The 144,179-nt window shown below is 39.5% G+C and overlaps 3 protein-coding genes across 20 annotated transcripts; 1 reads left to right on the top strand and 2 right to left on the bottom strand.

Moving 5' to 3' along the window:
• Window positions 1-34,959: 34,959 nt before the first annotated feature.
• Window positions 34,960-86,548, bottom strand: NSL1 (NSL1 component of MIS12 kinetochore complex). The gene is made up of 6 exons (XM_068541466.1): window positions 85,953-86,548; window positions 84,024-84,102; window positions 78,455-78,585; window positions 76,326-76,380; window positions 38,339-38,406; window positions 34,960-36,437 (listed from the first exon to the last, which is right to left on the bottom strand). The coding sequence occupies exons 1-6, from the start codon at window positions 86,250-86,252 to the stop codon at window positions 36,159-36,161; spliced, it is 912 nt and encodes a 303-aa protein (XP_068397567.1). The 5' UTR covers window positions 86,253-86,548; the 3' UTR covers window positions 34,960-36,158.
• On the top strand, window positions 86,181-102,475 carry TATDN3 (TatD DNase domain containing 3). Of its 18 annotated transcripts, none has more exons than XM_068541451.1 (11): window positions 86,194-86,402; window positions 86,603-86,830; window positions 88,091-88,123; window positions 89,048-89,121; window positions 89,338-89,422; window positions 93,719-93,781; window positions 94,696-94,805; window positions 94,970-95,025; window positions 96,633-96,745; window positions 98,717-98,797; window positions 101,726-102,475. In XM_068541451.1, exons 1-11 carry the CDS (start codon window positions 86,337-86,339, stop codon window positions 101,867-101,869), a joined length of 1,053 nt encoding a protein of 350 aa, XP_068397552.1. In that variant the 5' UTR covers window positions 86,194-86,336; the 3' UTR covers window positions 101,870-102,475. The 18 variants fall into 18 exon arrangements, 14 of the variants coding, with proteins under 14 accessions (XP_068397562.1, XP_068397554.1, XP_068397564.1 ...); XM_068541452.1 differs by having other exon boundaries at window positions 86,195-86,402; window positions 98,720-98,797; XR_011073650.1 differs by lacking the exon at window positions 96,633-96,745 and having other exon boundaries at window positions 86,181-86,402; window positions 94,696-94,773; window positions 101,726-101,820.
• A 21,798-nt stretch (window positions 102,476-124,273) lies between these two features.
• SPATA45 (spermatogenesis associated 45) lies at window positions 124,274-124,564 on the bottom strand. Its single transcript, XM_068537634.1, has one exon. The coding sequence runs from the start codon at window positions 124,562-124,564 to the stop codon at window positions 124,274-124,276; it is 291 nt and encodes a 96-aa protein (XP_068393735.1).
• Between the last annotated feature and the right edge of the window lie 19,615 nt (window positions 124,565-144,179).

Raw genomic sequence — 144,179 nt, 5'->3', positions numbered from 1 at the left:
TGGTGATTCACTTCACAAGAAAACAGTTCTTTATAAAAACAAGCTGCTCAAATGCTAGAAAACCCTGCCACTATGTCACCTTTGCTCTTCACTTTTAGGGAAACTGGACTTCCAGTAACTATACTTTCACTGATCTTTCTCAGAAGGTGGTCCTGCAGGCTGCTGGTGGGGCTAGAGAAAGGAACATTTAAGGCAGAGACCCCTGTGTTTACCAGAAAACAGTCATTATGTCAGGCACTGTTCCAGGCACTGGGTACAGCAGTGGGCATAACAAAGATCCACACCTTAAGGAGCTCACATTCTAGAGGAGGGAGACAGACAATAAGCAAAACACAGATACTGCAAACTCTGACTGTGCGAACAGAAACTCAGAGGCCCTTTTAATCTGGTTAAAGAGAAGCTCAAGAGAAAGTGAAACAGCTCCCATCCCTTGTGGGAGAAGGCTCCAGGCCAGCCGTGTGGCTGACAGGGTCTTGGTGCTCCGGCCGGGTGTCAGGCCTGTGCCTCTGAGGTGGCAGAGCCGAGTTCAGGACATTGGTCCACCAGAGATCTCCCAGTTCCACGTAATATCAAACAGCAAAAGCTCTCCCAGAAACCTCCATCTCAACACTAAGACCCAATTCCACTCAACGACCAGCAAGCTACAGTGCTGGACACCCTATGCCAAACAACTAGCAAGACAGAAACACAACCCCACCCATTAGCAGAGAGGCTGTCTAAAATCATAAGGTCACAGACACCCCAAAAGACACCACCGGATGCGGTCCTGCCCACCAGAAAGACAAGATCCAGCTTTATCCAACAGAACACAGGCACCAGTCCCCTCCACCAGGAAGCCTACACAAGCCACTGAACCAACCTCACCCACTGGGGGCAGACACCAAAAACAATGGGAACTACAAACCTGCAGCCTGTGAAATGGAGACCCCAAACACCGTAAGTTAAGCAAAATGAGAAGACAGAGAAACACACAGCAGATGAAAGAGCAAGGTAAAAACCCACCAGACCAAACAAATGAAGAGGAAATAGGCAGTCTACCTAAAAAAGAATTCAGAGTAATGATAGTAAAGATGATCCAAAATCGTGGAAATAGAATGGAGAAAATACAAGAAACGTTTAACAAGGATCTAGAAGAACTAAAGAGCAAACAAACAATCATGAACAACACAACAAATGAAATTAAAAATTCTCTAGAAGGGGTCAATAGCAGAATAACTGAGGCAGAAGAACGGATAAGTGACCTGGAAGATAAAATAGTGGAAATAATTACCGCAGAGCAGAATAAAGAAAAAAGAATAAAATGAATTGAGGACAGTCTCAGAGACCTCTGAGACAATGTTAAATGCACCAACATTTGAATTATAGGGGTCCCAGAAGAGGAAGAGAAAATAAAAGGGGCTGAGAAAATATTTGAAGAAATAATAGTGGAAAACTTCCCTAACATGGGAAAGGAAATAGTCAATCAAGTCCAGGAAGCAAAGAGAGACCCATACAGGATAAACCCAAAGAGAAACACGCTGAGACACATATTAATCAAACTATCAAAAATTAAATACAAACAAAAAATATTAAAAGCAACAAGGGAAAAGCAACAAATAACATACAAGGGAATCCCCATAAAGTTAACAGCTGATCTTTCAGCAGAAACTCTGCAAGCCAGAAGGGAGTGGCAGGACATATTTAAAGTGATGAAGGGGAAAAACCTACAACCAAGATTACTCTACCCAGCAAGGATCTCATTCAGATTCGACAGAGAAATTAAAACCTTTACAGACAAGCAAAAGCTAAGAGAATTCAGCACCACCAAACCAGCTTTACAACAAATGCTAAAGGAACTTCTCTAGGCAGGAAACACAAGAGAAGGAAAAGACCTACAATAACAAACCCAAAACAATTAAGAAAATGGTAATAGGAACATACATATCGATAATTACCTCAAATGTAAATGGATTAAATGCTCCTACCAAAAGACACAGACTGGCTGAATGGACACAAAAACAAGACCTGTATATATGCTGTCTACAAGAGACCCACTTCAGACCTAGGGACACATACAGACCGAAAGTGAGGGGATGGAAAACGATATTCCATGCAAATGGAAATCAAAAGAAAGCTGGAGTAGCAATTCTCATATCAGACAAAATGACTTTAAAATAAAGACTATTACAAGAGACAAAGAAGGACACTACCTAATGACCAAGGGATCAATCCAAGAAGAAGATATAACAATTGTAAATATTTATGCACCCAACATAGGAGCGCCTCAATACATAGGCAAATGCTAACAGCTCTAAAAGAGGAAATCAACAGTAACACAGTAATAGTGGGGGACTTTAACACCTCACTTACACCAATGGACAGATCATCCAAAATGAAAATAAATAAGGAAACACAAGCTTTAAATGAGACATTAAACAAGACGGACTTGTTATTTATAGGGCATTCCATCCAAAAATAACAGAATATACTTTCTTCTCAAGTGCTCATGGAACATTCTCCAGGATAGATCATATCTTGGGTCACAAATCAAGCCTTGGTAAATTTAAGAAAATTGAAATCGTATCAAGTATCTTTTCCAACCACAATGCTATGAGACTAGATATCAATTAGAGGAAAAAATCTGTAAAAAATACAAACACATGGAGGCTACACAGTAAACTACTTAATAACCAAGAGATCACTGAAGAAATCAAAGAGGAAATCAAAAAATACCTAGAAACAAATGACAATGAAAACATGATGACCCAAAATCTATGGGATGCAGCAAAAGCAGTTCTAAGAGGGAAGTTTATAGCAATACAATCCTACCTTAAGAAACAAGAAACATCTCAAATAAACAACCAAACCTTACACCTAAAGCAATTAGAGAAAGAAGAACAAAAAAACCCCCAAAGTTAGCAGAAGGAAAGAAATCATAAAGATCAGAACAGAAATAAATGAAAAAGAAATGAAGGAAACGATAGCAAAGATCAGTAAAACTAAAAGCTGGTTTTTGAGAAGATAAACAAAATTGATAAACCATTAGCCAGACTCATCAAGAAAAAGAGGGAAAAGACTCAAATCAATAGAATTAGAAATGAAAAAGGAGAAATTACAGCAGACACTGCAGAAACACAAAAGATCATGAGAGATTACTACAAGCAACTACATGCCAATAAAATGGACAATCTGGAAGAAATGGACAAATTCTTAGAAATGCACAACCTTCCGAGACTGAACCAGGAAGAAATACAAAATATGAACAGACCAGTCACAAGCACTGAAATTGAAACTGTGATTAAAAATCTTCCAACAAACAAAAGCCCAGGATCAGATGGCTTCACAGGTGAATTCTATCAAACATTTAGAGAAGATCTAACACCTATCCTTCTCAAACTCTTCAAAAATATAGCAGAAGGAGGAACACTCCCAAACTCGTTCTATGAGGCCACCATAACCCTGATACCAAAACCAGACAAAAATGTCACAAAGAAAGAAAACTACAGGACAATATCACTGATGAACATAGATGCAAAAATCCTCAACAAAATACTAGCAAACAGGATCCAACAGCACATTAAAAGGATCATACACCATGATCCAGTGGGGTTTAACCCAGGAATGCAAGGATTCTTCAATATATGCAAATCAATCAATGTGATAAACCATATTAACAAACTGAAGGAGAAAAACCATATGATCATCTCAATAAATGCAGAAAAGGCTTCTGACAAAATTCAACACCCGTTTATGATAAAAACCCTCCAGAAAGTAGGCATAGAGGGAACTTGCCTCAACATAATAAAGGCCATATATGACAAACCCACAGTCAACATCGTTCTCAATGGTGAAAAACTGAAGCTATTTCCTGTAAGATCAGGAACAAGACAAGGTTGTCCACTCTCACCACTATTATTCAACATAGTTTTGGAAGTTTTAGCCACAGCAATCAGAGAAGAAAAAGAAATAAAAGGAATCCAAATCGGAAAAGAAGAAGTAAAGCTGTCACTGTTTGCAGATGACATGATACTATACATAGAAAATCCTAAAGATGCTACCAGAAAACTACTAGAGCTAATCAATGAATGTGGTAAAGTAGCAGGACACAAAATTAATGCACAGAAATCTCTTGCATTCCTATACACTAATGATGAAAAATGTGAAAGAGAGATTAAGGAAACACTCCCATTTACCATTGCAACAAAAAGAATAAAATACCTAGGAATAAACCTACCTAAGGAGACAAAAGACCTGTATGCAGAAAACTATAAGACACTGATGAAAGAAATTAAAGATGATACAGACAGATGGAGAGATATATCATGTTCTTGCATTGGAAGAATCAACATTGTGAAAATGACTATACTACCCAAAGCAATCTACAGATTCAATGCAATCCCTATCAAACTAGTACTGGCATTTTTCACAGAACTAGAACAAAAAATTTCACAATTTGTATGGAAACACGAAAGACCCTGAATAGCCAAAGCAACCTTGAGAAAGAAAAACAGAGCTGGAGGAATCAGGCTCCTGGACTTCAGACTATACTACAAAGTTACAGTAATCAAGACAGTATAGTACTGGCACAAAAACAGAAGTATAGATCCATGGAACAGGATAGAAAGCCCAGAGATAAACACACGCACCTACGGTCACCTTATTTGTGATAAAGGAGGCAAGAATATACAATGGAGAAAAGACAGCCTCTTCAATAAGTGGTGCCGGGAAAACTGGACAGCTACGTGTAAAAGAATGAAGTTAGAACACTCCCTAACACCATGCACAAAAATAAACTCAAAATGGATTAAAGACCTAAATGTAAGGCCAGACACTATCAAACTCTTAGAGGAAAACATAGGCAGAACACTCTATAAATCATAGCAAGATCCTTTTTGACCCACCTCCTAGAGAAATGGAAATAAAAGCAAAAATAAACAAGTGGGACCTAATGAAACTTAAAAGCTTTTGCACAGCCAAGGAAACCATAAACAAGACGAAAAGACAACCCTCAGAATGGAAGAAAATAGTTGCAAATGAAGCAACTGACAGAGGATTAATCTCCAAAATTTACAAGCAGCTCATGCAGCTCAGTATCAAAAAACAAACAACCCAAACCAAAAATGGGCAGAAGTCCTAAACAGACATTTCTCCAAAGAAGATATACAGACTGCCAACAAACACATGAAAGGATGCTCAACATCACTAATCATTAGAGAAATGTAAATCAAAACTACAATGAGGTATCACCTCACACCAGTCAGATTGGCCATCACCAAAAAATGTACAAACAATAAATGCTGGAGAGGGTGTGGAGAAAAGGGAACCCTCTTGCACTATTGGTGGGAATGTAAATTGATACAGCCACTAGGGAGAACAGTATGGAGGTTCCTTTAAAAATTAAAAATAGAACTACCATACGACCCAGCAATCCCACTACTGGGCATATACCCTGAGGAAACCATAATTCAAAAAGAGTCATGTACCACAATGTTCATTGCAGCTCTATTTACAATAGCCAGGACATGGAAGCAACCTAAGTGTCCACTGATAGATGAATGGATAAAGAAGATGTGGCACAGATATACAATGGAATATTACTCAGCCATAAAAAGAAACGAAATTGAGTTATTTGTAGTGAGGTGGGTGGACCTAGAGTCTGTCATACAGAGTGAAGTAAGTCAGAAAGAGAAAAACAAATACCGTATGCTAACACATATGTATGGAATCTAAAAAAAAAAAAGGGTTCTGAAGAACCTAGGGGCAGGACAGGAATAAAGACGCAGACGTAGAGAATGGACTTGAGGGGGTGGAGGGGGAAGGGTAAGCTGGGACGAAGTGAGAGAGTGGCATGGATACATATACACTACCAAATGTAAAATAGACAGCTAGTGGGAAGCAGCCGCATAGCACAGGGAGATCAGCTCCGTGCTTTGTGAGTACCTAGAGGGTTGAGATAGGGAGGGTGGGAGGGAGACGCAAGAGAGAGGAGATTTGGGGATATATGTATATGTATAGCTGATTCACTTTGTTATACAGCAGAAACTAACAGACCATTGTAAAGAAATTATACTCCAATAAAGCTGTTTAAAAAAATAAAATAAAATAACTAAAAAAACAAAAAAAGCAAAACATAGTATTTAGATGGTGATTCAGTCTATGGAGAAATATAAAGCAGGGACAAGAAACGGACTTGTGAGGGGAGGTCAAGCAAGGTTTCCCTGAAGGAGATGGAAGAGCTGTCCAGGCTCCATGAACAGCAAATTCAAGAGCCCCACGGGACTGTGTCTGGCCACTCCAGAAACTGTAGGAGGCTGAAGTGGAGTAAGGAAGGGCTGGATACCACGAGGTGAGGTCAGAAAGGCAAAGGACCAGGTCACGCAGGGCCACCTGGACTATTAGCTTTTACTGGAATTGAGATCGGAAAACGTTGGAGGCTTTTGAACAGAGGTGTGACATGATCTGACTTAAGTTTTTACAGGATCTCTTTGGGCACTGTGCTAAGAACAGACTGAAAGGGGCAGGGAAGAAAGAGGAGGAGGTGATGGCAACAGTCCAGGAGAGCGTGGATGAGGGCTTGGAAGATGTTGAGAGCAGGGGAGGCTGAGGCCAATTTGCCAGGAAGTCAGTGAGCGTAAGCTTCAAGGCTCCTCACTTGGACAGGTTCCTTTCAAGGCCCAGAAGGGGCCCTGGTAACGTGTTCACATGGTGATAGGTTGTAATAAAATTTGCAAAACTGGGATATTTCAACCACAAATGGTTAAGACCACTGTCTCTTTTCCACCCCAACTTCCCCTCAGTCCCCTCAAGTCTGGTGGTATTGAAGTGGTTGTGGGCATTTGGGGGAAGGTTTAATCAGAGACATATTTTTATATTGGGATACAGGGATGTGGTTTGCAGTCACTTCTGTCAAGTCCTATTATTGCTTACTGTATGGCTTCCAGGAATATTCCTACTGCCCTCCATGCTAACTCACCTGACAAGGTATGTTGTACTGAGACATGAACATTCCTACACTGCCAGGCACCAAACTTATATCAGTGGTGGAAGAGAAACAAGGTTTGAAAGGTACAGCCCCAGAAGCTAATCTCTGAAAATTCTTCAGATCATCACACGTGTAAAATGGTAAGCAGAAGATTCAGCTTTTGTTTATGTCTAGTCAAAATAGCATTCTCTCCTGCCAGGAATGAAATCAACCATACAGCTTATACAATAATAAATGTACCATAAGGGATTTTTTTCTTTGTTAATGGGAGTGATATATTTGATAAAGCTTGAATATGACATTTTAACTGCTATTTGGAAATATCTTCTGGAACATTTTCAATACAAGAGAGTACAGGGACTTCCCTGGTGGTCCAGTGGTTAAGACCTGGCCTTCCGATGCAGGAGGTGCAGGTTCAATCCCTGGTCAGGGAGCTAAGACACCACATGCCTCACTGCCAAAAAACCAAAACGTAAAACAGAATCAGTGTTGTAACAAATTCAATAAAGACTTTAAAAATGGTCCACATCAAAAAAAAAAAAAAAATCTTAAAAAGAAAAAAAGAGTACAGACTTCTGATTTTTTTCTTATAGGGAGGACACTATTCTTTCTCATCTCTAAATTCATTTATGTATAGGGTGGGGAGTTAGATGAAAGAGGTGAGGGGAATAAGAGCTACAAACTTCCAATTATAAAGTAAACAAGTCACAGGGAGGTAACTTATAGCATAAGGAATATATACAATAATACTGTAATAACTTTGTGTGGTGTCAGATGGTTACTAGACTTATCATGATCATTTTGTAATGTATTTAAATGGCGAATCACTATGTTGTACACCAAAACTCACATAATATTGTATATCAACTATATTTCAATCAAAATAAATAAATAATTTTAAAAATCAATTCATTTATGTATTAAAGAATTGAGAGAAAAAGATACATAGAATTAGTGAAATGTAAAAAAGACAAAGATAAGTAATTAAAATAAATAGAAATTTTTCTGACATCAATAAGCAAATTATAACAACACATTTCAGATTATACTGGAAGCAGTAGTTCATTCAGAGGAAAATATAATGTCAAATGGAAACAATGAACAGGCTCTTGGATTGTCTGATGATCCAATAATGAGGTAGAGTACATTATATAATCACAAAGGAAAAACATTTACAATTCTTGCTGCTCTCATGTGAAATATTGACATTGATAAGGAAAATATGCCAGTACAATGAGGACATCGGTAACAAATTGGTTAATGAATGTCATCAGTTCTAAGAATACTTAAGATGAATCAATGGAAAAGAAAACATGAAATGTCCTGAAATATTACAACTCACACATCGACAAATTTAGAGATTTTTCCAAATCTGACAACAATTCTAAAAAATTATATGACAATTACCAGTAACTTGTTGTGAGGCTGAAAGAAATTATCTGAATATTTTTTTATCAGATTTTTATCTATCACATGGAAGGACTGAATTATCTTTCTGGTCTATAGAAAATGATATTACAGAAGCATTGTCTTATGAAAAGAACAAAAAATGTGCACTTAAAAGGTGAGAAAAAAGTATTATAAAGGCATGTCAGGAAGGTAATTAATAAAAATATGGTATTTTTCTTAATTTTTCTGTTATTTTTGGTATTTGTCAGTTTTTTACATTTGTAATTTGTTGTAGGTTTTTTGTTTTGTTTTGTTTTGTTTTTCAGAATAAGAGAATTACTTTCCTAATTACAGCCTTGTTTGTCAACATTGTGGAAGAGGTAGGCAGGTAGTTGGCACCTAATAGCCAGCCAGCTAACTTTATAACCTTTAATATTTTTTTTTTTTTATTCTGGTCATACATGATTGTAAAATCTAGACTCAATTGGAAAGCATATAGAAGAAAAAGACTCCCCATTATCCAATCACCCACCAGAGATAATTCTTGTTAATATTTTGGCATATTGTGGTGGTTAATTTTATGCGTCAGCTTGACTAGGGGAAAGGACACCCAGATAGCTGGTAAAACATTTTTTCTGGGTGTGTCTGTGAGGATGTTTTGGAAGAGATTACTATTTTATTCAGTAGACTGAGTAAAGAAAATCCACCCTCACCAATATGCGCAGGCATCATCTCATCTGTTGAGGGCCCAGCGGAACAAAACAGCAAAGGAAGGGCAAATTCCTTCTCTCTTCTTGAGCTGGGACATCTATCCTCTCCTACTGTTGGACATTGGAGCTCCTGGTTTGGGGCCTTTAGACTCCAGGACTTACACTAGCAATCCTCCAGTTCTCAGAGCTTGGGACCAGAACAAATGGTGGAATTTTAGGCTCTAGCTCTATGGCCCTAAAAGTGGGGAAAAGATTCGGGAAGAATCCTTAATCTCATTATGTTAGCTTGTTATCTTATTCCTTCTTGTAGAATTGGCACTGACAAAGGAAAGAGGAAAAAAGAAAAAGGCCAAAGGATAAAAGGGGAAAAAAGGAGACAGAAAAAAGAAAAGTTACTTGTGGTGGGGTGCCAGTGAGTGACTTTGGCCCAGATGCCAAAGAAGGTTCTGGAATAGAGGCTGGAAAATTTAAGGGACTGGGTTTTATATCCTTGTTCTGTCTGTCTGTGTATCTATCTGCCTTTCTCTGTCTCTCTGTCTCATCTCTGCAGCTCCACCTACCTCCTGGTCATGGCCGCCCTGAGCTCCACCCTCCATCCTTGGCCTGGCTCCTCTCATTCTGGGTCTTTCCAATCTGTCTTTCTGCACTGAGACCTCCCTCCTGGGCCTCTCTTCCGGGATATCTCACAGACACTTCAGCCTCACGTGATCCCTACTAACTTTATCATCCACCCAAAGACACTCCTCTGTGTGCCCTGGCCCCCAGTCTGGGCCAACAGCTGCCCAGTCGCCCAGCAGAGAGCATGAGGGCATCTTCCACAGCCCCCACCCCCAGTCAATCTCTAAGGCTACATCAGGGCTGATCCAGGGTTTGTGAGGCCTGAAACTGACACCACTTGGGGCACCCTCATTAAGAAAAATATTTCAAACTTGGATATTAAAATCAAGATGTAATTATAGCGAGAAAATAAATCTTAACAAAATACCACAAATGTGAAAAAACTTCAGAAAATGGCACACTTGTTTTTTGTTAATGGCTAATATACTCCATATGATTTTATCTCAAATATTTTTCGGCTGCATACTCTTTGATCAAAAGCGTATAACAGTGCGTCAGAAACTTATTTTTATAGAGAGGATAAAAAGATCACTCAAGTCTTAACTAATTACAGTTAAAATAGTTTTTGCAAATTCTACAGAAACATATGACCACATGAACACGGGGCTGTGACCCCACTCCCTCCCAGGGCCTGGGAAGGGTCTAAGCTTACACTTCACTAGTTTCACCGTAAATCTATGTCTGCTCCTGTTTCCAAACATCTCTGGAATCCCTCCCTCCTTACATTTCTCCCTCCCCCACATCCTTTTTCTTCTGGACCATAGAACTGCCCTGTGATAGGCCTTCCTTCTCCTGCTCTCATCCATGATGGCCTCTAGTCCCTTTAAAATGCACATTTGTCACGTGACTCCTGTATGTAAAACCTTTCCTTGGCTCCCCTCTGTCACTAGGATGAAGCACAGCAACTCCGCTTGGCCTCCATGGCTCTCTCTACCTCTCCAGCCTTCTCTTCCCCCTCGACCCACCTCACCCGTCATGCACATGCAGTAGCATCGCTTGGGGTCCTCCAGACCACACCAAGATGTCTCCATTCTCTACGGCTTTTGTCCTTCTGCTTCCCTTTTGTTTTTTCCACACACATCCCCTTCCCAGCCCTAACAACTCAGTTGGCCTGTTGGACATCTACTCCCTTTTCCAAAAGTAGCTTAAGCATCTCTCTCTCCATGAAGACTTTCCTTGACAATCAGAATTACCTACAAATCCTTTTTTTCTCCACTTCTCAACTTCTTTAGGAAGTTTTGAAAAAACGTTTATTTTCATAAGAAATCCATGAACGGACTCTCGTTTTAAAAAGAAGGGATTCAACTATTATAGACAAATTGAACGTGATCATCACCTCCAATTCCACCACCAGTTTGGTGTGTCTTTCCAGTTCTTATTCATATATTAGTTCCCTACTGTCTTCCCCTACTAGATTAGAAACCCCGTGAGGGCAAAGACAATGTCTCATGTATCCCTCTGTCCCCACTCCCCAACCCAGTGCCTAGCTGTAGGAATAAACAGCCCTACAAATGAGGGCATTGAAGCACAGAGAGCTTAAGAAACTTGCCCAGATTACCAAGAAAAATGGCAGAGTTAGCATTCAAACTCAGGCAGAGCATGCACTGACTAAAGGTTAATTGATTCATATATAATGAACATTTGCACTGGGGCAAGTAGCACTTGGATTAAAAGAGTTGCCCCCGCAGAAGGTCCAGCACAGACCATCAAGGCAGATGTGAGTGTGCTTAATGACTTACAGAAGCATCATGTTAGCATACTTCACAGAAAAATTAAGTAACTAATTTTTCTTTTTTCCTTCACTTTTGTTTTGTATGAAAAGACATCTACTGATAGGAAAATAGTGTTTTAACTAGTTATGCACTACTAGTACAATTTATGGCAACCCTAAATTATGGCATACTATGGGAATTATAATAGCCTAGTATCTGAAGAGATTGCTCATTTTTGTCTTTAAAACAATGAATAAGACATTTGTGACTCACTTAAAAAAATAATTTCACTCATTTCCTGTAGGACCGACCACTTTTCTACAACTAATTTGTAATTTCCTTGGAGGCATCTCCAAATTCTTGTTGTGCCTAGCACACACTGGTCACAAATCTGCTGAATGAATAAACTATGAATGACTTTCCACTAGCACCACAGTAAACTTCATTAGAAGGAGAATAATACCTCTGGTATTCCCCCAAACACTCGAGATGGGTTTCTGGGGCTGTTTCAAGAAATCTATTTTCTCTCTTAACAATTGCCTGTGCTCTTGGCTTGTTGACTGCAGAAAGACCCTTAGGTATGTGTAAGAAAGCTGCCCAAAGTCTGCTTCTCAAAAGGAGCTGAGCTAGTTTTTATCTCCCTCCAGTAAACCTCAGGTACCCAAAATTGGATTAACCTTTATTCTTGGTTCCTTGTACTCTGTCATCATTGGTTCATGAATAGACTTCTTTTAATTATTTATTACTTATTTATTTATTAATAATATAGCAAACATCTCTAAACCCATCACCTAATCCAAAAACCAGAACACTGACAATCACTTTCATTTACTTTTATGCTCATCCCTATTCCATTCCTCTCCCTACCCTAACTATCCTAAATTTTATCATTGTGTTGCTTTTTTAATTAAACTTTTTTATTTTGAGATATTTGTAGATTTGCTTGTGATGAGATCCCACGTGCTCTTTACCCAGTTTCTCCCAGTGGTAAAACCTTTCAAACCTATAGTACAATACTGCAACCAGATATTGACGCTGATACAGTCGAGATACGGAACATTTTTTCCATCACCGCAAGGATCACCCATATTTCCTTTTGGTATAGAAATCTCCATTTCTATAATTTTTTCATTTCAAGAGTGTTATATAAACATAGTCAGACAGTATATAATCTTTTAAGAGTCACTTTTGTTCACTCAGTATAATTCTCTGGCGATTCATCCATGTTGTTGCCTGGATCAGTAATAGTTCATTTTTGCTGTTGTTGTGGCCAAGTAGTATTCCATGGTATGGATGTACCACAGTTTATTTAACCATTCACACATTGATGGGCACCTGGGTTGTTTCCAGTTCTTGGCTATTACAAATAAAGCTGCTATAAACATTTGTATACAGGATTTCATGTGAACATAAGTCTTAACTTCTCAGGGAAAATGCCCAGGAGTGCAATTGCTGGGTCATATAGCAGTTGAATGTTTAGCTTTTAAAGAAACTGACAGTGTTTTCCAGAGTGGCTGAACTTTTTTTTTTTTTTAAGAGAAAAGTCTAATTTTTTTTTCACATATTTATTGGAGTATAATTGCTTTACAATGCTGTGTTAGTTTCTGCTGCATAACAAAGTGAATCAGCTATTTGTATACATATATCCCCATATACCCTCCCTCTTGAGCCTCCCTCCCATCCTCCCTATCCCACCCCTCTAGGTCGTCACAAAGCATGGAGTTGATCTCCCTGTGCTATAGAGCCGCTTCCCACTTTGCTGAACCATTTTAAATTCCCACTGGCAATATATGAGTGAGATTGTTTCTTGGCATGTTCTCCAGCACATGCTGTTGTCACTGTTTTTTATTTTAACTATTCTGATAGATGTGTAATGATATCTTATTGTGGTTTTAATTTGCTTTTCCCTAATGGCTAATGATGTTGAATATATTTTCATGTGTTTATTTGCCATCTGTATATGTTCTTCAGTGAACTGTCTCTTTATGTCTTTTATCCATTTTATAATTGGGTTGTTTGTTGGTTTGCTGTTAGTTTTGAGAGCTCTACATGTATACTAGATACTAGTCCTTTGTCAGATATACGGTTTGCAAATACTTTCTCCCACTCTGAAGCTTGTCTTTTCATTTTTTAACAAGTTCTTTTGCAGAACAAAATTGTTAATTTTAATGAAGTCAGATTTACCAATTTTTCTTTCTGTGGATCATGCTTTTGGTATCAAGTCTAAGAACTCTTTAACTATCCCTAGATCCTAAAGATTCTCTCTTATTTTTTCCCTAAATGTTGCATAGTTTTACATTTTATATTTAAGTGTGTGATCCATGTTAAGTTAATTTTTCTGTAAGGTGTGAGTCTTAGGTTGATGTTCTTTTTTTTTTTTTTTTAATCTATTGATATCTAACTGCTCCAGTACCATTTAATGGAAAGGCTATCTGTCTTCCACTGAATTGCTTTTGCATCACTATCAAAAATCAGCTGGGCATATTTGTATGAGTCTATTTCTGGGTTCTCTATTCTGTTCTACTTACATACGTATCTATCTCTCTGCCAATACCACAGTCTTGATTACTATAGCTATATAATAAATCTTGAACTTTGGTAGATTGATTCTTCCCACTTTCTTCTTCTTTTTCAAGGTTGTTTTAGCTATTCTAGTTTCTTTGTCTTTCCATACAAATTTTAGAATAATCTTGCGTATATCTACAAAAAAATCTTGCTGAGATTTTGACGGGAATTGCATTAAACCTATATAAAAATTTGGGGAGAATTGACATCTTTACCAGGTTGAATCTTCCAATCCATGAGCACAGTATGTCTCTCCATTTATTTAGATTTTTTCTTTCTTTCATCATCATTTAATAGCTTTTAGCATTCAAGTCCTTTACATGTTTTGTTAGATTAACACCTATTTCTCTCTTTTTTCTTTGAGTGGTTGTAAATGGTATTGTATTTTTAATTTCATGTGTTTATTTGATTTTTGTCAGTTTATCTTATGTCCTGTGAACGTGCTGAACTCACCTATTAGTTTAGGAATTTTTTGTAGATTCCTTGGGATTTTCTATGTAAACAATCATGTCATCTGCAAATAAGGGCAGTTTCATTTCTTCCTTTCTGATCTGTATGCTTTTTTTTCTTGCCTTACTTCACTGACTAGAATTTCCAGCACAATGTTAATAAGAGCTGTGAGAGCAAACCTTCTTGCCTTGTTCCAGATCCTAGATGAGAAAGCTTTCAGTCTTTCGCCATGTTAACTGTAATGTTAGCTGTAGTTTTTTTGTAGATACTCTTTATCAAATTGAGGAAGTCCCCCTTTATTCCTATTCTTCTGGGAGTTTTTAATCATGAATTGTTGTTGAATTTTGTCAAACGCTTTTTCTTCATCAACTGATATAATTGTGTGATTTTTCTTTTTTAGTCTTTTAACATGGTGGATTACACTGCTTGATTTTCAAGTATTGAAACTGCCTTGTATCCCTGGAATAAACTCTATTTGGTCATGGTGTGTAATTAATTTTTATGTATTGCTGATTTCTACTTACTAATATTTTGTTGTTTTTTCTATATTCATGAAGGTTATTGGTCTGTATTTTTCTTTATTTTGTACTGACTTTGGTTTTGGTATCAGGGTAATACTAGCTTCATAAAATAAAATGGAAAATGTCCCCTCTTCTATTTTCTGGAAGAGATTGTATAGAATTGGTAGTAATTCTGCTTTAATCCTGGGTGTATATCCAGAGAAAACCATAGTTCAAAAAGATACATGCACCCCAATGTTCACTGCAGCACTGTTTACAATAGTCAAGACATGGAAGAAACCTAAATGTCCACTGACAGAGGAGTGGCTAAAGAAGATGTGGTACAGGGAATTCCCTGGTGGTCCAGTGGTTAGGACTCTGAGCTTTCACTGCCAAGGGCCCAGTTCAGTCCCTGGTCGGGGAACTAAGATCCTGCAAGTCACATGGCATGGTCAAAAAAAAAAAAAAAAAAAGGTGTGGTACATATATATACAATGGAATACTACTCAGCCATAAAAAAGAATGAAAAAATGCCATTTGTAGCAACATGATAGACCTAGAGATTATCATACTAGGTGAAGTAAGTCAGACAGAAAAAGACAAATAACATATGATATCACTTATATGTGGAATCTAAAAACATGATACAAATGAATGTGTTTACAAAAAAGAAATAGACTCACAGACATAGAAAACAAACTTATGGTTACCAAAGGGGAAAGGGGAGGGGAGGTATTAATTAGGAATTTGGGATTAACAGATACACACTACTATATATAAAATAGATAACCAACAAGGACCTACTGTATAGCACAGGGAACTATACTCAATATTTTGTAATAACCTATATGGGAAAGGAATCTTAAAAAGAATATGGATATATGTATAAAGACTATTATATATGTAAAAAGAATATATATGTGTGTATGTAACTGAGTCACTTTGCTGAAACTAATACAACATTGTAAATCAACTATACTTCAATAAAAAATAAATTAAAAAAAAATTTTTTTTAAGAAATTTAAAAAATTCTTCCTTAAAAGTTTAGTAGAATTCTCTGGTGAAACCATCTGGATCTGGAGTTTTCTTTTTTATAAGTTTTAAAATTATGAAGCCAATTCCTTTAATAGTTATAAAGCTATTAAAATTATCTATTGTGTATTGGGTGAGTTGTAGTAGTTCATGTTTTTCAAGGAATGAGTCCATTTCATCCAAGTTGTCAAATCTTTGTGTATGTAATTGCTCATAATACTCCTTTATTATTCTTTTAAGCCTGGAGTTTCTCAGGTGATATCCCCTGTTTCATTCCTGATATTGATCATCTGTGTTTTCTCTTTTTTCTTTCTCTTGGTCAGTCTTGCTAGAGGCTTGTCAATTTTGTTGATCTTTCAAAGAATCAGCTCTTTGTTTCTGTGGTTTTCTCTGTTGTTTTTCTGTTTTTAATTTCATTGCTATTTATTATTTCCTTCTTTCTGCTTGCTTTGGACTGATTTTGCTCTTTCCTAGGTTCTTGAGGTGAAAGCTTGAGACATTTAGTGCTGTAAATTTCCCTCTTGGTACTACTTTAGCTGTGTCAAGCAAATTTTGATATATCGTATTTTCATTTCCATTTAGTTCAAGGTATTTTTTAAACTTCCCTTGCAATTTCCTATTCAACTTGTGAATTATTTAGTAGTGTTTAGTCCAAGTTTTCAAAGATTTTCCTGTTATCTTTCTGTTATTGCTTTCTAGTTCGATTCCAATATAGTCAGAGAATATACTCAGTATAGTTTGAATTCTCTTTAATTTGTTGAGGTTAGTATTATGGCCCAGGATATAGTTTAACTTGGTATATGTTTCATGGGCACTGGAAATGAATGTGCATTCTGCTGCTGTTGGGTGGAGTGTTCTATAAATATTGCTTTGACCATGTTGGTTGATGGTATTGCTGAGTTCTATATCTTTGTTGATTTTTGTCTAGTTATCCTTTCGATCATCAGATATCTAAATCTTTGCCTTTCTAGGAGGTGGAAAATGCTGTTGTACTGTGGTCTTGATCTGCATTTCCGTGTGTTCTAGTAAGATTGAGGATGAATTAAATATTTTCCTTCCTCCCAAATTGCACTTATTTTTAAATTAATTTTTATTGGAGTATAGTTGCTTTACAATGTTGTGTTAGTGTCTACTGTACAGCAAAGTGAATCAACTATACATATATATATATCCCCTTTCTTGGATTTCCTTCCCATTTAGGTCACCACAGAGCATTGAGTATAGTTCCCTGTGCTATACAGTAGGTTCTCATTAGTTATCTATTTTATACATAGTATCAATAGTGTATATATGTCAATCCCAATCTCCCAATTCATCCCACCCCTCCTTTCCCCCTTGGTATCCATGTTTGATCTCTACATCTGTGTCTCTATCAAATTTCACTTTTTAAAACATGTATTTGAGACTTTACCAATTATTCAAACCTATTGCTTTTTCCTCTCATTTCTGTTTTTTGTTTCTGTTTTTACATATGTAGCGAACCCTGCTGATGCATCTGAATAGAGAAGCCAGGAATATGTCACTGGGTAAGTCTCCTTGTATATCTCCACCTGGCACAGTGCCACAAGCAATTACACACATACTTAGATCAAAAACCTCCAGTGACTCCCCACTTTCTGACAAATACCACCCTAAACCTTAACCTAACATTTAAAGCTCATGGCATACTTCTGACTTAACAAATCCAGCTATGTCAATGCCTCAGTATGCCCCAGCTAAGATGGTCCCTGCCTGCACACTTTTGCCCATGCCATTCCCTCTGCCTGGAGTGCTCTTTGTCAACCAAACCCTACTTACGTTTAAAATACGGCTCAAATGCTTCCTCTGTGGAGACTTTCTTGATCATTCCAACTGGAAGTGATTGCCCTCTTCCACTGTGCTCTAACATCTGTCATATGATGGGTGGCTTGGTATCAAAATGCACACATCTGGGAAACCAGTGGGTGGCCTCTCATCAGTGATTCAGACCAGGACTGTCTTGCTGTTTCTTTACATCTATGTCTTGGCTTGTAGGCAAAGTGCTTCTCCTTTATTAATACTCTAGCTCACATAGTGAACACTGTTAAAATTCCATCTCCAGTGACCAAATTCACCACAAGTGGTACATTAGGCAAACTTCCAATTTGTTGAGCAGAAATATCACCTGTACAACAAATTGGAAGAACGAACTATTCAGAATACTGATTAACTCATGCTATGAAGTGATTTCTACTTACATGCCAGATGAACTATTCTCACAATAGCAAAACAGCTGAAAAGTGTATTTTAAAATTCTGACTTGTTTTATTGTGCATGGAAATGGACAACACTCCACTGAGTTTCCAACATTTATTTCTTACACCTTAAACTTATACAGTGCTGTATGTCAATTATACCTCAACAAAACTGAAAGGAAAAAAAAAACCTTTCATTTCTTCAAGCAAGGTGGAAGTTTCAGTAGACTGTGTAATATAAAAGAACTTAAAAAAAAACAAATCTAGATAATATACTATGTTATTTTTAAAGTAGAAAATTCCAGGTAAGTTTCATACACTTACATACATAAAAGTAGCTGTAATTTTCATATCTCACATGTGTGCAATTTCATACACCAAGCAATTCCAGTTTTTATTAAAAAGTGAGCTATAAATGTGTAAGTCACAGAAGACCAGAAGAAACTTTTTAAAATAAAGATTCTTATCTTATTATAAAATGAAACAAGTATAATAGAAAATTAGGAAATAACAATGGTAATACTTATCGATAATTAATAATAAACTATTATATATTTAATTAATAACTGGTTAAAATAATTAATTTATTGTTACCATCTGTAATCCCTCTACTCAGCGACCACTGCTGATAACATTGAAAGACCTTGGCAAGATTGTTCTAGATCCTTTTTGGTTCCTGTTTGGGGAAACTATACCTGAAAGATTTTTTTTTTTTTATGAAGAGTCTCTACCCACCCTCAGTGTTCCAGGACGTAATACTGCTGATGGTCAGCAGTTCTTCATGTTTATTTTCAGTTCCACGTGCTGTTCTTCAAACTCATTTCCTCTTGTTCTCTTCCCATCAGAGGCAGAGAAGTGTTGGCCTATCTCCTCTGCCTGAGAATCTTCCACAGAACTAATTGAACCACAGCACCGTCAACCTGTTCTTCTCTGGGGTGAATCGATCAACTGTCTTTCTCTTTGGCATTTGAGTCTCATTTTCCAATTATTTTATTTATACCTCAAAGTGTTGAGGTATCCCTGGAATCTTCTAAGAGGCTGTGAGCAAGGCATATTTTCCTAACAACTAGTTGACTTGGTTATTCTCCTTCCTGGTAGCAGGGGGGCTAGATCAGATGACTTTGGGGCCTTCCTCTCACTTCTGACTTTATGCATCTTCTCATGGAGCCTGGCTTAGGGTTCTACATACAGCAAATATTTAGTAAGCATTACTGGCTATCTGACTCAAGAGTGTGGTTGCTAATAAGAGTCACAAACGGTAAAGGCAGTTCCAGGAATTTGCTGGTTTCTCGGGGGTGGTGGATCAAGCAGGAAAAATAAATAAGTGACCCATTTCCTGGTCACTTCCTCCCACATTCATGACAAAAGGAAGGGCCACAAAGAACAGGTCTGAGGGACCTCACTTTGCCCCTTGCAGTGTGTTCCCTGGCAGGGGGCAAGCCCTGGGGATATGTTCTTCAAGGAGCTCTGGCTTCATAGGGACTGCTTTACTCAATATGGCACAGAGCTCTAGGTAACTGGGGCTCTCCCAGGTTGCCTTGTCCTGGTTTCCATGTTTCTTTCCAGGGAAGCCGCTTTTAAACATGGTGGCTTTGAGGCTGTGCATGGCTGCACCCTGTTGCCTGTGAACCTGAGGGATCCAGACATGTTCGCCTCTGTGCCTTGATCTGAACCCCTCTAGAAGTGACTGGGAAGCCAGACAGGGTGGGGGCCTGAGCAGTGGAGGAACGGCAAGTCTCAGACTCAGTAAATGCTCAACCTTTGCAGAAACATTCCAGGCACTGCCAAACTTCTGCAGGCAATGCCTGGACTGTTCCATCAAAGTCCTTCCCAAATTGGCGCTTCCTTCTTTGCAAACAGTTATTCGCCACTCCTTTCAGCCATCTTACTCTTGTGTCTTGGATTTTTTTAAGGCCATACCACTTGCCCAGAATATCCCCCATCAACCTCTATCTTCTCGCATTATTCATAGAGCTCCTGAAACCACCTCTTCCAGGAAACCTTCCTCGACTAACTAGAGCAACGAAATCGCTGGTCTCCTTGCGCACTAACCACTCTCCTCAAAGAACGTCCCCTCTGTTTCCACAGGATGTAAACGCTGCAATTTATTTACTGTCTAATGTGTGGCTTGAATAGATTCTCAGGAAGGATGTCATAATAGCTGATGCCTTTTGAGAAGTAGGACGGTGTCTTGTGGATGCACAAATGACCCCAGCACACCCCAACACATCAGCAAACAAGTGGTGCTGCTATAGGTGTGACTTTGCAGGTAGCTGCCCAGTTTGCCTTCAGAACCTGAACTTCTATATTCCAGGGTTGCTGGTTATATGTGCAGCATTAGCCAGATGCTTCAGTAGTAGTCATTCAATGGATGTTACCGAGAACCTATTATGAGCCAAGCACTGGGTTAGATACTGGGGATATAGTGCCCATTGAAAAAATTTAAGACTTGTGGTGGCCCATGATGAACCATGCCTCTCAGCATTCATGCCCTTGTAGAGCCCCCATCCCCCCCGCTCTTAAATCTGAGTTGGCCGGGGACCTGCTTTAATTAATAGAATATAGTACAGGTGATGCTGTGCCAGTTCCAGGCTTAAGCCCAAGAAGACCTGGAAACTTCTGCTTTTGTGGTTTGAGGAGGCCTGAGCTACTGTGTGAGGAGTCCAGCTACCCTGCTGGAGAAATTGCGTGGAAAGTCCATCTGGAAAGAGAGAGGCACTGAGACTATAGGGAGAGGGAGAGATGCTCGGCCATCCCAGGTCCCAGCTGAACCTAGCCTCCAGCCAACATGCCAGCTGAACGCAGCCACATGAGTGACCACCAGCAAGAACGGCAGAAGAACCATCCAGCTGAGCCCAGCTCAGATTGCAGAACTGTGAGCAGGTAAACATTCGGTTGTTGTTTGAAGTCACTATTTTGGGGATGATTTGTTATACAGCAATTGACAAACAACACACAAACACACAAACCACAACAACACCCTATAATTCCTGAAAACAGGAGAGGAGTATATGGTGTTCCAAAGTGGCTTCAAGATACTTTAATAGACCAAGGGCTTAGAAATTTAATAATCAAGCAGAGTTATGGCAGCAATAGGCCTTTACAAAAACTAGACCATACCAAGTTCTTAAATAAGAATTAATCTGTCCATCTTCCTTAAAAATAAGCTATAAAATTAATGCAATCACACAAAATCACCAACAGGATTGTTTTTGGAGGGGGAGCATCTGATGCTAACGTTCATGTGAGGATAAGAAAAGTAGCCAGGAACTTGCTTGAAAAATAGTAAGTGGCAGAGGGATAGTCTCAACAGAAAATAAATACATCATAAAACTATAAAAATTAAAGCAGTTTGGTATGACCATATGAATAGAACAGTATAGAAACAGACATATATATATATCAGATTTTATTAAATGAAAAACGTGGCATCTCAAATCAGTGGGGGAAAAGAGGTATTATTAAATAAATATTGTTGGGACATGTGGTGATTCATCTGAAAGAAAATAAAGGAATCGAATCTCCCCCCTAAACTATTACTCTGCTGGGTAATAGGAGAAAAAAATAAACACTTACATTAGTCCAGCTCAGAAAATCCAGTTCAATCCAATTATTTAAACAGTTTTTAGGAGGTAACTCCAGCTCTTTGGATGACTTGGTATCTTTCAGATCTCCTCGCTCCTCACCAAGATTGCATCTTGCACTCTAGAGCCATCTGTGTAGGACCTTGTACCCTCTGTTGCCCTTCTGGTTTCCATGGCAATGCCCCCATCCACCTGGTCTCTGGGCCCATCTGATGCTGTGGTTTATGGGATTTGGTCCAGGTTTCTGTCCCCCACCCCCCCACAGACCACTTGGCTCACCTCAGCTCCCAGGGGCACTGCGTTACCCACAGGATGGCTGTGACTCCCCTTCAACGTGAAGACTAATGTAGGATGATTGGGTCACTCCCTTGTATTCCTCAATAGGCTGCCAGCTGTCTCCACTGGCTCCTCCCACAATCCTCCACGTGGCATGTAGAGATCTCCAAATGCCTTCTGTGAGACAACAGGGCTAAGACAGGTTCAGGGGCTAAATTGTGGAGCACCACCCAGGCACTGATTTTACTCCTCTCTCTTATCATGGTGGGTGAGGAGCACAGGGACAGCGTGCTTCCAGGCTCTGCCCTCTTGGAGTCCCTTCGATCTAGTCTGAGACCACTGCCCAAAGAGAAGGAGTCAGGCTCTGAGTCTACCAGCTTCATCCTCTTCATCTTCCCACAGTTCACTGGGGACAAAATGAACAAAGGTTCCTGGTCTCCCTTCTCTCCTAGACTGTGCTTATAACCAGTCCACCAGACCTGACTCTTAATGTATTACATGGAGGCTAATGGAATTTAGAAAATCCTTTTCTCTACCAAAAAAAAGATGGCGCTCATACTTGCCTTAAGACTCACAGCTGGGGCTTCCCTGGTGGCGCAGTGGTTAAGAATCCGCCTGCCAATGCAGGCGACGCGGGTTCGAGCCCTGGTCCGGGAGGATCCCACATGCTGCGGAGCAGCTAAGCCCGTGCGCCACAGCTACTGAGCCTGCGCTCCAGAGCCGGCGAGGCACAACCACTGCAGCCTGCGCGCCTAGAGCCCGTGCTCCGCAACAAGAGAAGCCACCGCAATGAGAAGCCCGCGCACCGCAACTAGAGAAAGCCCGCGTGCAGCAACGAAGACCCAACACAGCCAAAAAATAAATAAATAAAATAAATTTCAAAAAAAGACTCACAGCTGTGCCACAGTCCTTTGTTCCAGGTGGGGCCAATGTTCCCCTCCTCATTACTGGGAGGCAGTAAAGCCTCAGCACTCAGCCTTAAACATGGAAGACCAGGAGGCAACAAGGTTTAACTGGGAAAATGAAACTAAGTCAGTTTAATGTTTTCCAAACATTATCCTTATAACAGACAGTATATACATTTGGAAAACTGATACAATTTGGAGCACCAGTCAACTAAAATTATTTCTTCTATAATTTTTTTTTTTTTTTTTTTTGCCACACCACACGGCTTGTGGGATCTTAGTTCCCCGACCAGGGATCAAACCCGTGCCCCCTGCAGTGGAAGCACAGAGTCCTAACCACTGGACTGCCAGGGACTTCCCTCTTTTATAATTTAATGTCATAAACACGTCACCAAAGAGGACAATGAATTAAATGTGTGCCACACACTTCTCTGAAAAACTTGATGACTCAATTGTCTGGAAGTTGCTTTGAAACCTTATTAATTCACAATTCAGAATTTATAACTGTAATACTGAACAGGCATGACTGTTAGCTTCTCGCCCTGAAGGAATGGTTGGCTATGATGATGTATATTTTCCAAGCAAGTAACAGCAAAAGTATATGTAATCTTCTTAAGATAATCAACTTCTTTAAACCACTTTTCGTTATTTCTTAGATGCTTTTCTTACCTGGGACTATTAGCTATTCATTAACTCCTGGGAAATTTAGAAATGTTTGTTGTTACTGTATGTTGCTATATGTCATTAAAAAAAAAAAAAAAAGCCAACAAGGGAGCTGTGGTGTAATGGCAAGGACATGTGCGACCCAGGGCAAGGGGCCTTTGCTGTGTATCATGGGGAGAGGCTGGAGGTGGAGCTTGGAGTCACACCACCTCGCTACACTGTGTACAGTCTGCAGAGCCCCCCGGGAAGGTGGCTGGGCGCGTACACTCTCTCACCTCTATCTCTCATCCTGAGAACGGAGATGATAACAGCCCCTACCTTGCGTATTGTTTTAAGGCTTAAATGAGATGATTCATGTGAAGCTGTTAGCATGTTCTTTGCACATAGGAAGCACTGAATGCATAGTGACTATTAGTATTTTACTACTATTATCTTCAGCAAATAAGTTGATAAGGTTATGTTTAAACATTTATAGGAAAGCATTTTTGTACAATTCTGGGCAAATAGTGGATTCTGTTTGTTTGTTTGTTTTTGTTTTGTGGCCGAGCCATGCAGCTTTCGGGATTTTATTTCCCCGACCAGGGATTGAACCCGGCCCTCGAACGTGAAAGCGCCAAGTCCCAACCACTGGACCGTCAGGGAATTCCCAAGTGGTTTCTTTATATGCTCGTTTTAAAAATATGTTGCTTTAAAAACAAACCAAAAAAAAATTTTTAATAAAAAATAAAACAACTAAAACACAAACAAAAATATGCTACTTTAAAAACAAACCCAGGGGCTTCCCTGGTGGCGCAGTGGTTGAGAATCTGCCTGCCAATGCAGGGGACACGGGTTCGAGCCCTGGTCTGGGAAGATCCCACATGCCGCGGAGCAACTAGGCCCGTGAGCCACAATTGCTGAGCCTGCGCGTCTGGAGCCTGTGCTCCGCAACAAGAGAGGCCACGATAGTGAGAGGCCTGCGCACCGCGATGAAGAGTGGTCCCCACTTGCCACAACTAGAGAAAGCCCTCACACAGAAACGAAGACCCAACACAGCCATAAATAAATAAAAAAATAAATAAATAAATAAAAATTAAAAAAAAAAAAAAAAAAAAGTTTAAAAACAAACCCAGGGCTTCCCTGGTGGCGCAGTGGTTGAGAATCTGCCTGCCAGTGCAGGGGACACGGGTTCAAGCCCTGGTCTGGGAAGATCCCACATGCCACGGAGCAACTGGGCCCGTGAGCCAGAATTACTGAGCCTGAGCGTCTGGAGCCTGTGCCCTGCAACAAGAGAGGCTGTGACAGTGAGAGGCCCGCGCACCGCGATGAAGAGTGGCCCCCGCTTGCCGCAACTAGAGAAAGCCCTCGCACAGGAACGAAGACCCAACACAGCCATAAATAAATAAAATTAAATTAAAAAACAAAACTGTTTAAAAACAAACCCAAAACCTTAAAAAATAAAGAAACTAAAAAACAAAAATATGTTGCTTTAAACAATTTTATAAGTCATTCTATTAATGGCCTTTCACCCAATTTTGCTGCACTGTAACATCGTGGGTTGGTTTAAACAATTTTTTCAAATCATATTTAAAGGGAGGTATGAAAGAGAAAAGGGGTTGTGTTGGGGGAAAAAATGGTTTCTGAGAATTCTGAGGCTCTGATCTGATGTATTAAACAGTGAAGGGAACCACAGGCTTATCTGCACATCTTGTAAGCCATTTGAGGAAATCTCTGGAGAGTGTGACACCTTCACAGATAACACGGAGTAAACTTGATCATGGTCCCTTTGATGCCACATCTTGTCTTGTTCCTCCTCTGTTTCCTCCCTCTCTGATCCGACAACAGCTGGGAGGCAGGAAGGGGGTTCCAGGGCAGAGCCCCCAGCAGATTAAGTCCTATGTTTCAGGGAGGGCAAGCCTGGGAGTGTTGGAAGTCGGGGGTGGGGTGGCCACAGAGTCCATCACCCAGGCAGAGAGAACACATATTGATTTATGGGGTTTTTTTTCAATTTATTTATTTATTTATTTTTGGCTGCGTTGGGTCTTCGTTGCTGCGCGCGGGCTTTCTCTAGTTGCGGCAAGTGGGGGCTACTCCTCGTTGCGGTGCCTGCAGGCTTCTCACTGTGGTGGCTTCTCCTGTTGCGGAGCACGGGCTCTAGGCGTACGGGCTTCAGTAGTTGTGCCTCACGGGCTTAGTTACTACGCAGCATGTGGGATCTTCCCAGACCAGGGCTCGAACCCGTGTCCCCTGCATTGGCAGGCAGATTCTTAACCACTGCGCCACCAGGGAAGTCCCTTGATTTATGTTTTTGAACTTTGTTCCTCTTGAGTGTGAAAGACAAATGAAACGAGGATTCGTTTAAGGAGTATTTCTGGAGAAGCAATCATTTGTTAAATCTGAAAAATTCCTTTAAAAGAGGAATTCTTGGATTGGGCTTATAACAAACAGAAATCGCAGAAAGTATTAAGATTTGCCAGTAAATTACAGGAATTTCTTAGTGCTACATCTTAAGTTTTCGAAACCAGACAAAACAATTTCTTGCAAGCAGCTAATTCCACAGAAGTCTCAGAACACATGAGTTTTACCCTCAGCTTCCCTCTGGGAGCCTGGAACCCTAGCAACAGTACAAGTCCCATCCCCCCCCACTCCACTGCTGGCCCTTTCCTTCTGCTCCTTTTTGTCACCCCATTGAATTCCCAGCTGCCACTGATGTCTCCCATGACCAATGGCAGATTGCTTGTGGGCAGAGTCTGTGTCTTGGTTTACACGTGTATAGCCATTACCTCTTAGCACACTATTTGAGTATTTGTAGAATAAAAGAAGGTGTGATTGTGGAAAATGATTTTAAAATGGTTTGGAATGTGATTGGGAAAGATCATAAGGCTCTGGAGCTGGGATGTGTGGGACCTGGCCCAGAGGTGTCCTACAAGTTGGTCAAATGTTATTACTCTACCCTGTCATTCCCTAATTTCCACACCCTCACAGGATCAGAGGTGGGCAGCAGACGTGACATATGTAAAGTATGACAAATCAGAGAGAATTCATGCCCACACTTATTTGAACCTTCTTCCCACCACATTATTTTCAACAGGGAAGGAAATGAAGCAAGATATGCAGGTCAAAGCCTCACTTCTCCTTTTTCCCACCTACACTTCTGGTGGAGATGCTCAGGTGTTAAATGGCTCAAAAGAAAAGGAGCTTCAAATGTAGGAACAAAGGAACTCTAACCCGGGAAAAGTCACTGAAGCAGCTGGTGCTGCAAAGGGCAGGGATGAGGGGATCCAGGCGTTGTTGAGGTGATGCAGGCAGCAAGAGCCCTGAAGGGCGAGGGTAACCACCGGCTGCTTCATGGAGGAACTAAACCTCAGAAGAGTCTGAAGGAACCAGAAGAATGAAATGCCCAAGTCTCAGATACTTACGGACTGGTGAAGGGGATTCCCATCCAGACGACGCCAGAAGCAGAAATGGACAGAAAGCTCCAGTGCCATCATGGCGGAAGACGTGGGCCACAGAGCCACATGTGTGGGCAACAACGGAGGCCTTAAAACCCATGACTAGGTATGAGCTCCAAGGCATGGGAGACAGTCTCTGAAATGAAGCTAGTCAAGGTGATAATACAGTCGGCCTGAGCCTTCACAGTCACAGGTATCGGCTGGAGCAGGAGACCCAGAGGAGCCAGGTTTCCTTACCTGGCTCCCCCAGGCCACCTAGTAGCCAAAGGAAAGGAGGGCCAGAGGGCAAATATATCTGCTGGCACCAGGGAGTCAGTCTGAGGGGTGTGTATGCCCTCCTCTGCTCTGACATCCTCAGGGATACAGGGACTAGACTTCAATGGTAGTAGCCAGAAGACTCCAGAGTTCTAATTCAGGGGAGTTTCCCAGTGATTTGCCTTCAGGACTTGAAATCCCCCAGCTACCCACCTACTCCCCACTCCACTCCCCTGCCTCCCGCTAGGAAGACTGTCTTCTAAACTCAATTAATAAAGAATATGAATACCACAGGTCATTAATGCCTGAGACTGCGACACAGGGAAACTGAAAAGTTAGAAATTTGCAATATGAAATCATTCATTCATTCATTCAACTAATATTAGTGGAGGGCCCACTGGGTACAAACAACGTAGAGATACAGCAATGAATTATAGGAGGACTCTTTAACCCTGAAGCTTCAAATGAATATAATATTAATTTTCCCAAATCCTTTCATATAAAATCCCCACTAACCCTTTAGTGGTTCTCTAGAAAGATTTTTTTTTTTTCTTCAGTTTTGTACACAGAGACTTGATAATAGAATCTGTTTGCAGAACAAATGGTCAGGGAGCAGGGAGCAGGGGGCAGGGGGCAGGGGGCAACTCCAAAGAAACCAAAACTGACAGCTAAAAACAGTCTTATCTGAAATATACTGAGATAATGGAACTGAAACGGCTGAGCGAGCCTCTGGGGTACAATTCGTTTAATTCTCAATGATAGGAAGAAGAGAAGATAGTGCCAAAGACAATTCGTATTCACTTGCATTTGTGTTATAGTTTTTAAATCATTTAAAAATCAAATCTATTTTCATGCAAGTATTATATGCACATAAAGAATCAAATCTATAAGGGTTATAACAAAAAATATCAGTCCCTTGGCCCACTTCTCCCACTTAGATTCATCCACAAAGTTAGCTACTTTCACTCTTTTAGCTGTGTTTTTCTGGCATTTACTGAATAATATCCATCTCCGGCTATCTCTTGAGTCGGCTATTTTAGACACTTTGCACTGACAAAGATTTCACTCCCCAACATTCCCACTTCGTGGCTGATATTCAGATGGTCAGAGTTACAACCGTATGAGTTGTTTCAACACTGCAAAATGAACTTCTGTACTGGTTGGTACAGAAGCTTCCTCAGCATCCTATCCCTGTCACCCTGGCTGCTCCAGTTCCCATCCTGGGAAACCCTGGACTTCCCCAGGACCCAGCAGATAAGCGGGCATTCCAGATCCCCTGCTCCAGTGTTTTGACCACTGTCTGTTCTGAATGTCCGGTACTCATGCTGTACTCATTGTTAATTCCCAATCCTCTTGCCCTCCCAATATAACTGTCTCGATTTTTTATTGAATTCAGATTTGGAGTATACATTATTATGTCTATATAAATATTATTCACTGTGGAGCCAACTATTAACTACATTTCTTTTCTTGTGCAACTTTCTGCTTTTATTGTAGTGAATAATTGCCTGATATTTGATTTGATTTGTTTCTTTGAACATCTGAATACTATAAAATACCTCTTCTGTAAAATTTTCCATGTTGTCAGTTATATTTTCTTCTCCCCAAAATCTCTCTTTTGGAGTCTTACATGTTCATATTCCAACCTGGTCTGACTGGACTCTTCTCCAGATCTGCTGAACAGTGTCCTGTGGACTTGAATTGGCTGCTATCTTGTAGCCTCTCTTTCCTAGATCCCATGGGTTTCTTCTTTGGTTTACCCTTTGTAGTGGTGCACATCCTCTAGAAGTGTCCCCAAACAGGATGCTTTGGAAGTAATTTTTTTTTCTTTTTTTTTCTTTAAGATTTTGCATGTCTGAGAATGGCTTTTAGCTAACCTCACACCTGATTGTTTGGCTGGGTATAGAGTCCTAGGTTGCAAATCACTTATACTGAGAATTTCCAGATTGTATTGCTCCAGGGACTTCTAGATTCAGGATTGTTATTTAGTGGTTTGATGCCATTCCAATTCCCTTTTCTTTATGATCTTTTTCCTCTGGTAGAAGCTTTTAGGAACTTCTCTTTATCTAACATTTCTCAGTTATGCGCCTTGGTGGGTGTGAGTTTGTTTTTTGTTTCTTGTCTTTTTTCATTCCTTGTGTTGAATACTCAGCTTTCATCCTCTGGAGTCTTGGTATCTGGGAAGGTTTCTTTTATTATTCCTATTTCTTTACTCTCTTTTTGAGATATACTTCACGTACCACACAATTCACCCACTTAAACTATACAGTTCAATGGGTTTTAGTATATTCACTAAGCAACCATCACTGCTATAAAACATTTTCATCACCCCTGAGAGAAACCTCATACACATTAGTGGTCACTGCCCGTTCCTCCCACCCTCTCCCTTCCTCTGGTCCTAGGCAACCACTAATCTATTTTCTGTTTCTATAGATTTGCCTATTCTGGACATTTCATATAAATGGTGTCATACAAAAGACAGTCTTTTGTGAGTGACTTACCACTTAGCATGTTTTCAAGTTTCATCCACATTGTAACATGTACTGTACTTCTTATTGCCAAATAATATTCCATCAATTGGATATACCACATTTTATTTATCCATTTGTCCGTTGATAAGACATTTGGGTTGCTGCTACAAATGTTCATGTACAAGTTACTGCACAGACATGCCTTCAGTTCTCTTAGGTTTAGACCTCAGGATTGAATTGCCGGGTCATATGGTAACTGCGTTACCTCTTTGATAATTTTGACTCCTCTGTTTTTTCTGCCCTTTCTTTCTGGGAAGGTTATCAATTCGACATTGGCCCTCTAAATTTATTCTCTTTATTCTTATCTTTGCTTTCTAATTTGCCATCTTCTAATCTTTTTGTTTTACTTTGGGGAAATTCTCATGTTATCTTTCAGCTCTCCTACTGAATTTATTTCAACTTTCACACTTCAACTTTTAATTTTTGAGAACTCTTTCTTGTTTACTAAATTCTTTAATAGCATTTTTTGAATGGATGCAGTTATCTCCTCTTATCTCTGGGAGAGCAGTAATTATTCTGAACTCTGTTTTGTATTTATCTGTTTTTTGTTTGTTTGTTTCTGAGGTCCTAATTTCCCTTTGGTTTTTGTGTTGTTTTCAGTTAACCAATATGCATTAAGAAACTATCATGGGCCCTGCAGGCACTATTTTAGGTACTCTGTATTTTAGATACAAAGATTCCTGCCTTTGTGGGACTCACAGTCTTTTGGTCTCTGCATTTGGAGGCCTCCTTCAAATGTCTGGCGAATTTCCATTTGTGTGTTTATTATTTTTTAAAATAAAACTTACATAAAATAAAATGCAGAAATTAAAGTGTATAGGTCAATGAAATTTTACACATGTATACAGCAATATGACACCACTAAGATCAAGATATAGAACATTTCTGTCACCCAGAAAGGTTCCCTGTGCCCATTCCCAGTTAATAATTCCTCTTTCCCCACAGGTTACCACCATAGATTTGTTTTGCCTATTCTGTGATTTCATACACAGTACGTACTCTTTCAAGCCAGGCTTCTTTCATTCAATATAACGTCTTTGGGATTCATCCATATTACGTGTATCAGTAATTTCACCTTTTAAAAAAATTCCTGTGTAGTATTTCATTATGTGTATATGCCGTAACTTATTTTTTCATTCGACCATTGATGGATATTTGGGTTGCTTCCTGTTTTTCATTATGTGTTCATTTTTTCTAATTTTTAAAAAACATTTATTTATTTGGCTGCACCGGGTCTTAGTTGCAGCACACAGGATCTTTTGTTGCGGCATGTGGGATCTTTTAGTTGTGGCATGCGAACTCTTAGTCGTGGCATGTGATATCTAGCTCCCTGATCAGGGATCAAACCCAAGCCCTCTGCATTGCAAGCGTGGAGTCTTAGCCACTGGGCCACCAGGGAAGTCCCTGTCTATTCATTTTTGAGAGTAAAATACATACAAAAATGTTTCTGGAAGCTCTATGTAAGTGAGGCTTAGAGACTAAAGTAGAGCTACTGGATTGGCCAGCTGGAAATGTGGTTTGGGACCTCCAAATATCACTGTCTATAACTCTTTTCTCTGGGGGTTGTTCAGTTTCTCTAAAGAAGGACCATCTAAGATGTGTGAGCCAGGCTGCCAGTATTCTGGAACTTCAAGCTGTATCATTCCAGGGCAGAATTTCATTTTGCCCATTTTTTTGTACTGAGTTTCACCCTTCTCTCCAGGGCATCTTTACTTCAGTTTTTCAGAAAACAAATTCCTTTGGCAAAGATTAATTACTGACAGTGAGTGGAGGGGATAAGGACACAATCTCCTTTTCAGGCTCCTCCATCTCATCTCAGCCTTTTGTGGTGTTGTAGTGTCCTCCATTCTTCAACTGTTCAGAGATTCTGGGGGGAAAACTGGATTTCCCTTATCAGTGCATCTCTCTGCAGACACTTAGGATTGATCTTCCTCTGATCTGCTAATTCATTTCTCTTTCCTCCATACACTTTCCTTCTTCATATGCTAAGGTTTGGGGCAATATATCTCCTGGTTTCATCAAAAGATACGTGTGTTTCTCTTTCTTTTGCTATTTTGGGGTAAATGCTACAAAAGGAGGAAAATGGATTCAATGGATTTCCACTTCCTTTCCCCTCATTTGCTGAAATTAATGGCTCCTCATCACCAATTCTAAGAAGTACAAAATTCTTAAGAGTTGATCCTGCTTCTCTCTTCAGGTTCACCTGTAGCAAGCCTCTTTAAACAAGACCCACATAGAGAGACTTACCTGACGGTCCTCCAGTACACAACGCTCCCTCACAACCACCTGCTTTGTTAAATTCTCTCAGGCTGGGGCTTCCCTGGTGGTGCAGTGGTTGAGAGTCTGCCTGCCAATGCAGGGGACACGGGTTCGAGCCCTGGTCTGGGAGGATCCCACATGCCGCGGAGCAACTAGGCCCGTGAGCCACAATTACTGAGCCTGTGCATCTGGAGCCTGTGCTCCGCAACAAGAGAGGCTGCGATAGTGAGAGGCCCGCACACCGCGATGAAGAGTGGCCCCCACTTGCCGCAACTAGAGAAAGCCCTCGCACAGAAACGAAGACCCAACACAGCCATAAATAAATAAGTTAATTAATTAAATTAAAAAAAAATTCTCTCAGGCTGCCAGGAATCTTCCTCCCTGATTATTTGCCTAAAATATTCAAGACTGTTCAAATGTCACCTCCTCCATAAAGACTTCCATGACTTCTCACCAAAGTTCCCTCCACACACATTTATATAGCATTTGCTGCATTGCACGATCATTGTTCACATGCTTGTTCTCCTCACTAGAATATGAGATTCTTGAAGACAAGTTTTATCCTATGGGTGTTTTCACTTCCTTTGTCAAACCAAGTAATAATAATGCTTATGGAATGCTTACTATGTATACTATGCGCCAAGTACTAGTCTAAGGACTTTATATTATGAACTCATTTACTTCCCATAATAACACTATAAGGTGGGTTTTATCATCATACCCATGTTACATATGAGAACACTGCAGTGCAGAGGTTAAGCAACTTGTCCAATTCTATTTAATAACAGGAGAGCAGAAATCTGAATGCAGATGATCTGGTTGAGAGACTATGCTCTGAATCTCTCTGACTTTTGAACTGAGTAGTGACTAACAGGAATCTGCTGAATGGATTAACAAATGAATGAAGGTGTGTAGGGAAAAACCAAGGCCTTCAATAGAAGTCAAACAAGCTCATTCTTAGAGATAGCTACATTTTGAAGCAAATTAAAAGTTTGATTTCATTGGCTTTGTTCTCTATGCAGCCCAAGCCATAAAGACCCAGAGAAAGAGGTCTAGGAAAAGATTTCTCTTATCTAGTGTTATGGACTAAATGTTTGCTTCCCCTCAAAATCCATAGGTTGAAGCCCTAACCCTGCCCCCACCCTGCCCCCCGTGTGGCTGTATTTGGAAATGGGGCCTCTAAGGAAGTAATTAAGGTCAAATGAGGTTATATGGGTGCAACCCTGATCTAATAAGATTAATGTCCTTGTAAGAAAAGACACCAACATCCCCCAACCCCCAATGCATGCATGAAGGAAGAGAAACCTCACCAGAAACCGAATTTGCCTTGATCATGGACTTCAAGCCTCCAGAACTGTGAGACATTAAATTTCTGTTGTTTAGGCCACCCAGTCTGTGGTATTTTGTTATAGCAACTCAAACCGACTAATACAGTTTCTAATGGCTGAAGTCTGGAAAACACAGATATTCCTTCAATGTTTTCAGAAACCAGCTGCTTTAACAGTGTTCTCTCTCCAGTGGAAGAGGTTAAAACCTTTCCATGTTGTGTTTTTTTGTTTGTTTGGCTCTGGTTTTTGTTGAAAGGAAATTTTAAGACTCCATCCAATCCAGCCTTCTTTTTACCATAGGTAGGTCAATATTTGATTTTCTATTCTTTCCTTCAACATTCCCTGCAACTATAAACTTTCTGACCTTTTATCACCTTAGCTAGCTTAGTTCTCGGTCTATGCAGAAACTCAATTTCTCTTCTTAAAAATGTATATTATCAATATTATTACTGATATCAGCCATGTTTATCTTAGTTAATAATGCTAATATATTTTCTTTCCTAATGGTATTTCATTTGTAACTCTGCTATAACTGTGGAGTGAAAGTTGGGGCTCTCTGAAAGATTTCAAGTTTCAGGGACTTCCCTGGCAGTCGAGTGCTTAAGACTTTGTGCTTCTAACGCAGGGGGTGTGGGTTCGATTCCCACCCCCCCCCCAAAAAAAAGTTTCAGCTGCCTGTCTGAGCACTTTAAAAAGAACAAAACTTTTTTTTAATTACAAAAATTTCCAGACCCAGGAGTAGAAAGATTAGAGCCTCACACAGATCCAACATTATCAAGATTTTTGCCACACTTGCTTAATCTATTCCTTTTCCTTTTTTTTCTTTGCTGACATATTTCAGAACAAATCTAAGACATCAAGTCATTAAACTCTATGTATCTCAATATGAATCTCTTAAAAAAAGGGAGACATTTTCTTATGTAAACACAATGCAATTATCTAATCTAGGAGAATTAACAATAATTCTTTTGTCTGCATGCTTTTGAAGTGAAATTACTCATACAGAATTCTGTACTATGAAAAAGTTAGCACTGCATTTGTATAGCAATATTCTGTAGACTCAAAACAGTTTTAAAGTGAAATTTAGTATGTTCTGAAATGCAAGGTGCTGATCTACCATCTAACTAAACCTGAGCTCAAGAAGGCCTGAGACAACTCTTAAAAACACACAGGGGCTTCCCTGGTGGCTCAGTGGTTAAGAATCCGCCTGCCAATGCAGGGGACACGGGTTTGAGCCCTGGTCGGGGAAGATCCCACATACCACGGAGCAACTAAGCCTGTGCGCCACAACTACTGAGCCTGCGCTCTACAGCCTGCGAGCCACAACTACTGAAGCCCGTGAGCCACAACTACTGAAGCCCACACGCCTAGAGCCCGTGCTCCACAAGAGAAGCCACCGCAATGAGAAGCCCGTGCACCGCAATGAAGAGTAGCCCTCACTCGCCGCAACTAGAGAAAGCCCGCACGCAGCAACAAAGACCCAATGCAGCCAAAAATAAATAAATAAGTTAATTTTTAAAAAATACACAGTATAAGGTTGAAGTCTTTGTACATTATTTTAATAAAAAACACACTGCTGTGTACAAATATACAGATCTCAAGTTGTAACATTCAAATACAGAATGCGATAAAGTAGCTTTGTAAGTTTTCTTCACTGAGACAGATTTTCTGTCACATTTAGACTTTTATGATTATTAAGACATAATGAACAAGAGAAGTACGGATTTTCCAGCCTCGTGATTAGTAAATTCCTCTGCAAAGGAATGAAGGTATTCAGTCATTAATAGGGAAACAGCTGGCAAATCAGATGACCCTGCCTACATTGTATCAATGTAAGAGACACAATAAGAGATAAGAAACTGCAGTTAATGTTAGAAGTATAGGCAATATAGCTTTCTCAGACTTCAACCCATGATTATATACTTGATATATAAACATTCTTAAATGTAAAATAGTTCAGTATGATTGCATCTATATTTGTTCCACAATGACAATTTGTTTAATGTATTAATCTGATATATATTTTTGACCTGGAGTCATTTACAAAGAAATAATCAGAAATCCTGAAACGAAACTATTAGTTGCAAGTCAAATTATGTTTAAAAGTTAAGAGATCTATGCAAAACAAGTGTCGGTAAGAAACATTGGCTACATGCCAATTTTTATTTCTAAGAGAAATTTGTACACAAATAATCATCTTCTTTATCTTATAAAACAAAACCAAAAAATCCTAAAATTAATCCCACAAATCCAAATTAGCGGAACTTAGAGTAACAAAGTCAGAGCCAGTCTTGTCACCTGCACGCTAATTTGATAAATCAAACTGCTTTGCAGGGGTGGGGGAGGACTGCATCTGCTCCTGTGCAGAACTGATGATGACTTTCAGCCCTTAAATAACGACAACTGTCACACAGCTCTCTTTTTAAAAGAAAGATGTATATCCAAGAAACCCAATGGAATATGTTACTTCTGAAATTCCATAAAAGCTGTAAGGCAGCCAAGTGTTGATGGTATTCAAGGACAGTAAAAGTTTGCACTCTTAATGACCATTGACAGGCTTTGTGCCAATATTCAAACAATACGCTTTTCACTGACTATCAATGCAAAGGTGAGGAAAGAAATACAATATTACATCATACCCCAGCACAGAGCTACTATATTTGTGTAAAAGAATCACTACTTATCTGTTTTTTAAATGAAGTCCGGTCTGGGCATTAAGCTGGAATCTAAATGTTGATAGTGCCTAATCTCAACTCCCAAGATAAACAAAAAGAGTTTATGTGTCAAGACTGATTCTCTTTGGCCGCAGTGGATACCATTTTCTCTGGGGGCAGTCTTCAGTTCGCTTTCTTCTCAGTACCAAGTCAGTGTCTTTCCTAGCAGAAGTCTCTGCTGGTGTGGTTTCTATTTGTGCTATAAAGCTCTCAGGTTTAACATCTGGTTTCCTACAACAACCGGAAAACACTTCTTGGTGGACTCTCTGGAGCTGGATAACAGGCTGCATCTTTAAAACTTGGGAAAATCCATCTCCTTGTTCAATTAATGCAGGCAAGGACTTAAAAAACAAATAACAGTAATACTTAACATTAATCTCAGAATGAAACGCAAACACACAGAGATAGACACAACACTTGAGTATTTTAACTCTTCAGGTCAAGGCTTTTTCTAAAACCTAATTTTTTAGGTCATAGATATTCAACTTTACCTTAAAATACCAGTTTTAGCTGAGGAATTTTAACAAAAAGCTAAAACTAAAAAGATATGTTCTGTTCCTATAATGCCTGGTAGTAAAATAAAACTCTGGCAAAATAAGAGGTAACAGAATTACAGAGTTTAAAATTTAATGTCTGAAATTCCATATTTTAGGATAGTAAGTATTTTAGAAATCTTAATTATCAAGAGCAGGGATCAGCACATTTTTCCTGTAAAGGGCCATACAGTAAACATTTTAGGCTCTGAGGGCCTTTACATCTCTGTCGCAAGTATTCAACTTTCCTGTTGTAATGTAAAGAAGCCATAGACAATAAGTAAATGAATGTACGTGGCTGTGTTCCAAAATAGTTTTATTTACAAAAACAGGTGGCAGGCTGGATTTTACCCTGTCCCACCACAGTTTGCCAACTCCTGATTAAGAACATGTTATGAGAGAAGTGTGAGTACCAGAAAATCATGGCATAAGTACAAACCACAAAAGAATGTTACAGAAGATGATCAAAACAGAGGAGATTGTGAAGGAGTTTTAAAATAATTTTCATGTACTAGAAATCTAAATATTTTCTGTTTGGGCAAAATAAATGTCAATAATATAAACAATTTTATGATAATAATATTAAAACTCCAAGTTAGATATGCAGTTGATGGAAGAAATTTTCACATATTGAGGTATGGGGAAATCACTCTGGCTTATACATGGTTTAGCCTGAACTTTATGCTAACTGAAACAGCCTGTCTTGTGGCCTGTCAAACATACATTGTACATCTGCTTTCATCATTAAAGAAAAGAATTTGTTCATCATCCACTTACATAAAGGGTTAAGCTGCAACCCACTGCAGCCACCCAAGACAGTGAGCCCTCAGGGGAATTCAGGCATTCTGTGCTTTGGATGTACAGGCTTCTAGATAGTTAAGATGCATATTTAAGGATGAATTTCAATGACCCCAGATTCTTGCATCTTCCCATACACAGAAAAAATCCTAAATTCATTTACTTGAGATGTCCGTTCTTTGTGGTTAGCAGTAATCTTTTACCAAGCTGTAACCGTGACCACATTTTTTCCAGCCAAAAAAATTCATATATCCTGGCTCCTCCCCTACCCCTTCGGAGCAGTCCCAGCAGAGCTACTGAGAAGCTGTTTCCTGGGCTATAGTCCTCAGTTTGGCTCTAATAAAACTCTTCTTCTATTCTTACTGTATATTGTTTATTGATTATTTGCGTCAACACAGTATAATATAGTGGTTAGGAGTATAGGCTCTGGAGCTAAACATCTAGGGTTTAAATCCTGGCACAATTATTTATTTGGGCAATCTACTTAGCCCCTCTGTGCCTTGGTTTCCTTATCTGTAAAACAGTAGCAGTACCTATCTCAGAGGGTTAGTGTAAGGATTAAATGAGGAAATATAATACATGTAAAGCAATTAGATGGTGCCTGATCCATACTAAATGCTGACTAAATGTTAACTGGTATTATTATCCAGAATTGTTTGATGGATTGCTAACTCTCAGAACTCAAAAATATAGCCAACCTTTAAAGAAGCCAGGTATAATACTGGCACATAGTAGGTGCCTAATAAATGGTAGTTATCCTGAATGTTACTATCACTTAATAAATTCATTAAAGATCTATTTAAAAGACTACTGAGAATTCCTGTTACAACAGACTAAAACACCTATGAATGCTAAAAGCAAACACCTAGCCACACATGTTATTCACTTATAATTTAGTATGTAGCTTTTACCTTCATGGCTTCACTGATCTCCTTAGCTATTGTTTCTCCCCTGCATTTCAAGTTTTCCATACGAGGGGCTGCAAAGAAACCGTCAAACAGTATTTTAGGCTTTTTATCTAATACCAAGTCATAAGAGCCATGCAGATGCTATCTGGACAACAATCTGTTAGGACTATTCACCTTAGCTCAATCTTTCTTAGAATACTTTGTAATCTAATTAAAACAAGTGTCCTATTAAGTTTATCTAGATAAATAAAAAGACCGTGAAAATATTAGAATAGCAGAGAAAAACTTATGCTTATAAGTATAAAATGATAGACAGGGACGTCCCTGGTGGCACAGTGGTTAAGAATCTGCCTGGCACGGGTTCGAGCCCTGGTCTGGGAAGATCCCACATGCCGCGGAGCAACTGAGCCCGTGCGCTACAACTACTGAGCCTGCGCTCTAGAGCCAACGAGCCACAACTACTGAAGCCCATGCGCCTAGAGCCCGTGCTCCACAACAAGAGAAGCCACCGAAATGAGAAGCCTGCACACTGCAACAAACAGTAGCCCCTGCTCACTGCAACTAGAGAAAGCCTGCATGCAGCAACGAAGACCCAATGCAGCCAAAAATAAATAAATAAATAAATAAATAAATAATTTTTTAAAAATAAAATAAAATGATAGACAAGAGTTGTACTATGAGTAGTCTTAACACTGTGTGTCCCTAAAAAAGAACCTAATGTTTGTTCTGCATATTATCTACCACTATGTTTAACATCTTCAAGCACTATCACATTTTAAAATAAATATAGGCTAATATTTGGTATCTGTAGTACTCTGAATTTTATAAAAGTAAAACATATTTGAACTTAGAATATACAGTCACATTATATATCAAGGACATCTAGATGGAATTTCTGAAAAAGAAAATGTGGAATAGATTATCAGTAATATTCATTTTTCTTTCCTTACTTCCTCAATGCTTTTCTTTTTTAAAAAATTATTTGTTTGTTTGTTTATTTATTTATGGCTGCGTTGGGTCTTTGCTGCTACACGCGGGCTTTCTCTAGCTGCGGCGAGCGGGGGCTACTCTTCATTGAGGCGCGGGGGCTTCTCATTGTGGTTGCTTCTCTTGCTGTGGAGCACGAGATCTAGGCATGCGGGCTTCGGTAGTTGTGGCACGCAGGCTCAGTAGTTGTGGCACACGGGCTTAGTCGCTCCGCGGCATGTGGGATCTTCCCGGACCAGGGCTCGAACCCGTGTCCCCTGCATTGGCAGGCAGATTCTTAACCACTGCGTCACCAGGGAAGCCCCACTCGATGCTTTTCTGATTCCTAATACATTTTCTTTTCTTCCAATCTGTGTTACAAATGTTCATGCCTACTTCATAACAGAACTGCATATTCAATGATACCTCTGTATAAAAATCCTACTAAAACTCCAAGTGAAACTGGAGATAAGAAAAATCATTCCATTATGAAATCATCTACAAATTAGTTTTTAGAAGAGTAGTTCTCACTAGAAATTTCTTAAAGTCTAAGCAAGTATATAACTATGTTAGGAAGGCCACAGTTTTACTGACTTCAACAGATTGGCAAATAAGCCAAGCAAAGAATTTCTTTCATAGCTGCTCTTTTTCTTTTCTGACTTTTCTTAGCTCAAAAAAGTGAGAACACATTTAGAAAAAAGAAAATGAATAGCAAAGGCAACAGAGATGCCGGAGAGGATGTGGAGAAAAGGGAACCCTCTTACACTGTTGGTAGGAATGTAAATTGATACAGCCACTATGGAGAACAGTCTGGAGGTTCCTTAAAAAACTAAAATTAGAACTACCATATGACCCAGCAATCCCACTCCTAGGCATATACCCTGAGAAAACCATAATTCAAAAAGACACATGCACCCCAATGTTCATAGCAGCACTACTGATAATAGCCAGGACATGGAAACAACCTAAATGGCCATCGAAAGATGAATGGATAAAGAAGATGTGGTACATATATACAATGGAATGTTACTCAGCCTTAAAAAGGAACGAAATTGGGCCATTTGTAGAGACGTGGATGGACCTAGAGGCTGTCATACAGAGTGAAGTAAGTCGGAAAGAGAAAAACAAATATCTTTTATTAACGCATATATGTGGAATCTAGAAAAATGGTATAGATGATCTTATTTGCAAAGCAGAAACAGAGACACAGATGTAGAAAACAAACATGGATATCAAGGGGGAAGGGGCAGGGTGGGATGAACTGGGAGATTGGGACTGACATATATACACTGTTGATACTATGTATAAAATAGATAACTAATGAGAACCTACTGTATAGCACAGGGAACTCTACTCAATGCTCTGTGTGACCTAAATGGGAAGGAAATCCAAAAAAGAGGGAATACATGTATATGTATAGCTGATTCACTTTGCTGTACAGTAAAAACACAACACTGTAAAGCAACTATACTCCAATAAAAATTAATTAAAAAAAAAAAAGGAACTGAGAGAACAGGCACTTAAAGGAGAAAGGCAAAGGCAAAGGCAACATGATAGCCTCAGAAAAAGGGTTCTTGACCTTTTTTTGTTCCCAGAGATTTCTTTGGCAATTTGGTGAAGCCTGTGGACCCCTTCTCAGAATATTTTTTAATGTATTTATTTTTTAAATTGAGGTATAATGTACATACAGTTAAATGAATAACTTAAGTTTAGCATTCAATCACCTTTGACAAATGTACACCAAAGACATGGGACATTTCCATCACTCCAGAAAGTTTTCTTGTGCCCCTTTCCCAATCTTCTATACAGGAAGCAACCACTCATCTGATTTCTATCATTATACGTTAGTTTTGCTTACTCTAGAATTTCAGAACAATGTTTTAAAATATAATTTAAAAATATAATTACTTAAAAAATGTAATAGGTAATATAGGCGCTTCTTTATTAATGATTTAAACAAAAAGATCGAGTGGCAGGTCTAATTACCATAATAAGAAAATAATGAGTATAAACAATATTGCGAGGTATCTGCAACAACTGAAACTGAAAATATCTGTGGCTTCCAGTAGCAAAAAAAAAAAAAAAAAAATTACAGGTACTGCTAATACTACCACCATTACCTGCATTCAAAATTGAAGGAAATGCTAAATTTCAGTTTGAGGTTAATAAAAATAACAATGTAATTTTTTTCCTCTCCAAGTTCACAGCCTCCTATATTCTCAGGACCCTTGCCTTAAAATAATATGCTAATTTAATTTCAATTCTTTTACAATTTGGGGAGATTCCCCCAAGAGCACTCAGGCAATTATTAAAATTTCCCCTGGGTATGGCAAATAAATGATCCAACCTTCAGTACTTTTGTAGCAATCTGGCTTCCAGCCAGGCCCACATTCTCTCCTCATCAAACTTGCACACCTGCGTGGAGCTGCCCATTCTTCTAGCATTTATTATGTACTTTCCATGGACAAATACCAGCAGTAGGTACTCAGAGTAAGGAAAAATGGTCTCTGCCCCTCAAGGAACTTTCAGTTGAAAAGAGAGAGACACATGGAAACATACAGAAACAAGTCATACTTTTTCAAAATCAGCTCAAACTTGCCCCAGGCAGTCTCTAGTTTCCATGATCACTGCCACACATTCCACTCCCTGCCTGAACTGACCATTCCCTTGTGACAGGCTCCCACTGGGTCCTGAACAGTTCCAGTAAAATACCTGGAAGACTCCACTGCACTAACTTGTCTAGAAGAGTGTTTCTCAACCTTATCGGATCTAACCTTCCCCTTTAAAACGTATTTTGTAAAGTCCCCTTTGCTATTCTAAAATAAATTTCACAGATATTTCTACACACATAAATGGAAATATAGACATATATACTTATCATAATAGAGTATTATTTAACATATTTAATATGTTCAGATCCAACCATATCAAAAAAATGTAATGAAGTACTCAGATGCCTGTACCTATTTATACTGGGTACATTTGGATTTAAGAAAATTTATATTTAGAAGCCATTCTATACAGAAAACAAAAGATCAGAGACTATTCTATATAGAAAACAAAAGATCAGAGAAATAACAGACTAGATTTATTTGAATATGACAAGGAGGAGGAAATAATCTTAAGAGTGTGGATAACATACCAAGACAAAATACAGGAGGTTAAAATGGTGAAAATTAGGAAGTATAATATATCTACAAATGAGATGGCCTTATTAAAAGTGTCATATCAAAATAATTCCCTACATTAAAACATGGGAAAGTATAAGATTAAATCCAACAGAAAACATATCTCCTACTTTGAAATTCACCATAATTCAGATTACATTCAGTATATACATCCACTCAAAAAGAATTCAGAGATCACACTGTTGAAAGGCGGCAGGCAATAGAGAATGGATAAGACAAAAACAGAAATATGAGAAACTACAGAGAAGATATGTGGTGGACCTTTGTGGATAGATTCAGAGTAAGAGTAAAGACAAGCAATCTAAAAATCGAATTAAAAATTTAATATTCACATAATTTCTTATCACTGTACAAAAATAGTTTTTAATACTTAGTGTGGCAATAATAGGAAGTATTTAAAAATCATTTTTATTAATAAAAAAATGAGATTCCTACATTTCGTGTGCTTCTATTAATTCAGTAACATTTGGTTCTATTAAAAGGACTCTCAAATCTTCTATTACATATTTCCCATTAGCTTTGTTCTACACACAACGCTCTAAGTAATTCATCATCTTTTGAAAAAAGGGAGTATGAAAGTTGTAACTGGATCTAAAACATTTCATAATTAGACTGATAAAATGTAACTGGTTGCAAATAGTTGTTTCTTTTTAGTTCAACTTACCTTTCCTGCACATGTAAACCAACAGAGATAGAAAGAATATTTGAAGAAATATGATGATGTAAGTCAGAATGGTGGTTACCTCTGATAGCAGCAGAATACTGACCAGGAAGGAATGTAAGTAAACTTTTTTGGGTACAGAGCGTCTGTAAAGTTGGGAAGCCGGATAAATGTGTGCTAGTTACATTTGCAAATAATATACTCAATATCTTTTCCTTCAACCTCAAATTACCTTTTCAAGTAAAATTTAAAACAGTGGGTCCGGCCGGCTCTGGAGGGGCCCCACCAGCCAAAGCTGCGACAGTCCTGGGGACCACGGGCTGGTTGTTTCAACAAGTAACTTAAAGACAAAATGGAAAAAGAAGGAGGTTTGCGCCTGAGATCATGTTGATGCGAAACCAGGGATGGCCACCTTGTGCCAGATCACTCATCCTGGGGTGAGCCGGCTGCCATGTCATGAGGACACTCAAGCAGCCCTAAGGAGAGAGCCATGTGGCAAGGAACTGAGGCCTCCTACCTACAGCCACGACATTTAGGAGAGGAGCTTCAAGATGGCGGAAGAGTAAGACGTGGAGATCACCTTCCTCCCCACAAATACATCAGAAATACATCTACATGTGGAGCAACTCCTACAGGACACCTACTGAATGGTGGCAGAAGACCTCAGACCTCCCAAAAGTCAAGAAACTCCCCACGTACCTGGATAGGGCAAAAGAAAAAAGGAAAAACAGAGACAAAAGAATAGGGACGGGACCTGCACCTCTGGGAGGGAGCTGTGAAGAAGGAAAGGTTTCCACACACTAGGAAGCCCCTTCACGGGCAGAGACTGCAGGTGGCGGAGCGGGGGAGCTTCGGAGCCACGGAGGAGAGCACAGCAACAGGGGTGTGGAGGGCACAGCGGAGAGATTCCCGCACAGAGGATCGGTGCCAACCAGCACTCACCAGCCCGAGAGGCTTGTCTGCTCAGCCGCCGGGGCGGGCGGGGGCTGGGAGCTGAGGCTCTGGCTTCGGAGGTCAGATCCCAGGGAGAGGACTGGGGTTGGCTTCGTGAACACAGCCTGAAGGGACTAGTGCGCCATGGCTAGCCGGGAGGGAGTCGGGGAAAAGTGTGGACCTGCCGAAGAGGCAAGAGACTTTTTCTTCCCTCTTTGTTTCCTGGTGCGCGAGGAGAGGGGATTAAGAGCACTGCTTAAAGGAGCTCCAGAGATGGGCGCAAGCCGCGGCTATCAGCGCAGACCCCAGAGACGGGCATGAGACGCTAAGGTTGCTGCTGCAGCCACCAAGAAGCCTGTGTGCAAGCACAGGTCACTATCCACACCTCCCCTCCCGGGAGCCTGTGCAGCCCGCCACTGCCAGGGTCCTGTGATCCAGGGACAACTTCCCCGGGAGAACACACAGCACGCCTCAGGCTGGTGCAACGTCATGCCAGCCACTGCTGCCGTAGGCTCGACCCGCATCCGTACCCCTCCCTCCCCCCGGCCTGACTGAGCCAGAGCCCCCAAAGCAGCTGCTCCTTTAACCCCGTCCTGTGTGAGCGAAGAACAGACGTGCGCAGGCGACCTACACGCAGAGGCAGGGCCAAATCCAAAGCTGAACCCCAGGAGCCGTGCAAACAAAGAAGAGAAAGGGAAATCTCTCCCAGCAGCCTCAGGAGCAGTGGATCAAATCTCCACAATCAACGTGATGTACCCTGCATGTGTGGGATACCTAAATAGACAACGAATCATCCCAAATTGAGGAGGTGGACTTTGGGAGCAAGATATATATATTTTTTCCCCTTTTTCTCTTTTTGTGAATGTGTATATGTATGCTTCTGCGTGTGATTTTGTCTGCATAGCTTTGCTTTTACCATCTGTCCTAGGGTTCTGTATGTCCGTTTTTTTGGTTGTTGTTTTTTGTTTTTTGTTTTTCTTAGTAGAGTTTTTAGCGCTTGTTATCATTGGTGGATTTCTTTTTTGGTGTGGTTGCTCTCTTCTTTCTTTCTTTTTCTTAATTACTTAAAAATATTTTTTTAAATAATTACATTTTATTTTTTATTTTAATAACTTTATTTTATTTTATCTTCTTCTTTCTTTCTTTCTTTTTTTTCCTCCCTTTTATTCTGAGCCGAGTGGATGACAGGCTCTTGGTGCTCCAGCCAGGCATCAGGGCTGTGCCTCTGAGGTGGGAGAGCCAAGTTCAGGACATTGGTCCACAAGAGACCTCCCAGCTCCACGTAATATCAAACAGCGAAAATCTCCCAGAGATCTCCATCTCAACGCCAAGACCCAGCTCCACTCAACGACCAGCAAGCTACAGTGCTGGACACCTTATGCCAAACAACTAGCAAGACAGGAACACAACCCCACCCATTAGCAGAGAGGCTGCCTAAGATCATAATAAGGCCACAGACACCTCAAAACACACCACCAGATGTAGGCCTGCCCACCAGAAAGACAAGATCCAGTCTCATCCACCAGAACACAGGCACTAGTCCCCTCCACCCAGGAAGCCTACACAACCCACTGAACCAACCTTAGCCACTGGGGGCAGACACCAAAAACAACGGGAACTATGAACCTGCAGCCTGCGAAAAGGAGACCCCAAACACAGTAAGGTAAGCAAAATGAGAAGACAGAGAAACACACAGCAGATGAAGGAGCAAGGTAAAAACCCACGAGACCTAACAAATGAAGAGGAAAAAGGCAATCTAACTGAAAAAGAAGTCAGAATAATGATAGTAAAGATGATCCCAAACCTTGGAAATAGAATGGAGAAAATACAAGAAACGTTTAACAAGGACCAAGAAGAACTAAAGAGCAAACAAACAGTGATGAACAACACAATAAATGAAATTAAAAATTCTCTAGAAGGGGTCAATAGCAGAATAACTGAGGTAGAAGAACGGGTAAGTGACCTGGAAGATAAAATAGTAGAAATAACTACTGCAGAGCAGAATAAAGAAAAAAGAATGAAAAGAATTGAGGACAGTCTCAGACACCTCTGGGACAACATTAAACACACCACATTCCAATTACAGGGGTCCCAGAAGAAGAAGAGAAAAAGAAAGGGACTGAGAAAATATTTGAAGAGATTATAGTGGAAAACTTCCCTAACATGGGAAAGGAAATAGTTAATCAAGTCCTGGAAGCACAGAGAGTCCCATACAGGATAAATCCAAGGAGAAACACACCAATACACATATTAATCAAACTATCAAAAATTAAATACAAACAAAAAATATTAAAAGCAGCAAGGGAAAAACAACAAATAACATACAAGGGAATCCCCATAAGGTTAAGAGCTGATCTTTCAGCAGAAACTCTGCAAGCCAGAAGGGAGTGGCAGGACATATTTAAAGTGATGAAGGGGAAAAAACTGCAACCAAGATTACTCTACCCAGCAAGGATCTCATTCAGACTTGACAGAGAAATTAAAACCTTTACAGACAAGCAAAAGCTAAGAGAATTCAGCGCCACCAAACCAGCTTTACAACAAATGCTAAAGGAACTTCTCTAGGCAGGAAACAAAAGAGATCGAAAAGACCTACAATAACAAACCCAAAACAATTAAGAAAATGGTAATAGGAACATACATATCAATAATTACCTTAAATGTAAATGGATTAAATGCTCCAACCAAAATACATAGACTGGCTGAATGGATACAAAAACAAGACCCATATATATGCTGTCTACAAGAGACCCACTTCAGACCTAGGGACACATACAGACCGAAAGTGAGGGGATGGAAAAAGATATTCCATGCAAATGGAAATCAAAAGAAAGCTGGAGTAGCAATTTTCATATCAGACAAAACAGACTTTAAAAAAAGACTATTACAAGAGACAAGGAAGGACAGTACATAATGATCAAGGGATCAATCCAAGAAGAAGATATAACAATTGTAAATATTTATGCACCCAGCATAGGAGCACCTCAATATGGCAAATACTAACAGCCATAAAAGGGGAAATCGACAGTAACACAATCATAGTAGGGGACTTTAACACCCCACTTTCACCAATGGACAGATCATCCAAAATGAAAATAAATAAGGAAACACAAGCTTTAAATGAGACATTAAACAAGATGGACTTAATTGATATTTATAGGACATTCCATCCAAAAACAACAGAATACACTTTCTTCTCAAGTGTTCATGGAACATTCTCCAGGATAGATCATATCTTGGGTCACAAATCAAGCCTTGGTAAATTTAAGAAAATTGAAATCGTATCAAGTATCTTTTCCAACCACAATGCTATGAGACTAGATATCAATTACAGGAAAAAAATCTGTAAAAAATACAAACACATGGAGGCTAAACAATACACTACTTAACAACCAAGAGATCACTGAAGAAATCAAAGAGGAAATCAAAAAAATACCTAGAAACAAATGACAATGAAAACACGACAACCCAAAACCTATGGGATGCAGCAAAAGCAGTTCTAAGAGGGAAGTTTATAGCAATACCATCCTACCTCAAGAAACAAGAAACAACTCAAATAAACAACCTTAGACCTAAAGCAATTAGAGGAAGAAGAACAAAAGAACCCTAAAGTTAGCAGAAGAAAAGAAATCATAAAGATCAGATCAGAAACAAATGAAAAAGAAATGAAGGAAATGATAGCAAAGATCAATAAAAACTAAAAGCTGGTTTTTTGAGAAGATAAACAAAACTGATAAACCATTAGCCAGACTCATCAAGAAAAAAAAGGAGAAGACTCAAATCAATAGAATTAGAAATGAAAAAGGAGAAGTAACAACTGACACTGTAGAAATACAAAGGATCATAAGAGATTACTACTAGCAATTATACGCCAATAAAATGGACAACCTGGAAGAAATGGACAAATTCTTAGAAATGCACAACCTTCCGAGACTGAACCAGGAAGAAATAGAAAATACGAACAGACCAATCACAAGCACTGAAATTGAAACTGTGATTAAAAATCTTCCAACAAACAAAAGCCCAGGACCAGATGGCTTCACAGGCAAACTCTATCAAACATTTAGAGAAGAGCTAACACCTATCCTTCTCAGACTCTTCCAAAATATAGCAGAGGGAGGAACACTCCCAAACTCGTTCTATGAGGCCACCATCACCCTGATACCAAAACCAGACAAAGATGTCACAAAGAAAGAAAACTACAGGCCAATATCACTGATGAACATAGATGCAAAAATCCTCAACAAAATACTAGCAAACAGAATCCAACAGCACATTAAAAGGATCATACACCATGATCAAGTGGGGTTTATCCCAGGAATGCAAGGATTCTTCAACATATGCAAATCAATCAATGTGATACACCGTATTAACAAATTGAAGGAGAAAAACCATATGATCATCTCAAAAGATGCAGAGAAAGCTTTCGACAAAATTCAACACCCATTTACGATAAAAACCCTCCAGAAAGTAGGCATAGAGGGAACTTACCTCAACATAATAAAGGCCATATATGACAAACCCACAGCCAACATCATCCTCAATGGTGAAAAACTGAAACCATTTCCAATAAGATCAGGAACAAAAGAAATAAAAGGAATCCAAATTGGAAAAGAAGAAATAAAGCTGTCACTGTTTGCAGATGACATGATACTATACATGGAGAATCCTAAAGATGCTACCAGAAAACTACTAGAACTAATCAATGAATTTGGTAAAGCAGCAGGATACAAAATTAATGCACAGAAGTCTCTTGCATTCCTATACACTAATGATGAAAAATCTGAAAGTGAAATTAAGAAAACACTCCCATTTACCACTGCAACAACAAGAATAAAATATCTAGGAATAAACCTACCTAAAGAGACAAAAGACCTGTATGCAGAAAATTCTAAGACACTGATGAAAGAAATTAAAGATGATACAAATAGATGGAGAGATATACCATGTTCTTGGATTGGAAGAATCAACATTGTGAAAATGACTCTACTACCCAAAGCAATCTACAGATTCAATGCAATCCCTATCAAACTACCACTGGCATTTTTCACAGAGCTAGAACAAAAAATTGCACAATTTGTATGGAAACACAAAAGACCCTGAATAGCCAAAGCAATCTTGAGGGAAAAAAACAGAGCTGGAGGAATCAAGCTACCTGACTTCAAACTATACTACAAAGCTACGGTAATCAAGACAGTATGGTACTGGCACAAAAACAGAAATACAGATCCATGGAACAGGATAGAAAGCCCAGAGATAAACCCACACACATATGGTCACCTCATCTTTGATAAAGGAGGCAAGAATATACACTGCAGAAAAGACAGTCTCTTCAATAAGTGGTGCTGGGAAAACTGGACGGCTACATGTAAAAGAATGAAATTAGAACACTCCCTAACACCATACATAAAAATAAACTCAAAATGGATTAGAGACCTAAATGTAAGGCCAGACAGTATCAAACTCTCAGAGGAAAACATATGCAGAACACTCTTTGACATAAATCACAGCAAGATCCCTTTTGACCCACCTCCTAGAGAAATGGAAATAAAAACAAAAATAAACAAATGGGACCTAATGAAACTCAAAAGCTTTTGCAAAGCAAAGGAAACCATAAATAAGACAAAAAGACAACCCTCAGAATGAGAGAAAATACTTGCAAATGAAGCAACTGACAAAGGATTAATCTCCAAAATTTACAAGCAGCTCATGCAGCTCAATATCAAAAAAACAAACAACCCAATCCAAAAATGGGCAGAAGACCTAAACAGACATTTCTCCAAAGAAGATATACAGATTGCCAACAAACACATGAAAGAATGCTCAACATCATTAATCATTAGAGAAATGCAAATCAAAACTACAATGAGATATCATCTCACACCGGTCAGAATGGCCATCATCAAAAAATCTACAAACAATAAATGCTGGAGAGGGTGTGGAGAAAAGGGAACCCTCTTGTACTGTTGGTGGGAATGTAAATTGATACAGCCACTATGGAGAACAGCTTGGAGGTTCCTTAAAAAACTAAAAATAGAACTACCATACGACCCAGCAATCCCAGTACTGGGCATATACCCTGAGAAAACCAAAATTCAAAAAGAGTCATGTACCACAATGTTCATTGCAGCTCTATTTACAATAGCCAGGACATGGCAGCAACCTAAGTGTCCATCAACAGATGAAAGGATAAGAAGATGTGGCGCATATATACAATGGAATATTACTCAGCCATAAAAAGAAATGAAATTGAGTTATTTGTAGTGAGGTGGATGGACCTAGAGTCTGTCTTTGAGTGAAGTAAGTCAGAAAGAGAAAAACAAATACCGTATGCTAACACATATATATGGAATCTAAAAAAAAAAAAAAAAAAAAAAAGGTCATTTAGAACTTAGGGGCAAGACGATGGGAATAAAGACACAGACTTACTAGAGAATGGACTTGAGGATACGGGGAGGGGGAAGGGTAAGCTGTGACAAAGTGAGAGAGTGGCATGGACATATATACACTACCAAATGTAATATAGATAGCTAGTGGGAAGCAGCCGCATAGCACAGGGAGATCAGCTCGGTGCTTTGTGACCACCTAGAGGGGTGGGATAGGGAGGGTGGGAGGGAAGGAGACGCAAGAGGGAAGAGATATGGAGATATACGTATACGTACAACTGATTCACTTTGTTATAAAGCAGAAACTAACACACCATTGTAAAGCAATTATACTCCAATAAAGATGTTTAAAAAATAAAATAAAATAAAACAATGGGTCCAACTTCTAAAATGTAAAAAACTGTAATAGGATATTTTCCTGATGTTTCTAGATTTTTGGGACACTTTGTCTGAATTTATTGTACACATGAAAATACAATGGGCACATTATTTGAAAATGTAACATACTATTTAAAAATAAGTTTATCCTATGTTTCCCAACTATGCAGACACTCTATCTAGATCCAGGTGGCAGTTACATGTCTTAATGTGTACGTGTGTTTACCAATTCATCAAGCTGTGCACTGTATATTATAGCTCAGTATATACAAACATACACACAATAATGAACAGAATCTTTTTTTAACATTTACTCTGGAAAGTTCTTACTTTTATGTATAGAGTAAGGCAATCATTTTCTTCTTCATTGCTATTGCATGAATCTATCATCCAAGGGATTCTTAACTTTTTTTATAAACACATGCTACTTAAAAAAATGTTTCTTCTATAAACCCACAATGATGGACAGTAGCTGTTTTCCATCTGTTGCACAAGCAAAGACAACATAAAAAGCACCAAGTAGTTTGGGTTTGTGCGTAAAATGGAGTTAGGTCCCAGGCTTGGATAACTATGAACAGATTTTCGCACATGAATGTTTGGTGGAACATTCTAAAGTTGTGCTGCACTTATAAGACATTTAGTATTCCTGGCCCCTGACTACAAAATGCCAGCTTGTACCCTCCCATTACTGTGGTAACAGAAAACTTCCCCCCACTTTTTCAAAGGGCCGCTAGGGGGCAGTACTGCCTCCAGTGAGAACCATGGCTTTCTTTTTCACCTTTCAGAATTTCCCTGGGAACAAGAACCTCATTCTCTTAATCGTGGATGGTCTAGTGCTGAACACAGTGCCTGACATGTAGAGTAGGTGCTTAATAAGTATGACAGACCAAGGCTATGATAAAGTATGCTATGGAGGCACAAAGGGAGGTGAGGTCAATCCAACAGGGGAATTGAAAGGAGAGTAAAAACTTCATAGATGTTGTAAGAGAGTTGCCTAGACTAAGAGGATTTGGATGGCTGGGGGTGAGTGGGAATAGGAGGTGGGTGGTAGAGGATGTGCTATACCAAAACAAGGGAATAAATCAAGAAAGAAGAAAACACAGGAACCAGGAAACATGATCCAAAACAGAGAAGAAGTAAAGGAAATTTACTGGAGCAAACAGTCCAGATTAGACTAGGAAGACAAAAGGCTCCCAGAGGAGTACCTCCAAGAAAAAAGGAAAGGGTTTTAAAAATGGATTTGATGGATAACCATTTGATGGAAGTGTTTACTATACTGAGAGAAATTTTACAGTTCTATTGAAGTGATTGGGAAAGAATTAGTGAAAGACACAACAGCAAACAAAGCAAAGAGAAAAATAAAGCATTCTGAAGGGGGATGGGAAGATGTTCAAGAAAGAAAATATACTCATAGTATGATTACCTGACTCATTTGAAGAACATTTAACATAACAATATCAATGCTAAATACTAGTGATTATTTCTGACAAAAATTAGAGATTACAAGTAAAGCTGATGTGTGTAGATTATTCTTTTGAGAAACCTGGCTATGAAAAGGAGAGTTCAGGGAAAAGAAACACAATGGCATGAAAGCTTTCCCTACTTGATCCTACGACAGCCCATTTCTGTAGTATTATGGGCTGTCATACATTGCCAATCAATCTTATGTAATAACGTTAGCAACTCTGAGGCAAGCAGGTTTCATCAGCCTCCTTTTATAGATAGGGAAAAAGAAGCTGTTGAGGGCTGAGAAATGTATCTGAACTGAATGAATAACTGAATAAACATTGAATAGAATTAGAACCCACAGCACATGCTCTTCTGTATTCTATACATAACTTTCCAAAATATCACTTTGCCAGGAATTATACTATACTCAGAAGAATGATCAAAAATTAGCTCCAATATAATGAAAATCTCTTGAAGTAAAAATAAATTATGTCTGGTAAAGGATTAAAAGTAGAATAAGTCTAGAGTTAAATTTGTTTCAACTGTTAACATTACAGTACCATTTTCTTTCTTTTTAGTTAAGTGAATTAAATTCCTTTCTTTGAAAACTAACGATCATCAATAATTTTAGGAATAAAACCAAACACACAGAGATTTTTTTTCTTTGGCCGCACCATGCGGCATGTGGGATCTTCATTTCCCACCCAGGGATCGAACCCACTGCCCCCGCGTTGGAAGCACAGAGTCTTAACCACTGGACTGCCAGGGAAGTCCCAAAACACACAAAGATTAAAAAAAACCACAAGGTGTGTGGGGGGGGGACACACACACAATTAAATATCACTAAACATGAAATGTCTGTAAACGTACCAAAAAAGCATTTATCAACATTAACATCTGTTTAGGAAATTTCAAAATATATAAACTTTTCAATCCCTCACTTAAGATTCTTTTTAATGAATTTTTCACTTTTTGTAACTAGTAAGAGCATACAGATACTCCTGATATACACCCATTTGACTTAAGAATGTCTCACATGCAGACGGCTGGTCCCTGCCATGCAGGAGATGGGGATGGGCTTCCTCCAGAAGCGTTCCCAGTGGCTCTCTCCATAGCCTCGATGGGAACATCTTCATGGCACCACTGTTCATCCTCTCACCACAAACAAAGGTGTTTAGGAATCCAAACTATTCCCTCCTATTTAAACATCATGTAGTAGAACTAATGTGCATCTGAAATGTGATTCTCCTAATGTTTTTCATCATAAATGTGCAGTATTGATATTTCAGCTACACTGTAGGTTACATAGATCTTTAAAGGGTAGCCTAGAAACTTATTCATTTATAATACCATTTGTAAATTTTTTTTCAGGGGGGAAATACAATTCAAATTCCAAAGCTCAGATAAAATATGAATGTCTGAAATGTAAGTGGGTGACTACCTGTAAATATTCCGGCAGTGGCTTAACCAAGTCATTATTAGGAAAGAAGAGGAACTGCCTCTGAGTCCTCTGCTTGTAGGGTCAGCAAAACAACTGGAACTATCATAAAGTCTACTACAGAGAAACTTAAAATAGCTCCTTGTCATCGCTACATGTTTAGAGAAGGACAGGAAATAATTAAAAGGGAGTCTCATCGATAAACTTCAAATAACTTTTAAAAAATGATGATGATATGGAAGCAATGATTAGTTTTACTAATAGGATCACAAAAGCTTATAAGTGACATATGAAAACTCATCCTATTAGTAGATAGTTAATTAAAAGATTGCTACAAAGATATTAAAAACAGTTTGCTCTTAAAAATGTGGAAGTTACGCACCCTTGAGTACACTGCCTTCCCTAGTCACTGGCTTTCTAAAACATAGGGAAATGAAAAAGTGGAAATGAAAGATTGAGTAATCAACCTTGTTTTGCTTTCAGGTCACTGCACTGACTAAACTAGGAAACATGAAATTCCAAAAGCCTGCACAAATTCAGAAATTCAGCAAAAAAGCATTAACTGAATGCTTCCTTTCTATTTCCACTGTATTTTATGAGCATGTATGAGCAAGCATGCATAACAGAGGATGTCTGGCTTGTACTAGTTTCTAAAGGGGTAACCAAAGGCATGAATAAGAGCCATGAATTAAAAAGTAGCATCCCTGGTGAAAATGAAACCAAAAACTAAGCAGTGATTTATGACTTTCTGGAAGATAACACTTTGCTACAATTTAAACACATTTGTTTAACACACCTGCTAGGCAGCAGGTATGTAATCCTCTGCAACCACTCCCACATGCACCTCACCAGCTCCTTCAATACTGAAGAGTTGCGTCTGTCTTAAGGTACCACATACTTTCAAACTCCTAGCTTGTGTTACCTGGTCTCAGCCTAGTCTCTAACCTTATCCTGTAATGCTGTTTCCCTCTATTTCTTCCACCACAGCTTCAGTGGTCTCTTGTTCTATACTCAACCTCATTCTTAACTTAGGAACCTTGTTCTAGCTCTTCTAACGGAAAAGTTCTTCCTCTTGATTGTCACAAGGTAAATTCCTTCTTGCTGCTTCCTCAGAAAAGTGTTTCCCATCACCTAAACACACCCCCCAGCACTGATTTTACTTATTTATTTTTCTATTTGTTGATACTTTTCTTCGCCCACTAGAACATAAGCTCCACAGAGCAAGGACCCTGTCTGTGTTGTTCACCATTACATCCTCCACAGTGAGAACAGTTCTGGCATATAGCAGACATTCAATAAATATGCTGAATGGATGGGTGAATAATAATCAGGCAGTAAGTATTTACTGAGCACGATGCTATATCATGCAAACACAAAGTAAAAAGCTCATGAAGCAAACACAATAGTATAATAGTGTTTAATGCAAACACAAAGTAAAAAGCTCATGAAGCTTTCAGCTTTGTGAGAAACCATAAGGAAACACACAAATACATATCATAACAAATGATATTAAGGAAATAAACAAGGGTTATGATAGAGAACTGGAGAGAGGCTATTTTAGTTAGGGTAGTTAGGGAGGATCCTCTGAGGAGGTAGCATTTAAATGAGAAAGAAAAATTGAGAAGATGTCAACCTTAGAAGCCCTGGGGAAAATAAACTCATGCACTTATGGTTAATTAATCTATGACAAAGGAGGCAAGAATGTACAATGGATAAAAGACAGTCTCTTCAACAAGTGGTGCTGGGAAAACTGGACAGCTACATGTAAAAGAATGAAATTAGAACATTCTCTAACACCACACACAAAAGCAAACTCAAAATGGATTAAAGACCTAAATGTAAGACTGGATACTATAAAACTCCTAAAGGAAAAGATAGGCAGAACACTATTTTACAAAAATCACAGCAATGTTTTTTTTGGATTTGTCTCCTAGAGTAATGGATATAAAAACAAAAATAAACAAATGGGACCTAATTAAACTTAAAAGGTTTTGCACATCAAAGGAAACCATCAACAAAACAAAAATACAGCCTATGGAACGGGAGGAAATACTTGCAAACTATGTGACCGACAGGGGATTAATTTCCAAAAATACACAAACACCTCAATATCAAAAACAAACAAACAAAAAAACACCCAATCAAAAAATGAGCCCAGGGACTTCCCTGGTGGCACAGTGGTTAAGAATCCGCCTGCCAATGCAGGGGACACAGGTTCGAGCCCTGGTCCGGGAAGATCCCACATGCCGCGGAGCAACTAAGCCTGTGCACCACAACTACTGAGCCTGCGCTCTAGAGCCCGTGAGCCACAACTACTGAAGCCCGCGTGCCTAGAGCCCGTGCTCCGCAACAAGAGAAGCCACTGCAATGAGAAGCCCGCGCACCGCAACAAAGAGTAGCCCCCGCTCGCCGTAACTAGAGAAAGCCCGTGAGCAGCAACGAAGACCCAATGCAGCCCAAAATAAATAAATGTATTAAAAAAAAAAATGAGCAGAATACCTAAACAGACATTTCTCCAAAGATGACAGATGGCCAACAGGCACATGAAAAGATGCTCAACATCACTAATTATTTAAGAAATGTAAATCAAAACAATAATGAGGTATCACCTCACACCAGTCAGAATGGCCATCATCAGAAAGTCTACAAATAATAAATGCTGGAGAGGGTGTGGAGAAAAGGGAACCCTCCCACACTGCTGGTGGGAATGTAAATTGGTGAAGCCACTACGGAGAACAGTATGGAGATTCCTTAAACAACTAAAAATAGAGCTACCAGCAATTCCACTCCTGAGCATTTATTTGGAGAAAACTATAATTTGAAAAGACACATGCACCCCAATGTTCATAGCAGCACTATTTATAGTAGCCAAGACATGAAAACAACCTAAGTGTCTACTGACAGATGAATGGATAAAGAAGCTGTGGTATATATACACAATGGAATACTACTCAACGATAAAAAGAATGAAATAATGCCATTTGCAGCAACATGGATGGACCTAGAGATTATCATGCTAAGTGAAGTCAGACAGAGAAAGACAAATATCATATGATATTGCTTATATGTGGACTCTAAAAAAAATGATACAAATGAATTTATTTACAAAACAGAAACAGACTCACAGACATAGAAAACGAACTTATGGTTACCAAAGGGGAAAGGATAGGAGGAATAAATCAGGAGTTTGGGATTAAAATATACACAGTACTATATATAACATACATAACCAACAAAGACCTACTGTATAGCACAGGGAACTCTACTCATTATCTTATAATAACCTACAATGGAAAAGAACCTAAAAAAGAACATATATATATATATATATATACACACACACACACACACACATATATATATATATATATATATAGACCACTTTGCTATACACCTGAAACTAACACAACATTGTAAATCAACTATATTTCAATAACAATTAAAAAAAAAAAAGAAGCATTGGGAAGAAGCATATGTGAAAGTGAGGCACTTTCAAAGAACTGAAAGATGGGGTCTAGGGCAACAGCAAAAAGTGCCTGAAATGAATTTAGAGGGGCCAGGTCATTTAAAGGAATGCTGGGAAGTTTGAAGTCTATTGTATATTTTTTAAAATTGGAAGATTTTAGGATTTTAAGCAAAGGAATTAAAGTTGATTTGTGTTTTTAAGAGTATCCTAGATTTTTATTCAAGTTGGTCTTGGAAGTTCATAAACTCCCCACCTTAGTCCAAAACACCATTGGATAAATATAGAAAATTAAAAAAAACAAATCCCAAAGTATATACAAAGTAAACATTTCTTTGAACCAGAAAAAAGCAGACGAGAAAAAGCTGTAAGTCAGGCTAAAGTTGCAGATCCACTGGTAGGCAGATGGTAGGTAGGCAATAAGTAACCAGGAATTTGCTTCCCACAAGATAAAAGGGGATCAAAGTGCTCCAGAGGGGCAGGAAATGGGGAGAGTCGGCCTCACAATCAAACCAAGGGCTGAAATGGAGTTTTCCTACCCTGAAAAGGAGGCTGGAAAAAACAAAAAACAAAAAAAACCTGACATTAACCACTGTGAGGAGCTGCAGCATACTTAGAGCTACACTAGAAGTTGATGGGAAGCAGAAAATACCTCAAAGCCCAGGCCTAGATTAAGCTGCCTGCTGACTTAGTGACTAGATCCACTGTCTCCAATATTGCAGTGGAACAGGGGCCTCACGGTGTCAATTTAAGGTACGGTTCTAGCCTGGGACTGTTCAGGGGCCAGACGGAAGGAAACCACAAAACTACTAGACAGGAAGAGGGGAAAGCAGCAATAAGAAAATAAGCACATGAAAAACTTAGTCAAGAAGCACTTCCTAAGCAAAATTCTTAAATACATGAAGAAATTACAACCATGAAAGACAGCCACTATAACCCATGTCAAGGAGAGGAACTTGCTGCAGATGGAATAAAAATAGAGCAATCTGAAAATGATTTTTAAAGGTTTAGGATCCTCCAATAGCTAAAGGAAATCATAACAGACATTACAGAAAAAAAAATACGCTATGAAATAAAAACAAGAATACTACAAAAATAGAAAAAGTGATAAAGAAGCAAAGTTGAATATTATGTTAAAGATTTTCTAGAAGATGGGAGTCCTCAGATTGAAAGTACACACAGTGATCTGAGTGGAAGATGAGAAGAAAGAGGAAGCAAGCAAAACAAATAAAAAATCCGCCCTACCCAAAACCAAAATAAATACGTGTATAATCTATTTAAATAAAATTGTGTGTATATGTACAAAAACATAAAGAAATTACCAATAAGCAGCACAGAGCTGAACTATATGTTACATAGTTGAGTGAAAAAAAATCACAGACTATAATATATTGTATAATACTTATATATAAAAAATAAATAACTCAAAACTCCCTGTGCCTATCTGCCCACATACAAATGCACTGATAAAGATCTAAAATTAGACATATCAAACAGTTACAGTAGTTATCTATTTGAAGGTGTGTAGCATCAGATAGTCTTGGGAAGACAAGTATGGTGGACTTTCATTTTCTACTATATAGACACCACTGATTATTTAAAAGTTTATATTAAGCTTACATTTATTAAGAGAACAAAACAAAAACTAATTATAAAAATATAACACAGTTTAAAATAATAACGTTAGATCTATGGCAGTTGAACTGCAGGATTCTCCCATATACTTAGGTTAGAAGAGTAAGGTGTAGATAATCTGAATACATAAATCAATTTTCTGTAAAATAAATTATGCTCCCCAAATGTCTAGTACATATGTATTTCTATATGATTATATGAGAAGAGAAAATTGAATAAATGGATTCATACCAGATTAATGTTGGATATCTGAAGGAGCAGTAGATGGGAAAGGAGAAAGGAGGCCAAAAACAAAAAATAAAATGCTATCTTTATTTTTTTTAATTTAAAAAGAACATGTATAATTATGTACTTATTTCATAAATATTTCCTGAGTGTACTATGTCAGATAATGATCTTAGAGCTAGGGGATACAAAAGTGGACAAAACGAAGTCCTTGTTCACAGGGAGTTTATAATACAGTGGGGGAAGGGATGAAGACAATAAAATGAACAGAAATTACATAATGTCAGTAAGTAGTGGGGGAAATAAAGCAGGTTAAAGTGATAGAGTATGACCAAGGGATTCAGGAGGGGATTTGACACAGATTGTCAGGGAAGACCTCTCTGATGAGGTAACACTTTGAACAGAGAGCTGAATGAAGCGAGAGTGAGGCAGGTAGTTTCAGATAGGAACGGGGGAGCAGCAAGTGTGAAAGCCACAGGGCCAGTGTGTGTTTGGCACATTCTTGGTGAAACAGAAAGAATGCTAGTGTAGCTGGAGCTCAGTAAACAAAGGTGAGAGTGGTAAGAAACCAGGGTCAGAGATGAAATAAGAGGAGCCCTCAGGGACCAGGTCAGAGAGACCAAGGGAAGTATGATGGGGAGCCGCTGGAGACTTTTAAGCAGGGGGTGACATAATCTGATTATGCTTTAAAAAGAATCCGCTGTGTGGCAAACTGAAATGGAAGGAGACCGGTGAGGAGACTACTGTAGCAGTCCCACTAGGAGAATACAGTGACAAGGACAAGAGCAGTAGAGATGGATTTGGTAGGAAGTAGTTGGATTCAGAATATATTTTCAAGGTAAAGGCAGCAAGATCTTCAGGTAGATTGAAGGTGTAGCCTCAAACAATATATTATAATACTTGGTCACTGGCTATAAACATGTTAATAGTGATTATCTCCTGAGTACATAATTTTGTGTGATTTAAATTTGTTTCTTACGCTTTTAACACTTTTGGAATGTGAATGCACTTATATATAATCAAGAAAAAGCAATAAAGTTGTTTTCAATGTTTAAAAAAAAAAGTGCACTTCAAGCACCACGCTACATAAATAAAAATAAACATCTAGCCACATTATGGTAAAATTGCAGAACATTAAGAATACAAAAAGAATTCTGAAAAATCAGGAGAGAAAAAATAGATTATCTATAAAAGAATGGCAATTAGCCTCTCAGGAGACTTCTCACCAACAATGAATACCAGGCTTCCAGGTTGGAAAAGAAGAAGTAAAACTATCTCTATTTGCCAATGACATGATATAATCTTTTATATAGAAAATTCTAAAGAATCCACTAAAAAACTATTAGAACTAATAAACGAGTTCAGCAAGGTTGTAAGATACAAGATCTAGATACAAAAATCAATTCTATTTCTATACAGTAGCAATGAACAAACTGAAAATTTTTTAAATTACATTTACATTAGCAACAAAAGAATAAAATACTTGGGAATAAATGTAATTAAAGAGGTGCTAAAAACTAGAAAACTTTGTTGAAAGAAATTAAAGAAGATCTAAATAAATGGAAAGATATTTGTTGTTCATGGATCAGAAAACTTAATATTAAAATAGCAATACTCCCAGATTAATCTATAGTCTCAACACAGTCCCTAACAAAATTGCAGCTAGCTTCGTTGCAGAAATTGACAAACTGATTCTAAAATTCATATGGAAAGTTAAGGAACCCAGAAGAGTCAAACAATTTTGGAAAAAAAAAATACAAAGTTGGAAGACTCACACATCCTGATTTTAAAACATACTGCAAAGTTATAATAATCAAGACAGTGTGGTAGTGGCCTAAAAACAGATATACAGATCAATGAAATAGAATTGTACATCCAGAAATAAACCCACACATTACAGTTAACTGATTTCCAAGGGTGCCAACACCATTCAATAAGGTAAAGAATAGCCTTTTCAACAGATGGTGTTGAAACAAATGGATACAGACATACAAAAGAATGAAGTTGGACTCCTACCTCACACCATATACAAAAATTAACTCAAAATGAATCAAAGACCTAAATGTAAGAGCTAAAACTATACAACTCTTGAAAGAACCCTTAAATATAAATCTTCATGGCTTTATACTAGATAATAGTTTCTAAGATATGATACCAAAAGCACAAGCAACCAAGGGAAAAACATAAACTGGTACAAAAGTACAAAAGTACAACTTTTGTACTTCAAAGGACATCACCAAGAAAGTGAAAAGACAACCCACAGAATGGCAGAAAATATTTGCAAATCATATATCTGATAACGGACTAGTTCCTGGAATATATAAAGGACATTACAACTAAACAATAAAAGATAAATAACCCATTAGGAAGGCTATAATCAAAAAAACAGGGATGCTGGTGGGGGACCTTGATGCCCAAGGAGACGGGAGGAACCCCCGCGACTGGGTAGAACGAAGGGGGAGTGAGGGGGGGAGGAGAAGTGGAGGCTGGACAGGACAAGCACAACTGAAGGGTGGATGGGAAGGGGTAGGGGTTCCCACACCTGGGGGGGGACCCTCAGGGGCTCAGAGGATGGGGGCAGCGTGCATAGTGTCTCCCCTGCCCAATCGGGCCCCAGGAAGCCTACAGGGCTCCCACACTGGGTCCTCTGCCCTCCAAAGCCCCTTCAGATCACGTGGGTCCTAGGAGCATAGGAGGGAGGTGGGGGGAGAAGAGGAGAGGCGGGTGGGAGAAGCCCTCCAACTGGAGGATAAGCAGAGGCGTGGCAGGTGTTTCCCCCACCCACTCGGGCCCCAGGAAGCCTGCTGGGCTCCCGGGCCTGGTCCTCCGTTCTCTGGGGCACCCTCCAGCCTCATGGGTCCTAGAGTCTGGGAGGGAGGGAGGAGGGGGAAGAGGACAGGCAGACAGTGTTGGGGGGAACCCTCCAGGACCAGAGGATCAGGGGAAACCCAGCAGGCTTCCCAGTGCTGAGTACCCTGCCCTCCAAGGCCCCCCACCAGACCACATGGGTCCTAGGGGCATAGGAGGGAGGGGGAGGAAGAGGCAAGGCAGATGGGGAGGGGCCACAGGCGTTTCCCCCGCCCACTCGGTCCCAGGAAGCCTACTGGGCTTCCAGGTCTGATCCCCTGCCTTCTGGGGTCCCCTCCCGCCACATGAGTCCCAGGGGAATAGGAGGGAGGGAGGGGGGAGAAGAAGAAGGGAGGCCAACGGGGAGGGGCCCTCCAGGATCAGAGGACTGGGGGGGACATGCCTAGCGTTTCCCCCGCCCACTCAGGCCCAGTGAGCCTGCTGGGGCCCTGGACCTGGTCCTCTGCTCTCCAAGGCCAGAGGGGCCTGGGCCCCTCCTGCTCAGCCTAAGCCCCACCCCCACCCCCAGGGCCTTTTCCTGCCCTATGGGCCCTAAGCATAGGCCCCACCAACCACCTAAACCTGTTCCTGCCTAAGCCCCACCCCCCACAGCCAAGGCCCTTTCTGGCTTATTTTTTCTTTTTCTTTTTCTCCTTTTTTATACTATTGTGGTTCTGTTTTACCTTCCAGTTGTTGTTTCCTCTATATTTTAATTTTTTAATTCTTTTTAACATATCTGTTATTTTTCTAACCTAATTTTATTGTTTACTCTGTTATTGTTTTGCTCTTTTTTTTTTTTTTTTGCTGCTCCACACAGCTTGTGGGATCTTGGTTCACGAGCCAGGTCGGGGCAGAGTTCCTGCAGTGGGAGCTCTGAGTCCGAACCACTGGACTAACAGAGAACCTCAGACCCAAGGAATAGTCATCGAAGTGAGGTCTTGCAGAGGTCCTCATCTCAGCATCAAGACCCAGCTCTACCCAACAACCTACAAATTCCAGTGCTGGAAGCTTCAGACCAAACAACCAGTAAAATAGAAACACAATCCCACTGATAAAAAAAAAAAAAAAAAAAAAGACGACAAAAAATATGTCACAGATGAAGGAGCAAGGAAAAACCTACAAGAACAGATAAATGAAGAGGAAATAGGCAACCTACCTATCAATTCAGAGTAATGATAGTAAAGATGATCCAGAATCTCGGAAATAGAAAGGAGGCACGGATTGAGAAAATACAAGAAATGTTTAACAAAGATCTAGAAGAACAAAAGAACAAAACAAACAGATGAACAACACAGTACCTGAAATGAAAAATACACTAAAAGGAATCAATAACAGAATAACTGAGGCAGAAGAACGAATAAGTGAGCTGGAAGACAGAACGGTGGAAATAACTGCTGAGGAGCAGAATAAAGAAAAATGAATGAAAAGAATTGAAGACAATCGCAGAGACCTCTGGGACAACAATAAACGCACCAACATTCGAATTATAGGGGTCCCAGAAGAAGAAGAGAAAAAGAAAGGGTCTGAGAAAATATTTAAAGAGATTACAGTGGAAAACTTCCCTAACATGGGAAAGGAAATAATCCAAGCCCAGCAAGCACAGAGAGTCCCATATAGGATAAACCCTAGGAGAAACACACCAAGACACATATTAATCAAACTAACAAAAATTAAATTCAAAGAAAAATTATTAAAAGCAGGAAGGGAAACGCAAAAAATAACATACAAAGGAATCCCCATAGGGTTATCAAGCTGATTTTTCAGCAGAAACTCTGCAGGCCAGAAGGGAGTGGCAGGATATACTTAAAGTGATGAAAGAGGAAAACCTACAACCAAGATGACCCTACCCAGCAAGGATCTCATTCAGATTCGACAGAGAAATCAAAAGCTTTTCAGACAAGCAAAAGCTAAAAGAATTCAGCACCACCAAACCAGCTTTACCACAAATGCTAAAGGAACTTCTCTAGGCGGGAAACACAAGAGAAGAAAAAGACCCACAAAAACAAACCTAAAACAATTAAGAAAATGGTAATAGGAACATACATATTGATAATAACCTTGAATGTAAATGGATTAAATGCCCCAACCAAAAGACAGAGACTGGCTGAAAGGATACAAAAACAAGACCCATACACATGCTGTCTACAACAGACCCACTTCAGACCTAGGGACACATACTGACTGAAAGTGAACGGATGTTAAAACATATTCCATGCAAATGGAAATCACAAGAAAGCTGGAGTAGCAATACTCATATCAGATAAAATAGACTTTAAAACAAAGACTGTTACAAGACATAAGGAAGGGGGTTCCCTGGTGGCACAGTGGTTAAGAATCTGCCTGCCAATGCAGGGGACACGGGTTCGAGCCCCGGTCCAGGAAGATCCCACATGCCACGGAGCAACTAAGCCCATGCATCACAACTACTGAGCCTGTGCTCTAGAGCCTGAAAGCCACAACTACTGAGCCCGCACGTCCAGAGCCCATGCTCCACAACAAGAGAAGCCACTGCAATGAGAAGCCTGCACACCGCAACAAAGAGTAGTCCCCGCTCGCCGCAACTAGAGAAAGCCTGCGCGCAGTAACGAAGACCCAACACAGCCAAAAATAAATAAATAAAATAAATAAATTTGTTTAAAAAAATCTGTTAAAAAAAAAAGAGATAAGGACACTACATAGTGATCAAGGGATCAATCCAGGAAGAAGATATAACAATTATAAATGTTTATGCACCCAACATAGGAGCACCTCAATACATAAGGCAAATGCTAACAACCATAAAAGGGGAAATCAACAGCAACACAATAATAGTAGGGAACTTTACCACCCCACTTACACCAATGGACAGATCATCGAAACAGAAAATAAATAAGGAAACACAAGCTTTAAATGACACAATAGACCAGATAGATTTAATTGATATTTATAGGACAGTCCACCCAAAAGTGGCAGAATACACTTTATTCTCAAGCGCACACAGAATATTCTCCAGAATAGATCACATCTTGGGTCACAAACCAAGCCTCAGAAAATTGAAGAAAACTGAAATCGTATCAAGCATCTTTTCTGACTACAATACTATGAGATTGGAAATCAATCACAGGAAAAAGAACCGTAAAAATCACAAATACATGGAGGGTAAACAGTGCACTACTAAATAATCAAGAGATCACTAAAGAAGTCACAGAAAAAATTTAAAAATACGTAGACTAAATAATCAAGAGATCACTAAAGAAGTCACAGAAAAAATTTAAAAATACGTAGAACAAATGACAACGATGACCCAAAACCTATGGGACACAGCAAAAGCAGTTCTAAGAGGGAAATTTATAGCAATTCAACCTCACCTTAAGAAATAAGAAAAATAGAGGCAGACCTAGAAAATGGACTTGAGGACATGGGGAGGGGGAAGGGTAAGCTGGGACGAAGGGAGAGAGTGGCATGGACATATATACACTACCAAATGTAAAACATAGCTAGTGGGAAGCAGCCGCATAGCACAGGGAGATCAGCTCAGTGCTTTGTGATCACCTAGAGGGGTGGGATAGGGAGGGTGGGAGGGAGACGCAAGAGGGAGGAGATATGGGGATATATGTATATGTATAGCTGATTCACTATGTTATAAAGCAGAAACTAACACACCATTGTAAAGCAATTACACTCTAATAAAGACGTTAAAAAAATCTTAAAAAAAAAAAGAAATCATATAAATCTCAAATAAACGACCTAACCTTACACCTAAAGCAACTAGAGAAAGAAGAACAAAGAAAACCCAAAGTCAGCAGAAGGAAAGAAATCATAAAGATCAGAAGAGACATAAATGAAACAGAAATGAAGAAAACAATAGCAAAGATCAGTAAAACTAAAAGTCGGTTCTTTGAAAAGATAAAAAACATTGATAAACCTTTAGCCAGACCCATCAAGAAAAAAAGAGAGAGGATGCAAATCAGTAAAATTAGAAATGAAAAAGGAGAAATCACAGCTGACACCACAGAAATACAAAGGATTACAAGAGACTACTACAAACAACTATATGCCAATAAAATGGACAACCTGGAAGAAACGGACAAATTCTTGGAAAGTTACAATTTTCCAAGACTGAACCAGGAAGAACTAGAAAATATAAACAGACCTATCACAAATAATGAAATTGAAACCATAGTTAAAAATCTTCCAACAAACAAAAGTCCAGGATCAGATGGCTTCACAGGTGAATTCTATCAAACATTTACAGAAGAGCTAATGCCCATCCTTCTCAAACTCTTCCAAAAAACTGCAGAGGGAAAAATACTCCCAAATTCATTCTATGAAGCCACCATCACCCTGATACCAAAACCAGACAAAGATATCACAAAAAAAGAAAATTAGACCAGTATCACTAATGAACACAGATGCAAAAATCCTCAACAAAATACTAGCAAACAGAATCCAACACATTAAAAGGATCATACACCACGATCAAGTGGGATTTACCCCAGGAATGCAAGGATTCTTCATTATACACAAATCAATCAATGTGATACACCATATTAACAAATTAAGGAATAAAAACCATATGATCATCTCAATAGATGCAGAAAAAGCTTTTGACAAAATTCAACACCCATTTATGATAAAACCTCTCCAGAAAATGGGCATAGAGGGAACCTACCTCAACATAATAAAGTCCATATATGACAAACCCACAGCAAACATCATACTGAATGGTAAAAAATTGAAAGCATTTCCACTAAGATCAGGAACAAGACAAGGATGTCCACTCTCACCACTCTTATTCAACATAGTTTTGGAAGTCCTAGGCACGGCAATCAGAGAAGAAAAAGAAATAAAAGGACTACAAATTGGAAAAGAAGAAGTCAAACTGTCACTGTTTGCAGATGACATGATACTATACATAGAAAATCCTAAAGATGCCACCAGAAAACTACTAGGACTAACCAATGAATTTGGTAAAGTTGCAGGATACAAAATTAATGCACAGAAATCTCTGGCATTCCTATACACTAACAATGAAAACTCAGAAAGAGAAATCAAGGAAACAATCCCATTTACCATCACAACAAAAAGAATAAAATACCTAGGAATAAACCTACCCAAGGAAGCAAAAGACTTGTACTTAGAAAACTATAAAACACTGATGAAAGAAATCAAAGATGACACAAACAGATGGAGAGACACACCATGTTCTTGGATTGGAAGAATCAATATTGTGAAAATGACTATACTACCCAAAGCAATCTACAGATTCAATGCAATCCCTATCAAACTACCAGTGGCATTCTTCACAGAATTTGAACAAAAATTTTTACAATTTGTATGGAAACACAAAAGATCCCAAATAGCCAAAGCAATCTTGAGGGAAAAAACAGAGCTGGAGGAATCAAGCTACCTGACTTCAAACTATACTACAAAGCTACCGTAATCAAGACAGTATGGTACTGGCATGTACCAACAGAAATATAGATCAGTAGTACAGGATAGAAAGCCCAGAGAGAAACCCACGCACCTACGGTCACCTTATCTTTGATAAAGGAGGCAAGAATATACAATGGAGAAAAGACAGCCTCTTCAATAAATGGTGCTGGGAAAACTGGACAGCTACATGTAAAAGAGTGAAATTAGAACACTCCCTAACACCATACATAAAAATAAACTCAAAATGGATTAAAGACCTAAATGTAAGACAGGACACTATAAAACTCTTAGAGGAAAACATAGGAAAAACACTCTTTGACATAAACCACAGCAAGATCTTTTTTCACCCACCTCCTAGAATAATGAAAATACAAACAAAAATAAACAAATGGGACCTAATTAAACTTAAAAGCCTTTGCACAGCAAAGGAAACCATAAACGAGACAAAAAGACAACCTTCAGAATGGGAGAAAATATTTGCAAATGAAGCAATGGACTAAGGTTTTTTTCTCCAAAATATACAAACAGCTCATGGAGCTCAATATCAAAAAAATAAACTACCCAATAAAAAATGGGCAGAAGACCTAAATAGATATTTCATCAAAGAAGACATACAGATGGCCAAGAAGCACATGAAAAGAGGCGCAACATCACTAATTATTCGAGAAATGCAAATCAAAACTACAGTGAGGTATCACCTCACACCAGTTGGAATGGCCATCATCAAAAAATCTACAATAAATGCTGGAGAGGGTGTGGAGAAAAGGGAACCCTTTTGCACTGTTGGTGGGAATGTAAATTGATACAGCCACTATGGAGAACAGCATGGAGGTTCCTTAAAAAACTAAAAATAAAACTACCACATGACCCAGCAATCCCACTACTGGGCATATACCCTGAGAAAACCATAATTCAAAAGGACACATAGGGCTTCCCTGGTGGCGCAGTGGTTAAGAATCTACCTGCCAACGCAGGGGACACAGGTTTGAGCCCTGGTCCGAGAGGATCCCACATGCCGCGGAACAACTAAGCCTGTGCACCACAAATACTGAGCCTGCACTCTAGAGTCCCTGATCCACAACTACTGAAGACTGTGTGCCTAGAGCCCATGCTCCACAAGAGAGGCTATTGCAATGAGAAGTCCATGCACCGCAACGAAGAGTAGCCCCCGCTCACTGCAACTAGAAGAAGCCTGCATGCAGCAATGAAGACCCAACTTAGCCAAAAAAAAAAATTAAAAAAAAAAAAAGGGACACATGTACCCCAATGTTCATTGCAGCACTATTTACAATAGACAGGACATGGAAACAACCTAAATGTCCAACAACAGATGAATGGATAAGGAAGATGTTGTACATATATACAATGGAATATTACTCAGCCGTAAAAAGGAACAAAATTGGGTCATTTGTAGAGATGTGGATGGACCTACAGTCTGTCATACAGAGTGAAATAAGCCAGAAAGAGAAAAACAAGTATCATGTATTAATGCATATATGTGGAATCTAGAAAAATGGTACAGATGAACCTATTTGTAGGGCAGGAATAGAGACACAGACGTAGAGAACGGACATGTGGACACAGCGGGGGAAGGGGAGGGTGGGACGAATTGGGAGATTAGGTTTGACATAAATACACTACCATGGGGAAAACAGATAGTGGGAACCTGCTGTATAGCACAGGGAGCTCAGCTCTGTGCTCTGTGATGACCTAGATGGGGGGAGGAAGGGGGGGAGGGAGGTCCAAGAGGGTGGGGATATAGGTATACATATAGCTGATTGACTTCACTGTACAGCAGAAAGTAACATAACATTGTAAAGCAATTTTACTCCAATTAAAAAAAAAAAAAACCAAAAAGACAGACAATAACAAGAGCTGATGAGGATGTGGAGGAACTGGAACCCTCAAACACTGCTGGTGGAAATGTGAAATGGTGCAGCCACTTTGGAAAACAGTTCAACAGTTCCTCTAAACATAGAGTTCCCATATGATCCAGCAATCCCATTCCTAGGTATATATACTCAAGAGAACTGTAAACATATGTCCACAGAATAACTTGTATACAAATGTTCATAGCAGAATTATTCATAACAACCAAAAGCAGAAACTCAAGAATATACTGATAAATGGATAAATAAAATGTCATATGTCCATAAAGTAGAATATTATTTGGCAAAAAAAAAGAAATGAAATACTAATACATGCTACAACATGGACCTTGAAAACGTGCTAATTCAAAGAAGCCATTCTTAAAGGATGACATATTACATGATTTGATTTATAAGAAATGTCTAGAATAGTCAAATCTATAGAGATAGAAAGCAGATTAGTGGTTGCCTAGGGCCAGGGGAGAGGGATGACAGATTGGGGGAGAATGTGGGGTTTCTTTTTGAAGTGATGAAAATGTTTAAAAATTAATTACGGTGATGGCTGCATAAAACTCTGTGAATATCGAGTTGCACACTTTAAATGGGTGAATGGGATAGTATATGAATTGTACCTCAATAAAGCCACTAGAAAAAAATAAGTGTCAAAGATAATGATATAATATATTCCATATGGTAAATGAAAGTAAATAAAACAAAATTCAAGAGCATGAAATAAAAACTAAGAGTCTACCGCCCACAGACTTTTACTCAAAGTACCTAAGGAACCCATCAACAGAGTTGTAAACCTAGAAGGAAGCCATGACAATCAGAGAGTTTGGAACATTTTGCTATAAATTTAATTAATCACTGAGTGCAAAAGAGTAGCAGCTACTGAAGTGTTTTTTAACAAGAGAAGAACTAAAGTTCTAGATGCAAAGAAGGAAAACTGGGGGAGGGGTGTGTTTATTCAGTGGGTAAAGTGTAATAAAGTCCTTTTCTTGCCCAGGAGGGGACTTGAAATACTGTATAACTCCCGACTGTGTTAGATAATTTTAGAATTATAGTATGCTAAAATTTTACAGGTAACACTAAAGGAAAAGAAGCATAGCATATAGCTTCCAAACCAGAAAAAAGGAAAATAAGAGAATAAAGAAAAATCTATCAACATGATAGATGGCAAAAAAGAGGGAAAACAGTAAAACTCCTATATTGGGAAACAAAAAAATATTCAGAGCTGAATTATGAAAGTTCTACATGTCAAGCCTCGAGGATATGGCTAAAGCAGGACTTAGCGATAAATCTGTATCCTTAAACATATTTATTAAAAAATAAGACTGAAGTAAACTTAAGTGTTTAACTCAAGGAGCTAAAAATAACAGAGAAAACTCAAGAAAGCAGGAAGACCACACTAAAGATAAGATCAGAACTCAAGGAACCAGAAAAGTAAAAAACAATAGAGAAACTCAGCAAAACTAAAAGCTGACTCTCTGGGAAGACCAATAAAAACAAAGAAATCTACAGCAAGATATCAAGAAAAAAGAAAGCAAAAACAAACAACATTAAGAAATATGCGTATATGGAACAAATTTTTTAAATTACAAGCAACTACTACAAACAGTTTCATACCAACATATTGAACACATGGATGAAAGAGACTATTTTCCAAACAGATATTACCAAGATTGATTCAAGAAAAAAATTTAAAACCTGAAGAAATCAATAACCATTAAGTATACTAAATCAGTTAAGTCAAACTTACCCCCATACATACCCCAGGCTCACAGTTTTATACATGAACTTTATCAACTCTTCAAAGAACAAAAAATCTCTAACATTTAGAAACTGTTTTCTGAGGGCAGCATAACCTTGATGACAAAACTGGAAAGGGACAGTATGGTTTGTTTTATTTTTTTCATTAAAGTTCACCTGCTTTATTATTATTTTTTTCCTTATTAGAGGATAATTGCTCCACAATGTTGTGCCAGTTTCCACTGTACAATGAAGTGCATCAGCCATATGTATATCTATATCCCCCCTCTTGAACCTCCCACCCACCCCACCCTCCAGCCCGCCCATCTAGGTCGTCACAGAGCACCGAGCTGAGCTTCCTGTGCTTTATAGCATGCTCATGCCAGCCATCTTCTTTACACATGGTAGTGTATACATGTCACTCCCAATCTCCCAACCCGTCCCACCCTCCCCTCCCCGCCCCACCATGTCCACACATCCATTCTCTACGTCTATATCTCTATTCCTGCCCTGCAAATAGGTTCAGTACGTTTTAAAACACATGTTTATTTTTTGTGTGACTACAGATGCAAATATACTATAGGTTAATATACTAAATAAGATACAGGTATAGAGTATAAGTAAATTTAATTCAAGTGTATAAAAGAAAAAAATATACTAATGAGGAAGTGGGGTTTTCTCTATGAATGCAAAGATAACCATCAGAAAAATCTGTCACTGTTAACTCACCATATTAACAGAGTTACAGACAAAAAAGCATATGATCTAGGGGCACAAGGGAACTTCATGAGTGATGAAAAATCCTATATCTGAATTGTGGTCACAGTTACATAGTTGTATACATTTGTCAAAACTCAAACTGTACGCATAAAATGGATGTATTTTATTATATGTAAATTATACCTCAATAAAGTTGGTCAAACAAGTATATGATCTCAGTTGATGCAAAAGAAGTGTTCAATAAAATTAAACATTTATTCATAATTTTAAAATATCATGGCCACTGGGCTTCCCTGGTGGCACAGTGGTTAAGAATCTGCCTGCCAATGCAGGGGACATGGGTTCAAGCCCTGGTCCAGGAAGATCCCACAAGCCGCGTGGCCAGAAAAAAACAAAAAAAAGAAAAAGAGAGACAGAGCCCAGAAACAGACCCCCAAATACATGGAAAATTAGTATATTAGAGAGTGACATTACAAAGCAGTGGAAAAGAGATGGACTATTCAATAAATGATGCTAGGACAACTGGCTACCAGTACAGTAGAAATTAGATCCCTTCCTTATAAAATTTTTTTAAAAATTCAGTTGTATTCAAGTCCTAAACATGATAATCAAAAGTCTATAAATAAAATAACAAAGGATCTTTATGTCATTCAGATAGACACTTAAAGACACTGAAAGAGCATTTATAATGGAAAAACTCTGGTAAATCCGACTACATTAAAACTTATGTAAACATATATAAAAGGTCATTATAAAGTTATAAGACAAGCCAAAAATTTAGAGCAAATATTTACAGTGCTTATAACACAAATATCCATAATGTGTATGTGCATGTACGTTCATGTGCCTGTGTATATGACTCTTAGAAATGAATAAGGCAAATTCAAATAACCCAACCGAAAAACAGGCAAAGAATATAAATAGGCAATTCAAGGATGCTCAACCTCACTTTAAATACTACCGCATGTCCATCAAATTGGCAGAAAAAAAAAAAATACAGAAAGCCTGACGGTAATAACTGTTGGCAAAATGTAGAGAAGCAAGAACTCTCAAACATTGCTGGTGGGACGGTAAACTGATACGACTCTTTTGGAAGGGTAGTAAAGCTCATATGTAATAAAGCTAAACAGAGACAAGCCCTGTGGACCTAGAAATTTTGCTTTCAGAAATCTACCCCAGAAAATCTGTGACATATTTACACTTTACAAGGACACAGGTATAAAAATATTCATTGTAATATTGTTTATAACAGCCAAAAAAAGAAAGTAAGTGTCCCTCAGTAGAGGAATGGATTTACAGAGGTATATTCATACTCAGGAATATTATTTAGAAACTAAATGAATAGAGAGATGTGTGTATAAAATATTGAGTGGGGAAAATAAGTTGCAGAATGATATGATTGGTATGATACAATTTATGTAAAATTTTAAAACAAATGCCATACATTGTTTATGGATACATTGATAAAGTATCAATAAAAGCATAAAAACATGGATAGGAAGGAACCACTAACCTTGAGGATGGTGGTTACTTCTGAAGTAAGAGGGAGTGGAATGGGATGGTGAAGGGTACAAAGAAAGTTTCAACTGTATCCATACCTTTTAATTCCTAAGAAGGTCTGATCCAAGTTTGGCAAAATATGAATAGCCCTTAAAAATTAGTGGTAGAGGGCTTCCCTAGTGGCGCAGTGGTTGAGAGTCTGCCTGCTAATGCAGGGGACACGGGTTCGGGCCCTGGTCTGGGAAGATCCCACATGCCGCGGAGCAACTAGGCCGGTGAGCCACAACTACTGAGCCTGCACGTCTGGAGCCTGTGCTCCGCAACAAGAGAGGCCGCGATAGTGAGAGGCCCGCGCACCGCGATGAAGAGTGGCCCCCGCTTGCCACAACTAGAGAAAGCCCTCGCACAGAAATGAAGACCCAACACAGCCAAAAATAAATAAATAAATAAATAAACACACAATTTTGAGAAAAAAAAAAATAAGTGGTAGGTACAAAGATGTTCATTATGTTATACTCCATGTTTTCTATATGTTTGAAATATTTCAAAGAATTTTTAAAAAAATCAACTCTGCTTGATGTGTATGCAATGGATTGGAAGAGAATAAGAGTGAAACAGAACACCTTCAGGAAAGCATCTCTACAAATCCTGGCTAGAGTGACAGTGACCTAGATTAGAGGTGATAATAGAGAGGTGAAGAGAAGTGGATGAACGTGAGATTATATTTCAAAGGAATAATTTGTAGGACTTATTGATGGATTGTAGATGAGGAGTTCAGCAGAGGAAAGAATCAAAGTTGACTTCTCACTAAAGCAGTACGTAGGTGAAGGTGCTGTTTACTCGGATGGGGAAAACCAGGAATGGAATCAGTTGGAGAGCATGAAAGAATCCTGTTTCATGTTCATCTCTTATTTCTACTCAGACATAAGCCCTTTATGGGGAGAATCTTTTTTATCGCCATATCCCCCAGAGTTACTAACATAACTATGCCAAATAATTGTTATATACATTGCTTAAGTAGCATGTTCTGAAAACCAGACAGCGTTCTTTAAAAGTGTCAGCTTTCAAATAAGCCTGATATCACTTAATATAATATTCTAATAACAAACAAAATTCCAAGAAGTTCCCTAAAAAGTTTTCCCATGTAACTTATTCAGATTTTTAACTTCTATAACAAATTTATGCTTTCCACTTTTCTCCTAAGCCACTTTAATTAATTTCATATGATTTTATCAGTTGAATGTATTATAAGCTATGTAGTATTATAAGGTGTACCACTGTAAAAGGGACAGGATTTATTTATTTATTTTTAATAAATTCATTTATTTATTTTTGGCTGCACTGGGTCTTCATTGCTGTGTGCAGGCTCCTCATTGTGGTGGCTTCTCTTGTTGTGGAGCACGGGCTTCAGTAGTTGTGGCATGCGGGCTCAGTAGTTGTGGCACACGGGCTTAGTTGCTCCGCAGCATGTGGGACCTTCCCGGACCAAGGCTCGAACCCATGTCCCCTGCACTGGCAGGTGGATTCTTAACCACTGCACCACCAGGGAAGCCCAGGGATAGGATTTATAATAGGGTTATTACTACATAGCATCTCCTTATAAACTACTACTTATATATTTTAGTTACAGTTTATAGACCCCCTTATCTCATGTGATTCATAACAACCTCAATGAGTAGGCAGGACATTTCTGTAACATTTAGTGACAGAGCTGGAATTCACACCTAAAGCATCAGGCTATGTAGACTTCATCATAAAGAAACCTGTGACTTGCCCAAGTCACAAGTTTCAAGTGACTTGCCTAAGGACATTCAGCTAATAAAACTATAAGTTAATTTTGCTGTGCTTAAAGAGCTGTTGCTATTCTAAGCTTATAAACATTATGAAAATGTATAATGACAAAAATCTCAAAATTTATCCAAAAGATAGATTCTAATTATTTGATTAACTGTGAAGTCAGAATCACATGACAAAGAAGATTTTTCCACTAATACTACATAACTGGAATGGTAGGAAGAAAATCATGTAGACCGTCAAAGGATCATTTAAATAAACCGGTTTTCCCTCCTAAGATAAAAAGGTTACCAAGTTTCTTTGGAGAATTAACTATAGTTAAAAAGTAATACTTGAGTATATCGTGATAACACATTTTTCAATTATTATTTTTTTGTTGTTCAAACCAAAACAAGTATATGTCAACCACTGCATTTTGGCAACTAACCCTTTTTAGTGAACCATGACAATTAAGTGTTAGGTCCTAGGTCAATTTTTATTATCAAATACAGTGAGTGCTGTGATTTTAACCAATTTCAGAGTATCTTTACTTCCCCCTCTCAGTTTATCCCATTGGCTTGGGACACTTAAGAAGGGCAAGGGGACATGTTAGAAAGTAAATCAGAATTCAACAAGGGTGAGGTACTCAAAGCCATAAGTATAGAAATCCCATACAAATAAATGAAGGTCTTAACTGTTTTACTGATACTTCAGAAATGGTACTCTTGAGTACCAAAGGCAAATTTCAAAAGGTCTCAAGAAAACTGCTAGAAATTTTAAAATGTTAGAATAGAGTCATTTAAAAATACATATGATCCACATTTTTAGCAAAGTCGGTTCTATTGCTGGATTTACAAAATTGGTATAAATTTTATTTCTTTGTGATGTAGAGGGTGCACCGAAGTGGACACAGAATTGAGTTCAAAGGCATAACAAGTGTATGTACCTCTTCTTAAGTTCAACATTATAGTTTTGTTGGATTTTATTCTGTAAATGATGAGAAACCAGTGATGGTTATCACACTGAGGAGAGACACCATGAGTGCTTTAATAGTATAACTTTGGCTGTAATGCAAAGAATGGATGGTTTAATAGCATTAGAGATGGGAGGGTATTATAACAGAAGTTAGAGATTGACAAGGTGTTATAATAGTCTAGGTCAGGAGAGTGCTTAATAAAAGTCCAGCTTCCTGGGTCCTAGCCCTGGAGATTCTGAGTTGGAAGGTTTAGAGCAAGTTCTTATAATCCTAAGTGAAAAAAAGACTTAAACACTGATGACTGGTAGTGAGTTAGAGCATCAAAGGGAAGATAACCTTGATGCTGAAACCTTTAAGAGTATCAGGAACTCCTGAAAATTACAAGCTCATGCTTCACTTTTACCATAAACACTGACTCACCTGGATCAGGGTCATATTTTAGGTCCAATGAATGTACAACAGGGTGGTATTGCTTCTAAACATAAAATAAAACAGATTTAATTTAACAACGTAGTGCCTCATACAAACATTTCCTTCAGTTTATGCAAGCAAATATATTATTAGTCAGTAGTACCATTCTTTTGCCAAAAAAACCCCACAAAAAAATAAAAACAAACAAAAAACCCCAAAATTAGATCCTGAAAATCTGTAGCGAAGGGAGGAGAAAAGAAGAAAAGATCAAACTAAGTCTGAATTATACCTTTTATAGTATTGCCACCTACTGCATACACTAAGATATAGCACCATAAAAAAGCATAAGAGGGAATTCCCTGGTGGTCCAGTGGTTAGGACTCCACGCTTTTGTTGCTGAGGGTCAGGGTTCGATCCCTGGTCAAGGAACTAAGGTGCAGCCAAAAAAAAAAAAAAAAAAAAACCAGGAAAAAAAAAAAAGCATGAGAAAAGCAATCAAGCAAATTAGAGGCATAGAGATGGAATCTCGTGTTTATAAAGTACCAGGTAGTTTTCAAATTATGAATGGACTGTTTTTCAAAAGTTCATTTAAGACAAGTGTTTAGAACTCAGAACTCATATTCCCACAGAAACTCTGTTTTAAAAAGCGGCCAGGCCACTACCACATCAGCACACTAATGCCTACCTACGTATCCTGTGATACACTGGGACTGCAATAGCAGAACTATAAGAACGGGATCCAAAATTCAGGCAAAAAGAAAGCGAAGAATGTCTCTCCTTTCTCTTGCCCAAAGTAGCAGGAGCCAAAAAGCTTTTTTTGTTGTTGTTGTTGTTTGTTTGTTTTTTTAAAAAGCTGTCTTTAGTATCCTCACCCCATCCATTTTGCATCAATTTTAAACTTCCACAGCAGTACCCCACCTAGGCCGGCCAACTTCCTTTCTTTTATGCAATACTGATTACTAGGTTTTGGTGGGGGAGGAAGGGTAGTAATAGAGAGGGAAATGCTGGAAAATAAATACATTTTGAATGTTTTTCCCGAGGAAACTTTAAAAGCGGATGAGGCAAAGGGAGTGGGGTATTTCTTGGAGGACTGACTTTTATGGAAGAAAAAAATGAAAAATTTTGCTTATAATCATTTTTTTCTCACAGAATGATAACTAAAATGTTTTAGAGAAAGTACCTGTCTTCACTCTCTAAAACAATTCCTGAAAGGAAAGCAACTAGAAAATTTATATGTGAAAGTATGCTAATTTCAAAAACTAATGACAAAAAGTAAAGCACAATCGAAAGCAACATGTATGTCTCACTCCAGAGGCAATGCCATTCCCAGCAAACCTACTTCCACCTCATCATGACTTTTGGAGCAAAACAAATTATACACAATTCACAAAGCAAATTTTGGTGTTATAAAACAGGTAGTCAATCTTCATCATTGATTTAACTAAAGGGTCTTCCAAAATACATAAACATATACACATAATGTGCCAAACACAAATGACGGATAGAGGAAAAGCCTTAAAAAATACATTTCTTTTTCCCTCCTGGCCTCAGAATTAAGTCACTGTCAGTCTTCCATCTTCAAATTCTATTTTATTTTATCATCAGCTGTATTCAAAACCTAGTGTGGCGGCTTCCCTGGTGGCGCAGTGGTTGAGAATCTGCCTGCCAATGCAGGGGAGACGGGTTCGAGCCCTGGTCTGGGAGGATCCCACATGCCGCAGAGCAACTGGGCCCGTGAGCCACAACTACTGAGCCTGCGCGTCTGGAGCCTGTGCTCCGCAACAAGAGAGGCCACGATAGTGAGAGGCCCGCGCACCGCGATGAAGAGTGGCCCCCGCTTGCCCCAACTAGAGAAAGCCCTTGCACAGAAATGAAGACCCAACACAGCCAAAAATAAATAAATAAATAAATAAATAAAAAACTCCACCCCACACCACAGTCTTTATAAAAAAATTAAAAAATAAAAAAAAATAAAACCTAGTGTGACTTAGGAGGAGACAAACAGTAGTAACTGAGGCAGGAAAGACAAAGAAAACAAAATGTCATTTACCTCCACTTGGATCTCATACTTTAATTTTTTTACTGTAGTAAAATAGACATTACATAAAATTTACTATTTTAAAGGTAAATCATCTTACCAGAATTTCTTGTTTTGCTTTTATGATTTTGATGACACATTCAAGGATCTTTCTGGGATACTGCTTACGTTTTGTGGCTATATCGACTATGATTTCATCAAACTGGTCTTCAAGGACTTTGATATCAGAATCTATTTCGAGGGAAAAATAATATCAAAAAATTCCTTAAAACACATTTTTTAATATTCTATATGAAAATGTAACATAATAAACTAAATTTAGAAAACACAAAATTTAAGGAAAACAAATATGGCAAGTTAATGGATGCCCCACTTTGGTAACTGCTTCATTTATTCATTGAACCGTCGATTACTTACTGAGCCCCTATGGGAAGCCAAGCCTAAATCAGAAAATACAAAGATGAACATAACATAATCCCTGTTCTCTAAGAGCTCACGGTTCACTGCAAGAAACAGACATACAACTGCAAAACAACTGAATACATACAGTAGAGATATGAACAAAATGCTATCAGGACAAAGAACAGTGGAACACTAACTCTGCCTTGGGAATTTAAGACTTTAAAGAGAAAATAACATTTGATTTGGAACTTGAAATATAAGTGTAAATCCACTGCATAAAAAAAGGTAGGGAAAAAAATAATAGGGAGATGCATTTGAGGCAGAGAAAACAGTATCTGCAAGATCAAAGAGTCTTTAGGAAACAGAAAAAGATCTAAATGGCTGCAGGTTAAAGTATAAGGAAAAAAGGATGATAATATATAGAAGAGCCACACTGTAAAGAACATTTAACATCAGGGATGCTAACAAGTTTTGACTTTATCATGTGCTGAACCAAAGCCGTGACAATAGCAGTGAGTGGAGTAGCTAGATCTGAAACAGGCACAACTGGATAAATGGTAGGAAAACGTAAAAGATATGGTGACTTTAGAGTTTCTTCGATTTGGCTAAAGCTATCTTATCAGTTGCTTTCCTATGTTTTAAAGTACAGTTGACCCTTGAACAACGTGGAGGTTAGGGGCACCAACCATCCTTGCTGTCAAAAATCCAAGCATAACTTTATAGTTTGCCATCTGTGGAAACTTCAGAGTTTCCACATCTGTGGATTCAACCAACTACAAATGGTGTCGTACTGTATTTGGTGAAAAAAATCCCTGTGTAAGTGGACTCTTGCAGTTCAAACCTGAGTTGTTCAAGAGTCAAATGTACTGATTCTCAAACTCTGAAAGAATGAATAATCACCTGGGGAACTTGTCAGAAGTGCAGAAATTTCTTTTTACTTTTTAAAAAACAGCTTTATTGAGGTGTAACTGTCATACAGTGAGCTGCACATATTCAAAGTATACGATTTGATAAGTTTTGACATATGTGTATACCCTTGAAACCACCACTACAGTCAAGATAATGAACACAACCATCACCCCTAAAAGTTTCCTAATGCTCCCTTGTAATCTCTCCCTCCTGCTCCTCCCAAACTGCTCTCTATCCCCAGGCAATCACCGATCAAATTTTTGTCACTATATTCTAGTTTTCATTTCCTAGAATCTTATATAAATGAAATCATACAGTATATACTCTTTGGTAAGGAGAAGTGCAGAAATTTTGATTCCTAGTAGAGTTCTCTGGAATGGGGCCCAGAAATTAAGCACCCCAGATGAAATTAATGCAGGGGATACATCAACTTTATTTTGAAAATCACTTTACAAAGCAGCAAATATTAAGTAGCTAAAAATACTAAAGAGCTAGGTCCTCAGCTTAACTGGTCTTACGTCATTTGTGTTCTGCTATGTCAAAGTCTATGATAGAAATAGATCTATTTATTTTATTGAGTAGAGCTTCATTAGGGAGAAGTCTGAAACGTTACATATTTTGAGAACATTTTGAGACACTGCTGACATACATCAGCATAAACATATATATCATAAAGATTAATGAGGTATATATCACGTATGGTCTTCCATTCGTGAAAAGAATATTCACTAAGTCCAATTAAATTACTTCTTCTGAGAGCATTATAAAATATAGTCATTTCTTACTTTGAATACTCATTTAAATGAGCAGTCTTCCCTATATTTTATTATTTAAAAAGTTTAATCACTAGCCTGAAAGGAATATTGTAACTATTTCACAATCAGTTTAAAAAAACAAGTCTCCCAGCTAAATCATTCATGTAGAGAAGAAAATGGTTTCTTAGCGCCACCTAATGATAAAGCTACAAAACTGAAATGTATAAATTTGAGCAGGGAACAATTTGTCATTAATCTAACAAACATGTACTGTGTGCCAAGCCAAGTATTGAAAACATAGTGATGAGAAAAAAAATATATAATCCCTGCTCTCAAGGAACTTATCTTTTAATTCTTAAATGTGTCAGGTCCGGCCTTCTGAATTCAAGTCCTTTCAGGGTAGAAGGGCAGGGAGGAAGTTGGTTTCATTTGCACATTCATTCATTCTTTTATTCATTCACTCATTTGCACAGTGATCTCAATGAACAAAACAGACAAAAACCTCTGCCCTTGTGAAGCTTACTTATTGATTCTATGTATTAGATCAGACACAGATCCTATTAATTCTACCTGCTAACATCTCTTGAACCCGTCCTCTTCTCTCCTTTCTTAGGGTAAGTCTTCGCCACATTTTGGTGTATTACTGCAATAACGTACTAAGCTCTTAGAGGTTCTCCCTTGAATTTCTCCCTTCTCCAATCTGTCCCCCACACAGCCAACAGTTAGCTTTCTAAAACACAAGCCTTTTCTTGTTATAGTAGTGCACCCTTATCTGTGGTTTCACCTTCCGCAGCTTCAGTTACCCACGGTCAACCATGGTCTGAAAATATTACATGGAAAATTTATAAGTTTTAAATTGTGCACCATTCTGAGTGGCATGATGAAAACCTCGCATCATCCTGCTCTGTCCCACCCAGGACCTGAATCATCCCTTTGTCCAGTGTATCCTGCCCATTAGTCACTTGGTAGCCATTGCTGCAGTATTGTGGTGCTTGTTTTCAAGGAACCCTTATTTTATTGGTACTTAATAATGGGCCCAAAGCACAAGAGTAGTGATGCTGGCAATTCAAATATGGCAAAGAGAAGCTGTAAAGTGCTTCCGTTAAATGAAAAGGTGAAAGTTCACAACTTAATAAAGGAAAAAAATTGTATGCTGAATTTGCTAAGATCGACAGTAAGAATCAATCTTCCATCCATGAAATTGTGAAGGAAAAAGAAATCTGTGCTAGCTTTGTGGTCGTACCTCAAACTGCAAAAGTTACAGCCACATTGCATGATAAGTCCTTCGTTAGGATGGAAAAGGCATTAAATTTGTACAATAAGATATTCTGAGAGTGAGGGAGAGAGATCACATTCACATAACTTTCATTACAGTGTATTATTATAATTGTTCTATTTTATTATTAGTTATAGCTGTTAATCTCTTGCTGCGCCTGATTTCTAAATTAAACTTTATCATAGATATATATAGGATGGATAAACAACAAGGTTGTACCGTATAGCACTGGGAACTATATTCAATATTCTCTGACAAACCATAATGGAAAAGAATATGAAAAAGAATATACATATATATGTATAACTGAGTCACTTTACTGTACAGAAAAAATTAACACAACATTGTAAATCAACTGTACTTCAATAAAATTTTTTAAAAAATAGTAGATACAGGGTTTGGTACTATCTGAGATTTCAGGCATCCACTGGGCGTCCTGGAACACATCCCCCTCAGATAAGAGAGGACTACTGTAATTTTACTTTAAAAACCTTCACCAGCTTCCTATTACCTACAGGATAAAGTGCAGATTCCTCAGCATATCCTACAGGGCTTTCTGTGATCTGATCCCAACTTATCTTTCTGGCCACATCTGTCATTAGTTTTCCCAATTCACTGCTGACATTTTGCAAACATATCACTCCTTTGTGCCTTTGCATATGCTTTTCTCTTTGCTTCAAATGTCCTTCCTACCTCCTTTCTGTCTAGCACACGCTTACTTATTAAATGCATTTCCTTTAACAACAACCTACTCTGTTACGTCTTCTCCCACTTCCTAAAGAGTAATAGTGATTCTTTGTCCATTTCCTTTCCTTAATGATGAGCTCCTAAATGGTAAGAACCATATCTTTTCATCTATTTCCTGGAATTTGGCATAGTGTCTGGCATTTATCAAGTGCCCTTGAAAGAAGGTAAAAATGTAGTATTCTCAACTATTTCCCCTCAGAGTTGTAAGGGGGAAAAGGGATAGAGAATATCCACACTTCAGAGCCATCCACCCAGGCTGCCAACCTGTCAGAAAATACATGGTAATCTATAAACTGATGAATCATGTTGCTGAAGGCAGTCTGGACCAAACAATAAAGCAATTCCAAAGTGACTTCAAAGAACAAGAGTCAGATAAACACACAGTAGAAGCTGTGTAGTTTGAAAATACTCCTAGGTGATTCTGATACACTGCCCCTCCCCCACTAATTGGCAATCACTCATAGTATCTGGAAAATCTGATGTTATTTTTTCCATTTTAATATATAAACCGGAAAGTGAACTTTGGTGACTTTGAAGAGGATTAAGGCCGAGGATTAAACAGTGAAGTCTTCTGGGCAAAGAATTATCTTAATGTTGAGGAGAAAAATTATAGCCACAGAGAATTACTTGATGGGCTTGGAATAAACTCAAGGGTATAAGTGGTTAATCTGAACAGCTAGCAGTGATATCAATCTATGCTGGTCAAATCTCCGTACTATCTCCATGGGGACCAACAAGACACTCCAGTCCTCTTGGCGGGGCAGCCCTTCTCCTGGACATTGCTGGAGAGTTCTGCCTCTCTTCCCACACTGATCATTCTTTTTCTACTACATTTTTACCTTCCTACACTGACCATTTTCTTTCTATTAAAACTTTTATTTCTTTAGATATGTCAACATCATTAGTTAGGGTACAATCTAGTCTGCTCTAGACCAGGAAAATATTCTGTTTTATTAAGGAGGTTTCTACAAATACTGACCTCATCCTTTACATGGTAGTTTTATAGTTTAACTTCACATTTCTAAGAGCACTTCACTATCTACTCAAAGGATCACTTGTAAAAATACAACTTGATTTATAAAGTATTAAGCATAGGGACTCTCTGGACCTGTTTCTTCATCTGGGGATAGTTCTACAGTATTTTCCAATAAGCTACTGACAAGGGTACTTTTGAAGTTTAATCAGATGAAAGTCCTGTTGGGAATGCCAGATAGTATATATCAATATAAAGGATCACAGTAACCACTACGTTGCTTGCCTCAGCTTATGACCTCAATAGTCTTCTAGATTCGTTTTCTCTTTTTTCCAGCAAAGGAACTCTTCCACTAAAGGAATTTTAAAAGAAGTGACACTGAAAATGGGGATTAAGAATTAGCACTCAAAATAAAACTAGAGGGAATTCCCCGGCGGTCCAGTGGTTAGGACTCCGCACAGGTTCGATCCCTGGTTGGGGAACTAAGACCCTGTAAGCCTCGCAGCACGACCAAAAATAAAATAAAATTAAATTAAATTAATAAATAAAACTAGCCACAAAAATAACTCAGAAATGAATGACAGAGGGACAAAGCGAAATCACATACCCATAAAGTAATTGTCTGAAGCTTCCTGCCATGCTTGCCCATTAATGCTGACATTCTCTTGCACAGCTGATTCAAAAGTCTGCAATAAAGTCACAATAGTCAAGTCATTGAAAATAACTTTAAATACTGAATTCAAACATTTTGGCAAAATAACAATTTCAGAATTTGTGATAGAGAATATTAAAAAAAGTAGCAGGGGCTTCCCTGGTGGCGCAATGGTTAAGAATCCGCCTGCCAATGCAGGGGACACGGGTTCGAGCCCTGGTCCAGGAAGATCCCACATGCCTCGGAGCAACTAAGCCTGTGCGCCACAACTACTGAGCCTGCACTCTAGAGTCCGCGTGCCGCAACTACTGAAGCCCGCTCACCTAGAGCCCGTGCTTTGCAACAAGAGAAGCCACCTCAATGAAAAGCCTGCACACTGCAACAAAGAGCAGCTCCTGCTCGCCACAACTAGAGAAAGCCTGCGCACAGCAACAAAGACCCAACGCAGCCAAAAATAAATAAATAAAATTTTTTTTAAAAAAGAATGCATATATAACTGAATCACTGCTGTACAGTAGAAATTAACACTGTAAATCAACTATACTTCAATAAACTAAATTTAAAAATAACTATCACAAAAAAGAATGTGATAATACTATATTATGTGGTTTTAGATAAAGAGATATCAACATAATTAAAGTCTCTGCCTTTTATCTGCTCTCTTAATTATAGTAAAACAAGTTAATTCCCTTGGTAGTTTCACACCTTTTATCTTCTAATCCACTTTCTCATCCATTAAATAAGGTATAATAGGTTAAGCCAAGTTCCTCTTTTTTGTAAGGTAATTAAATGTTCTAAGCACCTTAGCACTTCCTAGAAAGGGGTAAATTCTAAGATCATTACACAACAAAACAGTCTTCTCCCAAGAAACTACTAAAAATGTCCTCAGGTATGTCTCTATTCTTCCCTTGCTTGCAAGAGGAGAATGATATAAGAGCCAGTGTACACAACACTGGAATACAGAATCACAACCCAGGGAGTGTTCATTCTTCATCCATTTAACCTTTATTTTGGTTGCACTGTGGTCATTCACACTCAAAACTGTACTGCATTATAAGCATTTTAACTTTTTTTCCTGAATATAAATAGATTGTGTGCTTCCTTTTGACAGGCACAAATCCCTCAATTTGTTGTGTCTTTCCCCAAAAAACTATCTTCTCCAGGGCTTTGCAAAATATTTAAGAAAGGAAGGGGAAATGTATTATAAGGGCCATTGTGTGATCTTACTGAAGTTTATAAGCAAGACAGCTTCCTTATCTACTTTAGACTTGTAGGGAAAAAGTTTTCGCTCTCTTCACAAGATGTTCTAAAACAAACAAAAGGAAAGACCAAAAGCTAGCCTGGTGACTGACTGACTGACTTCCAAGATTACCCTCCCCTAGAGAATTTCGCAGAGCCTCTGTCTGCACCTTCCAATAGGGGAGCAACTAGCCACCTGATGGCTGCTGAAGCCTTAAAGTGTGGCTAGTAGGAAAGGAGATGAGCTGTAAGTTTAAGACAGATTTGAAAAGCTTAGTATGAACAAAAGAATGTAAACTATCTCGTTCATTTAACTATCTCGTTCATTTTTTTAATTATTACAAGTTAAAACGATATCTTGGACATGGTTAAATAAATGTTATTAATTTCACCTATTTTTTCTTACTTTTAATTTCAAGTTACATACATGGCTTGCCTTGTATTTTCTATCGGACAGCACTGGTCCAAGTAATTAACAATACCCAGCTGCCTCTAGCATCTACTTCGTTCCCTCCCGTGTCCCGGGCTGCTTCTAACCAAGCGTGGGGCACCGTTAACTCTGCCGAAGCCTGCTGTGCGCTCTTTCTGACCACTGAGACCGGGGGTGTGGAGACAGGGGGTGATAAGACAAGACTGGGCCCGTACCCACTGCGCATCTCGCAGCACGGGCTCCCGAATCTCCTCTGGCAGCGCGTCCCCCAGCTTTTGCACGAAGCAGCCGCACAGTTCTAGCATTTCCGTCACGGCCCGCTTCGAGGTGCAGCGCACCCGGAAGTCTTTTCGGGAGGTGGCAAGGACCGAGGCTCCATCGTCTGTTCCGGCCACTCTCTCCACGTCCCGTGGAAGAGAAAGGGACACCGACTCAGCCCCCTCCATTTTTCCAACTTGAATTGTGGGCGGGAACTCTGGGAGCGGAAAAGCTGGTTCCCCGGGAGGAAGGAGCATACGTCCGGCCGGAAACTCGGCCCGCAGCAGCAGCGTTCCGCCTGAGGCTCCGCGGGCAAGTCGAGGGATTCAGTGGCTGCGGCGATGGGGGCGGTGGGCGTAGGGCTGGTGGACTGTCACTGCCACCTCTCCGCCCCGGACTTTGACCACGTATGTGAGGGCGAGGTCGGGCCCGTGGGAGCAGGGAGGCCCCCATCCTTTCCCTTCAGACTATCCTTGTTCTCCTCCCTTAGAGCGAAGCCCCAAATCCTCCCAGGCCCCCGTCTGTGGTCCTGTGCGACTTGCTCCTTACTCCCTATTTAATCTCACTCACAATGATTTTTTTTTTTCCCATCCCGAATATCCATAAGCCCTCTATCTCCACTTGGCTTTTATTTGCTGTTACCGGCTACTGGAATTCTTCCCCCTACCCCGCCTTGGCCCGGCTGTTTATCCTACCGGCTGCCTCTCAGCTCCGGGCAGAGAATCGACTTTCCCCAGGACGCCGTCCGCGAAACTCGGGCTTACTCCCGCACGCCGCGTGCTCCAGTTCTACAGGGGAGCGAAGCAAACAAAAACCAGCGCGCGCGCACACACACGTAATTTCAAAGTGTTTTACCCGCTACATTGGAAACTAGAGACTAATAATAAAGAAGAGCGGGGTCTATTTTAGGGGAAAAACCTCTCAAGAGGTGAAGCTTAAATTGGTGCTGGAAAGACCAAGCGGTGAGTGCATGGTGGTGAGGAAAGCAGGCGGGTTGCAGGCCTCCAGACAAGACAGAATTTGGACGTTCAAGCTACAGAAAGGCTGGGTGGAGCCTGATGAGCTAAAAAGAGAGACGCGTAAAACAAGACCGAAGAGGTTTGCAGAGGATTCGTGAGGCAGGAGTTCGCATTTCATTAGAAGCACAATGGGGATCCAGTAAAGGGCTTTGTTTTTTAAGGAGAGAGACAAGATCTGATAATCCATTTAAAAACCATTTTGCTGATGTGTGGTTAATGGACAGAGGAGAACAAGAATGGAAGCTAGAAGACCAGCTTGGAAGCTTTTGCAGTATTTAGACTAAAGATAGTGGTTGCAGGGGAGTTTGAGAGAAGCAGATGGATTCAAGGTATATTTTAGAGATAGAATCTGTAGTACATGCTGAGAGGAATTGGATGTGGAAAGAGAGGGAAAGGGAGAACTTGAGGATGCTGTAGAGAGGTGGTGGTGCTGAGATGAGGGAAAACTGAGGTTGGAGAGCGCAGGCAGAAAGAATAGGTTTGTTGAGGAGAAAATAGTTATGTTCCGCACATGTTGAAAACTAATATCCATCCAAGTGGAGATGTCATATGGTCATTTTAAAATGTGAATCTTGGGTTCAGGAGAGATTTATAGGCTGGAGATAAAAACTGGGGACTCATTAGCATAATGAGTATAGTAATAAGAGTACTTAAGGTGAGTCAGAGAGAGAAGCATAGGGTTCTGAAACCAGATAGAGAAGAGAGAGCCAGTCGAGGAGACTGAAAAGTAGCAGCCAGCTAGAGAGGAGGATTTGCAGAAGCCAAGAGTGGAAAATATTTCAAAAAGGAAGGAGTGGACAAGTGAGTTTCTAATGCTGCTGAGGGGTAGAGTAGGAGGACAGAGAAGTGTCCTTTATATTTGACAATAACAGTTTCTGTTTTAGTAGAGTGGGAACAGAAGCCACATTTTACTGAGAGAGTAAATGGGAGGTAGGGTCAGCATAGGCTCTTCACATTCCACCACCCTGTTCCTTGCCATCATTGTCATTCTTTATGGTGCCTCAACTACATTGATATACACAGCCAAAGGACACTTATCCATCTAAAATGATTGTGATTACTTATGTTTATTTTAGGATCTGGATGATGTGTTGGAGAAAGCCAAGAAAGTAAGCCAATACCTATAATTGCCCTTTTTTTGGTGGTTTTTATTTTCCTCCTAATTTTGATCTAAAACAACTTGAAATTTAGTTATACTATGTTGTTGTTACTTCAATAATAATAAGTTAATAATAAACAGCATTTATTGTTTACTATGTGCCAGGCACTGAGCTAAGCCCATCCTGTACATTATCTCATTTAATGTTTCACAGCAATCTTCTGAGGAAGCTACTATTTTATAGCCAACCGTTACCCATTTTATAGATGTGGAAACTAAGGCCTAGAGATTAACTTGTCCAAAGACACACCACTAGTAAGTGATGTAGACAAGATAGTCTGAATCCAAAACACATTCCCACAGCCACCATGCTTACCAGCAATATGGAACAAATTGGTCCATCTGTCAGTTCTTGAATTAACGTTATTCTGGAGATCTTGGAGAAATTATAAAAGTTTTCTGAAACAGTTTGATTTGTGTGGGGAAAAAAATTATTAATCTTTGGAAGTGTTTATGAAGTTAGCATTTTGTGGTCTTCCCCAAAAGTGATAGTCAGAAATGGTTGCCATTTTTACATACAGCCATCTTTCACTGTGGCAGCTTAATTAGGAGTATGGGGTTTGGAGTTACACAGGGCTAGTGATCTTGGGCAAGTTATTTGACTCCATCCAAAACTCTGTCTTTTGATCTATACAGTGGATTACAGCAATGCCTATGTCATAGGAGTATGTAGATTAAATGGGGGGTAATATTTATATTCACTGAACGTAATACCTGAAACATAGTAACTACTCAGTGATAGCTATTATAATTATATTGATGGAGTGTGAGTGAGCAAGGATAACTAAAAGCACAGAAAACTTTAAATTTTTATTGGATTATATTGGATGTATATTGTTTGAGACTCTAACTATTCTATTCATTTTTGTTGCAGGCCAATGTTATGGCTCTTGTGGTGGTTGCTGAACATTCAGGAGAATTTGAAAAGATTATGCAGCTTTCAGAAAGGTGTTACTTCTCATTAAGAATTAGAAAGAGTTGCTAGTAAGGATGCAGTTATGATGTCATATTTATAATATCAAAGATCATCAGTTTTTAAAGAGAATGAGAAGAAAAACAATCACATTAACATAGCCCTAAAAAAATTCTTTCCTACTTGTTCTTCAGAGTAACTTTGTCTCCTAGTCTAATATTCTGCTTTCTTAATTCGTTCTACATTTTTAGGTATAATGGATTTGTCCTGCCATGCTTGGGTGTTCACCCAGTTCAGGGAGTTTCACCAGAAGACCAGAGAAGTGTCACGTTAAAGGTAACAGTCTTATAAAACAAGAACCATAAAAAATCATAATATCTTTTGACCCAGTACTCCTCCTCTTTCAAATTAATATTATAAGGCAATAATCCAAAAGAAAGAAATTCTATCTTCTTTCACAAAGATGTTCGCTACAGCAGTTATTTGAAATAGGGAAAAAGTGGAAACAGCCTAGAGGTTAGGAAATAAATAAATTACTAGTTAACTTATACAGTGTTAAATATAATGCTACAATGTTAAATATAACTATAGAAAGTGTGGATTATAAGGTTTATGTAGCAACATGGAAAATGTTTACAGTATAGGGAGACAAGCAGGATACCAAGTGGTTTATTCACTGTGACATCCATGTAAAAATATATTCTATAAGGAAAAGACTAGAGAGAAAAATACAGAAATTATACTCGTTGTGATGGTCTGGTAGAGTTATAAGCTTGTTTTCATATTTTTTATCATGTTGTCATATTGCTTTGGCAAAAAAAGTGATAAAATATCCAGAAAAAGAAAGATACAAATTCATAGATGCGGTACTATAAGGGAACAGATGAGTTCAAGTACATAGTGTCTTCTTTTAACATTGAACTATCCCTATAGGAGTGCTCTTGATCTGTTAAACTGCATTACTTTTATACCCTCTCTAAAAAAATTCCTACCCACAAGATCTCACTGACTCACAGTAGTCAATATGTCTTATATTTCAGACTTGTCTCCTGACTCAGCATCAGGGAGATGCACAGTTTCCTGAGTGCTTTATTACATAATGAGATTGAAAGCCCCATGTTGAAGAAGTAAAGACTTTTTGTTATCTATGAATAAATTAAGATATGAAGACTATCATTTTTTATAATAATAAATCTGTATTCCTACATTAGGATACCCGAGGTAGTTCTACTTATTTTGAAACAAAATTACTTTTAATTCACTTCAGGTAAAAATAAATATCCTGTAGATTTCCTGAGTTGTTGATATGATAAAATTAGCTAAATTGCCAGAGAGTTGCAATTCCCAAAATGTTGGGGATGATAGCAGGACAGTGTTTCTTTCATTTATGTAGAGATTTATACTAATAGTCCTTCATTTCAGTAGTCAGTCAACAAGTGTTTAGTGAGCATGTACTATATTTCAAACACTGTTCTAAGCACTATAGAGTAAAATCCCTCTCACAGAAGCCAGATTCTGGATTGGGGAAGGCAGTCAATAATTAGATACATGAACTAAGTGCTTTAAAGGCAATGAAACAAGATTATGTGATGGGGATTGTGGATGCTGGTTTTTAGATTGTGTAGTCAAGGAAGGCCTCTCTGAGGAGGTGACGTTTGAACTGCAACCTAAATGCAGTTGGCCATGCAAAGAGAGGGGTCAGAGTGTTGAAGGCAAAGGAAACACAAAGGTCCTAAGGTAGTTACAAGTTTGATGTGGTCAAGAAATAGAAAGAGGACTGATGTGACTAGATGGAAGAGGAAGGAATAGTGAGGTCAGAGGGATTGGGCAGGGATCCCCAGTCTCCTCATCCAGGGCCTTGTTGGATTGTAGTTTACATCAGTGGGGGATTTAAAGTAAGGAGAGACAAGATGTGATTTCTGTTTTGAAAAGATCCCCTTGGCAATGGTGTGAAGAATCAATTTTGAAGAGGGCAAAAAAGGAAGAAGGGAGAATAGTTAAAAGACTGTTGCAATAGTCCATGTGAGAAACGATGGTGGATTGGACCAGAGTGGTAGCAGTGGAGATGAAGAGAAGGGAGTGGATTTGGCATATTTTTGGCATGAATGTAGAACTGATAGGACTATTTAACTTACAAAACTAAATAAAATACCAACAACATACAGGTAAATCTAGATTCTCAAAGCAGACAGGAACTCAGCAAATCTCAAGATAGCCCGCTGGAAAAGACCAGAGTTAAGCAGTTTTGTTCCTGATGTGCTTGTAGTCGCCACAATAGTTTAGTTTTCCCATCGTGGTTAGATTACAAGCTCCTACCATGTGGTACAAAGGTAGGTATGTACAATAGTAAGTATTCATTAAATTACCTTGGTTTATAAAATGAAAATTGCCTAGCATCACACAAATCTTTCAGCATATTCCTGAATTAACTCATTCAATAAGTATTATTACCAGGCAGAATTTAAGCCCTTGGGATACCCTGGGGAATCACAATTCACTGTCTACAAGCTACTGCCCCCTCCAGGCAGGGCATGTGCTGTCCAGTTGGCTCCTGTCCCTACTTAACCCACTTCACTCATTTCGGTTACACGCCTGACCCCTGTTCTAAAGGTTCTGAAGACTAAACATTTTCTTTAATAAAAAAATCAATTCTAATTATTTTAAATCATTCAGAATAAATCTCATCTCCTCCCTCCCCTTTGCCCTTCCTTCTTCCATTCTTTCCTTCTCCTTTCTTCTTTCAATAGCATAGTGGAAACAGCATGGGCTTTGAAGTCAGAGAGACTTGGCCTACTGGCTTCTGTGATCTGTGGCACCTAACTTTGCCAAGTCTCAATTTCCTCATTTGTAAATCATGAATAATTATTTAGTTGTAGTATTCCCAGTCATAGAGTATAGAGGTATAGGATATTTTAAAACCCCACAATAGAACCATTAGCTGTTAAAGAACTTGAAACTTTATGGAGGAAGTGGGAATAGAACTGAAGTCAGATTTAGACCTATGAATGTCCTTATAGATATTTTTACATCTATTAAAATGATAAAGACCACACATACATTTACACGTATTGAATCTGTGATATGAATTATGTTAATTTCTATTTACTATACCTGACTTGCCAGAAACTTCCAAAATATTTCATGAAGAATTGGAACAGTCTCATTGTAAATTTATTTTGCTTCTTTTTATAGATAATACGTATTCCAAGAAGCAATTTTTCCCTGTATCTGGTCTTCATCCAAATGTGTAATTTCTTTCTGACTGAAGACTTTCTAAGTATCAAACATTTCCTGAGTAATCTCTCCAACTTCTCCAGTCCCTTTGAGGTCCCACAGACACACAGTAGTTTGGATATTTGATATGGAAAATCTTTGCCTGACACTTTGACCTACTCAGCTATTGCCAGACATCTTCTCTGGTATTTAGGGTTATATACTCTCAGCTCCACATGACAATATTAATTCTTCATTGAGTCTACTGGAATGTCTAAGGCCTTGATTTAGCCTTCCTCATCTTCTTTTCTCTCTCTTGAGGTATAATTATAAAATCTCCTCTTCTTCCTCTACCATATGGTTTACCTCCCTTTTCTTAATTCTCCCTTGTTCTGATTATCCTCACTAGAAGTACCTTGAATTTACATATTCTGAGACTAAAATCCTAGACTTAAAATATCTAGAAGCAAATTTTCTATGTATTTGTCTTTTCCTTGTCTTAAAGGGATCCCTCACAGGGGGATTTCTTTTTAAGTGGAAATAGTAATATGGAAACTAACAGTACACAGTTACTTCAGTAGTTGGCAAACAACATATTTGTGATATTTAGTATGTATATTGTTGAACCTTTAGGACAAAAGTAGGCTACACAGGACTATAAAGACAAAAGAAATCAGTGAAAATAGTGCAAAGGATGTATGGGATTACCACTATTAAAACTTCACAAGCCATCAGTACCCTAAGAGGAGAACATAGCAGTGCACTCCCAAAAACTCACCAAGGTGACCACCTGGTGGCTTTCTTCTCTCTTGCTCAGCTGTTCCAGGAAATCCAGTTCACTCCTCCTAAATGCCAGGAAATGCCTCCTAAACAGAAGGAAAGGTTTAAGCGGGAATCTTTGTAAGGAGTCATGTTCTTGGGACTTCCCAAGTGGTCCAGTGGCTAAGACTCTGCACTCCTAATGCAGGGGGCCCGGGTTCAATCCCTGGTCAGGGAACGAGATCCCACATGCCACAACTAAGAGTTTGGCTGCCGCAACTAAAGATTCCGCATGCCACAACTAAAAGATCCTGCATGCCCCAATGAAGATCCCCCACGCAGCAGCGAAGATCCTGTATGCCGCAACCATGACCCGGCGCAGCCAAATAATAAATAAATAAATAAATAAATATTTTTTAAAAAAGGAAGTCATGCTCTTGTAACCTAAATGGCTGTGGGATGTTTGTACTCAAATTTCCAGACAGAAGTACTCACCATTATAGAAGGATTACATTCTTAGTTCCTCAACTGGTTAAAGGTATTGACTATGTAAAGGACCCAGTATAGCATAGTGCCTGGCATATAATAGGTGTTTATACAAAGCCTATAAAATACCCTTCTCCTTCTATTTTAATAAATTTACTTTTTTTTTCATCCTAGGATTTGGATGTAGCTTTGCCCATTATCGAGAGTTATAAGGATCGATTGTTGGCAATTGGAGAGGTAAATACCCACTAGGTGATCAAATGATTTCTAATCCAGACTTTCATGTGATAGATGAAAATAGTCCTTAATTCAGTATTGGTGACTATAACAGACTTGGATAATTATGTTCACCCTGTTCAACTGAATAATAATTTGTCAGTACTTCCTCAATAAGCAAAAGCACTTAGGGATAAAACAATAGAAGCCTCCCCATGGGCTTATGTTAATGGAAGAAAACTATTAACATTTCAATATACTTTGCTCTGTTTTTCCTTTTGCTTACATAGGGTTATGTCTCTGGTTAGTTAAAATAGTATATACAAGCATACTTTAAATAGGTTAGAGTTTATAATTAAAGAACATTTTTTATTAAATAATTTACGGTTGTGAAACATCTTATCACTTGGTAATTCCACTTATAATTAAAGGTAAAAGATAAGAAGAGCACTTATATTCAGAATCTAGGTTATCGCGATGCATGCCAGAATAGAATCCAGGGAAGCAGTCATTTATAATCTTCACTGTCCAATGTGGTTCCCACATGCAGCTGTTGAGCACTTGAAATGTGACTGGCCCAAACTGAGATGCGCTAGCGGGATAAAACGCACTGAGGATTCCAAAGTCTCGGTACCTCAAAAAAAGAATGTAAAATAACTCAATTTTTTTTACTGATTATGTGTTGATATAATAATATGACTATATGATAATATTGATAATGTTTTAGATATAGTGGATTAAATATATTATTAAAATTCATTTCACCTGTTTCTTGTTAGTGTTTTTAATGTAGCTACTGGAAACTGTACGGTTGTGTATGTGGCTTGTGTGTATGGCTCCCATTATATTTCTCTTGGACGGTACTGCTCCAAAATATGTCTTTTGGGATTCATTCAACCATAAACATGTAACTCTGTTGTCTTTTTCTGTTATAGGTCGGACTAGATTTCTCCCCCAGAATTGCTGGCACTGATGAACAGAAGGAAGAGCAAAGACAAGTCCTAATCAGACAGGTCCAATTAGCCAAAAGACTAAATTTGCCTTTGTAGGTTAATTATCATCTTTCTATATTAATAGTTACAGAGCAAATTAAGTAGTGATTCTCCTGAAATTGAGCTCTACTTTTCTTTTTCTCTGAATTGCTTTACTATAACAAAAATAATAATTTCGTATTAAGTACTCAAAAGAAATTCTTTTGTTGTTTACCAGAAATGTTCACTCGCGTTCAGCTGGAAGACCCACCATCATCCTCTTAAATGAGCAAGGTATTTAGGTTCCTGAGAAAAATGTGCCTAATGTTTAAGTTTGACAATTCCAGTCCATATTCTCATAGAACAAGCCATGCTTTACTTGATTTCTTAAAGGGAAGGGAATGGGTCAAGGGTAGAGATGGAAATCAACTAAGGTGGTTTTGCAAGTCAGCCTACTATTTACAAGGTTTTCAGTGTGATTATGATGTTTATCAGGCCAGGATGAAGCAAATGAAAAATTGGATCAAGTAATTTTAATGACTTAATTTAAAAATTAGCAGCTCCGGGCTTCCCTGGTGGCGCAGTGGTTGGGAGTCTGCCTGCCAATGCAGGGGACATGGGTTCGAGCCCTGGTCTGGGAGGATCCCGCATGCCGCGGAGCGGCTGGGCCCGTGAGCCACAACTACTGAGCCTGCGCGTCTGGAGCCTGTGCTCCGCAACAGGAGAGGCCACGATAGTGAGAGGCCTGCGCACCGCGATGAAGAGTGGCCCCCACTTGCCGCAACTGGAGGAAGCCCTCGCACAGAAACGAAGACCCAGCACAGCCATAAATAAATAAATGAAAATAAATAAATAATTAAAAAAAAAAAAAAAAAATTAGCAGCTCCAACATTTTAATCTGCTTGTGTGAGAGAGGAAAAAACAAAGCAAAGAAGGGTGATCACATTGAGTTACTGTCTTGCATGTTTTATGGCTGCTGCTTTAGAAAATGGTATTATACAGATTGTGGCCATCTTATATAAAATGCACTGTCGTCTTCACCAGTTGTTCCTAAAGAAAAAATACTTCGCATAGGATTACTTTTCAAATTTTTAAAGTGCTGTCCACGGTAAGAAATATACTTTATTTTGAAACTCAACATGTACATATACGTACTGTTTTTGGCACTGACTTTATTTCGAAACTCAGTATATACACATACAGAGAACTGACAAAAGTTTAAGAAGCAGCACATCTGTATGTATGTGTGTATAGATATGTGTGTGTGCGTGTGTTATGCACACAAATATATAAGCACACACTGGCCAGTCGTGACCCACTAATTTGATTTCATAACTCATGGTAGTAACCCACTAAATGTCACACCTACCAACAGTATCAAATAGTGAAGTAAACATAATTGCCTACAACTAGAAAGCACTGTATTTCTCAGTGGTGAGTACTGAATCCCCCTGGATTCACCGAGAACGTGATTTTTGTGCAGGCTGAGCAGCCATCCTTTAAGAACTGGAGATGGTTTTTGTGAAACTAACTCTGAGTGTTGAATTTGTGAGTCATTTATTTTCTCATTTCTTCTTTCACTAGCATCCTTCTTAAGGACAATTTGCTTAAAAACCTATTAGGAACAATAATTTGACAGTTCAGAAACTTTTGGAGAAGCTTTGATGGTATAGGAAGTTTAATTGCTCAATTGTATTTATTAATTTTATTCTGAAGGTTAAGAATTTACTATATTTTTATTCTACTGGTTGAACACTATATGTTTATCTACTCTTTAGAAATCATAGAACCTTATAGTGACCGACATTTACTTAAAATCTGTGTTGTTCAATTTGATTGGTGGGAAAACCTCTCATTAAGGAAATAAAATGGAACTGTGATTTATCTTTAATTTTTGAGAGGTGCTGACAAAGTGTTGCTGCATGCATTTGATGGTCGGCCATCTGTAGCCATGGAAGGAGTAAAAGCTGAATACTTCTTCTCAATTCCTCCTTCTATCATAAGAAGTGGACAGGTAAATTCTTTCATTAAACCTCACTTTACACTTTGTGAAATATACTTTAAAATGTGAACTTTTATTATATACTTGTGATACTATTCTGGTTTCATTGCAAAAATTAATCTTAGGTACCTACCTCATACTTACATAAAGAGTAACTCAAAAGTGGATCGAAGACCTAAGTATAAGAGCTAAAATTATAAAACTCTTAGAAGAAAACAGATCTAAATCTTTGTGACCTTGGATCAGGCAGTGGTTTCTTAGCTATGACACCAAAGGCACAAGCAACCAAAGAAAAAATAGGTAAATTGGATATCATCAAAACAAACTTCCACTCACAAAAAATTGGGCAGCTCATGCTCAAAAGACCTGAACTTCTGATAGCTTTCAGAAAAGGGACTTTAAAGGCAGTGTGAGGGAGGAGGCTGCAGGGTATGTGAGCAGCTTGTGCTCAGTTCTCGAATTGGTTGGCATCAAGGTGAAGTTTTGAGCATCATCAATCTTCCGGTTTCAGCTGGTCTGGGGTCTACATGCTTGAGGTCAGCAGTTTCCATCTGGTGAGAGTCTGCTTCCTGTAACAACAGCTTAGGAGTGTGTGTCAGGCCTCTATCTATAACTTTCAGGGAACTGGGAATTTGGTGACTCTGCTATGTGGTGAATTCATAGTCTAAGTTGTTACCAGTTTTCTGACCCAACAGCTATTCATTGCTCCTACATCTTCACATTTCCTAATCACTTTTTTTTTTTTTAATTTATTTATTTATTTTATCTATTTATTTTTGGCTGCGTTGGGTCTTCCTTGCTGCGTGCGTGCTTTCTCCAGTTGCGGTGAGCGGGGGCTACTCTTCGTTGCGGTGCGTGGGCTTCTCACTGCGGTGGCTTCTCTTGTTGCGGAGCACGGGCTCTAGGTGCGCGGGCTTCAATAGTTGGGGCACGAGGACTCAGTAGTTGTGGCTTTTGGGCTCTAGAGCGCAGGTTCAGTAGTTGTGGCACACGGGCTTCATTGCTCCGCGGCATGTGGGAACTTCCCAGCCCAGGGCTTGAACCCTTGTCCCCTGCATTGGCGGGCGGATTCTTAACCACTGCGCCACCAGGGAAGCCCCCTAATCACTAACTCTTGAACCAGCCTTTTGAGACCCAGGGGAGGCCTGGGAGACTTAAAGCGAAAGCAGTTTACTTCAAAATACAGGGACACTGGGCCTTATATACGGTTTCAGGTGGAAAGTTCTAGAAATGTCAATTAGGTCATGTTAATTGATAGTCCATGATTACTTTTATTTTTTCCTACTTTTATCATTTGTGGAGAAATTTCTTATTTATTTATTTTTAAAATTTTATTTATCTATTTTTGGCTGTGTTGGGTCTTCATTGCTGCGTGCGGGCTTTCTCTAGTTGAGGGGAGCAGGGTCTACTCTTCATTATGGTGCACAGACTTCTTATTGGGTGGCTTCTCTTGTTGCAGAGCACGGGCTCTAGGTGCGCGGGCTTCTGTAGTTGTGGCAGGTGGGCTCAGTACTTGTGGCTCATGGACTCTAGAGTGCAGGCTTAGTAGTTGTGGCTCGTGGGCTTAGTTGCTCCATGGCATGTGGGATCTTCCCGGACCAGGGCTTGAACCCGTGTCCCCTGCGTTGGCAGGTGGATTCTTAACCACTGTGCCACCAAGGAAGTCACTCTTCCTTGGATCTTTCAGTAGGCATATGATATCAGATGTTTGGGTTCTTGCTGGATGTTACCTCATTTTTTGCTCTTGGTTACTACTCTTTGGGTTCCTAGAGGCTTCGGATAATTTTTGGCAAAGAATGTTTCTTCTTAAATCTAACCATTAATGTAGAATGATGAGAACATAGTGAACATTTATTAATTGAGTATTAAAGCATGAATTTTAGATTCTTGCAGAGTAGTATGCATTGACATGTGGGTTTAATGCTCCTTATTTAATCTTTACTTCTCATGTTTTAAACTTACTAGCTTTCTCTTTTCTCTAAGAAGCAGAAGCTTGTGAAACAGTTGCCTTTAACTTCGATTTGCTTGGAAACAGATTCACCTGCACTAGGACCAGAAAAAAAGGTAAATGATTTTCTAATTTCTACATTATTTAGATTGTATCTTTTATTTGAACTATTTTCAGTTTAGCTGTGTTTCTCATTCCAGTGCAAATACAATGGGATCCTACTTTAATGCTAGGTTGAAAGGTTATATTGATTGACTTAATTTCAAGTCTTTTGTAAATATGACTGTTGTGCTACAAAGAATATTATTTGATATGGGTCATGTCCTAATTTATGTAATATTGAAATCCAGACCAGTATAGTAAAAAGCTTAGTGTCTAGAGTCAGAAAGGCCTGGATTCAAATCCTGTCTCTGATACCCATTAGCTGTGTAACTTTGGGCAAGTTCCTTAATCTCTCTGAAACTGTTTCTACATTTATAAAATGTAGGTAAAATAATAGTAAAATACTTTGAAGTATTACAGTGGGGATTAAATGAAGTAATGTATATGAAAGTGCCTAGTGTGTCTGGTATATAGTAGATGCTCAATAAATGTTTTTCTTCTTTTAATTAGCATGTTAAAATAAGCCTCAATTTCTTTCAGTACAAGGATGTATTGATATAGTCATAGATTTATTAATGTGATCTTTGCTGTGCATTTTGTTATTGTAGGCCACAAAGAATCATATTTTAAATATTGCTACCATTATAAATTATAATTATCTGAAAGGAAGACAGTAGTGCCTATTACAATCACCTACCACTGTGTAGCTTACTAAGTGCCCCTGACTGCCCATCAGAGCTGTCTCCATGCCTCCCAGATTCAGAGGACTGGCACTTGAGAGTAAGAGGTTTGGGAGCAGTAGCGATGTAATTGTTAATAAACTATGATTATTTGTAATTACATTATGATTATTTTGCTAATTAATGTCCAATTAGGTACATAATTTTATAAATCAGCTCTTGTAAGAATATAGAAGAGGAATGAGAGAATAGAGGATTATAACCACATTTATTTTCTTGTTTGAGTGTAGGACAGAATGGTACAAAATTGCCTTCCTGGTTAGTGTGAAATAGGATGAAAAAGACCTAGCTTTTTCACCCTAAACAGAAATGAATTTCAAATGCTCTTATAACTCAGTTTTATGTTTGTATTTAGATGATTTGATAAAAATTGTGGGTTTCTGGCATAGTGCCTTGCACATAGTAGGTACTCAAAAACATTTATTGAATAAATGAATTTTAAAACTGAGGAATTCCCTGGCGGTCCAGGGATTAGAACTCTGCACGTCCACTGCAGAGGAAGTACACAGGCACGGGTTCAATCCCTGGTCGGGGAACTAAGATCCTGCATGCCGTACAGCGCAGCCAAAAAGTAAAAATAAAAAAAAAAACTGAATATGCTTTTTGTTAAGTAAAATGTGTTTGTTCTAGAAAAATAGAAAACCCAGAAGATCATAAGAAAATAGAACCATCTACCACTGAAAGGTTACCACTATAGTATAGTGGTTAAAAGCATAAACTCTGATGTCAGGTTGCACAGGTTTAAACCTCAACTGGGCTACTTACTTGCTGTTGAGGATCCCTTCTTATCTGTAAAAAAGGGATGCTAATAATAATAGTACCTATCTAACAGAGTTATTGTGAGGATTAAATGAGAAATTCCATGAAAACCTTAGAACAAAACCTTGCCTACAACAAGCACTAAATAAATGAAAGTTCTTATGTCCTTCCACACTTTTTTATGTCCATATATGTACACATAATATTTTTTTCATAAAAATAGGATTAGCCTCAACACATCATTTCATAACTTGCTTTTATGTGGTGAACACATGTAAATGTCAATAAATATACTTCTCCTCATCATGCTTAATAAGTATATAAATTTTAGTGTGTGAATGTGCCACAATATATTTAACTTGATACTGTCATTTAGGTTGTTTGTTTCCAACACAGTACAGTTGACCCTTGAATAAGAAGCGCTTAGGGGTACCAACACCCTTCCCACCCCCCCACCCCCGCCCCATACCATGGAAAATACCTGTCTGTCCACCCTCCACGTCTGCAGTTTTGGATCTGCGGATTCAGCTCTCATTTTCATGGTTCTGCATTCACAGATTCAACCACGCTTGGATTGTGTAGTACTGTAGTATTTATTGAAAAAAAAATCCGTGTATAAGTGGACCCACACAGTTCAAAACCATGTTTTTCAGGGGTCAACTATATTATAAACAATATGATGAATGTCCTTGAACCTAAATCTTGGTGCACATTTTTCATTGTTTTCTTAGGCTACATTATCAAGGTTATTTTTTAACCTTAACAGTTATCTTATTCCTCTGAACATTATCATCCTGAGTAGATAACCTAATAATAAAAACAGTAATATATTTCATCAAATCTAAATGCCACTGATTGTAGATGTACCACTGTTTTGTGACCATTAAGGAAAAAAACACTACCAATTACACTTTCACATGCCACTGAATGTCAGTAAAATATATATCAATTTCAGAGATGTTAAGTTAGGGGAGAAATGCATCTTAGAATCAGTGAAATATGACTACATAATCTATGTAGTCTTCCAGACACCATGGCGTTACTTGAGTCAAACTGTAATGTAGCCTGTGAGGTACAATGGCCAAGCAACCTTTGCAAGCACTCACTTGAGGAACAAACCAAAGGACAGTTAATTCATCAGTCAGGCAGGTCACCAAGTGTCCACTTTGTGCAGACTGCTTCATATGCTAGGTGCTGGGACCTCGACTGGTAATACCCCAGGGCTCTTTTCAGGAGCAGCATAGACTTACAGTTAATGTTGTGGCCTTAGCTTTCAAGCTGAAGCTCAGGGCCTTTTCCTCAGCTTCGCCTCACCCCCATTAAAAAAAAAAAATGCTCATCAGTTGTTTTTACCAACTCATTTTCATCTCTTTTATCTACAGTCTTCAAGGATTGCTTCTCTTGAGTGTCATGTTTGATTAATGTCTGCTTTGTCTGTCTCAGGTGCGGAATGAGCCCCAAAACATTTCCATTTCAGCAGAATATATTGCCCAGGTGAAAGGGATCTCAGTGGAGGAAGTTATAGAAGTGACAACACAGAACGCATTGAAACTATTTCCCAAGCTTCAGTACCTGCTCCCGAAATAGCTTCATAACAAAATCAACTGCAGAGGGCACTGTTTGAGAAAAATTAATGTTCTGATGAAGAGTCTGAACTGAAGAAGCCATTGTATCGGGATTATAATTTTAGAGAAATATTTTTCTTAGAAGTAAAACTGGGCTTAGATCCTAAAACCCTGGGTTCTAATTCTACCTTGCACTGCTTTTCAATTAACGGAGTCCTAGCAGGAGGTTGGGAAATACCACTGCTTCTTACTTTGCCCTGTTAAATAGAACCACCAAATGAACTGAAACCATTTCTTCTGGCAAGGGTGGCTCCCACAGGTAAGAAATAAGTGCTACTGTGATGGCATGGAATAGGCTAAAGTTTGATCCTTTACCACCTGTTTGATTTCCCACAGGATTTATCCAGTGAAAGGAGAGCGTCTAGTTTCTTATACTATCAGAAATCTTATCTTTTCTGGGTTTGCAAAATTGAACTTTTAGTACTTTGAATTATCTCTCATTTTAAGAGAAAAATGTGCAAGGTTTTTATATTGATCTTAGATTTTGACTTATAAGGCCCATGGTTCGTGCAATGACCATTAAATACCAAGCCCCACAGTTTAGTTAATAAATTGGTTTTAAGTTCCAGTCTGACTTTTGTCACATGTTTAAAACGTACATAGCTCTATTAAAAATGTATCTGACTTTTTTGCATGCAATAATATTTTATATTTTTACGTTTTAAAAATCTCTGGTATGAAAAGAGTCCAGTGGATGGTGGTGATAGTAGCACAACAGTATGAATGTGCTTGAAGCCATTAAACTATACCCTTAAAAATTCTTGAGATGGTAAATTTTATGTTATGTGTACTTTACCACAATTTTTTAGAAAAAATCTTATGTGTAGTTTACAAGGTATTGCAATCCATACCAAAACATGAGTATTTAATTTTGTTAAATTATATAAGCAGCAAATACTGGAAAAAGTACCTGCCAGAGAAATAAGTTAACTTCCTAAAAAGCCAAGTGATTTTACATAATCCTCAATACTTTGAAATGAATTCATTTATAGAAGAATCAAAACTAGTTCTAGGGCAGATTGTCCAAATCAAACTAGACTATCTAAGAAGCACAATAGAACGCTTTATGAGATACTTAACCACTTATCAGCATCATGACAGATGAAATTCCCACATTTAATGGGAGGTTATATTAAAACTGGACTTCTGATCTCTCTTTCAACTCTATATTTCTTTTGCCTGTTTTCTACCTCCTCCTGCTCCCATTCCCTTTCTCAGACTCTCACCTTTAAATCCTTTAAGATCCAACTTAAATGACTTCACCCTATGCAATCACCCCAGCCAGACATGATCCTTGCCCTCTAAATTGCTTAGCCATTTTCTTCATTTATTCATCAGTTTCTTTCATTTTACACAAATAGTTATTGCTCCTCCTCTAGGTTACCCATTAATCTAGGTCCGTAGGCTACAGAGAGGAATAAGATATGGTTCTGGCCTTCAGTTCATAGTTTACTAAAGAAGATAGACAAGTGGACAAATTTCTAAGCAATGTGAGAAGTACTATAATAAAGGAAGAATGAAGTACTGTAAAACCAGTCTGATGACATTATAACACATAACTCCTTTTTACTAGGGTTACTTTATGTTTTTCACCTCCAGGGATTGCAAACCTTTTGAGGACAAATACTTTTTTTGTTTTTGCATCTTCTACATGTCTTGCAACAAGGTTTGCAATATCATATGCTCTCACATATCTTTTAAATAAGTGAATGGAGAAGGTCTCTGAGGAGGGGCCGGGATGGCAGAGTAGGAAGACCCTGAGCTCACCTCCTCTCGTGGGCACACAAAATTACAACTATTTACAGAGTAACTGTTGATGAGAAAGTGCAGAAGACCAGCAGAAAAGATCTTCTGCAACTAAAGAAGGAACAGCAATGAGACAGGTAGGAAGGGCGGAGACGTGGTATAGTCAAGACTCATAGGCCCAGGTAGGTGACTCATGAATGGGAGGATGATTACAACTGCAGAGGTTTTTCTCAAGGAGTAACGGGCCTGAGCCCCACATCAAGCTCCCCAGGCCCGGGTGTTCTACACCAAGACGTTGAGCCCCCAGAATGTTTGGCTTTGAAGGCCACGGGGGCTTACTTTCTGGAGACCCAGAGGGCTGCGGGAAATAGAGACTCCACCCTTAAAGGGCGCACACAAAATCTCACACACTCCAGGACCCCGGGCAGAAGCAGTGATTTGAAAGGAGCCTGGGTCAGACCCACCTGCTGATCTTGGAGAGCCTCCCCAAGAGGCAGGAGGCACCTGGAGCTCACTCCGGGGACGTAAATAATCGCAGCAGAAAATTTTGTGGAGCTGCTTCTACCACGTGGACACTGGTGCTGGCAAGTGCCATTTTGGAATCCTCCTTCAAGTTTATTAGCACCGGGACCTGGCCCTGCCCACAAGCCTGTCAGCACCAGTACTGGACACCTCAGCCCAAAGAACCAGCTGGGGGAAGATGCCCCACCCACCAGCTGGCCTGCTGTCTTCAGACACGTTGAGCCCACAGTCACCCTGGGACATGGCCCTGCCCACCAGTGCTAGGCCCTGGACCAGCCTCATCCACCAGTGGATGTGCATCAGCCCCACGATCACCTGGGCTGCAGCCTGGGCCCCGTCCACCAGCAGACCATCTTACCAACCCTGGGACCCCCAGGGCCTGCAGCCAGAGATCCTGGGACACAGCTCAGCCCAGCAGCGGGCCAGCACTAGCCCCAAGACCTGGCTTCCCCCACAGGCATGCAGACACCAGGCCCAGGACCACTGCAGCCCCTTAGCCCAGCCCATGTCAGGACCCAGCCCACCCACCAGCAGGCCAGCACCAGCTCTGTGACACCTTGGGCCCCTCATCCAGCAGCCCCAGGATCCAGCTTACCCACCAGCAGGCTGACACCAGCTCAGAGAAACCTTGGACCCCTCAGCCAACCGCTCCAGTATCTAGCCCAACTCACCAGCAAGTCAGCACCAGCTTTGGGACACCCCAGAACCCACAACCAGCCATGTCAGGAACCAGCCCACCCACCAGGAGGCTGACGCTAGATCTGGGAACCTCAGCCCCACAACCACCAATCCCAGAACCTAGCTCCACCCACCAGTGGGCCAGCACTAGCCCTGTGATCCCTGGGACTCGGCAGCAAGCACTTCATGACCTGGCCCTGCTAACCAGCACCTGGCAACCAACCAGACCGGGAGCCAGCCACACTACCAGACCTCCCACAGTACTCAGCCTGCCACAACAGAAGGACCCACACAGCCCACATAGGGGGCACCCCTAGAGCATATAGCTCTGGCGACCAGAGGGGAGTGTGCTGCTGAGATGCATAGGATGTCTCCTGTGAAAGGCCAATTCTCCAAAGTCAGGAAATGTAACCAATCTACCAAATACACGGAAATAAAAACAGCAAATTAGGCAAAATGAGGTAACAGAGGAATATGTTCCAAACAAAGTAGCAAGATAAAACCCCAGAAGAACTAAGTGAAGTGGAGATAGGCAATATATCTGATAAAACGTTCAAGTTAATGATCGTAAAGATGTTCAAAGCACTCAGGAGGAGATTGTACGAACAGAATGAGAAGTTAGAAGTTTTTAACAAAGAGTTAGAAAATATAAAGACGAACCAAACAGAGATGAAGGATACAATAACTAAAATGAAAAATGCACTAGAAGGAATCAACAGATTAAATGATACGGAGGAATGAGTCAGCAAGCTGGAAGACAGTGGAAATCACTGATGCTGAACAGAAAAAAGAATAAAAAGAAATGAGGACAGTTTAAAGAGACCTCTGGGACAACATCAGGCATACTAACATTCACATTATAGGGGTCCCAGAAGGAGAAGGGAGAGAACAAGAGCAAAGATCATATTTGAAGACATAATAGCTAAAAAATTCCCTAACTTGAGAAAGGAAACAGACATCCAGGTCCAGGAAGCAGAGAGTCTCAAACAGGATCAGCCCAAAGAGGACCACACTAAGACACATTGTAATTAAAATGACAAAAATTAAAGATAAAAAGAGAATATTAAAAGCATCAAGGGAGGGACTTCCCTGGCAGTCCAGTGGTTAAGACTCCATGCTTCCACTGCAGGGGGCATGGGTTCAATCCCTGGTGGGGATCTGATCGCTCATGCTGTGCAGCGTGTCTAAAACATAGAAGGAAGGGAGGGAAGGAGGAAGGAAGGAATCAGTGTTTTAAAAAAAAAAGCATCAAGGGAAAATCTACAAGTTACATACTACAAGGGAACTCCCATAAAGCTATCAGTTGACTTTTCAGCAGAAACTCTGCAGGCCAGAACAGAGTGGCATGATATATTCAAAACAATGAAAGGGAAAAACCTATAACCAAGAACACTCTACCTGGCAAGGCTTTCATTCAGATTTGATAGATCAAGTTTTGCAGACAAGCAAAAGCTGAAGGACTTCAGCACCACCAAACCGGCTTTACAAGAAATGCTAAAGGGACTTCTCTAAATGAAAAAGAAAAGGCCACAGCTAGAAACGTGAAAGTTACAAAAGGAAAAAGCTCATTGGTAAAGGCAAATACACAGTAAAGGTAGTAAGTCAATCATGTATAAAGGGAGGTTAAAAGGACAAAAGTAGTAAAATCATCTATATCCTCAATATTTAAGGAGTATACAAAACAAAAAAAATACGTGTCAAAGATAGTAAACATTGGGGGGAGTGGAGTAAAAATGCAGAGTTGTTAACATGCATTTGAACTTAAGAAATCAGCAACTTAAAACAGTCACATGTAGAGTCACATGTACATAAACCTCATGGTAACCACAAACCAAAAATCTATAATATACAAACAAAAAAGAGAAAGGAATCCAAACATAACACTAAAAATAGTCATCAAGTCACAAAGGAAGACAAGTACTGTATGATTTCACTTATATGTGGAATCTTAAAAAAAAAAATGAACAAATATAAAACAAACAATTATAGATACAGAGAACAAACAAGTGGAAGCCTGAGGGCAGGGAGTTGGGGGAGGAAAAAAATAAGGTAGGGAGACTAAGAGGTGAAAACTTCAAATTGCAGAATAAATGAGTCACAGGTATGAGTTGTACAGTGTGGGGAATATAGTAAGTAACTAGTATCTTTGTTTTGTGCCATATCATAACTAGACATCGTGGTGATCAGTTTGAAATGTATAGACAACACTGTGATGCGTAACGTAACAGGAACTAACATAGTGTTGTAGGTCAATTATACTTCAAAAACAAACAAACTCATAGAAAAAGAGACCGTATTTGTGGTTGCCAGAGGTGGGTGTGTGGGGAGGGGGAAGTGGATGAAGGCAGTCAAGCGGTAAAAACTTCCAGTTATAAGATGAATAAGTACTAGAGATGTAATGTACAACATAATAAATATAATGAACACTGTTGTATGTTATACGTGTTAGTTTTTTTTGTTTTTTGTTTTGCTCTAACATCTTTATTGGAGTATAATTGCTTTGCAATGATGTGTTAGTTTCTGCTGTATAACAAAGTGAATCAGCTATACATATACATATATCCCCATATCTCCTCCCTCTTGCGTCTCCCTCCCACCTTCCCTATCCCACCCCTCTAGGTGGTCACAAAGCACCGAGCTGATCTCCCTGTGCTATGCAGCTGCTTCCCACTAGCTATCTATTTTACATTTGGTAGTGTATATATATCAATGCTACTCTCTCACTTCTTCCCAGCTTACCCTTCCCCCTCCCTGTGTCCTCAAGTCCATTCTCTATGTCTGCATCTTTATTCCTGTCCTGCCCCTAGGTTCATCAGAACCATTTTCTTTTTAGATTCCATATATATGTGTTAGCATACAGTATTTGTTTTTCTCTTTCGGACTTACTTCACTCTGTATGACAGACTCTAGGTCCATCCACCTCACTACAAATAAGTCAATTTCGTTTCTTTTTATGGCTGAGTAATATTCCATCGTATATATGTGCCACATCTTCTTTATCCATTCATCTGTCGATGGGCATTTAGGTTGCTTCCATGACCTGGCTATTGTAAATAGAGCTGCAGTGAACATTGTGGTACATGACTCTTTTTGAATTATGGTTTTCGCAGGGTATATGCCCAGTAGTGGGATTGCTGGATCATATGGTAATTCTATTTTTAGTTTTTTAAGGAACCTCCATGCTGTTCTGCATAGTGGCTGTATCAGTTTACATTCCCAACAACAGTGCAAGAGGGTTCCCTTTTCTCCACACCCTCTCCAGCATTTACTGTTTGTAGATTTTTTGATGATGGCCATTCTGACCTGTGTGAGGTGATACCTCATTGTAGTTCTGATTTGCATTTCTCTAACGATTAGTGACATTGAGCATCCTTTCATGTGTTTGTTGGCAATCTGTACATCTTCTTTGGAGAAATGTCTATTTAGGTCTTCTGCCTATTTTTTTGGATTGGGTTGGTTGTTCTTTTGATATTGAGCTGCATGAGCTGCTTGTATATTTTGGAGATTAATCCTTTGTCAGTTGCTTCGTTTGCAAATATTTTCTCCCATTCTGAGGGTTGTCTTTTCGTCTTGTTTATGGTTTCCTTTGCTGTGCAAAAGCTTTTAAGTTTCATTAGGTCCCATTTGTTTATTTTTGTTTTTATTTCCATTTCTCTAGGAGGTGGGTCAAAAAGGATCTTGCTGTGATTTATGTCAAAGAGTGTTCTGCCTGTGTTTTCCTCTAAGAGTTTTATAGTGTCTGGCCTTACATTTAGGTCTTTAATCCATTTTGACTTTATTTTTGTGTATGGTGTTAGAAAGTGTTCTAATTTCATTCTTTTACATGTAGCTGTCCAGTTTTCCCAGCATGAGTTATTGGAGAGGCTGTCTTTTCTCCATTGTATACTCTTGCCTCCTTTGTCAAAGATAAGGTGACCATATGTGCATGGGTTTATCTCTGGGCTTTCTATCCTGTTCCCTTGACCTATATTTCTGTTTCTGTGCCAGTACCATATTGTCTTGATTACTGTAGCTTTGTAATATAGTCTGAAGTCTGGGAGCCTGATTCCTCCAGCTCTGTTTTCCTTTCTCAAGATTGCTTTGGCTATTCGGGGTCTTTTGTGTTTCCATACAAATTATGAATTTTTTTCTTCTAGTTCTGTGAAAAATACCATTGGTAGTTTGATTAGGATTGCACTGAATCTGTAGATTGCTTTGTGTAGTATAGTCATTTTCACAGTGTTGATTCCTCCAATCCAAGAACATGATATATCTCTCCATCTGTTTGTGTCATCTTTGATTTCTTTCATCAGTGTCTTACAGTTTTCTGCTTACAGGTCTTTCGTCTCCCTAGGTAGGTTTATTCCTAGGTATGTTATTCTTGTTGTTGCAATGGTAAATGGGAGTGTTTCCTTAATTTCTCTTTCACATTTTTCATCATTAGTGTATAGGAATACAAGAGATTTCTGTACACTAATTTTGTATCCTGCTACTCTACCAAATTCATTGATTAGCTCTAGTAGTTTTCTGGTAGCATCTTTAGGATTCTCTATGTATAGTATCATGTCATCTGCAAACAGTGACAGTTTTACTTCTTCTTTTCCGATTTGGATTCCTTTTATTTCTTTTTCTTCTCTGATTGCTGTGGCTAAAACTTCCAAAACTATTTTGAATAATAGTGGCGAGAGTGGACATCCTTGTCTTGTTCCTGATCTTAGAGGAAATAGTTTCAGTTTTTCACCATTGAGAACAATGTTGGCTGTGGGTTTGTTGTATATGACCTTTATTATGTTGAGGTAGGTTCCCTCTATGCCCACTTTCTGGAGAGTTTTTATCATAAATGGGTGTTGAATTTTGTCAAAAACTTTTTCTGCATCTATTGAGATTATCATATGGTTTTTATCCTTCAAATTGTTAATATGGTGTATCACATTGATTGATTTGCATATATTGAAGAATCCTTGCATCCCTGGGATAAACCCCACTTGATCATGGTATATGATCCTTTTAATGTGCTGTGGGATTCTGTTTGCTAGTATTTTGTTGAGGATTTTTGCATCTATGTTCATCTGTGATATTGGCCTGTAGTTTTCTTTTTTTGTGACATCTTTCTCTGGTTTTGGTATCAGGGTGACGATGGCCTCATAGAATGAGTTTGGGAGTGCTCCTCCCTCTGCTATATTTTGGAAGAGTTTGAGAAGGATAGGTGTTAGCTCTTGTCTAAATGTTTGATAGAATTCGCCTGTGAAGTCATCTGGTCATTGGGTTTTGTTTGTTGGAAGATTTTTAATCACAGTTTCAATTTCAGTGCTTGTGATTGGTCTGTTTATATTTTCTATCTCTTTCAAGTTCAGTCTCAGAAGGTTGTACTTTTCTAAGAATTTGTCTATTTCTTCCAGGTTGTCCATTTTACTGGCATAGAGTTGCTTGTAGTAATCTCTCATGATCGTTTGTATTTCTGCAGTGTCAGTTGTTACTTCTCCTTTTTCATTTCTAATTCTATTGATTTGAGTCTTTTCCCTTTTTTTCTTGATGAGTCTGGCTAATGGGCTATCAATTTTGTTTATCTTCTCAAAGAACCAGCTTTTAGTTTTATTGATCTTTGATACTGTTTCCTTCATTTCTTTTTCATTTATTTCTAATCTGATCTTTATGATTTCTTTCCTTCTGCTAACTCTGGGGTTTTTTTGTTCTTCTTTCTCTAATTGCTTTAGGTGTAAGGTTAGGTTGTTTATTTGAGATGTTTCTTGTTTCTTGAGGTAGGATTGTATTGCTATAAAATTCCCTCTTAGAACTGCTTTTGCTGCCTCCCATAAGTTTTGGGTCGTCGTGTTTTCATTGTCATTTGTTTCTAGGTATTTTTTATTTTCTCTTTGATTTCTTCAGTGATCTCTTGGTTATTTAGTAGTGTATTGTTTAGCCTCCGTGTGTTTGTACTTTTACAGTTTTTCCTGTAATTGATATCTAGTCTCATAGTGTTGTGGTCGGAAAAGATATTTGATACGATTTCAATTTTCTCAAATTCACCAAGGCTTGATTTGTGACCCAAGATATGGTCTAGCCTGGAGAATGTTCCATGAGCACTTGAGAAGAAAGTATATTCTGTTGTTTTTGAATGGAATGTTCTATAAATATCAATTAAGTCCCTCTTGTCTAATGTGTCTTTTAAAGTTTGTGCTTCCTTATTTATTTTCATTTTGGATCATCTGTCCATTGGTGAAAGTGTGGTGTTAAAGTCCCCTACTATGATTGTGTTACTGTGATTTCCCCTTTTATGGCTGTTAGCATTTGCCTTATGTGTTGAGATGCTCCTATGTTGGGTGCATAAATATTTACAATTGTTATATCTTCTTCTTGGATTGATCCCTTGATCATTATGTAGTGTCCTTCTTTGTCTCTTGTAATAGTCTTTATTTTAAAGTCTATTTTGTCTGATTTGAGAATTGCTACTCCAGCTTTCTTTTGATTTCCATTTGCATGGAATATCTTTTTCCATCCCCTCACTTTTAGTCTGTATGTATCCCTAGGTCTGAAGTGGGTCTCTTGTAGACAGCATATATAGGGGTCTTGTTTTTGTATCCATTCAGCCAGTCTGTGTCTTTTGGGTGGAGCATTTAATCCATTTACATTTAAGGTAATTATCGATATGTATGTTCCTATTACCATTTTCTTAATTGTTTTGGGTTTGTTTTTGTAGGTCTTTTCCTCCTCTTATGTTTCCTGCCTAGAGAAGTTCCTTTAGCATTTGTTGTAAAGCTGGTTTGGTGGTGCAGAATTCTCTTAACTTTTGCTTATCTGTAAAGGTTTTAATTTCTCTGTCGAATCTGAATGAGATCCTTGCTGGGTAGAGTAATCTTGGTTGTAGTTTTTTCCCCTTCATCACTTTAAATATGTCCTGCCACTCCCTTCTGGCTTGCAGAGTTTCTGCTGAACGATCAGCTGTTAACCTTATGGGGATTCCCTTGTATGTTATTTGTTGCTTTTCCCTTGCTGCTTTTAATATTTTTTCTTTGTATTTAATTTTTGATAGTTTGATTAATATGTGTCTCAGCGTGTTTCTCTTTGGGTTTATCCTGTATGGTTCTCTCTTCGCTTCCTGGACTTGATTAACTATTTCCTTTCCCATGTTAGGGAACTTTTCCACTATAATCTCTTCAAATATTTTCTCAGACCCTTTCTTTTTCTCTTCTTCTTCTGGCACCCCTATAATGCGAATGTTGGTACGTTTAATGTTGTCCCAGAGGTTCTGAGACTGTCCTCGATTCTTTTCATTCTTTTTTCTTTATTCTGATCCCTGGCAGTTATTTCCACCATTTTATCTTCCAGGTCACTTATCCGTTCTTCTGCCTCAGTTATTCTGCTATTGATTTCTTCTTGAGTATTTTTAATTTCAGTATTGTGTTGTTCATCACTGTTTGTTTGCCCTTCAGTTCTTCTAGATCCTTGTTAAATGTTTCTTGTATTTTCTCCATTCTGTTTCCAAAATTTTGGATCATCTTTACTATCATTACTCTGAATCCTTTTGCAGGTAGTTTGCCTATTTCTTCTTCATTTATTTGGTCTTGTAGGTTTTTACCTTGCTCCTTCGTCTGTAACATTTTTTTTGTCGTTTCTTTTTTTTTTTTTTGCTGGGTGGGGCTGTATTCCTGTCTTACTGGTTGTTTGGCGTGAGGCGTCCGGCACTGGAGTTTGCAGCCAGTTGGATAGAGCCGGGTCTTGGTGCTGAGATGAGGACCTCTGGGAGGCCTCACTTTGATTAATATTCCCTGGGGTCTGAGGTTCTCTGTTAGTCCAGTGTTTGGACTCGGAGCTCCCACCACAGGAGCTCAGGCCTGACCTCCAGCCTGGGAACCAAGATCCTGCAACCTGTGTGGAGTGGCAAAAAAAAAGAAAAAAAGAAAAAAGGGAGCAGTACAATATCAAAGAATAAAAAACAAAATAAAATTGGAAAGATCAAAAATATATTAGGAAAAATAAAAATATAATTGAAACAACTGCAACAAGGTAAAATAAAACCACAACAGATAAAAGCAAAAAAAAGGGGGGGGGGGGGACAGGGGGAACAAGCCAAAAGGAGAGAACAATAACAAAGTGTAAAGAATAAAATAAAATTAGAAAAATAAAAGATTTATTAGGAAAAATAAAAATATAAATGAATCAACAACAATGAATCAACAAGGTAAAACAGAACCCTAATCTAAAAGAGGAAAAAAGAAAAAAAAAACCCCTTGGCTATGGGGGCGGAGTTTAGGGGTGGGGGTGGAACTTAGGCAGGGGCGGGGTTTAGGGTGGGGTGGGACCTAGGCGAGTGGGGCGGTGACGTTTGAGTGTGGGGCGGGGCCTAGGCTCAGGTCCCAGGCACCAGGAAAAGGCCTTGGGGGCGGGGCCTAGGCGATGCCTCTGCTTAGCACCTGGGCTGAAGGGGAGAGGCAGCACGTCCAAAGGAGGGCCTCTGGAGTGTGGAGTTCCGGAGTTTGGAGGTAGGGCCCTGGGTGAGGGTGTGTGGGTGTGGTTTAGGCCCAGTGCGGTTGGAGGGGGTCTCAGAGGGGGTCTCTGGGTGTAGAGGTAGGGCCCTGGGTGGGGTAGGGGCGGGGCTCGGGCTCTGGGCGGCAGGAGGGAGGCTCCGAGGGCAGAGAATTAGGCCCGGGAGCCCAACAGACTCCCTGGTGCCTAAGTGGACAGGGAAAGCACTGGCCGCTTTCCCTTCCATTCCTCCATGCCCCCCAACACGGTCTCCCCCAGGGTCTCCCCCATCCCCTTTGGACCCCTAACCATAGGTGGGTCCCACTGGGTGTCAGAACACCTCCCCTCCCCCAGCCACCCCTCAGGGGTGCGAGTCCTGGAGGTCCGGCCTTTACTTTTGCTCCCCTTCCCTCCCTCCCACTCCCTCAGGACCCGCATGGCTGGAGGGGGCCTAGGTGGGCAGAGGATCAGGCCCGGTATCTCAGCAGGTTCCTGGGGGCCCAAGTGGGCAGGGGAAACATGTCCACGCTCCCTTTTGATCCTCTGCGCTCCCAATGGTTCCCCAATTTCCCCCTTCGGGTGTGGGATCCCTTCCCCTCCCCCAGCCACCCCTCAGGGACGCCAGTCCCGTCCTGCCTCCACTTCTCCTCCGCCTTCACTCCCCCCATGCCCCACGTCCTACCCGGTCGCTGGGGGTTACTCCCAATCCCTTAGGTGTCCGTGGTCCCCCTCCGGTGCCTGGTAGGTGCCCTAGTTGTGCGGAGACACAAATTCCACGTCCTCCTAGTCCGCCATCTTGACTCCGCCCCTACATGTTAGTTTTTAAGAGAGTAAATCCTAAAAGTTCTCATCACAAGGAAAAATTTTTTTCTATTTAATTTTGTATCTATATGAGATGATAGACGTTCACTAAACTTACTGTGATAATCACTTCATGATGTATGTAAGTCAAATCATTATGCTGTACACCTTAAACTTTTTCAGTGCTGTATGTCAATGATATCTCAACAAAACTGGAAGAAAAATTCGTGAATAAATAAATAAGGGAGGGCTTCCCTGGTGGCGCAGTGGTTGAGAGTCTGCCTGCCAATGCAGGGGACACGGGTTAGAGCCCTGGTCTGGGAGGATCCCACATGCCGCGGAGCAACTGGGCCCGTGAGCCACAACTACTGAGCCTGCGCGTCTGGAGCCATGCTCTGCAACGAGAGGCTGCGACAGTGAGAGGCCTGCGCAACGCGATGAAGAGTGGTCCCTGCTCACCACAACTGGAGAAAGCCCTCGCACAGAAACGAAGACCCAACACAGCCAAAAAATAAATAAATAAATTTATTTTTAAAAAAAGAGTCTATTTACCTATCACATATAAAAAATAAAATAAATAAGGGAATGGAGGCAGTAAGTCCAACTGATCGCAGTTGAGAAGTCCAGTATTTTATCTTTCAATCTACTCTTTGAAATGGATATTGGATAATATGAACGTCTTCACTGAGTTTATTTTTTTTGAGATGCATATTTTTCTCCTCTAACCTATAAGCGTATTAAATACTACTCAAGGATTTTCTAACATTAAACCTTTTGAAAAATAGGAATAAACTCGCTTGGTCTGGAAAAGCAACTCTTTTTGCATTCTCTAGGAGCTGTTCCCCAGCTGAAAGGCAAAAAGAGCTTCTCCCCCATATGCATATGGTGACCTGCCATACTAAAGGAAACATTTTTTTTTAAAGCTTTTTTAAACCGTTTTTTTCTTAATTTCTATTTTTTTTCTTGTTTTCTTTCAATTTGTATTAATTTATTTGTTTTTGTATTTTGGCCATCCTGCGCGGCATGCAGGATGGTTCCCTGACCAGGGATCGAACCCGGGCCTCCGCACTGAAAGCACCAAATCCCAACCACTAGACTACCAGGGAACTCCCTAAAGAAAACATTTCTTATTCCAGCTCTCATCTTTTTTTTATTCTAGTAAGAATCAGATGGGATAGTATCATTCTTTTTTTTTTTTTTTTTTGGCTGTGTTGGGTCTTCGTTGCTACAGGCGGGCTTTCTCTAGTTGTGGCGAGCAGGGGCTACTCTTTGTTGTGGTGTACGGGTTTCTCATTGTGGTGGCTTCTCTTTTTGTGGAACACGGGCTCTAGGCTCACAGGCTTCAGTAGTTGTGGCACATGGGCTCTAAAGCCGCAGGCTCAGTAGTTGTGGCACATGGGCTTAGTTGCTTCGTGGCATGCGGGACCTTCCTGGACCAGGAATCAAACCTGTGTCCCCTGCACTGGCAGGCGGATTCTTACTGCGCCACCAGGGAAGTCCCAACTACATTTTCTTTAATTTGCTTTTTTTTATATCAGAAAAAAAGAGAGAGAGATTTCCAACTAAACTGGATATCAGGAGTTCTAAGTTTTAGAACTTTAGGGTTCAATTTATCATGCTTTCGAAAGTTTGTGCAAGACATACAACAAAGGCCCTCTTTCTGAGTGGGCCTAGCAATTTACCCTAGGGGCAAAAAGAGAAAAAAAAAAAAAAAAACCTCCATTATTGCTTTTATTAGCCCCAGAATATTAGCCCCCATTTTTAATTTTATACTGTGTGGGCTCAGGTAACCCTATTGGTTTCCTTTAGTATGTTTAATTAATATTGCCTGAGCAGCAGATTTATGTGCCCTGTCTTATAATACCAGGCAGGGGAAGCATTCCCTAGTGAGACATAATGCCTTTCCTGATAGGGATAGAATAGGATAGTTATACAGGTAGTCGTAGAAGTCCCAATAGGGGACTATACATAGAGAGGGAAACCTAGGAAAACTTTGGGAGACCACTGTAAGTTAATGATCACTCAAGAAAGCTATTGGAACGTTGTGGAAGGAAGCAGCCTTGCTTAACTATAAAGCCATAAATAAAAGCACGAGATATGCCCCAGGCCATTAGGTGGAAGAACAGTGTCACCACCTTTCTACTGATAACCCTAGTTTGACCTCATAGGGTCAGACACTCTCCAGCCTGATACGAAGGAGGAACTAATGATGTAAGCCTCATGTCTACTCGAAGAAGGTGATCTTTTCCCCTCCCCCTTTCCTTTGACTAAAAAATTGTAGCCCACTTAATCCTCAGGGCAGAGCTCCCTCGCCTGCCCGCTTGCATCTCTTACAAGTGTCCCATATTAATAAATCTACTTCTTGCCTATCACTTTGCCTCTTGCTGAATTCCTTCTGTGCTGAGACACAAAGAACCTGAGCTTCAGTAAGTCCAGACACCAGGTGAGTGATTCTAATTAAAAGACCGTGGGTTCAAGTCCCAATCAGGGTTTTGGCCGGGTCTGAGTCCCGACACGGGTTCAAGTCCCAATCTGAGGGGCACAGTTTCAATCCCACAATCTAATTAGGCAAAAGAGATCTAACCATCTTGTATAAAGTCCATTCAAATATACCAATTTTTATAAACTGTCATCTCAATTCTATCAACTCTTAAACCTTTAATTTTAGCCTTGATTAGGACCCCATCAACAAATCTTCTGAAACAAGAAGTCTCAGAAACTTACTTTTTATCCCCAGCCCTTTTACCCATTTTTGTATAAAAGACTTTGAGATCCCCAGTGAGGGACTGAGCCAAGGGACTCTGGCCATTTTGTCAGTCTTTAACTTGATTTATTATCCTAACTGTCTCCAAGCAATTACTGGTCAGGTATCTCAGTGTAATTTTCTTGCAGGCTTTAAAATTTTTTTTTAATTGGGGGAAATAGAGCAGACTTGTTCGAGGCCCTTTAATGTTGGGGGAATCACCAGGGGATCCCTTTGGCCCATTCAATCCTAGGTGTGTTACCGAGTCCTGGCTCACTTTGCTCACCACACAGGCCAATAAATCGGAGAGGAGGCGTTGAGGCAAGGAACACGACTTTATTCTTCGGAAAGCCAGCAGAACAAGAAGATGGCAGACTAATGTCGCAAAATAACCATCTTATCGGGGTTTGGATGCCAGTTTCTTTTATAGAACAGAGAGGGGGAGGAGATGAGGAAGTAAAGTAAAAAGGCCATTAGTTTTGCCTGGCTTGGCCAGCACTGGGGAGGGAATGTGTTAATTCCTTCTTTTCTGCAGCTATTCACAGGCGGGCAGGGTCAGATTGCCTCCCTGTGAACTGAACAAAGGCACTTTAGTTTAACATTCAGGCGGAGGGGCAGTGTTCCCTGAGGCAGGCCACTATGTATGATTATAATAACAAAAGCAACGAAAAGCAAAGGTTAAAGTCAAAGAAACAGATCCCAAGAGTCAAAATTGGCTCTTCCCTGTTACAGGTGGTGTTGTATTAAAACCTTTGTTTTAATCCCATTAATGTCATTTTTATTTATTCCATTTCTTAATAACCATCTAAAGATGTCCATCCTGGACATCCAACAGATGCTGGAGAGGGTGTGGAGAAAAGGAACCCTCTTGCACTGTTGGTGGGAATGTAAATTGATACAGCCACTATGGAGAACAGTATGGAGGTTCCTTAATAAACTAAAAATAGAACTACCATATGACCCAGCAATCCCACTACTGGGCATATACCCAGAGAAAACCATAATTCAAAAAGACACATGCACCCCAATGTTCATCGCAGCACTATTTACAATAGCCAGGTCATGGAAGCAACCTAAATGCCCATCGACAGACGAATGGTTAAAGAAGTTGTGGTACATATATACAATGGAATATTACTCAGCCATAAAAAGGAACAAAACTGGGTCATTTGTAGAGACGTGGATGGACCTAGAGACTGTCATACAGAGTGAAGTAAGTCAGAAAGAGAGAAACAAATACCGTATATTAACGCATATATGTGGAACCTAGAAAAATGGTACAGATGAACCAGTTTGCAGGGCAGAAATTGAGACACAGATGTAGAGAACAAACGTATGGACACCATGGGGGAAAGTGGGGGTGGAGTGGGGTGGGGGCATTGGGGGGGTGGGATGAATTGGGAGTTTGGGGTTGACATATATACACTGATATGTATAAAATAGATAACTAATAAGAGCCTGCGTGTAAAAAATAAATAAAATAAAATTCAAAAAAAAAAAAGACGCCCATCCTGTTGGGATGAGTCCTATTAAAATTTCTACCTTGTTAGGAAGAAGTCACTTGACTTTCCCCTCAGCTGCTTCCTATTCCCTTGTTAATCAACCAAATTAACATTAATTAATCAAAGTTTTTATTAACATCCATAAGACCCATTGAGGGGAAGCTGAGACAATTAAGGCTTCCGAAATCAGTTATTTTTCTTGTTTGTTTTAAATTAAGGGAGTTCTTAAGGTTAGCCATTATTTTTCTTTTAACCCACCTTCTAACTTGGTCTTTTTATAGGTACCAGTAAAACAGCTGTTTATAATGAGAGCTCTCTAAAAACTTACCAGTTTAGAAGTTTCTCCAGTTTAAAGGATCCATCATCTGGCCACTGATGACTAGTAGGTTAATAGCAACTGAAACCATAAAATTCAAGACGTGTCCCCACAAGAGAGTGCAAAGGATGCAGCGTTCACAACATCCAGAAAGTTTACTCCCAAAAATAGTTTAAGGAGGTAAAGGCCTTCATTGTATAGACAGGGACAGTGAAGGTTGAGATTCCTTTGATATGCACCTCAGCTGTTTGGGGCCAGTATCCTATGCTTTCTCATCCTAAGCTTCTTCAGGTTGTACCGCTGGGGGGTGGCTGCAGTGGCTGCTGGCTTGATGGTGTGCATCCTGTTTCAATCCTGAGTTCCCTCAGGGCTCACCATAGGGCAGATGTAATGTGATGGCTTGATGGCTGCAACATCCTTTGTTTACTGATATGGCAGGCAAGATTTTCATTAACAAGGGAAAGGGGGTGGAGGCAGGAAGGCTTCCAGAAGGAAGTGGTATTTATTTATTTATTTTAAAAAATTTGGGGGCACACCACGCAGCACGTAGGATCTTAGTTCCCTGACCAGGGATCAAACCCGTGCCCCCTGCAGTGGAAGCACAGAGTCTTAACCACTGGACCACCAGGGAGGCCCCTGAAGGGGGTGGTATTTAAACTATAGTAGTTCCCCATTATCTACAGGGACAAGTTCCAAGACCCCCAGTGGATGCCTGAAACTGAGGATAACACAGAACCCTATATATACTATTTTCCCTATATGTCTGAGGGGAGCAAAATTTGCCACCCCAAAATGTATCTCTTTGGCACATGGATTATTTCAAGCTGAAAACAATCAAGTCCCAAAGAACTCAGGAAGAACCTCTGACCTTCCCCCTATCTGCCTAAAAGAATTTAGCTAGAGGACCTTCTCCATCTCCATGTGAATTCCTTCCTCCCATTTGAAGTCCCAAACCACTACCCACAACGTCCTCTTTAGTCTTTAGCTGGAGATGTATTTTAGGTAATGGCTTCAGCCATTCAGGCAAGTTACTCAGTTTCCCTGGGTCTCACCCAGGTATACATGTTATTAAAATGTTTGATTTTCTCCTGCTAATCTGTCTCATGTCAATTTAATTCTTAGACCAGCCAGAATTGCCTAGAAGAGTAGAGGAAAATTTCTTCCTCCTTGACACATACATACCTGTGATAAAGTTTAATTTATAAATTAGGTACAGTAAGAGATTAACAATAATAATAAAATAGAACAATTATAACAATATACTGTAATAAAAGTTATGTGAATGTGGACTCTCTCAAAATGTCTTATTGTACAAATTTAATGCCTTTTTCAACTTAACTAAGCGCTTATCACACACTGTGGCCATAACTTTTGCAGTTTGAGGTGTGACAGCAAAGCTAGCCCAAATTTTTTTCCATCTTCAAGATTTCACAGAAGAATCATTCTTACTGTAGATCTTAGCAACCCCAGCAAATGATTTTTTTCCTTTCCTTATTAAGTCAAGAATTTTCACCTTTTCACTAAACGGAAGCACTTCTTGTGCTTTGGGGCCATTTATTAAGTAAAATAAGGGTTACTTGAACATAGCACTGTGATACTGAGACAGCTACTAGGTCGGCTCCTAAGAGAGAAATGGGCAGCATACGCTGGACAAAGGGATGATTCACGTCCCAGGTGGGATGGAGCAGGACAGTGTGAGATTTCATCAAGCTGCTCAGAACAGTGCGAAATGTAAAGCTGATGAATTGTTTATTTCTGCAATTTTCCATTTAATATTTTCAGGCCATGGTTGACCACAAGTAACTGAAACTGTGGATAGTGAAACCATGGATGGCGGGGTGGGGAGACTACTGTACAGTTAAACTAAAGTTCGCCAAGTGAACAGAATAAGAGGGTTTGACAGAATAAGGCAGAAAAGCACAAGTAGTTCCGTGAAACCGGAAATGTGGGGGGAGGAGGTAGTGGGGATTGCAATGAGGTTAGAAAGGTTGTTAAGTGTATTATACTCAACCGGACACTCATTTACTGTGTGTTTATCTCCTATGATTCATCTTAGATTGAGCCAAAGAATGGTTGGTGCTATATTTGTAGCCTTTATTTGGGTGGCTAGGTGTTGGGAGATCATTCTCCTTGCCCAGGTCTCTCACATTTCTGCAGTCTTGTGCCAGAGGCACCGATAGCTTTTGTTCCAGACTATCTCTTCAAGGGTGTTTATATTGCCAAGGGCCTTGGTAGACAGAGATAATGTCCCCACTGGATAAAAGGGCAGGTTTATTTACTGTCCAGTATAATAAAGAGAATGTCCTCCACCAGGCAAAGTTTGGGTCTCTTGAACTCAGTGGTCTATCGGTGAGGCAGAACCTCTGTGTGTGTGACGTCTATCTGGACAGCTCCATGTTGTGCCGTGGATTTTAGGGAAAGGAGGATGGAGGGGAAGGCAAGAGGAACCGACAGGAATATGAGGTTTGTGCTACTTGCTGGGCTCCGAGTAATAAGTCCTTTACCTCAGAATCAGGAGTCTTATGTCTTCTGTCAATGCCCATGCAACTGTGGCAGGCTAACCCTTCACAGCTCTTGACACTAGGTGTTTGCCTTCTTGAAAAGCAAAAACTCAGCTATGGGCCTGGCTTCTTTTACATGCCCTCAGAGCTGATGAATCTCATCCACACTGTGCCCTGGTAGTCCTAGCTGAGATAGGGTTTTAGGCCAGATGACTGACCCATCTCCCTTCCAGTATTAAAATGTTTTGGCTTATGAATCTGAGCTTTCTATGGAGGCAAAGGGCAACCAAATAAAAGGTGAATATTTCACTGGTATAAAGACAAATGCCAAGAAACGGCTGGGTTCCAGGCCTGGCTGTGCTCAGCTTGCTGTATGGAATAGGCTATTAATAGGAATGGAATAGCAATTAACGCAAATTACGGAAAAGAACACAAGCCAGGTTAAAATTTGAAAATTAGTCTGCTATCCAACAGCAGTGACACAGAGGTGATAGTAACCAAATAGGATTTGGCCACGAGATGATTCAAGCAATGCCCACTCTGGGGATGGGCAACGATATACAATGAAAGACTCTATAGGCACCTTCTATTACCTTCTCAAGTATGTACTTACTCAAATTATCAAAATCATAGCTCTAACAGAGTAAGTTAATGTAATTAAGTAATAGAAACAAGCGTTAACTTTGAGAAACTTTAGCCTTCAACTTGATTAATGGGGTTGGTCAACACATTCCACTGATTTACAGAAACAATATAAACTCTGGGAGGTGGGAGGAGGGATAAATTAGGAGGCTGGGATTAACATATACACACTACTATGTATACTATGTATAAAATAGATAACCAATAAGGACCTACTGTATAACACAGGGAACTATACTCAGTATTATGTAATAACATATAAGGGAAAAGAATCTGAAAAAGAATATATATATATATTTATATATAACTGAATTGCTGTGCTATACACCTGAAACTTATATGACATTGAAAATCAACTATACTTCAATTAAAAATTTTTTTAAAAAGAATTAAGAAGAAAATTAAAACACCCAAAGCCCTAAAAAAGGAAAGAAAAGAAAAGAAACAATATAAGCTAAACATTTTAGATTAGTAAAGAGAAGATCGCTGTAAAGTGAACTTTTAGGTCATCCATCTTTGAAAGTATATTTAATAACTCAAATCCTCTTTCAAAACATCTGAGTCTAAATGATGGAATGGAATGAAGGTGTAATATGTTTTATGTGACAATGTTTTCTTGGTGATCTAGTGAATAGTTTTCTTTGGCTTCTTTTATAATTAATATTTGTAAATAATTGAGACAGACATTGAAGAAGGATCAAAGAGATTGTATTTCTATGTGTCTCTGTAGATGTACTTTATCCAAATATGGTGTTACCTGAAAAATAAAAAATAAGTATTTGTCACATACCTTATAATACATTTCATAGTTCCAAAATAACACTGAAGGCAGAGAGGATAAATACTGTTTCACAGATACAGGAAGTAAGGTTTAGAGACACTAAATGAGTAAAAGCATGAGACTACTCCATGGCAGAAGCAGAGCTTGAACCCAAGTGCAATGGGCTGAAGGTTTGTGCTCCTCCAAATTCTTACGCTGAAACCCTAGGCCCAGTGTGATGGTATTTGGAGGTGGGGCCTTTGAGAGGTAATTAAGTCATGAGAGTGGAGTCCTCAGAATAGGATTAGTGCCCTTATAGGAAGAGGCCAATTTCTGTCATGTGAGGACACAGCAAGAAAACAGCCCTCTGAAATTTCTGTCATGTGAGGACACAGCAAGAAAGCAGCCCTCTGAAAACCAGGAAGAGGGCACTCCAAGAACCCAATCATGTTGGCACCCTGATCTCAGACTTTCAGCTTCCAGACTGTGAGAAATAAATGTTGTTTAAGCCACGCAGTCTCTGGTAATGTGTCATAGCAGCCCAAACTAACTAAGACACCAACTCTTCTGTTTTTAAGGCAAGTTTAAGTAAGACTGTCCCTCTTTTGGCCTCCATATCTACAACTGGAAGATTGAAGAGAGAGCTTCAATATACCTGTGAGTCTGTTTCTCTTTTGTAGATAGGTTCATTTCTGTTGTATTTTAGATTCCACATATAAGTGATATCATATGGTATTTGTCTTTCTCTTTCTGACTTACTTCACTTGGTATGATAATCTCTAGTCCATTCATGTTGCTGCAAATGGCATTATTTCATTCTTTTTTATGGCTGAAATTGTGCAGATTCTCTTACAATTAGGAACAATAAAGGCATTCCTCCTTGTAAAAGAGTTACTTTTTGAGTAAAATAAAAACATGGCTGTTACAGATTAGCTTTAAAACACCAGTTTTCCAGGCCATGCTGCATTGCCCTCTCTACCCCACGTACAAAGAGTGTGGAGCAAGTGTAAAGTCACAGCCCCCTCATCAAAGAAGTTAAATTTCCAGTATGGCAATTCTTTTGTTTCTTATCTAACTTAATCATTTGTTGGTTGTATTTAACATAATTATACTCTTTTTTCTTTTTTCCAAATAAATGGAAAAAAATACCATCAATTGCTTATCTTGACTTAGAAACAAGTATTCACAGCTAAGGTATTTACCAGTTCCTCTTCCGCCCCCTGCAAGGTAATACCACCACCATACACACCCCTACCCCAACCTCCCTCCACATTTTATTGTTTCTCAGGGTTTTTTGTTTGGTGTTTGTCATCAACATCATTTCCATTTTATCTCAATTTTGCACATGAAACCTTTGCAGAGGCAACAGAAATTGATGATAGAGGAGGCCTCTGGAGTTTTCTCAAAATACGGTTTTCAGGCCATCAGCATCAGAATCACCTTAGCCTGCTGAGAATGCAGATTCCAGGGCCCAAACTAGAGCCTATTGAATGAGCCAGCCTGAAGATGGACTCTGGGATCCTGTAAGCACAAGAATATGAGAATCTCTGGTCTGTAGTAGATCTCACATCAACTAGCCTAGTTTACTGATGCTTTTAACTTCAGACAGATTGCCTTTCAACTATCCCAGAGCAATACATATGAACCTCTTTCAACCCCAGAAATAACTCCTAAGTTTATTTCTGGATTCCTCCTGTCGATTGGGTAGGAATCCTACCACAACATCTTACTTTTTAGTGGAAAGTGCCTTTTCTCCTTGTGAACAAGGGGACTCAGTTTGACCCAAGAGCTCCTGCCACTGTCAGGAACAGCTTCTTTGATTTGGGCATGAGTAAGGGACTTGTAGGCACCATTGAAATGCCTCTTTTGAACTCTCAGTAAGCTGACTTGATTGCTTCTTTCCACCAAGCAGTTGGATTCACGCCTTTCGTTTATCTCCTCCAGGAGATGTTTGTCTGCTTTAAGTTTTTTAATTATTTCACTGGTTCTCTTTACAGATGCCATTATGCTGACAAACTAATCGTCAAGTGATTCTTGCTGTCCTGCTAACAAATGAAAAAAAATACTATCAATTGCCTGCTTGACCTTGAAGCCAAGATTCACAATCAGGTATTTACCAGCACCTCCAGTTACTTTATCAGGTGATTACCTCAGTCAAGTATTTCTCCTCCTGCAAATACCACCACCACTGTGCCCCCTCCCTCAACCTCTCTCCATTTCTTATTGCTTTCTAAGGTCTTGATATTTCCTCAGGGGAAAAAAAAGGCCAAAAAAAGAGGATACAGTAAGAGAATATATTTTGGGTTTTAAAGTGATACTATGCATTGATTCTTGCTTTTAGGAACTTTTGTTGCTTTTCCTGATTATAAAAATAATATGTATTTATTGTAGGAAATGAAGAAAATACAGAAAAGTATAAGGTAGAAAAATTAGAATCACTTGTGATCCAGAGACAACCAAATTAACATTTTTGGATGTCTCTTTCCCAGTAAATATCCAAAGGTATTTTACTATAAAAAGTATAGGAAATCCACTGGCAGTCCAGTGGTTAGGACTCCGTGCTTCCACTGCCAGGGTGCAGGTTCAATCCCTGGTCAGGGCACTAAGATCCCACAAGCCATGTGGCACAGCCAAAAAAAAGTACAGAAGACATCAAACTGGCTATGGTTAAAACAAATTTTAAAATGTATAAGTCTTATTAACTATTTAGGAAGATTTTGTTTGTTAGGCCTGTAAATTTGTCTTTTCAGGCATTTAAAGTGCTTAAAAATCAGATATGCTAAATTTGCAAAGGAAATTTAAAATATTTAAAGGACTTGTAAATATACTACCAGAGGTGTTTAGTCTTTTCAACTTGGGTTAACCGAACACTAATTTCAGAAAAAAATAAGGATGATCATTCTTTATATGAAAATAACTCAATTTATAAATAGAATACAAGACTCATGTTGAAATCAAAGACTTTTTTTTTTTAATAAATTTATTTATTTATTTATTTTTGGCTGCGTTGGGTCTTCGTTGCTGTGCACAGGCTTTTTCTAGTTGCGGTGAGCGGGGGCTACTCTTCGTTGCAGTGCACAGGCTTCTCATTGCAGTGGCTTCTCTTGTTGTGGAGCACCAGCTCTAGTCATGTGGGCTCAGTAGTTGTGGCACTCAGACTCAGTAGTTGTGGCTCACGGGCTCTAGAGCACAGGCTCAGTAGTTGTGGCACATGGGCTTAGTTGCTCCGTGGCATATGGAATCTTCCTGGACCAGGGCTCAAACTCGTGTCCCCTGCATTGGCAGACGGATTCTTAACCACTGCGCCACCAGGGAAACCCCTCTTATGTACGTTTGAGCTAATTTATATTTTGTTAAATGCCTATTAGATGTACTGCAAATGAAATGTAGATGTCTTAGTCACAAATTCACTAAGAAGATCACAAAATCAAACCCTTATTACAAATCGCCTGAAAACTGGAGCCAACTAAAATTAGACACAGCAAGAGTCTAATGGTAAAAGCATGTGATTTGAAGTCAAAAAGATTTGATTCCAGGGACTTCCCTGCTGGCACAGTGGTTAAGAATCCGCCTGCCAATGCAGGGGACACGGGTTCGAGCCCTGGTCTGGGAAGATCCCACATGCCGCGGAGCAACTAGGCCCGTGAACCACAACTACTGAGCCTGCGCTCTAGAGCCCATGAGTCACAACCACTGAGGCCGCGTGCTACAACTACTGAAGCCTGCGCGCCTAGAGCCCATGCTCTGTGGCAAGAGAAGCCACTGCAATGAGAAGCCCACGCATCGCAATGAAGAGTAGCCCCCGCTCACCGCAACTAGAGACAGCCCGCAGCAACGAAGACCCAACACAGCAAAAAAAATAAGTTTATTAAAAAAAAAAAAAAAGATTTGATTCCTGTTCACGCTATGCTAACTGTATGACCTTGGTTAAGTTACCTTCTCTGGGCCTCAGTTTCCTTATATATTTAATGGAAATATCCAAATTACAGAGGGTCATAAGGATTAAATGAGCTAATACATTATCAAGAACTTAGTACAACCAAATCTCAATAAATGGTAACTTTAATATATTAATTAGGCACTGTAAAAAAAATTTTTTTGTTCAGTTGGATAAATATATAGTATTTTTGTCCCCCCAGTTATTAACCTGTTTACTTGCTATGTGATCAGGAACAGCTACATAATTTGTGGGACCCAGAGCAAAATGAAAAGGCAGGGACCCTTGTTGAAAACCACTGAGAACTTCAAGATGGTGACGGCAGAGCATTAGACCAAGTGGGACCCTTTGGTGGGGGAAGAGGTTTGGCACTTGTGTGAGTGTAGAGGACACATGCCTATGAAACTGACTGTATGTATGACATAGGAACAAGTCGATTTCTATGGTTAATTCACCCAGTTTTACAACCTCTTAAATGGAGATAAATAATGTGCCTAACCTATGGCTGTTTAAAGGGCTTTGAAAATATTAAGCACATATATAGAGTAGATCCTCATTACTCACGGATTCCATATTTGCAAATTCTCCTACTCACTAAAATTTATTTGTTATCCAATAATCAATACTGTGGCGCTTTCACAATCATCCCCAAACATGCACAGAGCAGCAAAAAATCTGAGTCTCCTTGATGTGCACATCCCCAGCTGGGGTGCAATAAGGCAGCTCTCTGCCTTCTTATTTCAGCTCTCATACCATGTGTGTCCTTTTCCTGGTCCTTATAGTGTCACATCTTTTTTTTTTTTTTCATTGATTTCACTGTTTAGAATGCCCCCCAAGCATAGTGCTAAAGTGCTGTCTTGTGTTTCTAAGCAGCAAGAAGGCTGTGATGTGCCTTGTGTGTGTTAGATCAGCCTTGTTCAATAATGAGTTATAGCTCTGTCGGCTGTGAGTTCAACATTAATGAATCAACAACATATATTAAATATGTTTCTTTAAACTGAAACACACATAAAAGAAGATTATATATTGATTGGTTGACAAAAATGCTGTGACCAAAGGCTCACAGGAACCTAACCCTGTATTCTCCCTAAGAACAGTGGCTCAATATCTGTTAATTCAGTGTTCAGGGCCACTTTATACAACATAACTACCACAATAACAAGAATCAAATGTATATATATAGAAAATATATTACTGTTTCTATAGGTATATTATTATAAATTACCTTTTAACATACAGCAACCCAACGCCTATTTGAAGTCCACTGGTGTGGATGAGCCTACTGAGATATTACCCTGGAGATGGAATATTCTGATCTGTGCCATTCCAGCTTTGTTCCATTCATAGAATCCTGGTTAAGAGTTTGGAGTCAGAGAGACCATTTAGTTATCAGCCATGTGTCCCTGAATAAATTACTCGATCTCTCTTAGTATCAGTTTCTTCATCTGCAAAATGGGATAAAGATACCTATTTCATCAAGTTGTGTGTTTGTGTGTATACGGTGGAGGAGGGAGGAGTTGGAATTGTTACAGAGAAAACCCACAGACCCCAAATGGCATCACTTATACTAAAGCCCATGATGCCAAGCCTAGATTTAATACCTAATGTAATTGCAGTTTCCATCTTTACCAGAAATGCAGTCTTAATCAACCAGTCTGGAATTTTCTGGTCAGCACCAATAAGGTAATTTGCCATGTAGGCCCTCTTCATCCCTCAGAGGAAGAAGAGGCAATCTGCATAATGAAAACCTTGACTTTCTCTCCCCCCACCCCCCCGACCACAAAATAAGATATCCTGGCCTAAAAACAACCCTTTTTTTCTTTTGCCAATAGCTCCCTTTCTGCACCCTTCTTCCTATAAAAGCCTTCCATTTTGTACAAGCCTGGAGTGCCCTTCTACTTGCTAGCTGGGGTGCTGCCCAGGTCATGAATTGCCTAATAAAGCCAATTCGATGTTCAGATCTACTTGGCTGAATTTTGTTTTTTAACAGACTTAAATGATATGCATATAAAGCTCTTTGCATTGTGCCTGGCATCAACTTATTATATGCACTGATATTTCTTGAGCACCACCTAAGAGTGGTACTGTTCTGGGTATTGAGGGCAGATAGGTACCTGCCCCCAAGGAGCTTATAGTCTGAGAGTTTGTGGTAGGTACTTAGTAAATCGTAGCTGTTTTTACTGATTTTATTAAAACTTCATGTTTTACTTGGGTAATTATTTTATTCGAATGTTTTTTCTCAGAAGTAGATGTCTCCAACTTAAGTCTTCAGAAATACATTTCACAAATACAAAAGTCATCATTTCTTTATCTTTTTACCGAAATTAGTGATAGAAGAAAGAAATTGGTATTGAAGAAAGCAGTTCGCAATGCCAGAGAAATTAATTCCCTAAAGAACTATATCAAGGGTCAGCAAAAGAAACTAAATCCCCCAACTCTAATGAGACTGGAGTACAAAAACCATTCAGACCAATGCAGGGCACTTGCTAAAGATAAGAAGGTATTTTTTTCATTTTTTTAAAACAAAGCTCCCAGATATGCAAAAAACTTATCAAGAGACTTCATCAGTTGGGCACAACCCTGGCACCTGAGGGCCAGGGGCTATATTCAGGTCCTCCCTTGTCAGAGTGCAACCTGGAGGAAGATTTCTACATCTTTGAGCTTCAGCTTCCTTAGCTGCTAAATGGGGCTGATATCAGTATTGTGAGGATTAAACAAGATAATAGATGAAAGGACTTGTAAACTATAAAGTACAATACAAGCATTATGAGTTCTTCTGAAGTGTATAATAGATTAGATTATTAATTCAGGAAGTTGTGTGTGCTGTGCCCAAGAGTAACACTCATTATTTTACAACATGATAATATGCAACGGACTTCCCTGGTGGCGCAGTGGTTAAGAATCTGCCTGCCGATGCAGGGGACACAGGTTCAATTCCTGGTCCAGGAAGATCCCATATGCCACAAAGCAACTAAGCCCGTGCACCAAAACTACTGAGCTCTACAGCCCGCGAGCCACAACTACTGAGCCCACGTGCCTAGAGCCTGTGCTCTGCAACAAGAGAAGCCACCACAATGAGAAGCCCGCGCACCACAACGAAGAGTAGCCCCCGCTGACCACAACTGAAGAAAGCCCGCGCGCAGCAAGGAAGACCCAAGGCAGCCAAAAATAAATAAATAAAATAAATAAATTAAAAAAAATAATTTGTGACATAAGAAACCCAATTTGAATAATTCTTAAGCCAACAAATTTTCCTTGCTCAAAGATTACTCTCGCAGAAGAGATTTCAGGCTGCATTCTAAGGTATCTCACCCCTATTTTCTTGGACTTGTTCTCGTTTGCTACGCTCTGCAAACTGTCAAAGTAAATAAACCTGGGAGGAAACAATCAAGAAAAAAAGTGTTTATCTGAGATCAAAAAGTTGCAATTGGGGGCACACAGACTTAGGTAGCAACACAAACAGTACCCTGCTAGGGAGTAAAAGTCAGGGGCTTTTAAAGGCAAACGGGAAGTCTGCATTAGTCACTTTTCCCTCTAGTGATTTACTGAGGCTATCACTACAGGTGTGTAAAGTCCACTATCGTGACAAGTTTCAGGGGTTTTTGCAGAGCCCTTGGCATACTTGTGGTTTGGCCCAGTTCATGGTTTAACTGGGTGAGGATGTGCATAAGATCCACCTCCTTAATGGCCTCCTGGCTCCATTTTAAAACCCCTTGACATAAGTGAATCCATTTTATTTCACATTTCATATTTTCCCCTTTTGATCCAGATTTGTCTCTGAAAGCATCACTGATCAACTTATAGATATGCTTTGTCTCACATCACTGGGATGGACTGGACGACTCCCAGAAAACCAGATCCCATCTCCGGGGGAATTTTTAATCTCTGATTAAATAGCCACGTCAAGGAGTGGTGTCCTAAGGATTAGGCCACATCTGAGCCACAGGGAGGCATTCAGGAAATGACTTTAGGCAATTTCATCATCCAGGAATTTCATCAAGTTACCCGAATGTTCAAGTGAATAAGACTTACTAACATTTCAGTCCATTCAGAGAATACAATCTTGGTGTTTGTAGAAGTTTTGCAGCAGGTCTGAGTGAGGAGTAGCATAAGAAGTTTAAATACAAGCACACATAGCAAAATTCTAATAATAATCTTAAATAATATTTGAAGTCCTGATCTTATCTAAGTGCCTATAGCTGAAGACAGCCAGCTGAAAACATTGATAGAGAACAGAGAGGTTTTGTGCTGTTTTCCTAATTTTTTTGAGTTCTAATTCACATTCACCAGAAGTGTTAATCTAGTTGCAGCAGGAGGTGTTGGCTAGGGCACAGACGCTGCCCTGTTCTGCAAGGAGATAATGAAGTACAACCCTCACTAGGGAATCCAGGGATCACTGCTGTTGAGCCAAGCCTCAAGTGGCAGAATTTGTTAATTTAGCTGTGGTTCAACAGGTCAGTATGGACTGCACCAGTCCAAGGAACAAATCCTTTCACAGTGGTAATCAATGGAGAGTATATGGGGTATTAAAAGGGGGCAGCCAAGTCTCATCTAGATCTATGAGATTATGGCTGCGTTTTTTTCTTTAACAAGAACTTGAAGTGAAATGCTATGGTATCACAAAAGGCGTTGTCCTGTCATATGCCAGCTGTCTAGACATTCATAAGCCCATGGTTCTCCTTTGTAATCACATACAAAGGTGTACCCAGTCGAGTGGTTATTCACGTTTCCACTGACAGGTTATGAACTTAGGGATACGTTCTAGCCATGGATCCGTGCAGCCATTACAGCCTATTAAGGGGTCAGCCGACAATCATCTGGCCCCAGTGCAACAAAAAGCTTGACATAGACTTGTGAGATCACATTTCTTACAAATTTTGGTCAGCCATTTGCTTCATGCCAGAGGTAAAGGAAAAAGAGAGAGGATCCAGGCAGTTGGAATGTTAAAGGAATAGGGCTTTAGAGTAATGTTTTGTGGCAGGGTCAAACAAAAACAAAGTGGAGACACCGATCATATAGTTTTACTCTGCAGACAATTTTAAGGGCCGAGTGCTGAAAATCTATCGTAGCATTGGGAACCAAGGAGAAATTGGTGATGGGTATAACTAGAGTGTCCTTAGATCTGGATGATTGTGGCCTTGGAAACATAGCCAGCACTCAGAGAGATGTCCTCCAGTTACTATAGTTTGGGAATAGTTCACTAGAATATTCTCTTCCCATTTGCCAAAAAAGTACCCTCGGAAGGTAAAGACTTCAGCTAACATTAAACAAATTCCAACCAAATGCTGACTAGTCACCATCTTGGACATAATAAAGGAAGTCGTTAAGTGATATTCTGAAACCACCAGCCAACTGAGTAGGATTTCCTTAGCAAGAATGTTGAATTAGTATTAACCTCAATAAAGAGAATTCCCTGGCGGTCCAGTGGTTAAGAATCTGCCTTTCAAGGCAGGGGACGTGTGTTCAATCCCTGGTCAGGGAACTAAGATCCCACATGCCGGGGCAACTAAGCCCTTGCACCACAACTACAGAGCCCACATGCTCTGGAACCCACGTGCCACAACTAGAGAGCCAGTGCACCGCAAGCTCTGAGCCTGTGCACTCTGGAGCCCACATACCACAACTAGAGAGAAGCCCACACACCACAACGAAGAGCCTGTGCACCGCAAGGAAAGATCCTGCGTGCCACAACTAAGACCTGATGCAACCAAAAAAAGAAAAAAAAAAAACAAACAAACTCAGTAAATTTATCAGTACAATAGAGGAGGACAATTATGAAAGGCTTAGTAATGAGGTTAGAGTAGTGTGTATGTATATAGAGGCCTGGTCCTGAATCCTGGGAAAGCTGTCAGCATCAGATGTTGTCGGCTTCACTTCCTAGTTAATTTTCATTTTAATTCTCTAGTCAGTTCACAAGTCCAGCTGGGCATTGGAGCCTTTTAAAAATGAGAAACATGGGAATTCCCTGGTGGTCCAGTGGTTAGGACTCCGTGCTTCCAATCCTGGGGCCTGGGTTCAATCCCTGGTCAGGAAAGCTGTGTGGCGTGCCCCAAAAAAATAAAAAAGAGAAACATGAATCCAAGACTCAACACCTTCAAGCTTTGCAGGACAAGAATTAGTTCAGAGTACCTGAAATGATCCTTTCCATCTAGGTTGTAAAGAATCTTTATGAAAAAAAATTTTTTTTAAATTTTTTTAACTTTAAAAAAAAAAAGAGAATCTTTTTGAAGATGTCTTTACAGGTAGACAAAACCACCTGCTTATCGAATGTGATGTTTGTTGCCTTGTGTCCCAGGAGCACACTGTGGAAAGATTGTTCTACCAGGGTATGTTTTTTATCTAAGGCTCTGATTAGTCTGTTGCAATATTGAAGCATGTCTCCTTTAACTAGTTGACTATATCAAGAGCAGAGAGAGACAAATGCATAGGTCACCAGTAATGACTTCAAGTGGTGACAGACTGTATTTCCCAAAAGGGGTAGTTCTCAGATTGAAAGGACCAAAGGAAGTGCCTTAGGCCAAGCCATTTTAAGGTCTGCATAAATTTTGCCACTTGAGTCTTAACAATGCCATTTTTTCTTTCCATCAGTCCAGAGGACTGAGGGTGCTAAGTACAATGAAAACATTGTAGAATAGGCCAAACCTCACAGACTTGTTTCATAGCATGGCCGGTAAAATGTATTCCCTGGTCACTATGCAGTTCTGAGGGCACACCCCATGTGGGTATAACATTTTCCAACAATATTTTTGCAACTGCTGAGGCAGTAGCCTGCCAGTAAGGGAATGCTTCAATCCAATGAGGAAACATGCAAATCATAACAAGAACAAATGTATAGCCTTTTATACCTTAAAAGGCCCTTTAGGGAAATCAAAATATCCAGGGGCAGTTTGGATAGTTTCTCTGGGTTTTTTTTTTAAGGATGTACAGTACAAGTTAATTGTGCCTCCTTGGAGGCCTTAAAAATATTTTCCCAACAGTATTGTCTCATTTCTCGTGGCCCGGTGGGTCATCTGATGAGTCATTTCCATCAGGGGTCTTTACATGGACTCTGGCAAGACAGGTCTTCTTTTGGGGCCATACTACAAATTAGTTAATGGGCTAAAAATACAGCCATTATCAGCCCAATAAAGCCTTATGCCGTGCCTTAGTTTGGGCTTCTTTGATCATTTCCATTAGATCCTCTTTCAGAATGTAGTCAAACTTTAATATAACCATTTCAGGTTGGGTGGCTCATAAGACAGCTGTTCTTGCAGCCTGATCAGCCAAATTATTTCCTTTGGTTTCATCTGAATTTAATTCTGAATGCCCAGGCGCCTTAACGATGACTAGGACAGATGGAAGTTGGATTGATTCCAACAACTCATTCACCCAATTTCCATTCTTAATCTGGTTTCCTGCCTGAGGTCAAGAATCCTCTTTGTTTCAAAAGTGCCAAGGTCAGAAACTACCACAAAGTGATTGTCTATATAGATATTCACAGTTTTACCTTCTGCTATGGTGCAAGCTCAGTTAAAGCCTGGAGTTCTGCATGCCAGCTGAAGTAGCAGTAGTCAGTGGAGTTTCCTCAATTACTTCAAAGGAGGAGGTGATTGCATACCCGGCACAATATTTTCCTTTGTCATTTTTCAAATAAGAACCATCGGTAAACTTAAATTTCAGCATTAGCAATACGGGTTTCTTGTAAGTCAGCTCCAAGGATTAATAACTGATCAGGCAGGGTCAAACAGCCATGAGGAGTTTCATCAGTAGGTAAAGGGAGAAGGCTTGCAGGGTTAAGGTTGTTGCAGTAGGAAAGGGTTATGTGAGAAGTTAGTCACAATATTTCATGAGGTGAGATGGCTTATAGAAAGGCAGAGTGTGATAAGAATTGAGTATGGGGAACACAGATGATAAGTGGACAGCCCATAACTATTTCCTCAGTTGATTTTGTAAGAGCTGCTGCTGCGGCTGAAGTAGCTCTCAGGCATGGGAAAACACCTCTGGCTACAGGGTCTAATTGTTGACTGCAATAGCCAAGGGGTGGTGTTGACAGCTGTGCCTTTGAGTAAGCACACCTAAGGCATTCCCTTCCCTTTTGTACACAAAGAGGGAAAAAGGAAGCTGGTAATTAGGATGACCTAAAGCAGGTGGTCTGAGAAGTCTGCTTTTCAGGTTTTGGAGAGTCATAAAGACATTTCCTTCCCGATCTAAGGGATCTGGTCTTTCAGCTTTGAGCAGTGTATAAAGAGAGTGGGCCATTAAGGAAAAATCAGGTATGCAGTTCCCATAGTATCCAGCCAGATTCCAAAACCCTTGAAGTTGTCTTTTGGTCTGTGGCTACTGGAAATGTAAGACACTGGACCCTATTAGGGTCTAAAAGGAGTCCTTGATCTGAGATCAGTACCCTAGGTATTTGAGCTGCATTTGAACAACTTCTAATTTCTCCTTAGAGACCTAATGAACTTTAGCTGCTAATGGCTTGAGGAGACTGAAGCTACTTTGCTCACTTGCTTCCTTAGAAGAGGAACAGAGAAGTTCATCAACATACTGTAAGAGGGTAGATAGACCTTTGTGGAAAAAAATGACATCTACTAAATCCATTTTTAGGATCTGTGAAAAGTAGGAAGGGCTTTCCATAGAGCCAGGTGTAGAGTTGCCCTTCCCACGTGAAAGCAAATAAAAATTGACTTTCAGATTCCATAGGGATGCTGAAAAAGGCACTACAGAGGTCTATTATGGTGAAAATTTTACCCTCTGTAGGTATTGCTATTAAAAGCGTATGAGAGTTAGGGATGGTCAGATGATGAGGGGTAACGATGTTCTAACTAGCCCTCAAATCTTGGACAAATCTCTCTCGTCTTCCTTGGGGTTTCTTAATAGGGAGAATGGGTGTAATACAAGGACTGGTGCAAGGAACTATGGGGCCTTGTGTCTTATATTCCTCTGTGATTGGTTGAATTCCTGCTAAGGCCTCAGGATTTAAAGAATATTGATTAATGCTTGGAAGAGCTTACCAGGGTCAATTTGAATTTGAATTGGGGGAGCTGAATGAATCCACCCAATGTCAGCTGTGGATTTTCCCCAGAATGTCTCAGGGATTTCTTTGGGGAGTTTTAAGTTTATGTTATCTTCCAAGCTTGTCCTAAGGGCAAAAACTGCTAATAAGGTTGAGGAGCTTGGAGTGCCAGGAGTTGTTGAGGGAACTGAGTCAATCTCAAGAATAATTTCCCCCTTTTGAGAAAAAGAGATGACTTCTCTCAAAAGTCTTATTCTAGGAAGTTGACAGGAGAAGAACCAACCAATAGGAAGGAATGATTGTCCTGGAGGGAGCCCAGTTGGAAAGGGAAGGGAGGGGATTTATAAACTATAGGGGGTTTCCTAGATATTCTCACCATTTGAATTATCTCAGTGCTCTGAGGAAGGGGTTGTTTGGGATTGGTGGGACTGAGCACAGAAAGTGTGGCTCCAGTGTCAGTTAAGACAAGGAGCTCATTTCCAATCATAAGGGAAGTTTCACCCAGATGAATAAGGGGAAGGATTGGAAAACCCCTTGTTTGTCCTCAGAGCAAGCTCAGTCCATAAGAGAAGCTGAAGGCTTAACACGGGAGGATTATTTAAAGTGTTTTAGTTTAAGGCAATTCTTTTTCCAATGGCCACGTTTCTTACACAAATGGCAGATATTTTTAGAGTCTGAAGGCTTTGATTTAGTTTGCTGAAGCCTCTGGGAGGAGTTTGATAGCTGTTGAAGCAGTAAGTTTATGATTTTAGTGGCCTCTCGTTTATTTGAATTTTGAATAGTCCGGCCCAATCGGTTTGCCGAATTAACCAAATCAGGAGTTGCCATGGTTCCCCAAATAAGTTGGGCTCGCTTTACTAGAATTGTGAGATCTTCTTCTGGGCCACTTCTAAACATGGAGTTAAAGACCACCTTAGTGAACTCTGCACCGAAAGAGAGTCTGTTAATACAAGTTCATGTGCCCAACGCACAGTAAGGCCAAACAAACTGAAATGTCGGAGTTTGGAGCAGAGAACAGCAAGGCCATGCAAGGAGATGAGGTGGCTCATGCCCTGAAAAGCCTCGAGCTCACCAAATGATTTAGGCAAAGCACTTTTAAAGGCCAGGAGAGGGGTGGGTCGCAGGGCACGTGATCAGCTTGTGCACAGTTCTCTGATTGGCTGATGGTGAGGCAGCAGGGTGGTGTCACAGGGGTTAACATTATCAGTCCTTAGGCTCCAGGAGGCCTGGGGCTATATGTGCTCATGGTCATCAAGTAGTTCTTCCATTTGGTGTGGGAAGGGGGGTTCACAGCTGCAAAACAACTCAGGAAATGTGCATCAAACACTATTATCTAGAATCTTACCTATTGGATGGAGCACACTTTGGTCCAGGAAGGTCAACCTAATTACACTTCAAGGTTTTTCTCTCAAGGGACCTCTTATTTATAATAACCAGCCTTCCTCCCACTGGCTTGGATTGTCCTGTGCCAACTGTCACACCACAACCACCACATTGTGGCGCAGAAACGCCGAGGGTGAACCTGTGTGCAATGCTTGTGGACTCTACATGAAACTTCGCGGGGTGCCTTGACCGCTTACTATGAAAAAAGAGGGACTTCAAACGAGGAAACGAAAACCTAAGAACATAAATAAGTCAAAATCTTGCGCTGGTAATAGCAATAATTCTGTTCCCATGACTCCAGCTTCCACCTCTTCTAACTCAGATGACTGCGGCAAAAATACTTCCCCTACGACACAACCGACAGCCTCAGGGACCCTCCTGGGCCGGCTGGTTCTTGGTGCGCGTGGCTAGCGTGGCAGGGGCGGTGCCGGGAAGAGCCTGCTGGAGCCGTTATCTGTGAGCAACTGGCAGAAGCGTTTGTGAAAGGTGTCTGTGTTGACAAAGAAGCGACATTCTCCCATTTTGGTCCCAGTTTATCACGTTGGAGGACAGCTGGCTTTGTGAATGACTGCTTTATAGGATTTTGTGAGCGCTGTAGGTGAGGGGGATATTATTATATCCACACAGCAAGGTTGGGTCCTTCTTCGGCTTGACGTTTAAAACCTCCAGTGATGGGCTTCCCTGGTGGCGCAGTGGTTGAGAGTCCGCCTGCCAATGCAGCGGACGCGGGTTCGAGCCCTGGTCTGGGAGGATCCCACATGCCGCGGAGCAACTAGGCCCGTGAGCCACAACTACTGAGCCTGCGCGTCTGGAGCCTGTGCTCCGCAACAAGAGAGGCCGCGAGAGTGAGAGGCCCGCGCACCGCGATGAAGAGTGGCCCCCGCTTGCCACAACTAGAGAAAGCCCTCGCACAGAAACGAAGACCCAACACAGCCAAAAATAAATAAATAAATAATTCTTTAAAAAAAAAAAAAAAACAAAAAAAACCTCCAGTGATGATGGGTCTGCCCCGTGGATCTCCAGCGGCCTCTGTGACTGACGGGGTGGAAATTAGTCATGCAGGGTTGTCCTCGTTTAATAGGGACAGCCAAGCTACAAAACAAAGGACAATCGTACGCATACTCCCAGTGGAACAAGGAAACGGGCCACACGCTCTGCTTAGAGATATAAGTGGCAACACACCTGCTCCCCCACCTTTCCTTAATGACTGTGATTTAAAGCACAGAGACCGTTGCAGAGACCGTATCAGACTTGCTGTTTCAATTCCCCTCTGAGAAGTCAGCTGTAGGAGATCACCAGTAGGCATTCCTAGAGGACTTCTTTTAAGTTCTGATGTCCCTGCATGTGGGCATATTCAGTGGTGGTACTATCGTGACCTGGCGCCTGAGCAAGCCTGGCTGGAGCTGAGTATTCTGGAGCACACGAAAATCATTTTTGCACTGCTCTGAAGCCTCATTTTGTTGACTTTGTGGCATGTCTTAGCTTTATGTACGTGTTGCTCCTTTGTGTTTTAACTAGACCTCTGCCTCATTTCTTCTGACGGTCATCAGGTTGCTGACCATGCTCCCTTATGGCTCAGTTTCTCTGTTGCAGGCTGTGCAGGTGTGGTGTGTAAGTTTTGGAGGTGGAGGGAGGGCAGTTTGTCTCCTGTATGAGAATAGGAAGACCCGTTGCTGCTGCCGGGCAGCCTGGTATTAAAATAGCCCCTGTCTTGTTCCTTTGGAATTCTTTTTTTAAATTATTGCAATAAATGATTTATTTGCTTTCACTTATATAGAATTTACTATTCATTAGACCTTATTATTTTTCATTTTCCTTTCCTTACTTTCTCTGTATTTAAAATTTTTTTTTAATTATTTATTTTTTGGGGCCTTGCCATGTGGCATGTGGGATCTTCCCTGACCGGGGGTCAAGCCTGTGACCCCCTGTGTTCGGAGCACGGAGTCCTAACTGCTGGACCACCAGGGAAGTCCTATCAGAATTTTATAATCAGTTTCTTGTATGGAATTCTTTGTGTTTGTTAAGAAATGTGTTGAACTTAATTTTTGATACAGTTGATTAATTTTGTGACTTTTGAACTTAAAGATAAATTTCCTCCAAATGGTTTTTTTTTTCATTTAGTCTGAAATCTTCTTTATCTGTAGATTTACTGAAAAATGTTTATTTAGTGACCTAAATAGACATCAGATTTTCTTTGGCATTTACAGTCTCTGTGGTTTGTAAGAATATTTAAATTTTTCATTGAATTCCATTTATTGACTGAGTTATGTTTTATGGTGTTTGTTGTTATTAGGAGGCAAATATGGTAACATTCTATTTCAGCAATTCCCAAATAAGATTTAATAAGTAGTCTCTATATCTTCTATCCCTCTTAGGACTTGTAACTAAAAATTTGTAAAACTGGAGGATACTTTACATATATACACACATATATAAAATGCATATGTATATTGTATATATGTATGTAACATATAATATACAAAAACTTTATAACTCATCCCCCAATTTATAGATAAAAGTGATCTCTTAATTTTCTTTGGGACAGGAAGGATTAATTTGATAAAATGAGCGATAAGACAATGGCTGAGGATTAAAAAATCACTGAACATATTTTGCCTGCCTAAAAGTAGTTCTATAGATAATTATTTTAAAAAATTAAAGCCTACTTAAGTTTATATTAAAACTGCAGATATAATGTTGAAGTCATCATTAAACATGTAATGTTGAAATAAATGGAGATGAACTCTAAGAAAAAAAAAAATACTATTATCTAGGTACTTCAGAGACAAGCTAAAGCAGAGGATATGGGGGAAGGCCTGTCCTGGGAAGGCCCCATAGTGTCCTGCTCCATTACAAGTCCAGGATTTTCCTTAAAAACAATTTCAAGTCTGTTGTAATAGTCATGCACAGGTTTGTTAGTCCTTGAGTGCATGCTTTGATTTTGTTCCAATCAACAGGTTTTGGGAAGGCCCAAGGAATGGCTTCATGTAAAGATTTTGCTATTTCTTGGGCTTCAGAGCTGTCAGCTGGCATGATACATTGAAGATCCTCTAAAGGATGATTCCAGCCAGCTTTAGCCATCCAAAGTTGGGCCTGCCTTCCCTCAAAATTGATAAAGATCAGGAAACACAAGCTCATAGATTTGAATGACAATGTTAAATTTCTTTGCAAAATGGTGAGGGTTCTCAGTAAGCTTGGAAAGCTCTTTGGCTATAGCTAGCAATTCTACCTTAGTCCCAAGTACGTAAATTAGATTTAAAAGGGTGCCCTCATTATTGGGTTTCAATTTAAACATATGAGTTTGTCTATTTATTTATGTATTTATTTTTTGGCCGCACTGCACAGCTTGCAGGATCTTAGTTCTCTGACCAGGGATCGAACCCGTGCCCCCTGTAGTGGAACTGCGGAGTCCTAACCACCGGACCATCAGGGAATTCCCTAAACCTGTGAGTTTGAATTGGCTGAATGAAAGAGGTTGGGGGTGGAGGATCAAGGGGGGCCTCAGGGTTTGGGGAGTAAAAAGAGAGTTCAGCAAGGGAAGAGGAAAAGAAGGAGGGAGATGGGGGGAAGTGTGGAGGACAGACTTGAGGAGCTGGAGGGGGTGACAGAAGAGTTGCCAGTCTTTTGGAACTGAGATATCTTTTCAGAAAGTTTAGAATTTGTGTCTTGGAAGGAACTGATTTGGGGATCAAAGGATTGTAATTCAGGTCACAGAGATTCTGGTAGCAACCTAAACAGCGTCCTGCTGGGGAGTAAAAGTCAGGAGCTTTTAAAGGCAAAGACGGGAGATTTGTATTACAAAGAATTTTAATTGTAGTTGGAGGCAGAAGCTAGTGTTGACTAAACAGGTTTGAGTGCTAAGGCTAACACTAGAGGGAGGGGAAAGTCCGGTCCATGACTGTGACAAGTTTCAGGTGTTCTTGCAAAGTCCTTGGAATATTTGTGGTTTGGCCCAATTCAAAAGTCCATGGTTCCATCCGTGTGTGAGGTTCACCTCCTTAATGGCCTCCTGGCTCCATTTTAAAACCCCTTGACATAAGTGAATCTATTTTATTTCACATTTCACAAAACCTTACCAAGGTCTTACTTCATTCCCACTCTAAGGCTATAGGATACAACACTAGGCATGCACAATTGTGGCCAACTATGTAAAATTAAATTTAAACTGCGTTTAGTTACATTTCAGAAGGAAAGAAGGCATGATTTAACGTGTAATATAGATTAAATTTTAGAATTTTACAATAATGGAGCCGGCTATCTTCCTAATGTTAGTCACTGCCACCTAAAAGCGTTTACCAAGTTAGGTGCAAGTGATTCTGTACGGCATGAACTGCCAAGTAAAAAGCCTTTTTAAGTACTGAGGGAGTTATAAAATAAGATACTATATGATACAGTCCCTGGCTTTAGCAAGCTCAAATCCAGAAAAGGGATAAAATATGCAAAGGGAAGTTAAGTAACATTGCCAGGAAGAGTTCGGCGAGCGGCTCTAATAGTGCCAAGAGGTCAGAAGAGAGAGAGGTCTGTAGGGGCTCCAGTCATGGAGAGAGACTAAGGAAGGAGGTGGGAACTGAGCTGACTTGGACCCTAAAGGATGGGTAGTTAGGCCTAATTGAGAGAATATGGAGAGCAAGTCTCATGATCTCATGAGGACGATTGCATGATAAACAGGCACATGGCATCCTGGCTGCACTGCGAGGATTAATGTGGTGTGATTTACTTTCTGCTCTGCCAGTCCTCCTCTGCTCTAGTTATTGTCTCCACTCTGTACACTCAGCCATGCCCAGCTCCTTCACCACTCCTGACCAAAGGGGGCACTGTCTTAGCGACCTCACCCTCCCAAGCCTGGACATGAGGAATTTGACTTGCTATGGTAGTGTGAAAGAATTCCAATCCAAAATAGAACTGGAGGAGATAAAATGGAGAATCTTTCGCACGTGCCCTCAGGAAGACAAAATTAAGGACTAAGAGACTGATTTCCCATAAATGACTGATTTATCAAAAACTGATAGTGTGGGAATTTTCTCAGATGACGGGGTTGGATCCGGGGTTGGATCCGAGGTTGTCTCCTATTGACCTTGGGAAGTTTAGCCAGAGACAGGCAAGGAAGAGGACCCAGATGGTATTGGTCTCACAAAGTGGACTGAATTGAGCTTTGTTTGCATGACTTGTTGGCCTGAAACAAATAGACTGCTAGATATTTTTCCAGCAAAGATGGGTTTATTCAGATCAGCAGAGAATCGCAATTCAGGGTCTGCAACCATGGCGAGCCACATGCAAGTTCCCTGTGCAGTAAGGAAAGGAGAATGCTTTTATCGAGGGGAGAAAGAAGTTGGGAGGGCTATAGTAGACAAAGAGTCCGTGGCTTTTCATTGGCTGAGTCCTTGTCAGGAAAGGCGTCTTTCTTCTTCCTGTTCCGCTCTGCTGTTGCTGCAGGGTGTGAGAGCGCCCCCTGCTGGTCTCCCAACTCTATTTAATTGAGGTTTCTGTTTATTAATTTTTTTGCTCACTTTACAAGAAAATGAAGAAATCATAATATAATATTTTTGGTAATGTTTTTGTAATCATGATAATCAGTATGAATTTTGTTAGTTTAAATATATGAATGGCTAAGAGACCCTGATATATTAGAGAATCTGACTTACTAGCCTTGTGATTTTAATTTGTTTAATTGCTATTCCACTTGTAGTTTTTTTTGGTCCTTTTGTTTGTTTGTTTATGTATTTATTTTTGGCTGATCCGCACAGCGTGCAGGATCTTAGTTCCCTGACCAGGAATCAAACCTGTGCCCCCTGCAGTGGAAGCGCAGAGTCTTAACCACTGGACCACCAGGGAAGTCCACCATGGAGGGAAGTTAGATGCTAACTGGTATCCGGGACACTCAGAGGACTCCCAACTCCCAACCCCAATCATTCTTGCTAAGGACATAGAGAAGACAGATTATCTCTAAACAGATGGAGCCTAAAGAATCAAAAAGAATGGCCTCCCTGCAGGAGTTCATTCAGGAAGCTGCCTCTGTGCAGAAAGGAAAGTTATCTTTCCAGTCTGGCAGAAGACAATCTCCAGTCTTCACCGGATAATGGGGAAATGAAGCCTAATATAATTTGCCACTTTTTGGTTTCAGGAAGGGGGTGAGAAGTTTGCAGATACCTGAATGTTTACTGTGAACATGTGGATTGGAGGTACTACTGGGGCAAGTAAAGAAAGGTCTGTTTAAAATTCTACTCATTGGTGATGATCATTTTGAGATGTGTAGAAATATCAAATCACTATGTTGTGCACCTGGAACTAACATGTGTTGTAGGTCAATTATGCTTCAAAAAAAAAAAAAAGAATCAAAAATAAAATAAAATTTTATCCATTGGATTCCCTTTTTAAAAAAAATTTATTTATTTTATTATTTATTTATTTTTGGCTGCGTTAGGTCTTCGTTGTTGCGCTCAGGCTTTCTCTAGTTGCGGCGAGTGGGGGCTACTCTTCGTCGAGTTGCACGGGCTTCTCATTGCAGTGGCTTCCCTTGTTGCGGAGCATGGGCTCTAGGCGTGCAGGCTTCAGTAGTTGTGGCATGCGGGTTCAGTAGTTGTGGCTCACGGGCTCTAGAGTGCGGGCTCAGTAGTTGTGGCGCACGGGCTTAGTTGCTCCGTAGCATGTGGGATCTTCCCGGACCAGGGCTTGAAGCCGTGTCCCCTGCACTGGCAGGCAGATTCTTAACCACTGCGCCACCAGAGAAGTCCCTGATTTCCTTTCTGAACAGGTATTTTGTGTGTGTGTGTGAGCTATGTCGAAGGTTTCATGGTAAGTGAAGGTATTAAAACAAAAAAAGCCTCAGAATAATGAATAGTGAGTTGTACTGAATATTAAGCAATGCAATTAGTTCATTTTTCAGAAATCCATATAATAGACTTCTTAACTAAGAATGAAGTCCTTTGGATTCCACATTTAGTTATTTGTTTGTTCATTCAGAGGACATCACTCAGTCATCTAAAATAATATCTAAATCAGTGTTTAGAAGATCATATTTGCAGAGGAAATTTACAAGTTTTTTTAAAAAAGAAATGGATTCACTTTAAAAATAAGTAATTATTTAAAATATCCAATGCTTGTTAGTTGCAGTCATTCAGTAAATATTTATTGAACACCTACTGCTAAGTACTGTTTCAGGTTCTCAGTATACAGCAACAGCAGCAAAGCAAAAAAACTTTCAGCCCTGCCCTCACAGAACTGACATTTTAGTGGAGAAGGAGGAAATAACCAAAAAAAAAAAAAAAATGACATTTTAGAGAGTGCTAAGCATTAAGAATAAAAAT

Source organism: Eschrichtius robustus, chromosome 3 (genome assembly GCF_028021215.1).
Source record: "Eschrichtius robustus isolate mEscRob2 chromosome 3, mEscRob2.pri, whole genome shotgun sequence".
Lineage (NCBI taxonomy): Eukaryota > Metazoa > Chordata > Mammalia > Artiodactyla > Eschrichtiidae > Eschrichtius > Eschrichtius robustus.
Note: the sequence above shows the minus strand (reverse complement) of the source record. Positions and strands in the feature narration are given on the sequence as shown.

Excerpts from the sequence above, each read along its gene's own strand:
- NSL1 (XM_068541466.1), bottom strand. The coding sequence starts at position 86,252 with ATGCTCCTTCCTCCCGGGGAACCAGCTTTTCCGCTCCCAGAGTTCCCG. Across the intron at positions 38,407-76,325 it reads AAAATATGACCCTGATCCAG|CCCCTCGTATGGAAAACTTG; the intron begins GTGAGTCAGTGT and ends GTTTCTTTGCAG. Across the intron at positions 36,438-38,338 it reads AGATCAGTGAAGCCATGAAG|TCCTTGCCTGCATTAATTGA; the intron begins GTAAAAGCTACA and ends TTGTTTTTTAAG.
- SPATA45 (XM_068537634.1), bottom strand. The coding sequence starts at position 124,564 with ATGGCATCTGTAAAGAGAACCAGTGAAATAATTAAAAAACTTAAAGCA.
- TATDN3 (XM_068541451.1), top strand. The coding sequence starts at position 86,337 with ATGGGGGCGGTGGGCGTAGGGCTGGTGGACTGTCACTGCCACCTCTCC. Across the intron at positions 89,423-93,718 it reads AGAGAAGTGTCACGTTAAAG|GATTTGGATGTAGCTTTGCC; the intron begins GTAACAGTCTTA and ends TTTTCATCCTAG. Across the intron at positions 98,798-101,725 it reads CACTAGGACCAGAAAAAAAG|GTGCGGAATGAGCCCCAAAA; the intron begins GTAAATGATTTT and ends TGTCTGTCTCAG.